This window comes from Rhinoderma darwinii, chromosome 2, assembly GCF_050947455.1.
Source record: "Rhinoderma darwinii isolate aRhiDar2 chromosome 2, aRhiDar2.hap1, whole genome shotgun sequence".
NCBI lineage: Eukaryota > Metazoa > Chordata > Amphibia > Anura > Rhinodermatidae > Rhinoderma > Rhinoderma darwinii.
The window spans coordinates 162,114,042-162,258,220 of record NC_134688.1 but is presented as its reverse complement, the minus strand read 5'-3'; the positions used below and the strand labels follow the sequence as shown (position 1 = coordinate 162,258,220).

Genomic DNA, 144,179 nt, shown 5'->3' with positions numbered 1-144,179 from the left:
AAAATGAAAAATTTAAAATTAAAAAAATTTGACAAATAAAGTCATGTGGAGTATCTGCAGAGAAGAGACCAGCTAGCAATATTTATATGTAAGCGAGACAGGTATAATAGATATAAAAAAGCAAATATATAAATATCAATAGTAGATGCATATATTAAAAATAAGTGTAAAGAATATACAGCAATAATTGACAATTATTAATAATAAACGTTGATAGAAACATACAAAAATAAAGAAGACATCAAAAATAATGGTGATGAAGGTGATAAAGTGAATAATAAATAAAGAAATAGAAAATAAAAAATAAAAAATAAATAAAAAACGTGCACAGATGACATACACCAAAAAGATGGTAATGAAAGTAATGAAGTGCAATAAACTGGATAAATATAAAAAGTAATAAAAATAATAAAAATGTGAATATAAATATATGAATATGAATCGAAGTGAAAAGAGTGAAATAGTGTTGTAATATATGAACCATACAAAATAAGTTAAAATATATATATTTACATGAAAAGTATAAATGTATACACATATATATATATATAAAAAACACCTCTCATGAAGAGCACAAGTATATACACATAAATATAAAACAAAAGCATCATACAATACATACATAAATTCATATAAAATCACATACAGTCTTACAAATAGAAAACAAAAACTGGATGATACAATATACAATATACAGAGTCAAATACATACATTTAAAATATAATAATAAACGTATAAGACTCCACGGTACAGATAATAGTGAAAAATATACAGACAAATATAGAGCCAAATATATAGAATTCTCAATTAACATAATTACACATTATTATCTTCTCCAGTCCTGAATTCAAATACAACCAGTCTTCTCCAATATACAGGGGAAATATGTCCACTCACTACAAAGAACTCACTGAAATACAAAAAATGAATATTAAAAACAAGAAGAAAACCCTAGAGGAGATAAAATTCACGCAAAGTTACAAAAAGGGCCTAAAACTAGTGGCCTCATTGAGGCCAAATGGCGACACAGTATTGAGAAGGGTAATCCATTTCATTTCTTTCCTCAATAACGCCAAACGAACATCACCGCCTCTATAACCCAAAGAAACTCTGTCTATTCCACGTACCATAAAACCCTTTGGATTACAAGAATGGAACTCACGAAAATGGCGAGCAACTGGCTGAAGTTTTTCCAAATCTATAGCACTAGAAGCAGACTTAATTTTACTGACATGTTCCAACACCCGTACCTTTAAGTGCCTGCTGGTCATGCCAATATAAATAAGGTCACAGGGGCAAGTGGCAAAATAGAGCACAAATGCTGTGTTACATGTGATATTGTAAACAATTTTATAGTCTTTGCCTCTGTCAGAGCTGTAGAAGTTGAAAACACGTGGGATATATTTGCATGCAGCACAATTGCCACAATTATATGAACCCCAAGGCGGTCCCCTACTGCCAAACGGATTAAGGGGAGCACTAGGAATGTAGTGACTAGCTGTAAGAAGATCCCTCAAGTTTTTGGATCGCCTCCAGGTGATAGAGGGGTAACTGGGTAAGATCCCTGCCAAGTCACGATCGGTGAGAAGAACACTCCAATGTGTCTGTAAAATATCACGAATTCTTGTCCAGTAGGGATTAAACGTGGTAATAAATCTAACCTTCTGATCAATACTGTTCTTTTTGTTCGGTCTACTTACCAAAAGTCCATCGCGAGTTGAATTCTTAGCTCTAAGATAACCTCTTTTGATAACCCTTTGGCTGTAGCCGCGATTTTTGAACCTTGTTGTCAGATCCAGTGCTTGGCGCTCAAAGTTGCTGTCATTGGAGCAGATACGCCGAGCCCTTAAAAATTTACCCACCGGTATAGACGTTGTAACCTTCGGATAATGAGCGGATGTAGCATGGAGGAGGGCATTAGTGGAAGTTTTTTTCCTATAGATGTCGGTTGAAATAAAACCACTATCATCTTTGGTAATGCAGATATCCAAGAAATCAACACGAGTCTGGCTATAATGCCACGTAAGCTTCACATTAATGTCATTTAAATTAAGGGAAGTAAGGAAAGAATCGAGGTCAGACGTGGAGCCCTGCCAAATGAATAGAATATCGTCTATATACCTCTACCATAGGAGAATTGAATCATGGCCCGGAATGTACTGTACAGTGTCCCTCTCCCACAGCCCCAAAAAAAGTTTGCATATGAGGGTGCACAAGTCGCCCCCATTGCTGTACCCTGGAGCTGTAGGAAGAGACGGTCCTTGAATACGAAAAAATTATGCGTCAATGCAAAAGTGAGAAGACACAATATGTATTCAATAAGATCCGGGTCATGATTAGTCATCTGCAAGAAATATCTTGATGCTCGTATCCCATGGTCGTGGCATATAGACGTATACAGGGACTCCACGTCACATGTAACCAGAAACATGTCATCCTCAAGATGTAATCCATCAAGACATTGTAACATGTCTGTGGTATCCCTAATGTATGACGGCAAAGTTTCTACACATTTCTGCAAATAAAAATCCACAAATCTACAGATGTTCTCACATAGACCTCCAATCCCCGATACTATTGGACGACCGGGGGGGTTTGTGGCATTTTTATGCACTTTTGGCAATAGATAGAATGTGGGTTTTATAGGGAAATCTACAGATAGGTTAGGTTGTTTCATTAAAAGAGACTGGACAGTCACAGGACAAAGCCCTGTGGTGGGGCAGGCCTGCTTGTAGCAGACGGCACTGGGGGTGGATTGGTGGTAGAAGTAGTTAAAAAAAGAGTGGACAGGACAGAATCCCATAGTAGCAGGCGGCAGTAGCAGGCGGCAGCAGCAGCAGCAGCAGCAATGTTAGATCTAATCAGTGGCATCAGGCACAGGGGTTTTAAAATCCTCAACGATCCACGCTTGATTCATTTTCAGAAACGTGAGATTTTCCAAGCTGTTGGCAGACAATCTTGTTCGCTTAGGGGTGACAAAGCCCCCTCCCGCGCTGAATACCCTCTCTGACGCTACACTGGAGGGTAGACAAGACAGTACACCCATGGCAAACTGGGCCAGTTCTTGCCAATGATCCAATCTGCTCACCCAGAAGTCCATGGGGTCTGGGATCAGCATTTCTAACGGAGAAAGGGCACAGTCCAGGTACGAGTGAACCTGGTTGTTTAGGTGCTGCACCTGGTGATGGTGAACATCCCTTTGGTGACTACGATGTGTGTCAGGTCGGGGTATTGGATGTAAAAATGTTGTCATCATATTTTCCAAACTGAATTGGCTGCTGCTGCCACTGCTGCCGCCTATTGCAGAGGTAGCTCTGCCAGAGGCGGTGGAACGATGAGACAGTGGGGATCGGAGAGTGGCCCCCCCGGTCAGACATGCTTGCAGCAGGTGTTTGCCGTTTGAAATGCATGACAAGCTGGCTGCATAGCTTCTCTCGATAATAAGCCAATTTTGCCTCCCTATCGGAAGGCGCAAAAACTCCCACATTCTGGCTTTATACCGAGGGTCTAAAAGTGTGGCTATCCAGTACTCATCTCTTTGCTTCATGCTAACAATACGACAGTCAGCGCGCAAGTAATGAAGCATACAGCTCGCCATCCTGGCCAGCGTTTCAGAGGACCCGGTTGGTTCCATACTGCCATGGTTGCCCATCATCAAGGTCGTCGTCAGACTCGTCATCACCATCACTGTCATGTTGTGCGGCTGCCTCGTCCCCTATCCCTTCCTGTGATTCTATCTCCAAATCCAGCTCCTCTTCAGGTCCTGTTTCCTCATCCTCATCCTCATTCTCATCCTCCTCCTCCTCCTCAACATCCATAGCCAGATTTGATCCTTCCTCCATCCTTTGCTTTGAGCGTTTGCTCCATAATGAATATCAGCGGCATAACATCGTTCATTCCACTAGCGTCACGGCTCACAAATCGTGTGGCCTCTTCAAAGGGCCTCAAAACGCGACATGCGTCTCTAACCAGCTGCCAGTGCCTGAGCTCGAAATTACACTGGCTCCAAACGCTGCCCCTCTGCTGCATCAGGAAGTCATTCACGGCTTTCTGCTGTTCGTACAGACGGTCCAACATGTGCAGTGTGGAATTCCAGCGTGTTGGAACGTCGCAAATCAGGCTGTGTTCTGGGAGATTGTTTTGACGCTGCAAGTCCAGGAGGGCGTGCTTAAATGCATACGAACGTCTAAAGCGAACGCAAACCCTCCTGGACATGGCCAGCACACCCTTCAAACCAACATATGACTTTAAGAAGCGTGTTATGACCAGATTGATCACATGTGCAATGCAAGGAGCATGTGTCAGGTGACCTAGACGCAGTGCAGCCACAACGTTCTTCCCGTTATCAGAGACAACATTGCCCAGTGTGAGTTTCAGAGGAGACAGCCAGCGTGCGATTTCCTCCTTGATGCACAGCAGCAGCTCCTGCCCTGTGTGGCTTTTCTTGCCCAGGCTCAGCAGGTGTAAGACAGCGTTGTGGCGCTTCACCTTGCACCTATGAATAGAGGAGGGAGGAGGAGGAGTGGAGGATACGCTGTGTCCTGTCGGGGACGGGAAGACCTCCATTGAGGAGGGCAAGGAGGAGGAGGAGTAGGAGGCGGAGGATGGTAGGCGCCTGGTGTCCGGAGTTGAACCAGAAAGATACAAGCGTGGAGGTGGTAATGCCTGGCATTGCTGCGGTGGTGCATCGGACTGCAAAATATTGACCCAGTGGGCCGTGAAAGACATGTACTGTCCCTGCCCATAGTTGCTGCTGCACGTGTCGACGGTGGCATGTACCCTGCTGCACACGGATAATTGCAAGGACTGGCACACCTTTTACCTTTTCCTCCACGTGCTTGTGCAAGGCAGGGACAGCTGTTTTGGAGAAGTAATGTCGGCTAGGTATTCGCCACCTAGGCTGAGCGCACGCCATTAATTGCTTGAAGCCGGCGGGGTCGACCAGGTGGTACGGCAGCGACTGCACCACCAACAACTTAGCCAGGTGTGAATTAAGCCGCACGACAAGTGGATGACTGGGTATATATTGTTGCTTATTGGACAACGATTCCGTAATGGATAACTGACGGGACGTAGGAGGAGCACTAGATGACAGTGATGATGATGATGATGACAACGACATGGTGGATAAGGCCTGGCTACTACTTAGATGACAGGGTCTCGGAGCAGCAGCGGCAGAGGGGTCTTCATTAGATGTACATGATGATGGTGGGGCATGTCGATTGTCCCACATGGCCTTGTGATGCCACTCCATGTGTTTACATAGAGCGGTAGTTCCTACATTGCTGCCCTGCCCACGCCTTACTTTCTGCTTGCAGATACGCCACTGTGCCATGTTTTCGTCCTCCGGGAAGGTACAGAAAATTTGCCACACGGCAGAGTACCGTAAAGAGGTAGTACCACGTCCACCACCACCATCCGAGCTTGCCCCTTGTCTGGCAGGCTTTTTTCGGGAGCTTACACCAGCATCAGTGTCGCCGTCACCGGCTCCTGAGCTGACCCTACCGCTGCAACGTTTTGCAGATTGACTTCTGCCCCTACCTCAGCTTGGCTGTTTATCACTGCCAGTGCCGCCGCCACTACTACCCTCCTCCTCTGACGCCGTCATCACCTCGTCACCTTGTTCCAACGTCCTGTCTAAAACAACATCATCATCATAGCCCTCCTCATCATCCCCGCCACTTCTGTCACTGTGTTGTGAATGTGATGTGACATCATGGCGGGCTCCATGCCCCCCCCCTCATTACTGCGTCTGCCACCACGGCTACCACCACCAACACCCCCACTACCACAGCTATGCGTCTCGGACACCGCTTCCACCTCCACCACAACACACTCCGTTGGCTGACTCGCGGAAAACAAATCATCATCACTATGTTGTTCAGTATCTTCCTTCGCACCCGAGGAGATGTCTCTTAGGACTCTCAGGAAAGATGGCTTCCCGCTAGGAAGGGGGAGTGAAGACATAGATGATGGAATGGAAACGCTAGAAATACCCATATTACTACTGTCACTGTGCCAAGGAACTGTAGAGGATCTGGAATCCAACGAAACCTGGCTTGAAGCCAGATCGTCAGAGTCTTCCTGCTGAGATGACCGCGAGCCAGCCAACCAGTCCACAATGGCCGTATTGTCTAAAGTAACCCGCCCACCGGAGGAGATGGACAAGTCTGGCTTGCTGATACTGCTACTACTACCAGCAGGCACATGGCTGCTGCTACTAGTGGAACTGGGAACATGTCTTGTGCCACAAATGCTGGTACTGGGTCTGGCACCAACAGATCCAACATTTGGACTGGAAGAGGACACGGCCTGGGTGTTTCTTCCTCTACCCCGTCCTTTCACAACCTTTTTTTTACCAGACATTTCACTGCTGGAGTGCAGCAAGTTGAATCAAAACCCGGGGGATGAGCCCCTTCTAAAAGCGTATTCACACACTGGCTTGGGAAATGGCAATGAATCAGAATTTCTATCAGGCACGCCGCAGTGCACTCAGGGAATGCTGGGCGTTGTAGTACTACTACAAAGGCTGCCTGTATTGCAAGTTGGATTGTTATTTCGTTATGTTAACGGCCGGGGATGAGCCCCTTCTAAAAGCGTATTCACACACTGGCTTGGCAAATGGCAATAAATGAGAATTTCTATCAGGCACGCCGCGGTGCACTCAGGGAATGCTGGGCGTTGTAGTACTACAACAAAGGCTGCCTGTATTGCAAGTTGGATTGTTATTTCGTTATGTTAACGGCCCAGGATGAGCCCCTTCTAAAAGCGTATTCACACACTGGCTTGGCAAATGGCAATGAATGAGAATTTCTATCAGGCACGCCGCAGTGCAATCAGGGAATGCTGGGCGTTGTAGTACTACTACAAAGGCTGCCTGTATTGCAAGTTGGATTGTTATTTCGTTATGTTAACGGCAGGCGATGAGCCCCTTCTAAAAGCGTATTCACACACTGGCTTGGCAAATGGCAATGAATGAGAATTTCTATCAGGCACGCCGCGGTGCACTCAGGGAATGCTTGGCGTTATAGTACTACTACAAAGGCTGCCTGTATTGCAAGTTGTATGCAACAGGGATGAGCCCCTTATAAAAGCGTATTCACACACTGGCTGAGTAGTGAGTAGTGGATGAGCCCCTTCGATTGCTGGATTCCTGCCTTTTAGATTCCTAAAGCTTTCCCTTACTGCACAGAGATGCTATCCCTACAGCTCCTGTCTGTAAAATGGCCGCTGAGCTCCGTGCATAGACTTTTATTGCAGGCTTGAGCCCGCCCCTATGCTGCCTCCCGATTGGCTGGGAGAGCCGTTTGCAAGGCATTATGGGGTAGCCTGATGTCAGGTGATATTGTGAAATCCTCCATTTTACATCTAACATGTGGCAGGCACCAAAATGTAGCCGGGTTCGGCCGAACCCGGTGAAGTTCGGAATTCGCTGCGAACCGAACTTTTCACGATGTTCGGACCGAAACCGGGTTCGGTTGTCCCGGTTCGCTCATCTCTACTCACAACCCATGTATCTGTATGTAATAATGGTAGGAGATTTGATGACTCCATCCATTCACAAGGAGGTTGTCCAGGCCAATTCAATCCTGGAATCCCTCAATGCAGGTAATGATGGTGCATGTAGTAGGCAGCCATATAATAACTGGCTCCTGGTTTTACAAGGCCCAGCCTGTGCTGATACACCTTATCTTATTGTCCCCACCCTCCTGTCTCCCATCCCAGCCCCGCAGTGTACGCCAGTGAGCCATTGATTAGCCCATGCCGATTGGCCTGTTTAACACCCAAGGGAGACATATAAGTCTCATAGTATTGATGACAGATATATAAAATATTTTTTATATATATATATATTTATTTATATGATCTTGTACTGTACCGGATGGGTTGTATGGCTTTCAATCCTACTCTAGGTGCAGCCATTACATGCCAATCACTATTGCACATGCGTCTGACAAAGACCGTACAATATATAAAAGTGTGGACAGTGAGGGAAAGAAGACACAGTAAGGATAGGAAGAAAAGTAGTGCGATTCACCTCTGTATTAGCTCTGCACTACGAGACTATTTCTAGTGCATGGAAATTAAAATTCATGATCGGCAACAATTTTGCCCTACGGTGGCACGAGGATCACAGTTTCTTAATTAGTCAGTGTTAATAGAGATCGTGTCTATATAATTAAAAACAAATTCATTTAGGAACAGGGGTCAGCTTCAATGCACCTTTAGATGTATGTCGTAAAGGACAATGAGTCATTGAGACCAGACGGGCTCAAGGTTTTAAGACCATACATCCACTGCCTTTACTTTTGGAGGATACACTTATCCCAATCACCCCTTCTCTGTGTATACCGAATGACTTCAATCACTTTGAAGGACACTGCGAATGGGGCCTTTGGGTGTCATTCCTCATGCATAGCTAGTGGTTTGTCCCTTGAGCATTCTAGGTCTCATATATGCTCCAGAATACAACATCGTAGTTCCCTTTCGGTCTTACCTACGTACAAAAGGGGGCATAGACAGGAACAAAGATAGACACCTCGTTTTGCAAAATCGCAACGTGTAAGTCTGTCCTGTGGTGACATTCTCAAAGGTTTTTGATGTGGTAAAATAGCGACAGGCTTTGCAATTCCCACAGCAGAAGGTACCATTTGTCCTGCTGTCTAACCACATTCCTGGTGTACTTGGTGGTACAAAGTGACTGTGTGAAAGACAGTCTTTTAAATTTTTACCCCGCCTGTATGTGATATTTGGGTGGTCACTTACAAATTCAGCAATTGAGAGATCCATTTTAAGCAGTGGCCAGAACGTACTTAAAATATTACATACTCCAGAAGAAGCCGAATCACAGGTGCCAACTACCCTGATAGTTTGTTGATTAGATATCTTAGGACTGGGCAACATTATATGCATCACTAAGTATTCTCTTGAGATACTCATGTTCTCTAAACCTCTCCCTCAGTTTATCAGACTCCTGCGCATGCACAACTATTGCCCTTTAGGGATGCCATGTTTAAGTGGGGGAGAGATGGTGACTTGTCCATTGTAGGAGACTATTGCCCGCTGTTGGCTTTCTGAACATTGGTGTATAGTCCCCCTCTTCCATTGCATTTTATTAGTACATCAAAAGAGCATAGTTCTCTCCTATTTGTCTCAAACGTGACCCGCAAGCCAATGTGGTTACTATTCGCTTCCTGTACAAAAGATTGTAACAAATCTCCTGGTCCGGACCAAATGATAAATGTAGTCGATGCACTGATCCCATAATGCAATATGGCTGTAATACCATGCCAGCGGTTCAGAGAAAACTAGTGTCCTACCACCAGCCCAAGAATAAGTTGGCATATGTAGGTGGCACCAGACTACACATGGTGGCACCCTTTGGAACTATATTATTCTTGATATAATGCTCAAGAGATTTGTCTCAGGGGTTAATCTAACTCAGAATCTAGGAATTCACCGAGATCAGATCACATGGCAGGTTGTACAATCTCTACCCTTGTAGGAAGACCAGTGGCTTTGCAGCACAGATGTGGAGGCACTATACAACTCCATACCACATAATTATGGAGTTGAGGCTGTAAATGTAGGAGCATACTCCTTCAATCCCACAATGAGTTTCTATTACAACTCCTTTGTGTTGACAACATTTTTTGTTTGACTCGTGGGTTTTCCACCAGCTCAGGGGTACCACCATGGGTAGTCCGCTGACACCAACGTATGCCTACTTATTCCTGGGCTGGTGGGAGGATGCTAGTTTCCTCAGAACCCATGGCACGGTACCAAAAACATATTGCATTATGGAGTCGGTAGATTGACGACAATCATTATTTGGTCCGGACCAGGAGATTTGTTCCAATCTTTTGTACAGAAATGTAGTAATACCAACCACATTGACTTGCAGTTCACATTTGAGCAGAATAGGAGTGAACTATGCTTTCTTGATGTACTAATAAAAACGCAGTGGAACAGGGGGACTAGACACCAGTGTTAAACAGGCTGATCGGCATGGGCTACTTATTGACTGACTAGCATACGTTGTAGGGCTTGGATGGAGAGACGAGGGAGTGGGGGGGGGAGGGCGGGGATAGTAAGATCAGGGGTATTAGTGGAGGCTGTGCCTTTTAAAACCAGGAGCCAGTTATTTTATGGCTGCATACTACAGGCACAATCATGATTACCTCAATTGAGGGATTTCAGGATTGAACTGGCCTGGCCAACCTCCTTGTGAACAGATGGAGTCATCAAATCTCCTACCATGTATTACATACGGATACATGGGTCACAAGTATAGATACCACCCGAACCCACACGTTACATCGGTTTCATTTGCCATTTTACACTATTGGTAGTCTATAACTAGTAGAACTATCACATGCAGCCTTGTATTATTATGCCTCACAAGCATTGATATAGCGATATGACATTTAGCCTTTCTGACTATTAATTTGGTTCCCTACTGAACCTACCAAGTTGGAGGGGAAAAGCATCGGAACACAGTTTGCTATATCTATCTATTGGAGTCAGAGCCATATCTCCGGCCATATTGATTTTCTTTCAATCATTCACAGCCCCCATCTGGTAGCCGTGGTATACTTTTGTTGAGTATATTGTGAATTTTCTTGCTGCATATTGTCAATATTTTTTGTGCCTACCCATTGTGGTGTACATGTTGAAAGTAATAGACATTTTGTTTCCTTATTATGCATTTGCTCATTTTGGTTTCACCTTTGCACAAGATAACCTCTATAGATTCAGCTAGGCTATTAACAGGGTGTCTAGAGTACAGGTTGGAGTCGTACCTTGAGTAGGGGCGTTACACTGACTAGGTAGGGTGACCGATAGTGTATACCAGGATCGGTTGTTTTGTTTTAACTCTATGACCTAAATACCCCCCATATTTTGATATCCTTCCAAATAATGATGCAAATCAGGTTTTTCTTGCTTATTCCAATGAAATAAGTAAAAGTTACATTTTATTATGTACGTTTTTTTTGATCAGCAGATCTTCAGATTTCGCTTGGTTACAAAACTGCTGACTACAATTTTTGACCAGCCAAAGCTGTTATATTTGTTTGGTTCTGTGAATATACTGTATTTTAAGGTATTTTATATGGTTTTCAAGTGTGGACATTCCCTTCAGCTTCCTTCCTGATGCCATATGCGAGCTGGTTAACCTATCTAGTTCCTTAAATAAAATAGTGAAAACCATTCTATATACTAAGAAAATTCTGACGGACCAAGTCAAAACGGTTTGCGTCTCCTATAAAAATGGAAGCCATGCCACATGTGAGCAGAGCCTTATTCTATTTTGTTTTCTAACATTTAGATCCAAGAAACATCTGTAAAGCTGTTTTAACCCCTTAAAGGACGGGTGTCGCAAAATTATTATTTTTTTAATATAATATTGCTTTTAGTATGTTATTAAAATAAATTTTATTTATTTGTGTGTTTGTGTTTTACTTTTTCCTAACTTTTACTTCACTATGGGGGCTGCCATTTTGTTTTTCATCTCTGTATGTGTCGATTAACGACACATACAGAGATGGAATACGGCAGCTACAGTGCATAGGAGTCAATGAACGGGAGCCGTTCCATTGATTCTGCTCTCTGGCTCTGTACTGCGCAGACGCAGGTCAGATTCACACAGCAGAGCAGCTGTTTGCAGGGAGACAGCAGGCGCCATCATGCAGACCAGCTGCACTGCAGGTAAGATGTGTGTTTCTCTGTCTGTCTGTCCCTCTCTCTCTCTCTCACAGACCGCCGCTCTCGTGACCCCCGACTCCCCCCCCCCCGACGGGCCCCCCTGTAGTCGTGCAGGAGACTCTGTATAAAGGACACATGATGTAACTGTCCTGGGAAAGCTGGGTGATAATATGCCCGCTGTTAGTGTGGTACCCAGCTTTCCCAAAACCCTGAACGATAAATCTCTCTTGTTGTGCTGAGACTGAGAGGTTCATTAGTCACATTCCCAAACAGTCTCAGCACAACTAGAGAGATTTACCGTTCAGGGGTCTGGGAAAGCTGGGTGACCACCATTACCCTTCCTACTGGAGTGTGAGAGGTTCATTAGTCACATCCCCAAACACTCCAGTAGGAGGGGTAATGGTGGCCACCGAGCTTTCCCAGAAGAAGATATAACCAGGAAAGGGCTGGATGGACGGGCTGAGGGTGCACAGGGTTTTTGGTGATCCCCCTCTGTCATGTGATCGTACCTAGGTTACCGGCTCATCAGATGGGGTTCATGTGACTATGAATCTGTCCATAACACGAGACAGTGCACTCAGGACAAGCCCTGCCCTCATGCCGTAGTTGTATGGTTCTGTCTGCAGTGATGGCGGTGGGTGGCTCTGACACCCGCCTCCCCCGTCGGGCCATCTCAGGACAGAAGGGGTGTCCGGATTGGAGACACCAAAACCACAAAAAAGGCCATACTCACTAGGTAGGTGGGTGGGTGAAAACCCGTTCCCATCAGGACGCAGACGGGTCAAAGAATGCTGCAGAAGGAGTGTGCATTAAGTAGTGATAGCCCCTCCCACTAGTCTTGAGGGGAGTGGCGGACTAAGTGCTCAAAGGTGTGCGATAAATGAGTGTCAGTGTAGTGCTAGGGTGTGAATGGATGGTAAAAAATAAATATGTATGTATGAAAGTGTGTAATAATGTAAAAAAAAAAAAAAATAAATAAATAAATAAATGTGATAAATAGGGGTCAGTGCTGTGAATAGTACATGGGGTGTCAGTACTATGTGTAATACGTGGAGGGATAATGTGCTGGTCGTCAGGCATGGCGTATCTTGCCGAATAACAGCCTATTTGTAACGCCGCTAGTGTTAGCTAAAGCGGGCTGCTCTGCATTCCAAACCAAACGCCAGCACATCATGCCCTCCCAGCATATAAGACCCGGCTGCGTCCTGAAAAAAAGTGTAGTATACGTAGTAAGAAATATCCATGAAACATGGGGTATTAGTTGTTATTTTGGCCAAAATACGCAAAGCTCGCAACCCAACGTCAAGGGTCCCCAGTGCCTTGCGAGTCCCTAACCAGAACTTTTCGTTCCTAATTTAAAAACACAAACAGAAAAAATGGGACATAAAGATCATCAAAACCACAAAAAAGGCCATACTCACTAGGTAGGTGGGTGGGTGAAAACCCGTTCCCATCAGGACGCAGACGGGTCAAAGAATGCTGCAGAAGGAGTGTGCATTAAGTAGTGATAGCCCCTCCCACTAGTCTTGAGGGGAGTGGCGGACTAAGTGCTCAAAGGTGTGCGATAAATGAGTGTCAGTGTAGTGCTAGGGTGTGAATGGATGGTAAAAAATAAATATGTATGTATGAAAGTGTGTAATAATGTAAAAAAAAAAAAAAAAAAAATAAATAAATAAATAAATGTGATAAATAGGGGTCAGTGCTGTGAATAGTACATGGGGTGTCAGTACTATGTGTAATACGTGGAGGGATAATGTGCTGGTCGTCAGGCATGGCGTATCTTGCCGAATAACAGCCTATTTGTAACGCCGCTAGTGTTAGCTAAAGCGGGCTGCTCTGCATTCCAAACCAAACGCCAGCACATCATGCCCTCCCAGCATATAAGACCCGGCTGCGTCCTGAAAAAAAGTGTAGTATACGTAGTAAGAAATATCCATGAAACATGGGGTATTAGTTGTTATTTTGGCCAAAATACGCAAAGCTCGCAACCCAACGTCAAGGGTCCCCAGTGCCTTGCGAGTCCCTAACCAGAACTTTTCGTTCCTAATTTAAAAACACAAACAGAAAAAATGGGACATAAAGATCATCAAAACCACAAAAAAGGCCATACTCACTAGGTAGGTGGGTGGGTGAAAACCCGTTCCCATCAGGACGCAGACGGGTCAAAGAATGCTGCAGAAGGAGTGTGCATTAAGTAGTGATAGCCCCTCCCACTAGTCTTGAGGGGAGTGGCGGACTAAGTGCTCAAAGGTGTGCGATAAATGAGTGTCAGTGTAGTGCTAGGGTGTGAATGGATGGTAAAAAATAAATATGTATGTATGAAAGTGTGTAATAATGTAAAAAAAAAAAAAAAAAATAAATAAATAAATAAATGTGATAAATAGGGGTCAGTGCTGTGAATAGTACATGGGGTGTCAGTACTATGTGTAATACGTGGAGGGATAATGTGCTGGTCGTCAGGCATGGCGTATCTTGCCGAATAACAGCCTATTTGTAACGCCGCTAGTGTTAGCTAAAGCGGGCTGCTCTGCATTCCAAACCAAACGCCAGCACATCATGCCCTCCCAGCATATAAGACCCGGCTGCGTCCTGAAAAAAAGTGTAGTATACGTAGTAAGAAATATCCATGAAACATGGGGTATTAGTTGTTATTTTGGCCAAAATACGCAAAGCTCGCAACCCAACGTCAAGGGTCCCCAGTGCCTTGCGAGTCCCTAACCAGAACTTTTCGTTCCTAATTTAAAAACACAAACAGAAAAAATGGGACATAAAGATCATCAAAACCACAAAAAAGGCCATACTCACTAGGTAGGTGGGTGGGTGAAAACCCGTTCCCATCAGGACGCAGACGGGTCAAAGAATGCTGCAGAAGGAGTGTGCATTAAGTAGTGATAGCCCCTCCCACTAGTCTTGAGGGGAGTGGCGGACTAAGTGCTCAAAGGTGTGCGATAAATGAGTGTCAGTGTAGTGCTAGGGTGTGAATGGATGGTAAAAAATAAATATGTATGTATGAAAGTGTGTAATAATGTAAAAAAAAAAAAAAATAAATAAATAAATAAATGTGATAAATAGGGGTCAGTGCTGTGAATAGTACATGGGGTGTCAGTACTATGTGTAATACGTGGAGGGATAATGTGCTGGTCGTCAGGCATGGCGTATCTTGCCGAATAACAGCCTATTTGTAACGCCGCTAGTGTTAGCTAAAGCGGGCTGCTCTGCATTCCAAACCAAACGCCAGCACATCATGCCCTCCCAGCATATAAGACCCGGCTGCGTCCTGAAAAAAAGTGTAGTATACGTAGTAAGAAATATCCATGAAACATGGGGTATTAGTTGTTATTTTGGCCAAAATACGCAAAGCTCGCAACCCAACGTCAAGGGTCCCCAGTGCCTTGCGAGTCCCTAACCAGAACTTTTCGTTCCTAATTTAAAAACACAAACAGAAAAAATGGGACATAAAGATCATCAAAACCACAACAAAGGCCATACTCACTAGGTAGGTGGGTGGGTGACACAGCACTGCACCTGTCCTCAGGTCGTGTCTGGTATTGCAGTTCACCTGCATTGAAGTGAATAGGACAGAGATGTAATACCACACACGACCTGAGGACAGGTGCGGCACCATGTTTTCCTGGACGACACCTTTAAGACTTTGTGTGTGTGTGTGTGCGTGTGCGGCATAGCGGAGTGTGCATGGGCGCCGCTCATACTTCATAGCCGCTTATCAGCTATTTTGAAGAATCAGCGGCGAGCAACCACCCCTCCCCACACCCCACACCCCACACCCCACACACATCCCGCCCCAAACACGCAAAATCAAGTGTAATCAAGCGTTTTTTTAATGTGTTTTTTTGCACGTAAAATGTGAAAAAACAAAAACGTGTCAAATACACAGCGTGTGAACCGGTCAACTGAAAAGTCATTCACTTCACTTTCATCATTGTAAGGGCTCATTTACACGAGCATGTCCTACGTCCGTGCGACGTAAGTGATTTATTTTTTTTCACGCCCGTCGCAGGGACCTATATTAGTCTATGGGGCCGTGCAGACAGATGTGTGATTTTCACGCAGCATATGTCCGCTGCGTAAAAGTCAGGACAGGTCTGTTCTTTGAGCGTTTTTCGCGCATCACGCACCCATTGAAGTCAATGGGTGCGTGAAAACCACGCATGGCACACGGAAGCACTTCCGTGGGACACGCGTGATTCGCGCAACAGCAGTGAAAAGGATGAATGAAAACAGAAAAGCACCACGTGCTTTTCTGTTTACAAACATCCAAACGGAGTGTCATAATGATGGCGGCATAATGATGGCGGATGCGGCTGCCGCGCATCATAGGCTGATGACACATGGAGCTGTTAAGTGCCTTTTGCGCACCCAAGCCGCCACGTTTTTTGCGTGCGCAAAACGCACATGCTCGTGTAAACCCGGCCTAAGGCTGGATTCACACTAGCGTGTGCTTTTTACGCACGCAAAAAACACGGCGTTTTGCCTGCGCAAAAGGCACTTAACAGCTCCGTGTGTCAGCCCTGTATGATGCGCGGCTGCGTGCTTTTCGCGCAGCCGCCTTCATTATGACACTCCGTTTGGATGTTTGTAAACAGAAAAGCACGTGGTGCTTTTCGGTTTTCATTCATCCTTTTCACTGCTGTTGCGCGAATCATGCGCATCCCACGGAAGTGCTTCAATGGGTGCGTGATGCGCGAAAAACACTCAAAGAACGGACATGTCCTGACTTTTACGCAGCGGACTAACGCTGCGTAAAAATCACGCAACTGTCTGCACAGCCCCATAGACTAATATAGGTCTGTGCAACGCGCATGAAAATCACGCGCGCTGCACGGACGTATATCCCAATCGTCTGAATAAGCCCTAAGGGTAAGGCCACACACAATGTTTACAGCTGAAAAATGGGAAGCAGAACGCCTACAAGCATCTGCCCATTGATTTCAATGGGAAATACGGCGTTCTGTTCCGACAGGGCGTTTTTTACGTGGTCGTTTTCCAAAACCGGCACGTAAAAAGACGCCCACCAAAATGAAGTGCGCATCACTTCTTGGGACGTTTTTGGTGCCGTTTTTCATTGACTTTATAGAAAACCAGCTCCAAAAACGACCATTAAAAAACGCGAGTTTGATTAAAAGATGCCTGAAAATCAGGAGCCGTTTTCTCTTTGTTTAGTAAGCGTGTGAACATACAGTTAGCCTTTTGGTGTGTCCTATAACTTCTGCCAGCTGCAGAATCACACCCAAAATGGCTGCCGGACACTGCTTAGCAATTTGAAGACACCTTTTCCTGGCTTGTGGGAGGGAGGGGGGTGAAATTCCCTCCCACATTTACAGCAGCTGTAAGTCAGGTTGCTTTGCCTTAGGGTATGTGCACACGAGAACTGTCTTTTACGTCTGAAAAGACAGACTGTTTTTAGGAGAAAACATCTGCGTCGTTTCAGACGTAAAAGCTCCTCCTCGCATGATACGAGGCATATTTGACGCCCGTAATCTTGAGTTGCTCTTCATTGACTTCAACGAAGAATGGCTCAAATGACGTTGCAAAGAAGTGTCCTGCACTTCTTTGCCGAGGCAGTCAATTTACGCGTCGTCGTTTGACAGCTGTCAAACGACGCCGCGTAAATGACAGGTCGTCGGCACAGTACGTCGGCAAACCCATTCAAATGAATGGGCAGATGTTTGCCGACGTATTGGGCCGTATTTTCAGACGTAAAACGAGGCATAATACGCCTCGTTTACGTCTGAAAATAGGTTGTGTGAACCCAGCCTTATTCACCTTGCTGTAATTCTGGGAAGTGCTCCCCCTGGTGGCCAACATAGGAAAACATGTCAAATTATTATTTGATTTTTAATACTTTCCACCATATGGAAGAAAAAAAAATAAATACAGCAAAAAACTAAAAAAATATAATAGAAATAAGTAACGACACTTAAAAAAAAAAGGTTTAATTCGCGACACATTCCCTTTAAGGACGCAGCCTAGTTTTGGCCTTAAGGCTCAGAGCCCATTTTTCAAATCTGACATATTTCACTTTATCGATTCTGAGATGCTTGTAAAACAGACGGTTATACCACCCAAAATAGTTACTAGTTCACATTTCCCATATGTCTACTTTAGATTGGCATCGTTTTTGAACATTATTTTATTTATTTTTCTTGGACGTTACAAGGCTTAGAACATAAACAGCAATTTCTCATATTTTTAAGAAAATTTCAAAAGCCTTTTTTTTTAAGGTACCTTTTCAGTTCTGAGGTGGTTTTGAGGGGCCTATGTATTAGAAACCCCGATAAAACACCCCATTTTAAAAACTAGACCCCTCAAAGTATTCAAAACAGCATTTAGAAAGTTGTTTTTTTTTAACCCTTCAGGCATTTCACAGGAATTACAGCAAAGTGGAGGTGAAATGTGCAAATTTAATTTTTCTTGATGAATTTCAATTTTATAATTTTTTTTTCCTGTAGCACAGAAAGTTTTACCAGAGAAATACTACTAAATATGTATTGCCCAGATTCTGCAGTTTTTAGAAATGTCCCACATGTGGCTCTAGTGCGCTCGTGGACTAAAACACAAGCCCTAGAAGCAAAGAAGCACCTAGTGCATTTTGAGGCCTCTTTTTTATTATAATATATTTTAGGTAGCATGCCAGGTTTGAAGAGGTGTTGAGGTGCCAAAACAGTAGGAATCCCCCAATAGTGACCCCATTTTGGAAACTACACCCCTCAAGGAATTCATTTATGGTTGTGGTTATCATTTTGACCGCACAGTTTTGTCACAGCATCTATTTGAATTGGACTGTGAAATTTAAAAAAATGAAATTTTTCCAATCAGATGTCATTTGTGATCGAAATTTCTTATTTTCACAGGGAACAAAGTACCCCATTTTGTTGCCCAATTTGTCCTTCGTGCGGCAATACCCCATTTGTAGTGATAAACTGCCTTTTGGGCCCATGGGAGGGCTCAGAAGGAAAGGAGCGCTATGTGTTTGTTGGAGTCCAGATTTTGCTTGATTGGTTTTCGGGTGCCATGTTGCATTTGCAGAGCCCCAGAGGTATCAAAGCAATGGAAAATCACCAGAAGTGACCCCATTTTGTAAACTACACCCCTCAAGGAATTAATTTATGGGTAATGTGACCATTTAGACCCCATAGTTTCTTCACAGAACTTATTTGAATTGGGCTAGGAATTAAAACAAAATACATTTTTTCCAATAATATGTAGTTTTGGGCTGAAAATTTCTTATTTTCACAATAAATAAAAAAAAACATTCTGTTGCCCAATTTGTCCTGAGTGCGGCAATACCCCATTTGTTGTGATAAACTGAAGTTTGGGCCCATGGGAGGGCTCAGAAGGAAAGGACCACCATTTGGCCTACTGGGGATTTTCTGGTGCGAAGTCATGTATGCAGAAGCCCCTGATGTACCAGTACAGTTGAAACCCCCAAGAAGTGACCCCATTTTAAAAACTACAAGGCATTCATCTAGAGGTGTAGTGAGCATTTTGACTGGAGACACACACCGCATAAACTGTAATGTGGGTTCTCACGGGTATGGCAATACCCTCAATGTGGCTGTTAACAGCTGCCTGGGCACGCAGCAGTGCTCAGAAGGGAAAGACGAGGGGGATAAGCTGTGCAGAGTGCATCAGGGTAAGTAAAACTGGGGTAGATTAAAAATCAAGGGATGTATGATACATTTTAAAACACTTTCATACAGAGCCTTAGTTTTTCAGGACACGTGTCACATTGATATAGTGTCCTCCCTTATCCCACTCTTATAGGAGACTTTGCACCTCTTTTGACTTATGCCCTTCTTGCCAGTTTGGGGAACTTTTCCTGGAAAGTGTTGCCCTGGTACGATGCGTGTGGCGTCACTTCCAGAAGTACTGGGTGCCCCCCTTCTTGGTCCCTAAAAATTATTTTCTTGATAACCACCTCTTGAAATTCCAGGAAAGTTCCCGTCTGGCCTGCACATCGATGTAGCATGTACGCATTGTACAATGCCATCTGTATGAGGTGCCCGGCCAGCTTCTTATACCACACCGCATGGAGCTGTAGGGCTTCAGGACTTGATTTGACAAGTCCACCCCTCCCATGTACCTATTGTAGTCCAGGATGCAGTCTGGTTTGGGGGTCTCTGTACTGGTACCTCGTCCTGGTACATGGGTACTGGTGTGACATCTCTCTTGTCCTTGACACACAATATGTTGCTGCTAGATTGTGCCCTGCTCTCACCCTTTCTTGTTTGCCCTGCAGAGTCTTAGGGAGGCCTCTCAGATTTCTTCTAGCAGTGCCGCATGCCGCAGTACTTCTGGAAGCGAGGCACTTGAAGAGTGGGACGCTGGTATAAAAATTATCCAGGTAGAGGTGGTAACACTGGTCCAGCAGTGGGTGCACCACATCCCACACAATTTTTGCATTAACTCCCAGTAAGGGGGGGCATTCTGGGGGCTGAATACTGGTGTCCTTCCCTTCATATATCCTAAATTTGTAGGTATAGCCTGATGCACTCTCGCATAGCTTATACATCTTCACGCCATACCTTGCCCTCTTACCCGGCAGGTACTGGCGGAATTGAAGCCTCCCTTTAAAATGTACCAAGGACTCATCAATAGAAATACGCTTCTCGGGGGTGAATGCTTGGCAAAACCGGGCACTGAAACGGTCTAATAGGGGTCTCCATTTATACAAACTGTCAAAACTGGGGTCATCTCGGGGTGGGCACGGCTCATTATAAGTATAATGTAAGAAGCGAAGTATTGCCTCATTTATTTATTTTTTTAGGTTCCAGTTCAGTTCTGGTGACTTTGAGGGGCCTATATATTAGAAACCCCTATGAAAAGATTGATTACTTACCTGTAATCGGTTTTTCAAGAACATATGACAGCACCCCTGGAGAGACGTCCCATCCGCTGGACAGGAAAGCTGAGGATATAAAAATGGACACACCTCTCCACACACCCAGTCTTTAGGAAGAACTCAGGATGAGAAGTAGTTTAGTTTATATGTTTTTGTTTTTTGTGTGAAATTCCCTCACACCTTTATATATACAATATTTACAGAAATGCTTAAATTTAACCCCTTCCCGCACCTTGGCGTAACTGTACGTCCAGATAAGCAGTAACTTCGCGCACCTGGGCGTACAGTTACGTCCGCGCTTTAAAAGTTAACCGTCGCGCGGCGCTACACCGCAGCGGCGGTTAACTGTGCAGGGTGTCAGCCCTGCTCTCCCCGTTGCCGATCAGCGGCCTGTCGCCGCTGAAATCGGCAATTAACCCCTTCGATGCGGTGGTCGATTGCGATCACCACATCGAAGAGGTTTACAGCGGATCGGCAGCCCCCCACATGTATTTGCGGGGGCTGGCGATCCTTATCATGGCAACCAGAGGCCAGACAATGACCTCCGGGTTGCCATGTACGGAAGCCTCGGAGGATCAGCCTCCGGCCGTTCCTCCTCTGCTTCCTGTCAGTGTGACAGTTACGTCACAATGACAGTTGGAATGCATTACACTACGTGTGAAGTGTAATGTGTTCCAGCAGCGATCAAAGCTGCCAGTCTAAGTGTCCCCTAGTGGGACAAGTAAAAAAAGTAAAAAAAAGATAATAAAAATGTTTTGAAAAAGTGTAAAAATCAAAGTTATAAGTGACATAAACAAAGAATGCTTTTTTTCCTATAATAAGACTTTTATTATAGGAAAAAAATTAACACGTTAAAAAAAGTACACATATTTGGTATCACCGCGTTCGTAACGACCCCAACTATAAAACTGTAACATTATTTTTCCCGCACGGTGAACACCGCGAAAAAAATAAACGAAAAACAGTGCCCGAATCACAATTTTTTGGTTACCAACCCTCCCAAAATATACAATAAAAAGTGATCAAAAAGTCGCATGTACGCCAAAATGGTACCAATACAAACTACATCCCGTCCTGCAAAAAAACAAGCCCTTACACCGCTTTTTTGACTGAAAAATAAAAACGTTATGGCTCTCAGAATATGGTGACACAAAAATTAATTTATTTTATAAATAAGTGATTTTATTGCACAAACGCTGCAAAACATAAAAAAATTATATACATCTGGTATCGCCGTAATCGTATCGACCCGCAGAATAAAGTATAATGGTCACTTATAGCCCAGGGTGAAGGCCATAGAAAAAACAAATAAAAAACATTGTCAGAATTGATGGTTTTTGGTCACCTTGCTTGCCAAAAAATGGAATAAAACGTGATCAAAAAAATTTCTGGTACCCCAAAATGGTACCAATGAAAATTACAGATTGTTCCGCAACAAATAAGCCCTCACACAGCTCCGGTGGTGAAAAAAGAAAAAGGTTCTGGCTGTCAGAATATGGCGATGCAAAATGTGCAGAGTGTTCCAAAAGCGGATAAGATCGGGTGCCATTTATATCTGCGGATTATTATTTATTTACTGCATTATTATACCCTCTTATTATACCCTGATGTACCCCGCACAGATAACATATGCCCCCACATTATAAACTGAAACACCAGTAAAACCCCAAACAGAACAACTACCAAGCAAACTCTGCGCTCCAAAAGCCAAATGGCGTCCCTCCCTTCTGAGCCCTGCAGCGTGCCTAAACACCAATTTACGTCCACATATATGGCATCGCCATACCCGGGAGAACCCGGTTAATATTTTGAGTTATTTGTCTTCAGTGGCACAAACTGGGCATAACATAGTGCACTAAAATGGCATATGAGTGGAAAATTTTAATTTTCACTCCGCACCATGCGCTGCGCATTAACCCCTGCGCGCACCATGACATAGCATATCGTAGTGTGGGGGGTGATGTATGGAGCGTCTCACGTAAAAAATAAAGAATTTAGAACGGCAAAATCGCTGTTTTTTTGGTCACCTTGGCTCTACCTAAAAATGTAATAAAAAGTGCTCAAAAAGTTGTATGTACCAAAAAGTTGCACCAATAAAAACGACCACTCGTCCCTCAATAAATAAGCCCTCACACCGCTCTATTGACTGAAAAATAAAAAAGTTGTGGCTCTTGGAACGCGGGGAGGAAAAAACTAAGAAGGAAAAGAAAAAAATGGATCACTCCAGAAAGGGTTAATTACTTTCTAATGAAAAAACATTTATGACCACACGTGGGGTATTGCCGTACTCGGGAGAAATTGCTTTACAAATGTTGGGGTGCTTTTACCCCCTTTATCCTTTGTGAAATTGAAAAAAATGCAACATTTTAGTGGAAGAAATGTCGATATTAATTTTCACGGCCTAATTCTAATAAATCCTGCAAAAGACTTGTGGGGTCTAAATGCCCACTATATCCCTATATAGATTCTTTAAGTGGTGTAATTTCCACTTTTGGGGGGTTTCCCCTGTTTTGGCCTCTCAGGGGCTTTGCAAATGCGACATGGCACCCAAAAACCATTTCAGCTAAATTTGAGCTCCAAAAGCCAAATAGCGCTCCTTCCCTTCTAAGCCTTGCTGTGGGTCCAAACAGCAGTTTATTACCACATATGGCATATTTCCGTAATTGGGAGAAATTGTTTTACAAATGTTGGGGTGCTTTTTCTCCTTTATTCCTTGTAAAAATGAAAAATGGCTACCTTTTTTCAGAAAAAAAGTCGATTTTTACCTTTACAGAATAATTCCAATGAATTCAGCAAAACAACCGTGGGGTCAAAATGCTAACTTTACCCCTAGAAAAATTCCTTGAGGGTTGTAGTTTCCAAAATGGGGTCACTTTCCGGGGGTTTCCACTATTTTGTTCCCTCCAGTGCATTTCAAACGCGACATGGCACTGAAAACCATTCCAGCAAAATCAGAATTTCAAAATCCAAATGGTGCTCCTTTCCTTCTGAGTCCTGCTGTGGGTCCAAACAGCAGTTTATTACCACATATGGGGTATTGCTATAATCAGGAGAAATTGCTTTACATATGTTGGGGTGTTTTTTCTCTTTTATACCTTGAAAAATGTAAAAATTTCTACGTTTTTTCAGAAAAAAGTAGATTTTCATCTTCACAAACTAATTCAAATAAATTTAGCAAAAAAACTGTGGGTTCAAAATGCTAATTATACCCCTAGATAAAATCCCTGAGGGGTGTAGTTTCCAAAATGAGGTCACTTTTGGGGGTCTTTATTGTTTTTGGCCCCACAAGACCTCTTCAAACCTGACATGGTACCTAAAATATATGCTAAAAAAAGAAGGCCCCAAAATCCACTAGGTGCTCCTTTGCTTCTGAGGCCTGTGTTTCAGTCCATGACCGAACTAGGGCCACATGTGGGGTATTTCTAAAAACTGCAGAATCTGGGCAATAAATAATAATTTACATTTTTTGGGAAAAACCTTCTGTGGTATAGAATTTTTTTTATTACAAATGAATTTTGTATAAAAAAAATGAAATTTGTAACTTTCACCTCTACTTTGCTTTAATTCCTGTGAAACGCCTAAAGGGTTAATACACTTTCTGAATGCTGTTTTGAATACTTTGAGGGGTGCAGTTTTCAAAATGGGGTGATTTATGGGGACTTTCTAATATATAAGACTCTCAAAGCCACTTCAGAACTGAACTTGTCCTTGTAAAAATCGCCTTTTGAAATTTTCTTGAAAATATGAGAAATCGCTGCTAAAGTTCTAAGCCTTGTAACGTCCTAGAAAAATAAAATAATGTTCAAAAAACGATGCCAAACTAAAGTAGACATGTGGGGGATGGTAACTAGTAACTATTTTGTGTGGTATTACTTTCGGTTTTACAAGCAGATACATTTAAATTTAGAAAAATGCTAATTTTTGCAATTTTTCGCTAAATTGGTGTTTTTCACAATTAAATACTGAATCTATCGGGCAAATTTTGCAAGTAACATAAAGTCCAATGTGTCACGAGAAAACAATCTCAGAATCGCTTGGATAGGTAAAAGCATTCCGGAGTTATTACCACATAAAGTGACACGTCAGATTTTAAAAATCGGCTTCGTCCTGAAGGCCAAAACAGGCTCAGTCCTGAAGGGGTTAAGGTTAGCAATCCAGCTTATGAGGATCATTTGCTAGAACCATGGGAGGGTAACAGCAGGGTGCTGTCATAGGTTCTTGAAAAACCGATTACCGGTAAGTAATCAATCTTTTACCCTTTCACATATAACAGCACCCCTGGAGATGTAAAATAGAAACCAATATTTTTAGGGTGGGACCACAGCTTGTAGCACCTGTCTACCAAAGGCCAAGTCAAAAGCTGTATGCAGTTGTAATCGGTAGCGTTTAAAGAAGGTGTGAGGAGAACTCCATGTGGCAGCCTTACATATTTGGTCTAGGGATGAGTCTGCTCTCTCTGCCCATGAAGTGAGCTCCGAAAAACTCTGGGGGCTTGAGCTTCTGATTTATGTAGGTTAATTGTATGGCCTGCTTGATCCACTTTGCTATGGTGGCTTTACTGGCTGCCGAACCTTTGTTGTGACCCTGAAACTGGACAAACAAGTTTTCTAGGGATCTCAGATCCTGGGTAATCTTTAGTTACTGGACTGGGCATCTTCTTACATCTAGGCAGTTAAACTGTTGTTCCCTCTGATTTTTTGGGGAATCACAAAAAGAGGGAAGGACAATATCTTGGTCTAAGTGAAAAGGAGAGACCACTTTAGGAAGGAATTCTGGTAAGGTTTTTAGGATGGCTATCATCTAGCAGTAGGGTATGTGGAGGAAAGGCAGAGAGGGCCTGAATCTCACTCACTCTATGGGCTGATGTATTGGCTAACAAAAATGAAATTTTGAGTGTCAGCATTTTCAAGGAGATAGTCTATTGGTTCAAAAGGTGGTTTTATCATAGCCTGGAGAACAAGCTTTAAGTCCCAGGGAGGAACTGGGGATCTTATCTGGGGTTTAAGTCTGCAGGCGGCAATTAGGAATCTCTTGATCCAGGGGTGTTCTACTAACTGAAATTGAAGAAGGAACTTAAAGCAGAAATCTGAACCTTTAACGTAGTAGGCCTAAGGTTTTTATTTAATCTTGCCTGGAGGAAATCCAATATTAAGGGAATATCTGGTTTGGTTAAAGGATTAATATCCCTGCCTGCAAAATGCAAGAATGCCTTCCATGACCTCAGATATATTTTTGAGGTAATCGGTTTTCTACTGGCTAGTAGGGTGGAGATGACCGATTCTGAGAATCCTCTTTGCCGAAGGATTATCCTTTCAGTTTACAGGCTGTCAGATGGAGTTTCTGAATGTCGGGGTGTATTACTGGGCCCTGATATAGAAGGTCTGACATGTTTGGGAGAACCCATGGTTGGTGTGAAGACATTTTTCTTAACCACGGTCTCTTTGGCCAGAGGGGGGCTATTAGTATCACATTGGCCCCGTCTTCTCTGACCTTTTTTATTACTCTTGGGAGGTGGTTCAGGGGGGTGGGGGGCGTATCCACTTTCTTGACTCCAACACTGGGAGAATGCGTCTATTGCTGTTGGGTGGTCTGAAGGGTTTATGGAGAAGAATCTCTGGGTTTTTCTGTTTTCCTTGGACGCAAATAGGTCTATTGATGGGGTTCCCCATTTGAGGATGATTTCCTGAAATACTGTTGTATTCAGGCACCACTCTGATTGGTGAAGCCTTTCTCGGCTTAGGAAGTCTGCCACCTGGTTGTCCTTTCCCTTCAGATGAACAGCTGATAGCGTAAATAGGTGTTGTTCTGCCAGAGAAAATATTTGTGAGGATAAGTCCATCAGCGAGGCCGATCTCGTACCCCCCTGCCGATTTATATAAGATACTGTGGTCGTGTTGTCTGAATATATTTTCAAGTGCTGACCTGAAATTGCATGTATGGATCTCTTTAAGGCCTGAAGAACTGCTGCCAGTTCCCTGAAGTTGGAGGATCTTTGAGCGGTCTGCTGATCTCACTGACCCTGAAGAAGAGAGGAGTCGTAATGGGCTCCCCAGCCCCAAGGACTCGCATCTGTGGTCATGTTGAGAGTAGGGGTGAACTTCCATGGAATACCCCTCATGAGGTTCTCCCTGTTCAACCACCATCTGAGGGACATCCTTGCTGCGGAAGAGATGTGTAAGGGCTGGTCCAAGGAAAGAGTGCTCCTGTCCCATTGATTTAAAATGTCCCACTGTAGTGGTCTGGATCTGAAGTGAGCCCATAGTACGGCTGGGATGCATGATGTCATGAGGCCCAGGACTGACATAGCTTTCCTGAAAGATGTCGTATGGCTCAGGTAGATCTGATATCCTGCTTATCAGGGGACCGATTTTTTTTCTTCTGGAAGGAAGGACATCTGCTTGGAGGAGTCCAGCAGGGTTGCTAAGAATACACATCTTTTTGATGTGTTTAAATTTGATTTCTTTAAATTTATGTTCCATCCTAATTTTGTTAATATATCTCGGACTATTTGTATCTGTAGGGTCAAGGTTTGAGAGGTTTCTGCAACCAACAGGAAATCGTCCAGATATGGGATCAGGAGAATGTCGTTCATCCTGATGAGAGGTCATTTCCGCTATCAGTTTTGAAAATACCCTTGGGGCTTGTGAGATGCCAAAGGGGAGGGCTCTGTATTGTAGGTGAAATACAGACCCGTTGAGTGTCACTGCTACCCTTAGGTATCTTTGATGATGACATATGGGTATGTGATAGTAAGCATCCTCTAGGTCTATTGAAAAATAGGGAAAGACGACCCCCTACTGTAGGTCCTGTGGCGTCATTGTTGGTCCCTATTTTTAGGGTCCTTCTGGGGCCTGAAGAGAAAGGACTTATTCTTCCTAGTAAATCTTGAAGGTCTAAAGTCCTGTCCCCTAGGGTTAGGTCTTTTGTTATTAGGCCCTTTGGGACGAAAGGAATCTCTTGTTGGCCTTGTTTGTGCAGGGAACCCTTTCTTACTATCTAATGCTTTTTCCAGCAGGTCATCAAGTGGGGGCCCAAAAAGGTAATCTCCTGAGCAGGGAATAGCACAAAGCTTCCCTTTGGATCCAGTGTCCCCTCTCCAGGTTTTTAGCCAGATAGCTCGCCTAGCAGAATTTGACAGGGCCGCTGATCTGGCGGAAAGGTGTACAGCATCTACTGAAATCTGCGGCTTTGCAAAGTGTTGGAAGGGAGGCTAGGCTCTGATCCCGAGGGGTCTTGTCTTTTAAATGTAAATTGTGCGAGCCAGATTTAAAGGGATCTAGCCACACAAGTGGCTGCAATGCCTGGTTTAAAAGCCCCCGTAGAGGCTTCCCAGGTCTTTTTAAGGTAGAAGTCAGCCTTCCTATCCATAGGGTCAGACAAGGAGCCTAGATCTTCAAAGGGAAAGGAGTATTTCCTTGATATCTTGGCTACAGGAGCGTCAAGTCTAGTGTCCCAGTCCTTGCATGCCTCGTCCTCAAAAGGATACTTCCTTTTGAGAAATTTGGGAATACTTGTTTTCCATTCTTTTTTAATGAGGTTAGATAGGTTTCTATGGATAGGAAAGGTTCTATTCTTCTTAGGTCCTAGGCCTTGAAACATTATGTCCTGGACGGACAGAGGTTCTTTAGGATCATCTATATTCATAGTCGCCCTAAGTCTTTAGGAGTATGTCTATGTCCTCAGCTGGGAACAGATTCCTTTCTCCCTCATCCTCACCTGAGGAATGAAAAGGAGCTGTACTCCCCTTCTTCACCTAGTTGAGGATCCTCTTCAACTGAGGAATCAGAATCCATCCGGCTAGAAGAGGCAAACGGAGGATCTCTTTTCCTCTAAGGGTATGTGCACACACACTAATTACGTCCGTAATTGACGGACGTATTTCGGCCGCAAGTACCGGACCGAACACAGTGCAGGGAGCCGGGCTCCTAGCATCATAGTTATGTACGATGCTAGGAGTCCCTGCCTCGCTGCAGGACAACTGTCCCGTACTGTAATCATGTTTTCAGTACGGGACAGTTGTCCTGCAGCGAGGCAGGGACTCCTAGCATCGTACATAAGTATGATGCTAGGAGCCCGGCTCCCTGCACTGTGTTCGGTCCGGTACTTGCGGCCGAAATACGTCCGTCAATTACGGACGTAATTAGTGTGTGTGCACATACCCTTAGGGTATGTTCACACGATGAGAGGCATTTACGTGTGAAAAGACAGACTGTTAACAGCTGCCTCGTTTCACACGTAAATGCTCCTCCTCGCATTTTGCGACCCGTCTGAGACGCTCGTAAATCTTGAGCTGTGCTTCATTGAGTTCAATGAAGAACAGCTCAAATTACGTGGCAAAGAAGTGCCCTTCACGTCTTTGCCGAGGCAGTCCATTTACGCGTCGTCGTTTGACAGCTGTCAAACGACGACTCGTAAATTACAGGTCGTCTGCACAATACGTCGGCAAACCCATTCAAATGAATGGGCAGATGTTTGCCGACGTATTGTAGCCCTATTTTCAGGCGTAAAACGAGGCATAATACGCCTCGTTTACGCCTGAAAATAGGTTGACTCGCACATTCCTTGTTATGAACCTTATCCTGTTTTTTCCTAGGACAATCCCTGGCCTAAACATATGTACAAGAGAAAGGGAACAGTATTAGGTAAGGAAGAGGGTTTTTTCTATCTTACCCCATATTCCTGGCGTCAAGTACCGGACTGGAGGACTTGGCATCCGAGCGGTCAGTGCGTTCTGGCGCGTCTCCATAATGGAGGAAGAAGACTGGAGACCGAAGCTCCTGCTGTTTCTGGCCTAAATAGGCCATGGATTGGCTGGGAGGCCCTCGGCTCCGGATGCTGGAGCCCCTCCTCCCCACGTGGGTCACCGGAACACCGCCCCCTGGAGTGTTGGACACATCTCCACCAGGAAGTAACGCGTCGCGGCCACCGGAAGTCCCAGAGCGCCGCCACGCTGGGCATGGTCCGGCAGAGCCGAACGGGACCCCTGGAATCCACTCCCTGCCAGAGGAAGGCCCACAGTGTGGGCCTTAAACCACCTGCTTTTGCTGCAGCAGGAGGGAGGTGATGGACCGGGAGAGGAGGGAGTACCTGTACCAGACTCAAGGTTGCTCCCTCCAAAGGAGACTTATACCTTCCAGAGCACCCCTAGTGGAATAAGGTGAGACCTTGGCAGGGGGGTCTGCAACCCCGGGAGAAGTGCTTTTCTTCAGGACAATCCTTCCATCCGGAGGACAGGAAACCTGACTGGGTGTGTGGAGAGGTGTGTCCATTTTTATATCCTCAGGTTTCCTGTCCAGCGGATGGGACGTCTCTCCAGGGGTGCTGTCATAGGTGAAGGGGTAAACACCCCATTTTAGAAACTAGACCCCTCAAAGTGTTCACAACAGCATTTAGAAAATTTATGAACCCTTAAGGTGTTTCACAAGAATTTAGAGCAAAGTAGAGGTGAAATTTACATATTTTTTTTTTTGTCAGAAAATCCTTTTTATACTATTTTTTTTTTTATAACACAAAAGGTTTTACCAGAGAAACGCAACTTAATACTTATTGCCCAGATTCTGCAGTTTTGAGAAATATCCTATTGCGGTCATGGACTGAAGCACCAGCCTCCGAAGCAAAGGAGCACCTAGTGGATTTTGAGGCCTCCTTTTTATTAGGCACCATGTCCGGTTTGAAGAGGTCTGGAAACTCCCCAAAACTTTTGGAAACTAGACCACTTGAGGAATTCATTGCAGTTTTCATGGGGTGCATGCGACTTTTTGATCAGTTTTTATTCGATTTTTAAGTGGCGTGGTGACTAAAAAACAGCAATTCTACTATTGTTTTTTTATTCTATTTTTTTTACAGCGTTCACCGTGCGCTATAAATGACATTCACTTTATTCTGCGGGGCGATACGATTACGGCGATACCAGATGTTTATAGTTTTTTTTATGTCTTATGGCGTTTGCACAATAAAATAAATACTTTTTGTAAAAAATCATTCACTTTTTGTACCTTATTCTAAGAGCCAGAACTTTTTTATTTTTTCATCAAGAAAGCCGTGCCAGGACTTATTTTTTGCGTAACGAACTGTAGTTTCGATCAGTACCATTTTTAGGTAAATGCGACTTTTTGATCTCTCTTTATTCCATTTTTTGGGAGGTGAAGTGAACAATTGTGATTTTGGTACGGTTTATTTTCTTTTACGGCGTTCACCGCGCGGGATAAATAATGAAATAATGTTGTAGTTCAGGCCGTTACGGACGCGGTGATACCAATTATGTATAATTTGTTTGTTTATATATTTTTATTAATAATAAAGGACTGATAAGGGAAAAAGGGGGATTTTTACTTTTAAAACTTTTTTCACACATCTTTTTTTTACTTTATTACTTTGTCCCACTAGGGGACTTGAGGGCAGGAGGCCCTGATCGCAATTCTAATACACTGCACTACATGCGTAGGGCAGTGTATTAGAGCTGTCAGCTACTTACTGACAGCAAGCATAGTGGGTCCTGACTTTGTCAGGACACACTGGGCTTCCGTCGATGGCATAGCCATTGTTTGGTGTCCAGTTGCCATAGTTACAATCGCCGGCCGCTATCGTGTAGCAGGCCGGCGATGGTAGCTTAACCCCTAAGAAGCCGCGATCTCTATTGAACGCGGCTTTTAAGGGGTTAATCAGTGGGGACACAGCGATCGTTCTCCGCTGTAGGAGCTGCGGCAACTGCTGTACGAGACAGCAGCGGTCACAGCTCCTGCATGAGTCGGGAAGACGGCCAAAATGGCCGTTACTCCTGCGACGTACTATTCTGTTGCTAAGGCGCGAACGTGTCGGTCAGCGCGACGGAATACTACGTCGCTGAGCGCGAAGGGGTTAAACAGGTTTATTTTTGCAGCATTCTAAAATTTAATGCAGAACGAATGTCTGGCTGTTTTTATTAGTTGCAGTAGAGTGACTAATACAACGGAGTAAGCTGGAAATGTTAATGTCAATGCAAAAAAAATCATATTTAAGTATCAAAAGACGAGAAAACACATGTATAGTGTCAAAATCAAATTAATGCATATTTGATCACTAAAACATGTACAAAAAAATAAAATAAATAAAAATCAAAAAATATAAACTACATGCAATGTATACTGTATTTGTACTTTACGTGCGCCAAACAAGTCACATGACAAAGAAAGTGAGGCAGCAGTGGATCCGTGCTCAGACTGGTGTTTGTATTTCATGGTTTATTGAAGAGTGAAGGAGATATTGCCAGACATGCCAAAAAGACATTTCACATTCAAGGGCCTGAAGCTAAATGTTGTCCTATGTCAAACCACGTTATTTGGGTACTATGGATGACCAGAACTAATAAAAATATACCAATATAAATCTGTGCAAAATTAATTTTCTTGACCATCATACTTGAAAATGAATCCTATAATAGGGCAAAACACATTCTACAAACTTCCGTGTTAATACAATGTGGAGACCTTTGTCTTGACGATTATAACATCGTGCTAATTATGAACTCGACATACCACTATTGCGAATGGCATGGGGAGCACCATTTTAAAAAGCTTTGTAGGCCCTTTGGATACGCTAGATCTAAGTCCATGTGTCTTAAAATCCATCTACAGCAACCACACTCCTAATTAGTTGATAACTGAAGACGATGGTAAGCAGTTCTCCCTCCCAACAAATGTGGAAAACAGGAGAGATAGGAGGATAGAATATAATAATTCATTTAGAATTAGATGTCTGCAGGGAACATCCGTCTTCTTGAATCCATTTAACATTTGTTTTTTTTCAAGTCTGGGGTATGATGCATTTCTCCCAACTTAACGGCCTGCAGAAAAACTGCTATAAACACTACTGCTCCTTTTTCTCAAATCAAACATAAAGAAACCTAAACAGAAGAGGTAAGTTTATTTTGTGTTAGTTTTCCTGATATGTGCCAACAGTAGAGGTCTTCATGCAGCACTCAGGAGCTCTTGTAAAGCCTTCTGCTGAGCTGGATTCAGCTGTGATACACATTCTGTAAACAGTCCTCCAGATGCCTAAAAAAAAAAAGTTTTAATCGACAAGTAAAATCAACCTTGAATAGTATATAAAATGCCAACATATTAGCTTCAAATAACCTTTAGATAAAAATCCATGCAGATTTGTGGGAAAAATCAACAATATGCCTCAACCGCAGTTTTCTCGGGGGTGGAATTTTCTGTGGATTTCACCAATTACCATCCAAAAGTTGAAATTTGTGTGGAAAAAAAAAATAAAAAAAATCGACAGACAGATTTTCCAGTGGATTAAATGTCAATCTCTGCAGAGGAAAATATCCACTGCGTGTGAACGTGGCTTTAGGTCCAGCAAACCTGGTTTTGGATATTGTGGACTCTGCCTTCTACTTCCACTAGATTCTCCAATACTAACCAACGAATCAGGGGCAAACCTCAATTAAAATTGCAGTTACATGTGGCAGATTTTGCTGCAGGAAATATGTAACCATCTGAATAGGGTTGTTTCTGCAGCAACAACATGGATTTCTGCAGATTCCATTCAAATGAGTGGAACCGATTTTTATTTGCAGAAACTTCTACATCAAAACATGCCACATGTAAAACCACCCTTTCACTGCAGTTTAATAGTGTGTCAAAGAGGCTCTGTCACCACATTATAAGTGCCCTATCTCCTACATAATGATTGGCGCTATAATGTAGGGGACAGCAGTGCTTTTTATTTTAAAAAAACGATCTGTTTTCACCACTTTATTAGCGATTTTAGATTTATGCTAATGAGTTGCTTAATGCCCAAGTGGGCGTGTTTTTACTTTAGACCAAGTGGGCGTTGTACAGGGGAGTGTATGACGCTGACCAATCAGCATCATACACTTCTCTCCATTCATTTAGTCAGCGCATAGGGATCCTTTTAGATCACTATGTGCTGTCTTATACTAACACATTAACAATACTGAAGTGTTTAGACCGTGAATAGACATTCCACGGGATGTCTATTCACAATCGCTGCACTTCGTTACTGTTTCTATGGTAGTTACAGCAGAGGAAGCGTAATCTCGCGAGATTACGCTGTAGATGACAGGTTACAACGAGATCACGCTTCCTCGGCTGTAACTACCACAGAAACAGTAACGAAGTGCAGAGATTGTGAATAGACATCCCGTGGAATGTCTATTCACTGTCTAAACACTTCAGTATTGTTAATGTGTTTTCAGCTAAAAAAAAATAATCAGTATTCATTAAAGAGAACCTGTCAGCAGTTTTGAGGTCTTAAAACTGCTGACAGAGATATTAGGGGAGGTGATTGCCATTTCAAACACACTTTTTCCCCAGTCATTCAAGTTACATGACCGAGAAACAGACATTTGTTTTCCCCCGCGCGGCTGTTGCAAGTGCCACTGTTTTGAATGCCAATCAGGTGACCGCTGGAGCCATTACTCAGAGCAGAAGGGCTGGACTTGCAGCATGCAGTGAAAGAGCACTTAAACATCAAGTCCCGCCTTAGTGGCACTTGCGATCAGAATGCCACAGTAACTAAACATCAGCTTCTCGGTCATGCAAGTCGCATGAACGAGACAAAAGATATATGTTTAAAATGCCATTACAATACTATAGTTTAACTTTGGGTGGGGTTGATAGAGCTGTCCAAAATTAGATTTTACAGTTTTGGCCCTGAGAGTTGCTTTACACAGCCTTTTGTTAGAAAGTTTATTTAGGATCCAGCTTCAGCCTCTTATTTTTACAATATTAGTTTTAAAGTACATTCACCTCTTCCTAAAATAAATATGGCAGAGGCTGGGAGGAAAAGTATGGAGTGGGCTCAAAGGCTGAGCCCACTCCATAACTTCCGCATGCCGGCTGTATGGAACAGCAGAAACTTCACTGCAACAAACAAAGGATCCCGCTCGTTTAACTCCTTATATGCTGTCAATAGTGATCACGGCACCTAAGCCATTAGAAAGAGGGGGACGGCCCCCTTCAACATCCAATTGCTTTTGGAAGGTAGGGAGGAAAAACCAAAAATGAAAAACCGAAAAATGGTTAGGGATGGAAGGAGTGAAGCACTTAAACGAACTGTAAAGTCTTCCCATTATCCCAATTGACTGATATTTCCAGGTTACTTGTGATTTTATTTCTCTTATATATGTTGTGGAAGGTGGTATAGTACGGTACATAAAAGAAACACGTGTTTACTCAAGAGTTTTTAGCTCTTTTCCTGTGATCTATTCATTACAAAAAGTAAATTTTATGTATATTCAGAAGATGGAACTTACCTGAACTTGTCGTACTACATTAGCAAGTCTTTTGCCACATAATTCTTCATTTTTAATGGATTCATGGACTCCTCCATCTGCTATTATACTAAATATTTGGGGTAAATTTGAGTTGTTGGGTCCTAGCACAATAGGATTGTTACTGTGAATATAGATATAAAAAACACATTACCATCGATGCATTTTCTTTTGACCAATTCGAGAAACGAATCTAGTCACTTCCTACACACTAAGCAATAGAATAGATTACAACACTGTTTATAGAAATAGGCATCTATATTGCTCTAATAAAAGATTTGATCAAAGCTAAATGCAGCTGAATATAGGACACAACAATGCAGAATTTACATTTTATAAACTATAGAGAAAAAGAAAGGCACACGGACTGCTCTTGTATTCTGCTTCACTTTCAATTGAAGAGTGGATGGTCAGTAAAGTATGTGTAGACTGCTTATGCAGAAAGATGCTTCGGTTAATTAATGCTACGCTGATGGCACATACCAATGCACATGGTGGGCACCAATCTGCATCAACTCTGAAGCACATAACTTACATCACACTATCTCAAGTAGACTGATAAGGGACTGCTATAGTTCCCTGCAAGATAAGTTGGCACATTACGTGTCTGCACTCCTTCCCATACTAGAAACAAAAATAAAATAAGAGCACAACAGAAAAGTCTGAAAGTGCATATTTAGGGATATTTTTTCTATTATAATATATATATATATATATATATATATATATATATATATATATATATATATATATATATATAAATAAACCTTTCTCAAGCTATCATGAACCGAAACGTCGCTGTGTTGAGGTGAATAAATCCACCCTGTTTTCATCTACCTTGAAGTCCTGGTGCCGTTACTGCGTCCTATGTTTTTCTCTATCTAAAATGGGGAATTGATTCGGATTTGTTTGAGTGTGTGTTCTCATAATATATAAAAATAAATAGAGAGAGAGAGATATATATATATATATATATATATATATATATACCTACCTACACACACACACATACTAATCTAAGGATAGACTACAAGCCATTTTTATGAATAGGATCTGTGCAGCACCCCCACAAAGGAAGTGAAACATTACATTACATATACAGGCTTCATTGAAGTTAAAGGAATGTAATGTCCATGTAATGTATGAATGTGCTGGATCTTCCAGAGGGGGGGGGGGGACACGACATTCTTTGTACCCACTTTTACGAAGAAAATGGTAAGTGAAAAAAAAACCACGAAAGCAAAAACCACAGCAACATGGGGTACTGCAATTTTCTAGAACTGTTGCTTCTGTTCAGTGAGTTACTGAAGACAAATTGTTTATTTACTGAATAGAATCTATAGGCAAGAGGAACTAGTTTGCTGGAAGGTGAAAGTCGGATGGCACCATAATGAGATATATTATGAAGTTTTGTATATTAATATTTACTACTGATATATACAAACAAAAAAAAGTTACACTAACATTTTACCTTTCAAGAAGGTCACAGAGAAAGTTAAAAGTATGAACAGCTTCCTCTTTGTCCTCGTGCAGTGGCAACCATGACAGCCAGTGAGGCAGAACTTCATCCACATTAACGCAATCTGGCCTGTACTTCATTATTTTTCCTACAGCTGAGATGCAATTCTCTGTTGCATTAATATTCTCTTTGGTTTTAGAGTCAGGGGCCTGTATAACCCCGACAAGAAGTGGAAGAGCTTCTACAGTAGAGAGAGAAAAAAATAAAAAAGGTTTGTACATAAACTAAACACAAAAATAGCCCGTTGTACATCTACAATTAATCCTCATACCTGTACAGAAAGGACGATAATTATCACCACCAAACTGTGACATCACACCAACGCCATAAGCAGCTGCTTGACGAACCTCTGGACTGCTATCACAGATTGACTGTAGCAGAGGACTAAGGAAGTATTCAGCATACTTGAAAGAAGTGGGGCTACAGTGTTCAATAACGTCATCAAAGATACAAAGTCCCCACTGTCTGTCTGGCCATGGCCTATGAGGACACTTTAAAAAGAGAAAAATATTAAACTTTTGCATTTAAGAAAAAGCGTTTTTTTTTTTGTTGTTTTTTTTAACATGAACTCCTTAATGACTGCCCACCGTCTTTTGACGGCAGGCGGTGCAGGTCCCCAGCCTACGACGACGTCTTTTGGCGTCGCATTAGTTGAGGCTGATGAGCGCTCATCCTATAAGCAGGAGCTGTAACGAACAGCTCCTGATCTCAGAGCAGCCTCCTGAATAAAGTTGGGGGTGGGAAAACATTCGGACCCCAGCTGTTTAACCCTTTCATTGCTGCGGTCCGTAACCGCGGCATGATCAAAGGGAATTCCCCTCTTTGATCGCATCATCGGGATTCCAGTGATGCGATCAAACACCGGGGAATCCCTCTGCAGTCAGCCCTGGGGTCCTTTGTAGGTCCCCAGGGCTGTCTGTTCCGTTTGCCTGCTTTTCGGACACACTATGTCATAGTGACACAGTGTAATGTATTAGCATACAGGAGTATGCTAATACATTACAAGTAAAAAATACCATTATAAATAAAGTTATCCCTTAATGGGATTAAAAAAAAAGTAAAAATAAAATAAAAAAAGGCCCAAAAAAAGGCATTATTTTGCATAAAATATATTTTATTGCCCCTACACTAAATAAAAACATAAAACCTACACATTAGGTATCTATACGACAGTAATAACCTGAAGAATTAATCTAAAGGGTTATTTAGCGTGAAAACTGAACGGGATAAAAAAGGAAGAAAAACAATGCCAATAATCGCTTCTTCCTATATTCACGCCGTAATTTTTTTTTTAATTACCCCCAAACGGCGGGGGGGGGAAATTACTATTGCTCTCGCATAAAACTAGGCCTCATACAACCACATCAATGAAAAAAGAAAAAAAAAGTTATGGCCTCTGAAAGGCAGAGAGGCAAAAACAAACATTTAGCTGGTCAGTAAGGGGTTAAATGAACACCTTGCATTAAAAACATGCAATAATAAAAAGAAAACACACAACTACTTTTGACAGGTTTCCCATTATCCTGTATGAATCCTACTGTCACTTCACTATAGCAAATACGATAGGAGCAAGTTCAAATGATAATGAATGCATGTCACATAACTCGCAATGCTACATTAAAAAAAACAAAAACAATTTGACATCTTCACCATCACAAAGGACTCTGAAGGCTCCTAAATCAACTTACAATCAAATTAACAATTAATGGCAGCAACTGTTCAAACCACGGTAACACCTTCTCTTTGTAGCTACTGAATAGAGAGTGCAAAACGTCTGCTACTTTAGTTAGAATGTAAACATCATTGTCATCCTGAGGAAATAAAATCAAGAGATTGTTGTGCATTAGCAACAAGATATCATGAATTTTTAATTTATTAGCGATCTGGTGAAAAGCTTAGTACCACAGATCATTATACACCAAACCATATATTATGAAGCAAGATGTATTTCTATATATTTTTAGTTAACCCTTTCCCGACCTATGACGAAAATGAACGTCATGGTCGGCTGCTAGATCGCGCACCATGACGTTCATTTTCGTCAGTATTTCAAACTGTCACTGTAAACACAGAGTGACAAGCCTGCGATGACATATCAGTCTTGCCCGTCAGCGGACCATCGCCACTGCTTTCGGCAATTAACCCCTTAAATGCGGCGACCGATTGCCGTCACTGCATTTAAGTGGTTTGAAGCACATCGGCAGCCCCCACGAAGTGATTGTGGGGGCTGCCGATGCTTGTTCTGTCAATCGGAGGCCAGACAATGGCCTCCGGGTTGCCATGTACGGAAGCCTCGGAGGTACAGCCGTGTCCAGGCTGGTAATGATGTATATTCATTATCAGGACACTACAGTAATGTTAGTGTTTGTAGCTGCACATAACGATATAACTAGATCGCTAGTGCAGTGTAAATGAATGGAGAGAAGTGTATGACGCTGATTGGTCAGCGTCATACACCCCTCTGTACAACGCCCACTTGGTCTAAAGTAAAAACACACCCACTTGGGCATTAAGAAACTCATTAGCATAAAGCTAAAAATAGCTCAGTGGTTTAAAATAGATCGTTTTTCTAAATAAAAAGCATCACTGTCACCTACATTATAGCGCCGATCTTCTTATATAGGAGATAGGGCACTTATAATGTGGTGACAGAGCCTCTTTAAGTTGGGTTTATATAGGCCGATTTCTGCCCATAATCAGTGCTGTTTGGCGCTCGTTAACAGGCCGATGCTATACTGTATGGGGACGAACTATTGTTAAAGGAACAGTGTCATCACAAATTATTTTTTTATATGTTAAAGATGTTAGTGCTTTATTAAAAACGTTTATATTCATTTGTGTGTTTGTGTTTTACTTTTTCTTATTTTTACACTTTTTCTTCCCTATGGGGGCTGCCATTTTTTGTTCCATTTCTGTGTGTGTCGATTAACGACACATACAGACATGGAATACGGCAGCCACAGTCCCATAGGGACTGCGAACGGCTCCCGTCCCATTGACTTCAGTGTACGGCGTCTGTGTGGGAACTGCGCATGCGCCGCTCCCACACAGTCCAATTCGAAATTGGCGCCGTCCGGCGCCATTTTCCTTTGGACCGGAAGTCGCGGCCGGACAGTAATATTACTACTTCCGGTCGCGGCTTACGGATTTGTGCACTTGGACCAGCGGCAGCAAACGGAGCGGACGGGCCGGAGGGAGCCGCGGCGGCAGGAGCAGGTAAGAGATTTCAATGTATGTTCGTGTGTGTTTACTACTGTATGTAAACCTACTACACTGTGTGTTAGCTCAAAAAATGGCGACACAGTGTAGGAGGTTACACCGTTCAAACCCCTCGTTTATCCCGGCACTAGCCAGGATAAAGGAGGGGGGGATGCTGAGAGCTCACTAGAGCGAGGGCTTTTTACCCAATTTTGCAAAGCTGCAATTTTGGGGATAGCTCCATCTAGTGACCAAAAATGGGTAGTATTATAAATTAGAATTAATTTATAATATTTCCTGACTCGTGAAAAAAATAAAAAAAATTTGAACAATGTTTAATCACCCACACACTAAATGTTTAATTTTTAAAAAAAAAACATGTTTTTCTGGCAACACATTCCCTTTAATATCATCGGCAGCACACCCCCTATTTACATAGGGAGATGTGCTGCAGACAATGATGATTTTATAGCCTGCATAAACTATGTGATCAGCCAACAAACAAATGCTTGTTTGGCTGATAGCTGCCCTGTTTACACGGGCCAATAAAATCGGCAGAACGAGCATTGTTAGGATCGCTAAGTGCCGATTATTGGCCGTGTAAATGGGCCTTTAGATAGGAGCTTGTTAAATTTTACTAGGTTCAACTACTCTAACTGAACCTAGATCAAATTATACACCAACAAGTTCAGCCAAACTATAGCAGATTTAAAAAACAAGAGACCCAGTTGAATTTTGTGCCCGACACTGCTGCATTCTGCTCGCAGGGGGCAGCATAAAGTAGGTGACAGATTAACTTAAAATTTTACAATTGCAAGATACAAAACAGTGGTGTTTATCAACAAATCTAAGAGGTACCTCATCTTGCAATGATTCCTCAACTTGTTCATCATAGTCTTCATCTTGTCTTTTCACTAAAAATAAAACATCACATTTTCCCATCATTCTTTTTTTCCAAAGCATACTTGAGAAACCAGTCACCCTTGAGTTTGTGGAGTAACACAGAAAATATATACAGATTGTTTTTTTAAAAAAAAAATCTAACATTTCAAAGTTGTGTGTTAGATCAGGGAGATTTAAAAACCTAGAAAACAAACATGGTTACATAAAAAACTTTTTTTTGAGGTATTAAACAGGTTTACCATTTTGTGTGTATATATACACACACATCAAATATTAGAGTAATGCTATACTTTTCGAAAATAAATTAGAATGAGGCAAATTAGGTTTCTGGCAAAAAACAACAACTTGTAGTGATCGAGAAGCAGAATTATACATTGATCCACTAGCGCAAATATCAATGCGAGGGTATTTTCTTACATATCGGTATCACCGCTATTCCCAGTTAACCCCTTCCCGACATTTGCAGTATGGATAAGTCATGGAAAGCTAGTGCTTGCCGTATCCATACGGCAAATGCATGGCACTGTCTCAGGAGCTGAGCCGGTGCCATCATCGCCAGATGTCAGCGGTGTTTTACAGCTGACATCCGACTAATGGCGGGGACCGAAATTTGCTTCGATCCCCGCCATTAACCCCTTAAATGCAGCGGTCAAACGCACTCACTGCATTTAAGTTGTTTGCAGCTCAGCGGCAACCCCAGCAATGAAATTGCAGGGGTTCCGGTGGCTGCAATGGCAACCGGAGGCCTAATACTGGTCTCCCAATCTGCCTAGCACAGAAAACTTCCGGGCCACGCCCATAGGCGGGGCCTGAAAGGTTTCTGTAACCAACGGCAAGGTGGCGCCAGCTCAGGAGCTCAGCCGGTGTCATCAGCAGTGCATGTCAGCTGTATGTTACAGCTGACAACCACCTGTATCTGCAGGAACCAGAGCTAGCTCAGATTCATGCCATTAACCCTTTAGATGCAGCGAAAGCGATCGCTGCATCTTAGAGGTTGCTAGCAGATCGGCGGCCCTGACATGCAATCAGGGCTGCTGACTGCTGCTAGGGCAACAGGAGGCCTAACAATGGCCTCCTGCTCTACCATTACGGAAGCCGATTAGGCCCCATCGGGAGGTGAAGCCTAATCGGCTTGCTGTCAGTGACTGATTTAGTTTTTTTTTCTAATACATTGCACCACCTATGTAGTGTAATATATTCGATCTGTCAGTCAGACAGTTGGACCTTCAAGTCCCCTAGTGGGGAAAAAAGCGTGTTTGATTTTTTTTTACTTGAAACTTTTATGTTTTAAAAATTATTATTTTTTTTTAATACAAATCACACTTTTTCCCTCATCAAGTCCTTTATTATTGAAAAAAAAATAAATATATATACATATACATATATATATATATATACACACACCATACATATTTGGTATTGCCGCAACGGTAACGGCCTGAGCTATAAAAATATTATGTTATTTATGCCATACGGTGAACAGCATATAAAAAAAACACGCAAAAAAACTACACCAGAATCAGATCAAAAAGTCGCATGGATCCAAAAATGGTACCTTTATAAACTATAGCTCATCTCGCAAAAAAACAAGCCTTCATACAGCTCTGTTGACAAAAAAATTCAAACGTTCTGGTTCTTACAACTTAGCGACAGAAAAAACACATTTTTACAAAAGTAAATTTTATTGTGCAAAAAGTTGTAAAACACAAAAAATTTGGTATCGCCGGAATTGGACTGACCCACCAAACATCTCCTGGAAGCAGCGACGGTGCCCGTATTATACCAGGACACTTCCCAGGAAAATTCCCCAAACTGCTAATGTGCGGAGTGTGGCCAAAAAAACAAAACACATTTATCAGTGCGACACGGGCCTGTGCAGAAAGGTATTGTGTCACAGGGTGACACACATCTATGGATTATTTTACGGTCTTAATAACCCATTATATCACGCGACTATGCCCCTGATGTACTCTGCCCAGCTTACATCTGCCCCCACATTATAAACGGAAACACCAGCAATACTCAAACAAAACTACTACCTATCAAATCCACGCTCCAAAAGCCAAATGGTGCTCCCTCCCCTCTGAACCCTACAGCGTACCCAAACAGCAGTTTACTTCTACATATATGGCATCAGCATACCCGGGAGAACTCTTTTAACAAATTTTGGGATGTGTGTCTCCAGTGGCACAACATATTTGCCACTGAAATAGCATATCTAGGGAAAAATTTAAATCTTTACTTTGCACCATCCGCAGCGCAATCATTTAGGGAAAAGTCCTGCAGGGTGAAAATGCTCACTACACCCCTCAATAAATGCCTTGAGGGGTGTACTTTTCAAAATCGGGTCACTTCTAAGGGATTTATTTTATTATTTCACATCAGGGCCTCTGCAATTGTGAACCAATCCTTTGTAAATAGCCAAATTAGGCCTCAACTTCGCATGGTAATCATTCACTCCTGAGCCCTGTCAAATCTCCAGGCAAAAGATTAGGGCAACATGTAGGGTGATTCTAAAACCGGGAAACACAGCATAATAATTAGAGCGCTGTCTTGTTATGGTGGCACAAGCTGGGCACCACATATTGGCATAGCTATGGAAAAAATTCCATTTTCACTCTGCAACATCGAGTGTACACTTATTTCTGCAAAACACCTGTGGGGTTAACATGCTCACTACACCCCTAGGTGAATACCTTGAGGGGTGCAGTTTCCAAAATGTGGTCACTTCTCGGGAGGGTTTCCACTGTTTTGGTCCCACAGGGGCGTTGCAATGGCGACCAGAAACCAATCCAGCAAAATCTGCACTCCAAATGGCGCTCCTTCCCTTCTGAGCCCTGCCCTGTGCCAAAACAGCAGTATATGACCCCATATGGGGTATTGCCGTACTTAGCAGAAATTGCTCTACAAATGTCGGGGTTCTTTTTTTACTTTATTTGTTGAGAAAACGAAAAATTTTGAGTTAAAGCTACATCTTGTTGAAGAAAAGGGATTGTTTTTATTTTCACTGCCTAATGCTAATAAATTCTATGAAACACATGTGGGGTCAAAATGCTCACTACACCCCTAGATGAATTCGTCAAGGGGTGTAGTTTCCTAAATGGAGTCACTTTTTGGGCTCTCTCATCTTTTTGTCCCCTCAGGGGCTTTGCAAATGCCAAACATTCCTGCTAAATGTCATCTCCAAAAGCCAAATGGCGCTCTTTCCCTTCTAAGCCCTGCCGTGTGTCCAAACAGCCGTTTATGACCACATGTGGGGTACTGTTTCACTCGGGAGAAATTGCTTTACAAATTTTGCGATGCTTTTTCCCCTTTAGTCCTTGTGGAAATGAATTTTTTTTTTAGCAAAACCTACATTTTATTTGAAAAAAAAAATGTTGATATTACTTTTCACAGCCTACCGTATTTTTCGGACCATAAGACGCACCCAGGTTTTAAACAAACAATAGGAAATTTTTTTATATTTTACAAAAAAAACTATTGGTTAAAAAAAATAATTTACATTTTTTTCATCGTTTGAGCGGTGTGTTTATTTTTTGCGGGACGAGCTGTAGTTTTTATTAGCACCATTTTCTTGGTACATACGATTTTTATTTTATACTTTTTAGCGCTATGGTGACCAAAAAACAACGATTCTGGTGTATTAAATGTATTGTTTTTACGCCGTTCACTGTGTGAGTCAAATAATGCTATATTGTAATAGCTTCGGACCAATACGGACGCAGTGATACCAATTTTTTTTAAATTGTGCTTGGGGAAAAATGGGAAAAGGTTTTTTTTTTTTAAACTTTTACACCCCTGAAAATGTAACTAACTTTTTTATTTGGACACATTTTATTAGTTCCCCTAGGGGACTTGAACCAGCGATCATTAGATCGCTGGTACAATACACTGCAATACCTGGATGAGTTATGGAAACCGCGTAACTCGCTGAGCTACGCTGTTTCCGTAACTCCCATAGCAGTGAATGGCAGTTACAGAAGCAGCATAGCATGATACGCTGTTTCCGTAACTACTATTCAGTTCTATGGGAGTTACGGAAACAGCGTAGCTCAGCGAATTACGCTGTTTCCGTAACTCGACCGTGTAACCAGGAAGTGGTCGGGAGACAGCGGAGTCAGTAAGATGGAACAGGGTTTAGGGAGCCCCGTTCTAGAGATAGGTGTGGGGGGGGGGGGGTCCCAGAGATGGGACCAGCATCCATCTGACATTTATGACCTATCCTGTAGATAGGTCATAAATGTCCTTCATGGGAAGACCCCCTATAGATGCCACGGTCGGTAATGACTGCAGCATTGAACTAGTTAAACGGCCAGGAACAGCGCCATCGCTGTGCCTGGCCATTAGATCAGCGTGTCCGCTGTAAAACACAGCTGATATCTGCAGTGTATGGAGCGGGCTCAGCGCATAAGCCCGTTCCGCTCCAAACATCATCTCCTCCTTGCTCCATCATGTGCCGGCACATCACGGGTCGGGAAGGGGTTAAGTAAGAAGTGGTCAGTGGGCCCGGCGCTGCTGGGTCCCTTGACTAAAGACTATAAGACGCTGGGACTTTTTAGCAAGATTTATTCTTGCTAAAAACTGCGCCTTATAGTCTGAAAAATATGGTAATTCCAATAATTTCTGCAAAAAACCTGTGCGGTCAAAATACTCACTATAGCCCTAGATAATTTCCTCAATGGGTGTAGTTTCCAAAATGGGGCCACTTGTGGGGGGGGGGGTTTCCAGTTTTGTCCCCTCAGGGGCTTTGCAAATGCGACATGGCCTCCGCAAACCATTCCTGCTAAATGTGATCTCCAAAAGCCAAATAGCGCTCTTTCCCTTATAAGCCCTGCCGTGTGTCCAAACAGCCGTTTATGACTACATGTGGGGTATTGTTTTACTCAGGAGAAATAGCTTTACAAATTTTGCGGTGCTTTTTTGCCTTTAGTCCTTGTGTAAATGAAAACAAAATAAAATTAGCCATACCTACATTTTCTTTGAAAAAATGTAGATTTAAATGTTTTTGGCCTACTTCCAATAATTTCTGCAATAAACCTGTAGGGTCAAAATGCTCACTAGATCCCTAGATAATTTCCTTGAGGTGTGTAATTTCCCAAATGGGGTCACTTTTGGGGGATTTCCACTATTTTGGCACCACAAGAGCCCTTCAAACCTGACATGGTGCCTAAAATATATTCTAATAAAAAGGCGGCCCCAAAATTCTCTAGGTGCTCCTTTGCTTCAGTACATTACCACACTAGGGCCGCATGTGGGATATTTACTAAATCTGCAGAACCTGGGCAATAAATATTGAGTTGCATTTCTCTGGTAAAACTGCGTTACAAAAAAAATGGATTAAAATTGAATATCTGCAAAAATTTCACCTCTACTTTGCTTTAATTCCTGTGAAACGTCTAAAGGGTTAAGAAACTTTCTAAATGCGGTTTTGAATACTTTGAGGGGTGAAGTTTTTAAAATGGTGACTTATTGGGGGGTTTCTAATATATAGGGCCCTCAAAGCCACTTCACAACTGAACTGGCCCCTGTAAAAATAGCCTTTTGAAATTTTCTTGAAAACGGGAGAAATTACTGCTAAAGTTCTAAGCCGTTTAACATCCTAGGAAAAAAAAAAAAGAATGTTCAAAAAAGATGCCAATGCAAAGTAGACAAATGGGGGATGTTAATTCGCAACAATTTTGTGGTATAACTGCCTTACAAGATGATACATTTAAATTTGGAAAAATGTGAATTTATCCCTAAATTTTGGTGTTTTTCCACAATTAAATACTGAATGCATCAAGCAAATTTTGGCAGTAACAAAGTACAATGTGTCACGAGAAAATCTCAGAAATCGCTTGGATAGGTAGAAACATTCCGAAGTTATTACCACAAAGTGAAACATGTCAGATTTGAAAAATGAGAATGTCAGGAAGGTCAAAAGTGGCCAAAGAGGGAAGGGGTTAAATAGAATACCTTGTCTTAGCTCTTGATTTTTAAAGTGCTCTTCTAGTTTGCTTTTCAATATGCCTCCAAGTTCTTCGAAGTGTTCATTGTTTAAACATCCATCTCCCATCACCTCAATGCACTGCCATAAACAGAATTTATATTCGATTAAAAAACAAGGCGGGTAAATCCCAGGACAGACAGTGCGCAACTCAACCTTTCTAGAACACGTTTGATATAAGAAAAAATAAATAAACGATCAATAAAGCGTGAAAAATCTTGCAATGGTTAAACCAAATTTACTATGGAATAGAATAAAAAGCTTATATTTCTTCCCCATTCTGGTGTTTCGTCTTCAGTGAAACACTACCATCTTAACCTTATCAAAGTGGTAACAAGTCCCAATGAATGGAACCCCCAACCTCTCGTACACTGAAAACATACGCTATATGTAAATAGCAGTGCCCTAAGACTGGATTAACAGCATGGCTCTACACGACCGCATCCAAGGCACCAAAATTTATTAATGCATGTTTTACTTAAGAGTATCTGTAAGATGCTCTAAAGTAAAGAGGCCTGTGCAATAACAGATCACATTTACACAAAAGTTACATGATTCAAGTTCTAAAACTCACCTTTGCAAATGAATGCATTATTTCTGACAGAACATCAGAATCTGGCTCTGTTCCAATTCCTTTTATAAGAGCATCACACATGAAGTGCCACATTTGGGTTAGGTACTCAGGACCACGCACTCTTGCACATTCCAACAACAGTGGCATAGACTCTGCAGCAGCAACTCTTACACGTATGATTAAAGTTAAGAAAAATCAGACGGCAATATTATGAAATAAATTTTGAACACATTTTTCTCTTTATTGGGGGGGGGGGGGGGGGGGGGGGTGTGGCACCACGGTATAAGCTCCTGCCACTTGGAGACACTAGCTAGAAAAGTCTTGGCTCCATCCAGGCAGACCACACCCTTCCCACAGACACTGGCAAATTCAGTTTAGCCTAGTGATACTCATCTGTGTGCTGTGCGCTGAAATCACTGTCAGCACATGGAACCCATGCAATTCAATAGGGCCATTCACACATGCATTGTTTTTCACGCAGCGTGTCTGTTGCAGTGAGTTTCACGCATGTCCTATATTAGTGAGTTTTCACAAATACATTGAAAAGCAGAGAAAATAAATAAAAAAGTGCTTGCACGGACGTAAAAAAAAACGCACACGGACAAGAAATGTAGGAAAAACTGCAAAGTTTTTTTTACACGCGCAAATCGGACATGCTAGTCTGAATGTAGCCTTAGGATGAAGAAATGACCGGATACTCCGGTCAGCTTTCTCAGCTGCTGGTGGGTATGTTCCAAACCCCTTTCCCTCTTCTACCCACAGAAAAAGCATTTTTCAGCCACGACGCTCAATGGCCACGGGCAGAAAACGCAGCGAAAGCCTGCAAAATCCAGTGCGTGAACAGAGCCTTAGTTCACACGACCATGTTACGTCCGTAATGTACGGAACGTATTTCGGCCGGAAGACCCGGACCGAAAACAGTGCAGGGAGCCGGGCTCCTAGCATCATAGTGATGTACGATGCTAGGAGTCCCTGCCTCGCTGCCGGACAACTGTCCCGTACTGTAATCATGATTATAGTACAGGACAGTAGTTCCACGCAGAGGCAGGGACTCCTAGCGTCGTACATCACTATGATGCCAGGAGCCCAGCTCCCTGCACTGTGTTCGGTCCAGGTCTTCCGGCCGAAATACGTTCCGTACATTACGGACGTAACATGGTTGTGTGAACCCAGTCTAAGACTTCAGCTCTGCTGCAACTCCTTTTCTGGTGCCATCCTGCTCTTGTCTTCATCCACAGGGCACACAGCTAAAAGGCTCTGGTAGGCCAGCCTTTAGACTATTTGATTTTTGTTCTTCCCCCAGGGGTTCCACTTTCTTCTTCAGACATTGCTACTTGTTTATTACTTGTCATCCTTCTCGGGAGGATATTACCAAGAAGCCTATACAGGTGAGCAAGGCTACTTTTAAGGCCTGTTGCAATTGTGATATCAATTTTACTCGCAGCCAGCCAACTCCATTCTGCCCACAGTGCTTGCTATCCAGGGCTTTTCTTAAATGGCAATATCTTTTACTCAGGCCCTAGGAAACATTTGTAGACTATCCCAGTCCACGGTGCAGTCTTTGGAGTTTGCTTTCCCAGATTGCAGTGTTTAGGAGCCCTCCTTGCTTTCATTTGGATAATACTCTGTCTACATTTCACAGTAGATCCCATAAGAGGCGTAGGGGTGCCTTGAACAGGTCTCGTTCCTCAACAAGCTCTTTCCAAGGGGATCCCATGGCAGTCTTCAGTGATCATCTGGCCTCCAATGTGGATCAGTTTCTTTCCTCACGTGTCTTCTGACTCTGAACAGTTATTGCAGTTGTGAGCTGGTATGCAGGCGTTAATATATGTGCTGTAAGAAACACCTTGCATGTCAGATTTTCCCATGCCCCCTTTCTGGAGTTAGCACCCTTTAGGCCTTGTTCCTTCAGGAATTTTGAAGCTGTTTCCGTGACATTTTTTACCCGCGGACATAGAAAACCTCTGAAAACACTTTTTGTGCCTCCAAGTGATTTCAATGGGAGGTCAGAGACAGAACCACAGCATGAAAGGAAATGCCGCCTTTTTTCCCCCCTGCTGATGCCAGTCTGGGTCGCAGAGTGTTGCAGGTAGTGGTGTGTTAGGTGGATCACATAGCTGTACTTTTTGTTTTTTCCCACCCTCCGAGACTGCTTTAGGACGTCCCTTGGTACCACCCCCCCCCCGATGATTAGCAAGAAAACATTTTTGTACTCACCGTAAAATTTAATTCTTGTTGCATCCATTGGAGAGGTGTGTGTGTGTGTGTGTGTGTGTGGTGGGGGAGGGTGACACATATTCCACCCCTATTTTTTTGTTGTGTATTCTAGGCCCGGGACCTGTAATTCTGTTACTTTTCTCCCAGGACTGTGGGCATTCTTGTGTTTTTTTTCCTACTGCCTTTGCACAAACTAAATTAGCCATTGTATGTGAGAAGGGTATGAGCTGCCTGGCCGTAGCAAAAACTCTTTCCGTGCCCCTTAGTGGCAGGAGCTTTGTCCACCAATGGATTCAACGAGAAAAAGATTTTATGATGAATACAAAAATCTTCTTTAACTTGCATTGTACAGCCGCACTAATATATATATATATATGCAAAACTTCAAACTGCTCGTGTGGCAATCCTAATAATGACAGATTCCAAAGGCCAATAGACAATTATTAACTGCCGCTATTATGAGAACTTAATAATGCAATAATCTGTTTTCATAAACTAGGCCTTACCATAAAAATGGACACAACAAATCACCCACAGCTGCCTTTAAAGTCCATAAGCTGCATGGTACCCAATTTAAACACCCACAATTGTGTATTATGACGACCTTTTAGTCCTTGGTTAGACTAGATGCACACACTACAGCCAGATGTTACTTTAAAGTCTATACCAAAATGAGAAAGTCTACACAGTGTTTTGGTTTGTAGCATTTTGGGGTCAGTGCAGTTTTTTATCAAAATGCAGCATGCTCTTGGATTGCCATTTTTTTTCCATAGGCTTCTCTATAGGACTTCAAAAACGCCAGGAAAACCGCATGTACAAAGTAACAGTAAAAACGCTACGAAAAAGGCATATAAAAAAAATGCCATGAAATGGTCATTAAGGTTTCTACAAAATTTGCATAAATCAGTAGTGCAAGCGAATATACTTTTTAATATATCTTAAGAGGAAAAACACCTCTCCACTTACCAGACCCCCTCCCCCCAGTTGTTCACTCACTCTAAATTTACTGATTCTAAGCTCACTGAAGGCTTAGATTAAATGCTGCTCATAGAAGACTATGGGAAGGATGGAGCAGAGCGAGACACAGACGTGCTGCATCTTCTAGTAAGTGTTCTATCTTACCTCAGTGTTTGATTCACAGCTACACTGCTTTATGATGTCTTCCATGCTTCTGCTGTTGTTGTTACTGAGGGTGTGGTACAAAGAGATAGAGAAGGATATGTGCAATGTATGGGAGACATGATAGCAGTAGGGCTCCACCCACAAGCTCAGGGATAACTGAGAATTAGAGATATAGCCTCCAGAAGAGAAAACTGCAATATCAAAGTCATAAATGGCCAGAAAATGTTATTCCTTATGTACACACACATACATGACTGCTTATCCAAGAAAACACCCAAAAGGCATAGGGGTGTGGTTTAACAATCTGTTTCCTACTGCAGACAAGGTGGAAGGCTTCTGCTGCAGCCAGCTGTCTTACAGGCACAGGATTATGAAGAGGGGAAAAATAGCTGATCTCCTGGGACACAGACAAACTTTATATATTTCTCAGTATTAATTGCAATAGGAAACTAAATAAGAAAAAGATTAGAACAAGGAAGGAATTTGGGGATTTTTTTGAGTACTTTGTTAAGTGTTTCGTTAAAGCGTGGTGTTTTTTTTATGTGCATTATTAAAATTCTGAAGAAAAAAAAAAGTGTATAAGTGTGTGTGTGTGTGTGTGTGTGTGTAGGAGGCTTTGAAGTGTATATAACCTTTCATTGGACTTTTTAGAATAAGCTTTTATGTATGTACATGAGATAACACTATTTCTGGCCATTATATGCGGTGTATATGCTATTTTTTTTCTTAGCAGTTTCCCCCTCTGCAGGCTCTCTAATTCAGAGTTTTCCCTGAGCTAGTAGGTGGGGCCGAACTGCTATCATGTCTTCTATACACTGCACACAAAGGAGAATCCTGCTCTCATTTATCACATATATAGAAGCAGCAGTATGGAGGACATTATACAGCAAAACTTGGATATTCAGCAGCACAACCAGCAATGGAGACGTAACATCAGTATTCCAACTTAATGGAGAGCGCACGCAGGTAAGTATCCGCGATCCAAAAGAGATCACGAATCCATAGAGAGAGTAGACACTGCAGCACTGAAAAGTAGAAAAAAGGTTTTCTTTTATTCATCAAAACATGGACATGCTGTTTCAACCCTGTCAGGGTCTCTCAAGCATCCTTGAGAAAAACCCTGGACAGGGTTGAAATGTTGCATGTCCACGTTTTGATGAATTAAAGAAAAAAAATCATTTTTTCTACTTTAAGTGCTGCAGTCTCTTCTCTCTATATGGACATTATACAGCAGTAATGAGCAGCGTGAATCAAGCACTGGGGTGAGATAGTACACTTTCTAGAAGCGCCTGTGTGTCTCTATGCTCCTGCTCCCTCAGCCCCTCTCCATAGACTTTTAAGAGTAGGTGTAACCTGATCCTTCATTGAGCTGATGGTCCATCTGGACTTGGAGACAGAAAACGCTGTACATTCAAATTTAATGTTGTTAGGAGTAGAGTTGCACAATGAATTGAAATATCGAAATATCGCTATTTTGATGCCGTGCAACCTCAAACGGTTCAATATCATTAATACACTTATTCTGATACTAAACTGTCTGGCCGCACAGCTCAGTATTTGTAACACATGAATCTAGATAGAGCGGGGCTGCAGCTGTGTAATACAGCCATTGCCCTGCTCCTGAAAAGCATGCGTGTAGTCAGCATGATGTGATGCCGCCGACGCTGCACTAATGAGCACCGGCACGGATAGAACATTACGGGCGCTCTGCAAAACACCCCTATGTTCTGTTTTCAGTGCAGTTGCCGCCGCTCATTAGTGCAGCAACGGACATATAACCTCATGCTGACTGTGCACCACTTGTTGTTAGGAGCGTGGCAATGGATGTATTACACAGCCGCAGCCCTGCTCTAACTGCGGAGACCAGAGAAACCTCTGATCTCCACCGCTATACTCTTGAATGCTGCGATCAAAGCGGACAGCAGCATTCAAGGGGAAAATGGGAAGGGGAATGGTATGTCCCTTGGATCGAGAAACATACCATATATGGGCAGACAGCCCAGGGTCCATTGACCATATTTCCTATCAGTACACAGGCTAATGTACTGGAATATAGATATACGCCAGTAAATTACAGTTTAAAAATAAAATAAAGCAACGTTAAATTAAAAAAAACAAAACAAAAAACACTTTTTTACAACAAACATTCAAATACAGGTCTCAATACAAAATACATACACATTCAGTAGCACTACCGGAATAACCTGCACAACAAATTTATGGCGTCATTTAGGTGGACGCTGTAAAAAAAAAAAAAAAAGCTGCTTTCTTTCACTTATTAATGAGGCACGAGGTGTTCTGAATTTAGTACCTCCACGTACCTCGCATTAATAGTAATTAACCACATCATGTACCACAACCCAATGATGTCCATTATGAGTGTGAGAAACATTATGGGGCTTAATTACTATTAATGTGCGGCACATGAAGGTTCAAATTTCATCACACCACGTGCCTCATCAGAAAATGTAAAACTTTTTTATTATTATTGTTGGCAAAGTATCGTTTAGGTATAGAGAATCGCAATATACTACGTATCGATAGCGAAGTCCAAATTCAGGTATGGTGACAACCCTAGTTAGGAGGGGGGAAGAGTCTGATAAGTGGAGAAAAGGGTATTTTTCTCTAATAGGATAGAATACAGTTTCTTAAATTCGCTTGTAATATTGATCTATGTTGAGTTTTTTTTAAAAGTTACATTTCAACAAGATTCAAGTTTTAAAAAGTTTCACTTTCAAGGATATCATCATGGAAATAAAATTTAAGGAGTGGAACCATTAGTTTTACAACTTGTTCAGTATACTCCACAAATCCTTCCTTCAGCTCTTTAGCATAGCAAACCTGTAGGTATAAATAAAAGCGTTAAGAAAAACGATTCCGTGGGATATTTAATCACATTCCATACAAAGTAAACTTTTACACACTTTGCAAAATATTCTACCCAGCATGAAAGTTATTTTTGCAGCTCGGTCTACAGAAATTGCTTCTGTAGTCTGAACTAAAAAGGCTTAAAGTGTATTTGTAGGATCACATTACATTCTACAGCGCTAGCGGCCGTTCTGGAGACGGGAGCTTAGGAGAGCGAGCAGGACGCTCTCTTTTACTGCATAGTTATGAGGCATCAGCAGCATAGACTATACACAGTTCGTGCTGTAGTTAGAAGCAGAAATCGCTAATACAAGTTTAGAAAATGATTGTGCACACTCCTGGACTATAATAGTATTTCTTTATCAAGTCAGTGAAGGTACGCTTTAACTGTCTAAGTCAATTGTATCAATTATATTTGCAGTAACGTGTTCCCTGCCAATCCTTACTCAATGTAGCTTTCTTAAAGAGGTTTTTCGGAGAGAAAATTGAATGTCTATACTTAAGATTTCGAGAAGTCAGCAGATCCAAAAGAGGCAGCTTAGGCTTCGTTCACATCTGCACCAGGGTCCCGTTCCGTCTGTACTTTCCATGGGAACGGGACCCTGACTGATACAACCGTTGTAGACTACGCTATTGATTCAGTCAAAACGACAGAACCCTTGCACAACGGAGACAAACGGAAACCATTGGGACCGGATCAGTCACCTTTGAAATCAATGGTTATGGAAACCTTTGGTTTCCGGTTGTAACAGTCAGGGTCACGTTCCGACGGAAAGCTCAAACGGAACAGGATCGTGGTGCAGATGTGAACGAAGCCTTACAAGAGAAAGGTACTGCCGCAATCAAAGTTTCCAAAAACTGTTGGTTTATTCACCGAGCGGGGGAGGCGGAAAACAAAGAGGGCGGAAGAGACAGGATAACACGATCTAAATTACCACCAACCGGGAGGATCAACAGAATATAAAGAAGTAGACAGATTGGTGGTGAATATCTCCTCTGTTGAATTATCAGATAATGAATTTGACTTACTAAATAGGGGCCTTTCATATAGTGCACAAGGCCAATTCGATTGATTTAAATGTAAACTTGACCTTACTGTTTTTTTAGGAGTATTCGTCTAAAGGCATTCTTCTCAAACATAGAAGAAAAAAGGATTACGTTGTGTGATACAAGCAAGTTGAGATTGTGAATTTGAATTAAGGACACCAAGTACCTTTCAGCCACCAACCACCAATAAGGCTGTGGAGACATATATCCATTGGTGAAAAATAAAAAATTGAAGGATATGACTGGTGATGCTTTACTTAAACCTAATCTTACTAGACAAGAAATTGAGGCCCTTGATGTGCTCGCTGGTGCCCGTGACCTGACGATCAAGCCCGCTGATAAAGGGGGTGCGCTCATGGTTATGGACACCAGCGAATTCATCGAAGAGGCACTCAGATAAGTGAATGATATGCAGATTTATACTAAACTTAATAATGACCCTAAATTTGATATTGTGAACTTGAGGCTTATTGTTGATAATGAATAAGCAATGGATTTTATGGATGTTAAATTATATGAATATATACGGGTAAATGCCCTCGAACACCTGTTATATATCTGCTCTCCAAGATACATAAAAGTCTACATAAACCACCTGTAGGACCGATAGTCTCAGGGATAGGATCTGTGTTCACACCTATTGCTACCTTTTTGGATCAATTACTAAGGGGAGGAGAAACTAGTGCAAATGCTTATATTCAAGATACAACACAATTTATTAACAAACTGCAGGATATTGAGGTCTCTAAGGGGTGTTTTCTGGTATCATTGGACGTGGTATATTTATATACCAGTATTGAACATGAAAAGGATATATTGGCAGTTGCGGAATTGGACCCTAGACAATGAACAAAATGAATTTATTATAGCTTTACTGGAAGTTGTACTGCAGTGCAATTACTTTCTTTTTCAAGACACTTTTTACATACAATGCAGAGGGGTCTATAATGCTATGGGGTCCAATGCCGCACCAGCATATGCCATTATATTCATGCCACATTTAGAGGAGAGAGGTGTACCCATCCAGCCTCTTCGTTTGTGGAGGGGGGGGGGGTGAGGTACATTGAGGATATCTTTTTCGTGTGGTATGATACTGAACAGATATTATTGGAATTTAAAGATGATTGTCATTTCTCAGAACTCCAGTTTACGATTACATATTCTAGGGAGAGATTACAATTTTTGGACACTGTTGTCCTCAAAGGGGATAGTGGTTTGACCATGGACCTGTTTGTAAAGCCAACAGATCGAAACAACTTATTGCATTATAGGAGTTGTCATCCACGAAGTACTGTGGAACCATTACCATATAGTCAACTCCTAAGAGTGAAAAGAATAGTGTGTGATACGGTGGCAGTAGATGAAAGGCTAAACATGTCTGAGAAGTTCATAGGGAGGGGCTACACAAAACCAATCCTAGATAGGGCCTTGACAAAAAGGTAAGGGAACATGATAGAGAGGACCTTCTGGTTAAAGAGGCTCTGTCACCAGATTATAAGTGCCCTATCTAAAGCGAATTTAAGAAACTGTATTCTATCCTGATTGGTCAGCCTCATACACTTCTCTGTGCAACACCCACTTGGTCAAAAGTAAAAACACGCACAGTTGGTCTTTAAGAAACTAATCTAAAATTGCTCATAACTTGCTAAAAAATGATCATTTTTCAAAATAAAAACCACTGCTGTTATCCACATTACAGATCAGATTATGTAGGAGATAGGGCACTTATAATCTGGTGACAGAGACTCTTTGAGAAAACCAATAAGACGACTCAAAAGGATTTCTTTTGTATCTACCTTTTCACCGATCAGTGGAAAAATCTCTAACATCTTGAGGGAATACTGGCCTATATTAGGTTACATTTTTCCAGGAAGGACAGAATTTCAGGATCCCCCAATGACGTCCTTCAGGAGACCACCTAACTTGAAGGACCGTTTAGTGCATGCTGACATTGGTACTGAACAGAAGACAACTAGTAATAAGAAAGGATGCTTTCCCTGCTGAGAGTGTAGTAATTGCAACAATATGTTATGGGGTAGTAAGTTTGTACATTCAAGGACAGGCAAGATATAGAACAACATTAAGCAATTCTTCACGTCAGTCGAGTTTTGTTGTGTATGTGATACAATGCCCCTCCGGATATCTATATGTAGGGGAGACCACCCAAGAACGTAGGTCACCAACAAAAATACACAATTAGAAGTAAAAAGACAACTGAATGACCTGTTCCAGCACATTTTATCAGACAGACAATATCTCGCAGCTGAGATTTAAAATAATAGATGGAGTATGCCCCATAAGAAGAGGGGGAGATAGAGGGAAGGCTCTGAAAATACTTTAACTAAAATGGATTTATGAATTGGATACTCTCGAAACTAAAGGGTTGAATAGGGAGTTAACTAATGCCTATAGTTCTAGTCATGTTTCCCCGGCTTAATTCTGTAGACGTCATCGTAGAGATTGTACTTAAAGACTTGGTGCACAACCTTTGGTTGCGTTCTTTATGATGGGATTATTATGATATGATCACTCATTCTGATTTTGTTTTTTTAGGTGTCTATTACACTTTGTATTCCTGGTTCCATTCACCAATGTACAAAAAGCCCTAAAAATGGAGACCACTGCAGTATTCTAACTCCCTTGTCTCTTGGACCTCTTTCTGCACCACTTGAGAAACAATTCTAATATATTTTGAATGTTCGTATTTCTCTTGTGTGTTTGTGTCTGGGCATATAGAATGAATACTAAGCTTATAAAGTTTCTTTGTGAATACTATGCTTAAAAAGCCCAGGATAGACAATCCCACGTATGCTTATTTATATCCAAATGGTTACTTTTGGGGCAGATGAAATTCCTGGGAACTGGGTAATAGTGGAATTCAATAGCAAGAATCAGTTGAGAATCTATTTGATAGGAGAATAACCTGAATGGACCCTTGCTAGGGCAATATAAAAGCTTAAATGTAACTAAATACGAGGTTAGATGGTGTTAAACTGTACGTAATAATTCTCTATGTGCGCAATCCATTTTAAGCGTCATCAGTCACATAGGAAATTTTAAAAACGTTACATATTTGTCCCGTCACTTACTGAATAGGCGGACGCATGCGCAGTACATGTTGTACCCGCGCATGCGCAGATCCTTAGAAATTACATGTGGCTCTTCATGGAAAAAGGAGACGCTAGACATGTGAAGGATGGAGGGGAAAGTGTTGGGCAGGTGCAATGGGGATCTACGGACGCTATGTATATTATGGGCTTGACAGTGTTCGTACAGATGTATTCTGTGGCGATCCACACATAATTTAGAAGTTGGTATTATATGGATATAATTCATAGGTTATACTATGTACTCTTTTATAGTATTAAAAGCTTTGTTTACACTAAATTGGATGCAGGAAATGAGGTCACATGTTATGTTCTTTGAAACCATGCTTGATAAAGACCCATGCTGGGTTGAAACCTAGCAAGTGTTACATGCTCGGTGAATAAACCTACAGTTTTTGGAAAATTTGAGTGCTGCAGTTCCTTTCTCTTGTGTATACATAGGAAAGGCCATAAAGTTCTTGTCAATGTGGGTACGGCTAACGGCACCCCCGCCGATCAGCTATTTTTAAGTGTCCACGGTGCTTCACCTTCATTCCCTTTACTACTTAATACTGTGAAACTCCGATACACTTGTAGCAGTGGTTCACAGTATTACAGCCTTCTCCGGCCACATCAAAAAAGCTGATCGGCTGGGATGCCGAGAGAGTCAGATCCCCACTAATCAGATAGGCCATCAACTTCAAGAAATCCTCTTTAAAGACTCTGAAGGCAAAACAGATATTCCTCTTTTCCAGACGGCTTCATTTAGTAACAGGGAAGGGAATGCCTGAAACTTTCTGCATAGCAGGTAAAAGGGATTTTCTGGCGAAATAAAATTGATGGCCTATACCCCGGATAGGCCATCAATATCTGACTAGTAGGGTCCAACTTTCGGCACCACCGCCGATCAGTTGTTTGAAGAATCCCCACAGCTCTGCTTTCCCTTCATTTCTAACATCGCTCCATACTGTACAACGCAGACACATTCGTAGCAGCTTACAGCTTTCGAACCTTCACGAGTGTGTTGGCTATTTTTAGCAACACCAAAATTGCCAAATTATGTTGTAAAGCTAAAAAAAATATATATATAGTTTAAGATGGTATATATACAGATTTTGAGATTTTTATACAATCGAGAAGAGATTTTTGTACAGCAAATTACAAAGCGCATCTTTATACATATATACTCACCAACATCTGGCATGCAGTCGCTTTTTCTTCAAGTCCAGCAGTTTTGATTCCAAAACTTTGCTGGTCCCCTAGATTAACAAACTCCCATCCATCATCATCCCCCATGCTCTCCATGTCTTGAGCTGCAAAAATTAAAAAGTATAATAAAAAAATAATAATTACAACCTAGGGTTTGTTTACACTACGTTAAATATTTCCGCTTGCCACATAAGTCAGAAAAATCTCCCCTCGTATGCAACTGTATGATATACTCTTACACAAAAAAAAAAAAAGACACGTACATCGCTGGGAAATTAATCGGAAACCGCGCTTTTCTCTACAGTAGAAAAAAGGTGTACTACCGTATACCTACCAGGCGGGAGCCAAAAGGACACACCTGGTATCAATGTGGTCTACAGGCACGTTCAGCACATGCCCTGGGAGTACTTCCCAGCACATACTAAACGTACACACCAAATGTGGTGTGAATAGAACACAACACCTAAGTAAATGCATGGGGTTTGGGTTTACATGGGTTTCCCCTGCGTACTACTCTGGTAGGTTACTTGGCTTCCTATGAAAAAGCGGGAGTGTCCCAGAGGTGGGACCGGCATCTAACATTTATGACCTAACCTGTGGATAGGTCATAAATGTCCCTGATGGGAAAAACCCTTTAAGCAAAGTGAGGCTAACACTCTGAAAAGCGAGCCTTAAGAATGACAGCTTCAACAGCCACGCCGTTACACAGATACCTTAAAATCTGGTGGAGAGGTCCCGGAGAGAAGGTTGGGACGAAGAGGTAAGGGCCAAAGGATGCCTACCAACAGGGACACTAGGTCCACATACCAAGCAGGAGGGAAGACTTACAGGAGACTGAAGTCTGACCATGACGCCACGAGTGTCCACACGTAGACCTATAGATCCCGAGTTCGGGAGATGAAGCAGCGGACCTGTCTATGGAACCTGGAGGCCATCAAGTCCATGCCCGGACGACTCAACCTGAGACAAATTTGGTTTAAGACACCTTGATGAAGAAACCACTCCCCTGGTTACACCGTTTCGCGTCTGAGGAAGTCTGCGATCTAATTGCTGACCCCAGGAATGTAAACTGCTGTGAGAGCCGGAACATGAGCTTCTGCCCAGACCGGGATCCTGGAAGACACGGCCAACACTGCGGTGCTGCGAGTGCCGCCCTGGTGATTTAGATAAGCTATGGAATTGTCTGTCTGAACTCTCACCGTTTATCCAGACAGAGACTGAGTCAAGTGCAGGAGAGACAGAAAAATTGCTCTATTCCAGATGATTGATGGGAATCTAAGGCTCCTGTGGAACCACAGTCCCTGAGCTATGTTCCAAAAGATAACACCCTTCCCCTGGCCCTTGAGGCTGGCATCCGCGGGGAGGATCAGCTAGTTTAGCATGAGAAAGAAGCACCCCCGGGTGACAGCTGGAGAATTTAAGTATGAACTTCAGATCCAGCGAACACAAGTATCTGTCCCCCTGGGAAAGGATTGCCCGCTGTAGAAGCCACGTGTGGCACGGTCTCAAATGAGGCCACCATGGTCCCGAGAACCCACATGCAGAGGCAGGGCGAGGTCGGTACAGCAGTCTGTAAGGAACAAAACCCTTCCTGAAGAATGGCGACCCCCAAAAAGCCGATCTGCTAGAAAGAGATAGGCAAGAGCTTGTTGGTTCAGTTGGATCAGCAACCGGTCCGAGTGTCCAAAGTGATCTGTAGAGCCATTTCATTGTCCTACCTGGTGCAAAGGATTGTCATCATGACAGAGAACCTTTGTAAAAACTCTGGGGGCTGTGGCTAGACCGAAAGGGTTATGAATTGGTAATGACGAGAAAGTACCGCAAAGCGCAGAAAGTGCTGGTGAGTAGCACAGATAGGGACATGTAGTTATTCATCCTTGACATCCACAAAAGTTCCCCCTGTTCCATGGAAGCAATGACAGATCGGAGACTCCATCCGAAAATGACGGACACGAACATGCGCGTTGATAAGCTGGAGATCCCGGATGGGCGGAACTGAACCGTCATTTTTGATGACGACAAAAAGGTTGGAATAAAAGCCTGGTACCGTTGGTTCAAGGGTACCGGAATGACTACCCCCGAAGCAGCAGAGGTGATTGCCCAAAAGAGGGTCCCGCGCTGAATGGGGGATGTGGAACTGCGGACAAAGAACTACTCTGGAAGGAGGCTCGCAAATTCCATTTTGTATCCTAAACGATACTACCTCTTGAACCCAGGCACTCGAAGTGAGACACCTTCAGGCAGAAGTGGCCATGCGATTCCAACCTTTGCCGGTTGAGGTTGGGAAAGCCAGGTGGGCTAGGTCTTGGGAAGGTTCGGCCTCTGATCCTGGTGAAAAAAAGACACGAACGCCTTTTTGGCTGGGGTAGTGCACTGAGGTCTATTCTGAGAAAGACTGATGCTTTTGCCACCTGTGGTTACTAAAATAATCTCGTCCAACCTAGGCCCAAAGAGACAAGACTCTAAAAAAGGTAGAGCAAACAAGGAGAGCTTGGGGGCTGAATCAGCAGACCAAGTCTTGAGCCAGTTGGTGCTGTGAAAAGTGACAGGAGGGCCTGAAAGCAGGCCATGACAGCGTTTGAGAGCCCATTCAGTGACGCCTCTAACCCAGGCAGATGCAAAAATCAGGCGAAGGGCATAGCCCGGGCCCCAAAAGTGATTTTTAACAAAGGAGACCATGCGGAGATCCAGGGGATCATTGAAGTGTAATTAGTCATCGGCAAGGTAGTGGCCTTGACTAGATGAGAAGCCGGGGAATCTACCGCCAGAGTCCTCATCCAAGCGGAATAATTGCCCTCTTAAAAGGGGTTGAAAACGTCTTGCCCGGGTGCTTCCAGACTTTACCCTCTAGTACCAAGCGGGCTGGAAAAAACAGCCTGAGAACATTGGGGCTGAAAGATAGAAATGGAGTCAGTGGAAGGTGCAGAATCAGTGACCTGAAGTGAGTCACGGACAGCTCTAATTAGCACCTTCACTGAGGTGGGAATAGAGGTAGAACCACCACAACGTACAAGCGGTGGCCCGTTTTGGAGGTGGTGTGTGTTAAGTAACACTCACCCAACTCTCCATCTCCCATATGTACTGACCAGCAGAAGCACCCCCTCAGTGTTACCACCTTAACCAAGGTGATGTTTTGTGTCTTTTTTTCAGCCGTACTAACTAACTATGTAACTATATTACCACTTTACAAAGCATTAGTGAGGCCTCATCTAGAATATGCAGTCCAGTTCTGGGCTCCAGTTCATAGAAAGGATGCCCTGGAGTTGGAAAAAATACAAAGAAGAGCAACGAAGCTAATTAGGGGCATGGAGAATTTAAGTTACGAGGAAAGATTAAAAGAATTAAACCTATTTAGTCTTGAAAAAAGACGACTAAGGGGGGACATGATTAACTTATATAAATATATTAATGGCACATACAAAAAATATGGTGAAATCCTGTTCCATGTAAAACCCCCTCAAAAAACAAGGGGGCACTCCCTCCGTCTGGAGAAAAAAAAAGGTTCAACCTGCAGAAGCGACAAGCCTTCTTTACTGTGAGAACTGTGAATCTATGGAATAGCCTACCGCAGGAGCTGGTCACAGCAGGGACAGTAGATGGCTTTAAAAAAGGGTTAGATAATTTCCTAGAACAAAAAAGTATTAGCTCCTATGTATAGAAATTTTTCCTTCCCTTTTCCCGTCCCTTGGTTGAACTTGATGGACATGTGTCTTTTTTCAGCCGTACTAACTATGATGCTGGTGGGAGAAGTGTTAGAGAGGTGCTCATTAGGCTGGCGGGTGACTGAGGAGCTGCCGCTCTTGTCCCACTTGTTTTCATAGGCAGGTTGCACAATAATTCCTTTGAATAGGCAGGTTGGACAACAGTGCCTTTGCATATGACACTGCACCTGCTAAATGGAAACACAGGGAGACCCCTGTGACCATATTTCATCATTAAATGAACTAAATAAAACAAAAATAAAATTCTTGGTATAGACTATGCTGCCATCAGCAGAAGGGTCTGCCTCATACGGACACTACAAGACTGAATAGCTCAGTGTCTGTAGGCAGGGCAAATCCGGTAGGAGTCACTTTTATTTCAGTGTCAACAGCATATACCCACGGTCTATGCTTCCAAATGTAAATGAAGAAAACAATTTTAAACCCCTTTAAGGACTGGAGTATTTTAAGTATTAATGACCAGACATTATTTGTTTTAGAACTGGTTTAAGATAGTTCTGTATAGAAATTGTTTTTTCTTTACTTATTCTGTGGGACAAAATGTGAGCGTTAAATATATGTAATCATGTTTTCAGTACGGGACAGTAGTTCCACGGAGAGGCAGGGACTCCTAGGGTCATACATAACTATGATGCTAGGAGCCCGGCTCCCTGCACTGTGTTCGGTCCGGGACTTGCGGCCGAAATACGTTCCGTCCTTTATGAACGCAACATGCTCGTGTGAATCCAGCCTTACAGTCTGGACTGGGGACAACAATTTCATTTGCCATTAAGTGCATTATTAAAGCGCACAAAGGAACCAAACTAGCCTTGAGAAATATGGTTATATAATCTGCATAATTCATTACAATTTAAGATTGTTTACGCACAAACCGATTTAATCTGCAATATGATTTCTATTGATCAAAGGCTATGTACACCTTTGGAATATTTTGTGTCTATCAATATGATTGATGCAACTTTCAAAATACTTATTAAAAATATTTTTACTTTTTGAGATACAGCTGCTCTGTATCCTGCGCTAAGACCTGAATCTGTTGAACTGACTGGTTCAGTGAAAGCGGGTCCTGCGTGTTGATCCACCTCTAATCTATCACATCTGTTATGAACTTAGATGTGATCGATAGCAGATCGATCCTGCGTTTCAGAGACACGTAGGACCTGCTGTCACTGAACCCATCAGTGCCGCGAACCTGACAGATACAGGAAATGCAGAGCAGTTGTATCTCAAAAAGTATGTAATTAATTTTATTAAAAATTATTTCTAACTTGCACCACTCACACTTTAAAAAACAAACAAAACAAACCACATTTTAATAATGTAGGTGTACATTTTTCATTTTTGTTTCGCTCTACGCCTGCCAAGAGTCACAACTTTTATTTTTAGGTCAATGGAGCAGTATGAAGGATTATTTTTTGCAGGAGGAGTTGGTTTTTATTGGCGTCACTTAAAGTACCATAAGTACTAGGAATCTGGAAAAAAAAAAATCTTTGTGGAGTGGAATTGGAAAAAACTGCGATTCCTCCATCATTTTTGGGGATTTGTTTTATCGGGTTTCCACTTATAAAATACGATTACAGTAATACCAAATTTACATAGCTTTTACTATGGAAAAAACGATTTGTTAAAAAAAAAAATTATAATAACAAAAAAAATGTTGTGTCGCCACATTCTGAGAGCCATAACTTGAATTTTTTGTCCATTGAGTGGTGTGAGTGCTTATTTTTTGCGGGACAAGATGTATTTTTTTTGTAACGTACGACTTTGATAAATTACATTATTTTTTTTAGCGCTAAGGTCAGCATAAAACTGGTGGTTCTGGCGGTTAACATTTTTTGGTCATTTTACGGCATTGACCGTGCGGGTTAAATGTTATATTGTAATAGTTCGGACTTTCACCGACGTGGCAAAACCAAGTTTATTTTTTATATTACATTAGAGGAAAATTTGAGGTTTTTAGAACATAATTTTTTCTTTTTGTTTTACTACTGAAAACGTAATAAAATGTTATTTTTTTTTTTTTACACTTAGTCCCCCTAGGGGGATTTGAACCAGCGATTGTCAGATCGCTGGTACAATACACTGCAATACTGATCTAGAGGCAGGGCTTAACAGGACAAAAAGAAAGGCAGACCTCGGGCCCTTATTAGGCCCCAGGCTGTCATGACTACCATTGGCAACCCGCAATGGCGATGAGCTGTTGGAGGGGGCCGCCTCCCTCTTTCTAACAGCTTATATGTCGCTATTGACCCCGGCATCTCAGTGGTTAAACAGTCATTAGTGCGAGGCATCAGCTGTAATATGCAGCTGACACCCACAGCGTATGTAGTGCACGTGAGCCCACTCCATACTTCACTCCCCACACTATGACGTGCAGTTACATCATGGTGCGTTAAGGGGTTAAACATTTTGTTGATAATAAATTCATTACTTTTCTGGAAAAAAACACAACTGATACCACAGAAAAGATCTTAAACTCACTGTCAAGAAGAGCCACCTCTGGTTTAATGGAAGCAGTTTTCATGAGAGGTCCCATGACCACAGGAAGGTACTGCTGAAATTCTTTTCCAAGGATTTTGCACATACGTGCCCAGGCAGAGATCATATATGAAATCTTGTAAAACAAAGCGTAAATTAAATTGATCATTAATCAGTACCCAGAGGGTCTAAAAGACTTATTGTTGACCTTTGTCTTTTATCCTACATAAATGTTACCCACACAGCATTTTTAGTATGTTAACCCTGACTATTAGATGCAATATTGAAGTCCAGCATCTATATTCAATCTAGGATCATCTGCATGCGTGTGTGATTAACTCCTTAACGACCACCCACTGTCTTGACAGCAGGCGGTGCAGGTGCATCGTCTACAGCGACTTCTTTTGGCGTCGTTGTAGAAGAGTCTGATAAGTGCTCCTGTGAGCGCTCATCCTCTAAGCAGGATCTGCAACTAACAACTCCTGATCTTAGAGCAGCCTGCTGAATACAGCTGGGGTCGGAAAACATTCCAACCCCAGCTGTTTAACTCCTTGATCGCCGCGGTCCGTGACATGATCAAAGAGAGCTCCCCTCTTTGATCTAGTCATCGGAAACCCGGTCACGTGATCAAAGTCCAGGGAATCCCTCTGCAGTCTTCCCTGGGGACCTAGAAAGGACCCGGGGGCTGTCTGCTCCGTTTGCCTGCTGTTAGGGCTCACTATGTGCTGCCCTAACAGCAGCCTGTGTCATAGTGACACAGTATAATGTATTCGCATACAGGAGTATGCTAATACATTACAAGTAAAAAATAGAGTTGGAAGTAAAGTTATCCCTTAATGGGATTACAAAAAAAATAAAAAAATAAAAAAAAAAAAGTGTCCCAAAAAAAAGTGTCATTTTGCATAAAATATATTTTATTGCCCCTACATTACATAAATACAAAAATCCTACACATTAGGTATCTACACGACCGTAATAACCTGAAGAATTAAACCGGTTATTTAGTGTAAAACGTGAATGGGATACAAAATAAAGAAAAACGATGCCAAGAATTGCTTTTAATTCACTGTATTTTAACGATATATATTGTGCTCCCACAAATATGAACATTTGAAAATTCACTGAAGTGATAAATGAGTAAAATGTATAATTTTTATTTCATAGCTATCTAAAAACAGGGGTACAATCACCACTGTGAAAAGCCCAACCGTGTATTTAAAATAGTATTAAACAGAATACTCCCAGTCCTAGTTCGTTTGCGAACCCTTTGTGACTGGGTATGTAAACAGAGATATCAAAATATGGAATCAGCGTATAACATTGGTAAAGCAGTGGTTTGGACACTCGTTCACACAGGAGCCTGCGTTAACCGAACCAGATTCTCCCAATGTACAGATGCACAACAATGCCACTGCCCCCTACGCAAAATTCCCTCACTTCACCCGACCCTACGCGTTTCTATACTTATCATCAGGGGTCTGTCAGTCTGGCCAGGATGCCAGCGATATATCTTCAGCAGCAGATATTCTACTGCACAACACGGAAGCATGCACGCATAGATTTCAGCGGCATGCTTCACTCTGGGACTCTGAGTCACTATGAACTGAATACTCCGCCCCCTGGCTCCGGCAGCATACATCAAACAGCCAATCACACTGGCCCAGCACATCCATGATGCTAAACCATGTGACTCCCGGCTGTCAGCTGACATACCCGGAACTAACAATGTAAACAACACAGAGCATGCGGACTCAATGGGAGGCTGTAGAAGTATCTATTTACTACACAAAGCCTCATGCTATTCAAGGATGGAGTATAACACTATAAGGTTGGATATATGTTGCGGATCAGCTCAGGGCCGCAATTGGACTACCACGATAGGAGCACCTACCCTGAAAATACATAATATATGGATAGAACGACGACGTAATTGTAAGCCTCACTTAAAACATTTGACACACTCCTGGACTCAATTGCCATACCTGCTACTTATTGATTGATATATTACAAGTGACTACACTGGGACTAGGAATGCATTACCATACCCCCACCCAGAGGACCAAAAAAGCCCTATGACTTGATATGGATAGTATATTAAATAAAACAGGCATAATTTGTTTGCTCGTTTAAACCTTCAGGATGTACACAAGCCAATCTGTAGATCCATTGGGCCTCTTTACGCAGAATGAGGTTATCCCAATCCCCTCCCCGTTTAGGAGGACGTACCAATTCAATTGCCTGAAATTTTAAACATTCTGCCCTGCCTTGATGTTTTGCATGCACATGTTTTGATATGGAAGTATCTCTTTCATTTGTAACATCTCCAACATGTTCCCTAATCCGGCGCCGAAACTGCCGTATCGTCTTGCCCACGTAATTCAGTGTGCACGGACATCTGATTAAATAGACAACTCCAGCCGTTTTGCAGTTCACAAAATCTCGGATATCATACTCAACCTTGGTGGTAACACTTTTGAATTTTTTTCCACTTTGAATGAAATCACAGGCTCTACAACTACCACATCTGTGTGTACCCGGTATCTGCCTGTCTAACCAAGTACCCTTTTGGATTATTGGATCAAAACAGCTCTGCATCACCCTATCCCTGATGTTTTTACCTCTACGGAACGTGACTGAAGGCCATTGTGTTATCTGATCCGCCAAGTCCGCATCGGCTCCTAGGATACGCCAATACCTCTTGAGGATTTCCATGATCTCAGATTGTTTGGAGTCAAAAGTACCTATAAGCCTAGTGACCCTTTCCTCTTGACGTTGTCTAGGGACTAAAAGGCTCTGCCTATCTGCATCCCTCATAGGCCTTTCTAATTAACCCCTTAGGGAAGCCCCTCTCCTTCAATCTGTTTGTGAGGTCATGTGCCTGTGACTCAAAATCGTCCATTGAACTACAATTTCGGCGTACTCTCATGAATTGGCCTCTGGGAATCCCAGTACGCCGAAATTGTAGTTCAATGGACGATTTTGAGTCACAGGCACATGACCTCACAAACAGATTGAAGGAGAGGGGCTTCCCTAAGGGGGTAATTAGAAAGGCCTATGAGGGAGCGAGGGATGCAGATAGGCAGAGCCTTTTAGTCCCTAGACAACGTCAAGAGGAAAGGGTCACTAGGCTCATAGGTACTTTTGACTCCAAACAATCTGAGATCATGGAAATCCTCAAGAGGTATTGGCGTATCCTAGGAGCCGATGCGGACTTGGCGGATCAGATAACACAATGGCCTTCAGTCACGTTCCGTAGAGGTAAAAACATCAGTGATAGGGTGATGCAGAGCTGTTTTGATCCAATAATCCAAAAGGGTACTTGGTTAGACAGGCAGATACCGGGTACACACAGATGTGGTAGTTGTAGAGCCTGTGATTTCATTCAAAGTGGAAAAAAAATAAAAAATTCAAAAGTGTTACCACCAAGGTTGAGTATGATATCCGAGATTTTGTGAACTGCAAAACGGCTGGAGTTGTCTATTTAATCACATGTCCGTGCCCACTGAATTACGTGGGCAAGACGATACGGCAGTTTCGGCGCCGGATTAGGGAACATGTTGGAGATGTTACAAATGAAAGAGATACTTCCATATCAAAACATGTGCATGCAAAACATCAAGGCAGGGCAGAATGTTTAAAATTTCAGGCTATTGAATTGGTACGTCCTCCTAAACGGGGAGGGGATTGGGATAACCTCATTCTGCGTAAAGAGGCCCAATGGATCTACAGATTGGCTTCTGTACATCCTGAAGGTTTAAACGAGCAAACAAATTATACCTGTTTTATTTAATATACTATCCATATCAAGTCATAGGGCTTTTTTGGTCCTCTGGGTGGGGGTATGGTAATGCATTCCTAGTCCCAGTGTAGTCACTTGTAATATATCAATCAATAAGTAGCAGGTATGGCAATTGAGTCCAGGAGTGTGTCAAATGTTTTAAGTGAGGTTTACAATTACGTCGTTCTTCTATCCATATATTATGTATTTTCAGGATAGGTGCTCCTATCGTGGTAGTCCAATTGCGGCCCTGAGCTGATCCGCAACATATATCCAACCTTATAGTGTTATACTCCATCCTTGAATAGCATGAGGCTTTGTGTAGTAAATAGATACTTCTACAGCCCCCCATTGAGTCCGCATGCTCTGTGTTGTTTACATTGTTACTTCCGGGTATGTCAGCTGACAGCCGGGAGTCACATGGTTTAGCATCATGGATGTGCTGGGCCAGTGTGATTGGCTGTTTGATGTATGCTGCCGGAGCCAGGGGGCGGAGTATTCAGTTCATAGTGACTCAGAGTCCCAGAGTGAAGCATGCCGCTGACATCTATGCGTGCATGCTTCCGTGTTGTGCAGTAGAATATCTGCTGCTGAAGATATATCGCTGGCATCCTGGCCAGACCCCTGATGATAAGTATAGAAACGCATAGGGTCGGGTGAAGTGAGGGAATTTTGCGTAGGGGGCAGTGGCATTGTTGTGCATCTGTACATTGGGAGAATCTGGTGCGGTTAACGCAGGCTCCTGTGTGAACGAGGGTCCAAACCACTGCTTTACCAATGTTATACGCTGATTCCATATTTTGATATCTCTGTTTACATACCCAGTCATTAAGGGTTCGCAAACGAACTAGGACTGGGAGTATTCTGTTTAATACGTTTTTAAATACACGGTTGGGCTTTTCACAGTGGTGATTGTACCCCGGTTTTTAGATAGCTATGAAATAAAAATTATACATTTTACTCATTTATCACTTCAGTGAATTTTCAAGAATTGCTTTTCCCTATATTCAAGCCGTAAAAAGAATTTTTTTTCAACCCCCAAACTGCGGAAAAAAACCAAAACTTTCTCCCTCATAAAACAAGGCCTCATACAGCAGAGTCAATGAAAAAATAAAAAAAAAGTTATTTCTGCTGAAATGCAGAGAGGCAAAACCAGAAAATTTAGCTGGTCATGAATGACTTTTCAGGCCCGGCCATTAACTGGTTGCAGACACAGGATGAGAATGCTTGTCCTGAGCGGCGGGTACTTCGCGCATTAGGACGAGCATTCTCGTCCTGTGTGACAATACACAGCCACGGTCCCGCTCCGACAGTGGAGAGGAGAGAAACATCTCCTCTCCGCCGTTAACCCTTTGAATGATGCGATGAAAGCTGATCGCGGCATTCAAGGAGGGGGGACTGCACTTTGATCGCGTCACAGAAGATAACGTATGCGATCAAAGCCCACAACTCGTATGGCCAGACAGCCCAGGGTCCATTGAAGGACACCAGGGCTGTTTGAACTTATTTCCTGTTAGGGCATACTGACGTATGCCCTAACAACTACCTGTGTACAATCAGTACACAGGATAATGTACTAGCATATAAATCTATGCCAGTACATTACAGTTACATATTCAAAATGATAAATCCCTTTATGGTAAAAAAAAAAAAAAAGTTAAATGAATGTAAAAAAAAATAATGATAAATAAATAAAAAGTAAAAAAAAAACAAAACAGAGAAAACACATTTTTTTTATAATAAACTTTTTCAAATATAAGTCCCAAAACATGAAATAGACATATTTGGTATCGCCCCGACCAACAACCTAAACAACAAATGTATAACATTATTTATGATCGTGTATGGTGAAAAAAATAAAATATTAAAACTGCGGCGGAACTGCTTTTTTTCTGCATTTTCGCCAAAATAAAAATTTATTGAAATGAAACGATAATGTATTTGTACCAAAAAATGGTACCTACAAAAAGTACAACTCGTCCCGCAAAAAACAGCCTCATACAACTATGTCGTACAAAAAATAAGAGTTATGAGCGTCGGGATGCAAAGACGGAAATTTAAAAAAATTGTTCTGTCCTCAAGGCCAAAATTGGCCGTGTCCTTAAGGGGGTTAAATACAAAATACACTTTTCACATACCTGAGGATCATCATCTTCCAACTCGCTGAAGTCTGTCTGAGTCTTTAGCAACAGCTGCATTACATCGGATGCATCTTGCATAAACTGAAAAAACAAATGAAACTGTCAATTGCTGAAGAAAGGAAGATGATCACAGCACCTGAGAGAATATTTGATGTAATATGATGGGTGCAAGCCTTTACAGGAACCTCATCCATGGTTCCACAAATGGAAACAATTTTCAAGGCAGCACATCCAAAAATAGGAATTTTATTTACCCACAAAAGCATGTAAAGCAAATAAAATTCCTATTTTTGGATGTGCTGCCTTGTTCCTTGAAAACTGTGTATTTTGCGTCAGCACCAAAATAATAAAGAAAAAACATGCAGCTGATGAAAATACAGGAGACACGCTCAAGATTTTTACAGAGGAGATCAAGAGTGGCAAACTTACTTTCTCTTTACCAACAGCTAGACCAATAAGACTTATGCACTCAATAGTTTTTCCTCTGAGAAGGCGCAACTCTTTTTGCACAGCATTTTCCACTATGTGTTTCAGGGAGGGCATGAACAAATCATAATAAGGAACAAACTTCTCTTCAGCAGTGTCCGCAACAGAAGCTATTGAAGTCACCACTTGTTCCAAAACTAGCTTTGTGCCTTTCTGGATTAACTATTTAAAAGAACAAAAAGAAAACAAAGAATCTTTTTATAGATTGAATCTTTAAAAGTTAAACATGTGAGGAGTAGAAAATTATTATGCATTTCCCACTTGGCTTCTACAATTGACTGCACCTTAAGACAAGTCCATCTATAAAGGTCACAACATACAGTAGAGCTTAACTTTAAACACCTTGTAAAATTCACTTAACCACTTGAAATACCGGACTTTCTCAAAATTAATGATCAGCAGTTAAAGGACCAGTGTCACGAAAAAAAAAAATTCACATCAGTTTCATTTTAGTGCTTTATTAAAAACTTTTATATTTATTTGTGTTTTACTTTTTTTTATTTTTTAACTTCTTCCCTATGGGGGCTGCCATTTTTTTTTCCCATTTCTGTATGTGTCGATTAACGACACATACAGACATGGAATACGGCAGCTCCAGTCCCATAGTGATGGAACGGGCCCCGTTCGCATTCCACTATGGTGTACGCCGTCTGTGTGGGAACGGCGCATGCGCCGCTCCCACACAGTCCAAGTTGAACTGTGCGCCGTCCGGCGCCATTTTCCTGTAGACCGGAAGTCGCGGCCGGACAGTAAGATTACTACTTCCGGACTTGTGCACTTGAAGCAGCGGCAGCAGAGGGAGCGGACGGACCGGAGGGAGCGGCGGCGACTGGAGCAGGTAAGTGATTTCTGTGTATGTAAGTGTTTTACTGTGTGTTTACTAGTGTATGTAAACCTACTACACTGTGTGTTAGCTCAAAAAATGGCGACACACAGTGTAGGAGGTTTGACCGTTCAATCCCCTAATTTCTCCCGGCACTTGCCAGGATAAAGGAGGGGGGATTCTGAGAGCTCACTAGAGCGAGTGAGTTTTCTCAAATTTTGCAGCATAAAGCAATGTGATTGCTTTACCACATGCAATGCTGCAATTTTGGAAATTGCTCCATCTAGTGACCAGCACTGGGAATTATTATAAATTAGAATCTAATTTATAATATTTCCTGACTGGTGAAAAAATTAGAACAATGTTTAACCACCTATGCACTGTTTAACTAAAAAAAAAAAAATACATTTTTTTCTAGCAACACATTACCTTTAAGCTTTGTTTTTTTAGTACATGTAAGTAGTTCAGAATTACGGGCTAGGGATTAGTAGTTATACGTGCAATATTTGGGGAGCAGCATTTATTTGAATTCAGGTAGCAGGATGGAGTGTGAGTGCGCGCAAGCAAGCTACGGCAGGAAGATAGTTCACAGCCTGTCAGGCTGTGTTCACATCTGTGTCGGAGGCTCAGTCACAGATTACGTCAAAATGATCATAAATTATTTTTCCCATCAAAACGATGAACACCTCAGCAGAACCTGACAGACCCTATAATAAGTCAATTTGGTCCGTCGGGTGCGGTTAGTATGGGCTACAGATTGAAACGATGCAAGTCTGATCAGAGCCTAAGGCTAGGGTCACACAAACCTTGGCCGCAACAGGTCGCGGTTTAGCCCTGCCTATTAACCCCTTCAGGACGCAGCCGGTTTTGGCCTTGGGGCACAGCCAATTTTTTCAAATCGGACATGTGTCACTTTATGTGGTAATAACTTGGGAATGCTTTTACCTATCCAAGCGATTCTGAGAATATTTTCTCGTGGCATATTGTACTTTATGATAGTGGAAAAATTTGGTCGATAAATTCAATATTTATTTGTGAAAAATACCAAAATTTAGAGAAAATGTGCAAAAATGTGCATTTTTCTAAATTTAAATGTATCTGCTTGTAAAACAGATAGTAATACCACACAAAATAGTCACTAGTTACCATTTCCCATATGTGTACTTTATATTTGCATCGTTTTTTTTGAAGATCCTTTTATTTTTCTAGGAAGTTACAAAACTTAGAACTTTAGAAGCAATTTCTCACATTTTCAAGAAAATTTGAAAAGGCTATTTTTACAGGTACCAGCTTAGTTCTGAAGTGGTTTTGAGGGCCTTCTATATGAGAATCCCCCAATAAATCACCCCATTTTAAAAACTGCACCCCTCAAAGTATTCAAAACAGCATTCAGAAAGTTTCTTAACCCTTTAGGCGTTTCAAAGGAAATAAAGCAAAGTAGGTGTGAAATTTTCAAATTTCCTTTTTTTTTACCAAAATTCATTTGTAATAAAAATAATAATAATCTGTAACAGAAGGTTTTACAAGAGAAATGCAACTCAATATTTATTGCCCAGGTCCTGCAGTTCTTAGGAATATCCCACATGTGGCCCTATAGTCCACTAAAAAGTTGAATTTTTTCATTTTCACAAGGGATAAAGGAGAAAAGGTCACACTAAATTTGTAACGCAATCTCTCCCGAGTATGACAATACCCCACATGTGGTAATAATTTTTTTTAATAGAAAGGACTGATCCATTTTTGCTTTTCCATTTTAGTTTTTCACTCCCCGCAATCCAAACGCCATAACTTTTTTATTTTTCCATAAATTGAGCAGTGTGAGGGCTTATTTTTGGCAGGATGAGCTGTAGTTTTTATTGGTACCATTTTTTGGTGCATACAACTTTTTGATCATTTATTACATTTTATTTAGAGAATTGGTGACCAAAAAACTATGATTTTGGCGTTTTAAATTCATTATTTCTTACGGCGTTAATAATGCGCTATAAATGACAATTGTACTTTATTCTGCGGGTTGGTATGATTACGGCGATACCATATGTATATAGCTTTTTTTTTAAGTTTTGCAGCGTTTGCACAATAGAATCACTTCTTTATAAAAATAATTTATTTTCCGTGTCACTGCTGTAAATTTTTATTTTTCAGTCAAAAAAGCTGTGTACGGGCTTGTTTTTTGTGGGACGGGTTGTAGTTTTTATTGGTACTATTTTGGGGTACATGCAACTTTTTGATCACTTTTTATTCTATATTTTGGGAGGGGTGGTGACCAAAAAATAGTGGTTCTGGCATTGTTTTTAGTTTTGTTTTTTTTGCGGCATTCACCATGCGGTAAAAATAATAATATAGTTTTATAAATTGGGTAGTTACGAACGCGGTGATACCAAATAGGTGTACTGTTTAATGTTTTCATTTTTATCCTATAATAAGAGACTTATAGGAATTTAATTTTTTTTTTACACTTTTGTAAAACCTTAACTTTTTTTTACTTTTTTCTTTACTTTTTACACTTTCTTTTTTTTACCTGCAGCTCTGATCGCTGCTAGAATACATTACACTACCTAGGTAGTGTAATTTATTCCAACTGTCAGTGACACGTCAGTGTCTCTCTGGCAGAAAGGCCTCATTCACACGGCAGGGTTTCCCGGCCGGGTGCCGGCCGTTCATAAATCGGCCGGCACCCGGCTGCATTAGGAATAATAGACCCCTAATGGGGCTATTCACACGACCGATTTTTTGACGGCCGGGAAAACCGCCCGTCAAAAAATAGGACATGCTCTATTTTCGCCCGGGTACCCGGCCGCCCGGCTCCCATAGAAGTCTATGGGGCCGGGTAATACCCGGCCATCACCGGGATGTGTCCCGAGTGACGGCCGGGTTTTCCGGCTCTTGCGCTCTATCTCCTCCTCCTCACAGCGCAGAGTGCAAGTGAGGAGGAGGAGTTGATGCCATTCTGACGAATGGCATCGCTGTACACGGTGTGGCAGGGCCGGGGTGTACAGCAGGTGGAAGGGAGCGCTGCGCTGGCTCCCTTCTCCTGCTTGTTTTAAAAGCGCCCTGGCCCGGCGACACCTTTGATGGCGCCGCTAGCAGCTGCTGCTACTACTGTAGCGACGCCACTATAGCAGAGCGGGGAGGTATCTCCCCGCTCTGCTATGTGCTAGCCACACTTTAGCTCCTTGAAGGAGCGGAATCCCCGTGTGTTCGGGGATTCCGCTCCTGGACAGAGCGCTTGATGTCTCTGTCCATATCTGGGCAGTGACATCAGGGGAAACTCCTGAAGCGGAATCCCTGAACACATGGGGATTCCCCTTCAGGAGTTGCCGCTGATGTCACTGTCCGGATCTGCCCGGCCCGGATGCATAACTTTATGCAAACCGGCCGGGCAGAATGGCCGATTTTACCGGCCGGCACTCGGGCGCGACCCGGTCGTGTGAATCCCGCCTTAGTCTACAAGGACCAGCCAGAGGCGTGCATACATGGCAGACCCGGAGGCTATTGTCTGGCCCCCGGGTGCCTTCACAAGCATCAGCAGCCCCCACAAATGCTGGGGGGCTGCTGATGTGCCCCAAACCCCCTACATGCGGAGATCGCAATCGAGCTCTGCATTTAACGGGTTAATTGCCTAAATCAGCGGCAATGAGCCGCTGATCGGCAACAGTGGAGTGTCAGCTGTCAGGGACAGCTGCCGTCCCAGTTCCCGATGCATACGGTCACAGACACTGTCACCGACAGTGTGCATCGCGAACGACAGTGACGTCCTGTCACTCGGACAGGAAGTCTATCAGGAGGCTGGTCATGACAGGCTTCCGTACATGGCAGACACAGAGGCCATTACTTGGCCTCCGGTCGGCATGCTAGCCATCTGCAAACCTCACAATTTCATTGTGAGGTCTACCAATGTGCTAGAAACCCCTAGAATGCGGCGATTGCAATCGATCACCGCAATTAAGGGGTTAACTGACTAAATCAGTGGAAATAAGCCGCTGATCGGCATACAGTGGAGTGTCAGCTGTCAGAGACAGCTGGCCTCCCGATGCACACTATCGCCGACAGTATGCACTGGGAACTGCGCAGTAACTGTACGTCCCCTTGCGCTAATACACTGGCCACCTGGACGTACAGTTGCGTCGTGGAGCGCCTAGGGGTTAAGAGACCGTTGCAAGAAAAAGTGAACTATTTGGAACCATCTTGATTTCTGCGTCGATTACTTATAAAACGTTGTCTGATTGTTATCTAAATCACAACGATAGACAAACACAATCTAACTAAACCAACAACATACAAACATTTGTACTGTTTAGGTCTTGAGTAAACATTCACACTGCGGGGAAAAAAATTAGAATTTCTGTGTTAATGAGCTAATTAGCAAAAGGAGTTTCAATTAGCGAGACAAAATTAGAAGTCTGGGATTTACAGGTGCTTTGCTTATTAAATAAAGGCACACAAAGCCTGGTTACTGACAAATCTGTTCTTCTCAAGAAAGATTGGTCAGTGTGAACCACGCCTGGATGCAAAGAACTTTCAGAAGACCTCAGAAGATGTGTTAAAGAGACACGTGAAACTGGAAGATGCTACAAAAGCATTTCTTAAAGGGAACCGGTCACCAGCATTTCACCTATTAAACCAGCAATACCTGGTGGTAGTGGGTGAAAAATCATTTCTATATAACCTATAATTGTCTTCTTCGTCGGCTCTGTACCTTTAGTATTCTTTAGTGTTTTTTTAGTGTTCCCACACTGTATGCGAATGAGCATAAAAGTGTAATATCTTCATTTGAAAAGTCATATCTTTATTCCTCTAGTCTTTCAGAGTTTACCCCGCCACCTTACTTTTGATTGACAGCTCCTCGCCTTCCCCCAGCACACAAAATCCCATGCTTGTGCATTGATGTCCTCTTCAGGTGTGTGCGCACAAAGGGACACTGGATTATTATGATAAAAAGCAAAACAATATTTTCAGTCGGAGGAGGAGTTTAGGAGAGGGGATAACGGCAATGAACTTTTAAAACCAGCAGCCAGTGAGGGATAACTAAAGCTCAATAGGTGAAATACTGGTGACAGGTTCCCTTTAAGACTGAGGTGTACAGCAATCCATAGTTAGACAGATTTTCTATCTTCGTAGAAAATGTTATACGGATTGTTGCCACTCTTCCCAGAAGTCTTGTGATCATGGAGGTGACAATGAATTTAAAGGGGTACCAAAACATTTTACAGGAAGGGTCCATGACCTCAAGCTGAACAGACGTTGAGTGATGTAACTAGACAATGACTCAAAGCACACAAGTAAACAAATCAACTAAAGAATGGTGTGAAAAGAGAGGATTTTTGGGAAAGTCAGAGTCTTGACCTTATCCCTATAAAGAATGCTGTGGCAGTACCTGAAGAGAACTATGCAGGCAAGGATTTCCACAAATATTGATGAACTGAAACACATATGCAGAGAGCAAGTCTAAAATTCCTCCTGAAAATTGTGCAAATCTTATTTGCAGCTACAGGGAGTGTTTGGTTGTGGTGATTGCTGCTAATGGAGGATCTATAAGTTATTAAATTCAAGGGTTCACTTACATTTTTGTACCTGCACTGTAGATATTTACTTCATGTGCTCATTAAAAGACATGAACAGTACAACTGTGTGTTATTGGTTTACTTAGATTGTGTTGGTCTATAATTGTGATTTCGATAACAATCAGACATTTTATTAGTAATCAATGCAGAAGTCCAGTTGATTGAAAAGGGTTCACTTTTTCTTGCAACTGTATGTGCATGTAGATATAGGCATAATTATCATGTATGTACCCTTTAAGTGTCAAAAGAGTGAACATTTTCTCCTCAGCGAAAGGGTTAATGGCTAACTTTTTTTTGGGGAAAGTTAAATAATTTGTTTCCTTTTTTGTGATACCTAGAGCTTTATTTTAGCACCATTTTAAAAAGGAGTGCGATTTTATTAGGTTAACATACATGGTGCTTCTGCTGACGTTTCTGTTAATCATATAAAAAAACAGCTCCTCATAAATCCAGATTTCATCACAAGTAGAATGCAGTAAAATTTGAATGTCATGTTACCTTATATACCCTGCTGAGCAACAGGGAAAGTGATTGGTCAAGGCTCAGTGAACAAGTCCACAATTTCCTGAAACAACCCAAAAAAAACAAAAACGAAAAAGCTTGATCTTGTTTCTCTTTTCAGGGACATACCTCTTGTAGTTTGACCACCATAGTTGAATGCAAATGTTTAACCAAATTATCCAGATAAGGAACTAGGAGAGACTTGGGGCAATCTTCAGTGAAATTAATAAGAGCAGCAGCAGCATGGGCCTGGACTCGAGGGTTAGCCTGGTCTTCCATGGTTTGCAATAGGCTTGCAATTACCTAAAATATATATATAAGATGACCGGTTGGAAGAAAATATTTATGCCTAGGAGCAAAAAGCAAGGAAAAAAATAAAAAAACCCTACCAGTTTTTTAATGTAAAACACTTTAAATAAAAATATATCTTCTGCAAGTGCCATGTAGGAGCCCAGATGACAGAGCCAAGCTGGTCCTCCACATGACTCATCAAATTGTGGATAAACCACACAATCCTAGCAGTGGCCATCAAGATGCTGAGAGCCAGTTTGGGTCCAAATTGAGAACGACTGGTAACAAAATCAGCATAAAAGAATTTAACACTAAATAGCCTAATAAAGGGAGTATCGCAACAGTTTTGAGCCTTAAAAACTACCGACCGTGCTATATGTAGTGTAGCGTAACTATACCAGTTGTGGATTACCGACACCACCGGTATAGTTACGCTACTCTCACCATTCTGTATATAGCATGGTCAGAAGTATAGAAATTGCAAAACTGCTGACCGATTCCCTTTAAACATGAAACATTGCAAGTAGAGATACATTTTTGTACTGGTACTAATGCTTAAATATGAGGTTCTTACCTTTTCATGAAACTTTTTCTGGAAGGCAGGGGCAAAGTCAGTTGCCATCTGTCCAATAGCATTGCATGCAGCATAACGCACTCTGGGGTGCTAAAAGAAAGAAGAAATACTCGTTGCACACACATTGTTATGTTTCAGTTTATCAAAAATCTCCTCAAATGCAGTTTTCAAAGGGTTATTCCCATCTCAGAATATATAATGTTATATCATTAGAATGTGACATCACTTTGATTGGAACGGGTCTGACTGTTGATATCCTCCACTGATCCGAAAGCAATGTCATACCCTAACCTCTATGTCAGAACTTTTTTTTAATGGGATTAACAGGATTATTTTGAGCACTCACTGTAAAAAAAAAAAAGTCTCATTCAGTTCATTGGGAGACTGGACCGTGGGTATATGCTGTTGTAACTAGGAAGCTTTACAGTAAGAAATCCAAAATTAGTAGAAGCCTAATTGCGCACAGCCCAGGAAGCCCCAATCCCGAAAAAGGGGTTTCTTACCCCAGATCTCGTGAATAGCCATCTGAATCGAGCAATAGTTGCCTTAGTGGCCGTCAACCACTCCTGAGACCCTCTGGAAGGATAAACAAGGAATCCAACCTTCGGAAGGAAGCAGTGAGAGAAATGTACGTCCGCAGGGCGCAGACAACATCCAGGTTGTGGAGAGAACACTCCTTCGGACAACTGGAAGACTGTCAGGACAGCAGAACTATGTCCTCATGCAGGTAAAAGGCCAAGACTACCTTGGGCAAAGAAGGAGGGCACCTTATCCTGATGAAGAGTCAGAAATGGAGAACAGCACGACAATGCCGCTAGTTCGGAAACCTTACGGATGGAGGTCACCGCTACCAGGAAAATTACCTTCCCAAGAGAGAAATAGTGTGATTTCTCGCAAAGGCTTAAAATCAGGTAGAGCCAGCGGGCGACTTAACAGGACAAAGTGCCGACACCTGGCCACTTAAAGAGGATCTGTCATTAGTTTAGTAATGCCCTAATAGGCACTGTCAAACTGATAATGCTAGTGAAAAATGTGTCAAAGCAATTTTAAAAGTTGAGCTTTATTTATAAATATGCAAACGAGCCTACACTAGACAAGTGGGTGTCAACACCAGCGATTCTCCTGAGACGTAGCTGCCTCACAGCCTCTGACGCTGCCCTATCAGCATGAAGCCGCTTCACACCGTGTAAGAGACTAAAGCTGGAGGGAAGGGGATAACTTAAAATAGCCATATCTTGGGCTGTGGAACAGCAGTTCTGGTGTCATATGAAAGATGAGATTCCTCCACCCTGGAGGAAGGAAAACTCTGGAGAAAGAAAATCGTTAAAGGAGGTAGATACTTACACCAACAAAAGTAGGTCTTCCAGGAACGATGATAAATGCATGCTGAGAAATATGCTTACGAGCCTTGAGAATTAGGAGAATAAGCCGCAGTCACGCCGTTAAATGAAGCAACCTCAAATTCTGGTGGAAGAGGGGTCCTGAGAGAGGTTGTGAAGACGGAGAGGAAAGGGCCTTGGGGCAGCAGCCAGTAGAGACACCACGTCCGAGAACCAACATTGACACAGCCAATCTAGTTCCACCAGGATGGCTGGAATTTATATGACGGAGGAGCCGAGGCTGAAGAGACAGAGGGGGAAATACGTACAGGAGACAAAACAAACCTACAGAGTCATGAGAACGTCCACTGCATAGGCTACTGGATCCTGGGCTCGGGAGATTAAGCAGGGAACCTTGTGATTGAACCTGGATGCCAACAGGTCCACGTCCGGCCTGCACCACCTGGCGCCAATACGATCTAAAATCTCATGGTGAAGAGGCCACTCCCTGGGATCCACCCGTTCTCGACTTGAGAAGTCAGCGACCCAGTTGTCGATCCCTGGGATGTGAACTGCTGATATTCTGCCCAGGATAGAATCTTTGCAGGCTCTGCCATTACTGCTAGGCTTCGAGTCCCACCCTGGTGATTGAGATAAGTCGGACATTGTCTGATTGGATTCACACCGGGTGGCCAGATGGAAATAACGTAATAATGTCCAGTGCAGCAGACAAAGGAAGATGGCTCTTAACTCCAGCAGGCTGATGGGGACAGATTATGCCTGTGGGGAAGCCCCTGAGCTGTGAGGTTCCGGAACGTTTCTTCCCACACCTTAAAACTTGCATTCGTAGAAATCCACCACTGGAGGGTCTGACGGACAACCAGAGGGAGGAGAATCCTTTGATACGAGTCTGGAAAACGATTCCACTGGAAGAGTATCAATCGCTGAAAGGGGCGAATATGGAACTGCGCAAAGGAAATTGCTTAGATCGAAGCTACCATGGCGCCGTGGATTCTCATGCAAAGGCGGAGAGAGGTCGGTGAAGCCAATCCGTAAGGATCGAACCCCATCCTGAGGAACAGCTAACCTTTCCCGGGGATAGAACAGGCTCGTGGACAGTGTCGAAGAGGAAGACTGTCTGGGAGGGGAACAAGCAAGATTTGGATCGGTTGGCAATCCAACCAAATCGGCACAAGGCTCCATCGGCTCCAGCGTGATCCGTGATGTCCTTCCTGGTAGGCGACTATCAAGAAGTCGTCCGCATACAGGCTGACCTACACTCTCCTGGTCCGAAGGAGCATCATTCACCACAGACCGGATTTGTGAAAACTCTCGGGGCCTTAGCCAGACCGAAAGCCACAAACTGGTAATGGTGAAGAGGCACTGGTGGGACTGTCAAATAGGAACATACACAGGCGTCCTTGATGTCCACTGAAAGAAACGCCACTTGTTCTATGGAAGCGATAGGGCTTCCATGAGGAAATGATGGACCTTGATGTACTCGTTGAGACACTGGAGGTATAGAATGAGGCAAATCAAGCGGTTATTCTTTGGCACTACAAAAAGGTTGGAGTAGAACCCAAAAAATCTTTGAGCTGGAGGCACCTGAATAATGACTCCCTGAAGCAGAGGCGATTGCTCGAAAAAAGGCAGCCACCCCGGAGGGATACTGAGAAACAGCGGACTGGAAGAATCCATGGAGGATGCTGGTAAACTATTTTGTATCCCAAGGATACCAATTCCTGAAACCAGACGTCCGAAATGTAGGAAAGCCAGACATCCTTGAAGTACAGAAGCCTACCCCCTCACCCAAATCGAGCGGGGGTGCACCTTCAGCCAGATGGGCTTACCAGCTCCAGCCTTGGTGGTCTGAGTCTGGGGCCACCAGGAAAGACGTGGATTTAAAGGAAGGTTTGGTCTTTAGGTCCTGGTGGGTTGGTTGTCTGGAAGATGGAGTGCTGGAGCACCCACGGAAGGACCGAAAACAAGGATCTGTCTTCTTAAAAACTTGCCACCCGTGGCTTCAGAGATGATTCCATCCAGCGGGTTTTAAAGAGACAGGAATCTGAAAAGGGAAGTGCAGAAACCGCTTGGAAGCTGTATCTGTGGACCAACATTTCAGCCAGGCCGTTCTGCGTATAGCAATGGTAGGGGCCGACTTGTGAGCCACCAGACTAGCAGCGTCAAGAGATGCCTCGCACATGTACTTGGATAAATTAGACAGGTGATAAGAAAGATAAACTAGTTACTCCTAAATAGAGAAGAGACCATGCCGAATTTCAGGGGCCCATTCAGTGGTAGCTCTGGTGACCCAGGTCGAGGCAAAAATAGGATGTAAGGCATCCAGTAGACTCAGAGGTAACCTTCGCAAATAACTCCACTCGACGGTCCACAGGATCTCTGAACAAATTGTATCTGGAATAGGTTAAGTAGTAGTCTTGGCCAGGCAGACGACTGTAGAGCCACCCACTTGGAAGAGAACCCTTCCTGAAAGGGATACATAATATCTAACCGGCTAGAGTTAATTTCTTGTCCAGGTGTTGCCATTCTTTAGAAACTACTCCAAGTTCAGAATGCACAGGAAAACTTTCTGGGACCATAGTGGTTGAAGGAAGGAACCCGAATCAGGTGAAGGGGAAAGTACCGCATCAGTGACATGTAAGGAAACCGGTCATCAGCATTTCACCTATTAAACCGGCAATACCTGAAGTGGGTGAAAAAACTAATTTCTATGTAACCTATAATTATCTTCTATGTAGGCTCTGTGCCTTTAGTATCCCTTTTTTAAGTGTTCCTGCACCGTATGCTAATGAGCATAAGAGTCATACCTTCGTTTGAAAAGAGTCCTATCTTCATTCATCAAGCTTTTCAGAGTTAGACAGCTCCTTGCCTCTCTCCTAGCACACACAAAATCCTGCGCATCGATTTCCTGTTCTAGTGTGTGTGAACAACGAGACATCATAGTGGCGCATTCACAGTAACTAGATTCGAGGCCCAGAGGAAGCAGGGAAGGGTGTTGGACCATACATGATGAGCACATGCACCCTATCTCAGATTAGATTTTGGCATTCAGGGCGGGCCAGTTTTCAGCAATAGGCGGGCATAAGAGGAACGAACAAGACCGCCTGATTATTACCATAAAAAGGAGCAAAATGTTTGCAGACCGTTATTTACAGTCAGAGGATTTCAGGAGCGGCGATAACGGCAATGAACTTTTGACAGCAGCGGCCATCGACGGGTGAGTAGCATTCAATGGGTGAAATGCTTGTGACAGGTTCCCTTTAAATCAGAGCTTCAACAGAAGTGAACAGTTTTGACGAATTCTTGTCATCTATATCAGAGCCAAAGAGCTCCCCTTCTGACAAGGCCGCCCTAGGAGGGGACAGGAGGCAAGCACCTGCCGTACATCCAGGTGAGACGGAAGAGTCCAGAAAAACTGAAGTTAGTCATGTAGACCTGGCCCTCTTTTTGGATCCGCACTAAATTAAGACAAGGATGGAGAGTCCAGAGGAAAAACCAAGATGCACATGTTAGCGAGGTCATTAACAGTCCTAGAAAGGCAATGGGATCAATCCGATTCAGTCCCCACAATACCAGGCGTGGGTAAAATCAGGGTTGTCAGGGGTGCAGGGGCCACGGATGCTTGACCAGGAAGCTGGCATGTATCAGAGTAGTAGGTTGACCAATGAAAATCTAGTGCTGCATTTAAAGCAGGCTTAATGGACAAAGCTCTCCCGTGGAGTCAGACATTGCAGTAGAGGGGGTCACCGCAAACTGTCTGAAAAAAATGGAGGGAAAAAATTCCTTGAGGGTTGTAGTTTCCAAAATGAGGTCACTTTTGAGGGTTTCCACTGTTTTGGTCCCTCAAGGACATTGCAAATGCGACAGGGCACTGAAAACCAATCCAGCAAAATCTGCGCTCCAAAATCCAAATGGCGCTCCTTCCCTTCTGAGCTCTGCCGTGGGTCCAAACAGCAGTTTATTACCACATATGGCTTATTGCCGTAATCGGGAAAAATAGCGCTACAAGTTTTGGGGTACTTTTTATTCTTTAATCCGTGTAAAAATTACTTTTTTTAAATATTTTTTCAGGAAAAAAAAAAAAAGATTTTCATTTTCGCAGACAAACTTCAATAAATATAGCAAAAGACCTGTGGGGTCAGGATGCTAACTATACCACTAGATAAATTCCTCCGTGTGTAGTTTCCAAAACAGTGTCACTTTTGGAGAGTTTCCACTGTTTTGGCACCACAAGACCACTTCAAACTTGACATGATGCCTAAAATCTATTCTAAAAAAACCAAAAAAAAAAAAAAAAAGAAAACAGAAGAAGGCCCCAAAATCGTCTGGGTGTGCCTTTGCTTCTAAGGCTTGTGTTTCAGTCCATTACCACATGTCTGATATTTCTAAACACTGCAGAATTTGTGCAATAAGCATTGAGTTGCGTTTCTCTGGTAAAACCTTCTGTGTTACAGAAAAGAATGAATTACAAATGAATTTCGGCAAAAAAATAAATAAATTGTAAATTTCCTTTCTACTTTGATTTAATTCCTGTGAAACGCCTAAAGGGTTAACAAACTTTCTGAATGCTGTTTTGAAAGCTTTGAGGGTGCAGTTTTTAAAATGGGGTGATTTATGGGGTCTATCTAGTACATAAGGCCCTCAAAGACACTTCAGAACTGAACTGGTCCTTTACAAATAGCCTTGAAATTTTCTTGCAAAAAATGTGAGAAATTGCTGCTAAAGTTCTAAGCATTGTAACATCCTAGAAAAATAAAATAATGTTCAAAAAATGATGCAAATATAAAGTAGACATAGAATATGTGAAATAGTATCTAATCTGTTTTACAAGTAGATCCAATTAAAACTAGAAAAATTATAATTTTTGCAAATTTTCTTTCCATTTTGGTGTTTTTCACAAATAAGCAATACATTTATTGACCAAATTTTTCCACTAACAAAGTACAATGTGTTATGAGACAACACTCAATCGCTTGGATAGGCAAAAGCATTCCAGCATTATTCCCACATAAAATGACACTTCAGATTTGAAAAAAATGGGGCTGGTCCTGAAGGCCAAAATGAGCTCGGTCCTGAAAGGGTTAAAAAACAAAACTGTCTGATTGTTGCAACTTTCAAAATACTTAATATTTTTACTTTTTGAGACACAGGGGCTTTGTATCCTGCAAATGTTGTGAACTTCGATATGATCGATAGCAGCTAGACCTTTGGGTGTCAGAGACATGCAGGACTTGCTGACACTGAACCAGTCAGTCCCACATACCTAACAGATATAGGTTTCAGAGCTAGATATAGTACACAAAGCAGCTGTATCTCAAAAAGTAAAAATAATTTTTAATAAAAAGTATTTTGAAAGTGGAAGACATTTTTATAAAAAAAAAACAAAAAAAAAAACAAAAAACAATTTTAAAGGTGTACATAGCCTTTAACCCCCCTCCCCTTGCAGCCACTTTTGACCTTCCTGACAGGGCCTTATTTTTCAAATCGGACATGTGTCACTTTATGTGGTAATAACTTTGGAATGCTTTTACCTATCCAAGTGATTGTGATTGTTTTCTAGCGACACATTGTACTTTAAGTTAGTGGTAAAATTTGGTCGATACATTCCGTATTTAATTGTGAAAACCACCAAAATGTACCGAAAAAAATTAAAAATTAAATTGCCATTATTCTAAATTTAAATGTATCTGCTTGGGAAAAAATTTGTAATACCACACAAACTAGTTGCTAATTAACATTTCCCATATGTCTACTTTGCTTGCATCACTTTTTTGAACGTCCTTTTATTTTCCTAGGACGCCACAAGGGTTAGAACTTTAGCAGAGATTTCTCACATTTTTACAGGGACCAGTTCAGTTGTGAAGTGGCTTTGAGGGGCCTATACAATACATACTCCCATAAGTAACCCCATTTTAAAAAACGCACCACTCAAAGTATTAAAAACAGCTTTTAGAACGTTTCTTAAAACGAAGGCAAAGTGGAGGTGAAATTTACAAATGTAATTTTTTTTTTGTTGCAGAAATTCATATTTAATCCATTATTTTCAATAACACTGAAGGCTTTACCAGAGAAACACAACCCCAATATTTATTGCCCAGATTCTGCAGTTTTTAGAAATATCTCACATGTGGCCCTAGTGTGCTAGGGGATTTTGGGGCCATCTTTTTATTAGAATATATTTTAGGCACCATGTCAGGTTTGAAGAGGTCTTGTGATGCCAAAACGAAGGAAACACCCCAAAAACAACCCCATTTTGGAAACGACACCCCAAGGAATTAATCTAGGGATGTAGTGAGCATTTTAACCCCACTGGCGTTTTAGATTTTGTTAGAATGGAGGTTAAAATTTGAATTTTTCCATAAATATGCCAATATGTGATGCCCAGCTTGGGCCACCATAACAAGACAGCTTTCTAAGGCTGGGTTCACACGAGCACATTAGCGTCCGTAATGGACAGACGTATTTCGTCCGGAAGTCCCGGACCGAACTCAGTGCAGGGAGCCGGGCTCCTAGCATCATAGTTATGTACGATGCTAGGAGTCCCTGCCTCTCCGTGCAACTACTGTCCCGTACTGAAAACATGATTACAGTACGGGACAGTTGTCCTGCAGAGAGGCAGGGACTCCTAGCATCGTACATAACTATGATGCTAGGAGCCCGGCTCCCTGCACTGAGTTCGGTCCGGGACTTCCGGACGAAATACGTTAATGTGCTCGTGTGAACCCAGCCTAATTATTATGCTGTGTTTCCCAGTTTTAGAAACACCCTACATGTGGCCCTAATCTTTTGCCTGGACTTTCGACGAGGCTCAGGAGTGAAAGGTACCATGAGTAATGAGGCCTAATTTGACGATTTACAGAGTATTGATACACAATTGCAGAGGCTCTAATGTGAAATAAAATAAACTCCTGAGAAGTGACCCCATTTTGGAAACTACACCCATCAAGGCATTTATTAACCGGTTCAGGACCGGGCTATTTTGAGCCTTCAGGACCCGACACAGTTTAGCCATTTTTAGCACGCGTTAGTTAAATGGCTATAACTTTTTTATTTGTTTGGCTAACGACGTGATTTTTGCGACGTTTTTTCCGTAGACAAAGCAGGTTTCTTTTTTTTATCATTTTTATACACACCTTTTTTGCCATTTTAGAATTTTTATTCATAAAGTTTGAAAATAATAGTAAAAAAAATAAGCTTTTTAAAAAGACATTGGCGAAGACAGAAGAAGTGAAAGCTGCTTCAATCCTCTCCTCAGGGACCCTGGCAGTCACTGACAGCCGGAGACCCAATATTCAGCTGCCCGATTGCGCGGGCAGCAAGTTAAAACCCGAGCCGTAAAAAGTCTATGAATCGGGTTTTAAGGACCCTGACCGCTGGCCGTAAAAATACAGCCAGCGGTCGGGAACCAGTTAAGGGGTGTAGTGAGCATTTTCACCCCACAGGTCTTTTCCATAAATGAATGCGCTGCGGATGGTGCAAAGTAAAAATTGCAATTTTTCCCTAGATATGCCATTTCAGTGGCAAATATGTTGTACCCAGCTTGTGCCACTGGAGAGACACCACAAAAATAGTTAAGGGTATGGGGATGCCATATATGTAGAAGTAAACAGCGGTTTGGGCAAAATGTAGGGCTCAGTAGGGAGGCAGCGCCATTTGCCTTTTGGAGAGTGGATTTTGCTTAGTAGTTTTGTTTTGGGTATTAATGGTATTTTAGTTTATAATGTGGGGGTACACGTATGCCGGGCAGAGTACATCAGGAGCATGGTCAGGTGGTATAATAATGGGGTAAAAAAAAAAAAAAATAATAGATATTTGTTACGCTGTGAAGAAATCCTTTCTGCACAGGCCGGTGTCTCACTGATAAATGGTCCTTTCTTATCCCCTCTTGGTACACACTCCGCACCTTTGCAGTTTGGGGAATTTTGCTGGGAAGCGTCCTGATATAATACGCGTACCCTTGCTTCCAGCAGATATTTGAATCCTCCCCCTTCCTGGTTCCCTAATTTTAGGGCCTTGATAAATTGCCGCTTAAAACAGGAGTAATGTTCCCCTCGAGCCTGCACAACTGCATATTTTTCTTTCCTGACTTATTGGAGCCTTAACTAATTTTATTTTGTCAGACGTAGTATGAGGGCAGTTTTTTTTGCAGGACGAGCTGCAGTTTTTATTGGTACCATTTTGGGGTACATGTGACCTTTTCCTCACTTTTTATCCTATTTTTTTGGGAGGCAAAGTGACCAAAAACCGCAATTCTGGCATAGTTTTTTTTTTTTTTATACAGTGTTCACCCTGCGTTATAAATGACATCTTAAAGAGAACCTTTCACCTGCCCATACACGTGCAGCATGTAATAGGCAGGGTTTCACAAACTGTTTTGCGTTACATTTTTTTCCTATCTTCCTCCGTTATTTACGTATTGGTGCCCAATATGTAAATAAGTCCCTGAACTGTCAATGGGGCGTTTCTATCTAACCAAATAGAAAAGGGGCATGATGTCTTCGCTCTGACACTGTCCAAACAGCTACGGACAGTGTCAGGGCGGCCTGCGCTGTGTTCCCTCCCACGAGAACACACACAGACTGGTGGTTCTGCAGAGAGCACTCTCTCAGTCTGTGTGTTCTCGCGGGAGGGAACACAGCGCAGGCTGCCCTGACACTGTCCGTAGCGAATTGGACAGTGTCAGAGCGAGTAGATCACGCCCCCTTGCCATTTAGTTAGATAGAAACGCTCCATTGACAGTTCAGGGGCTTAATTACATATCGGGCGCCAAATATAACGGCACCGATATGTAAATAACGGAGTAGGATAGGAATTTTTTTTTAAAAATGAGACTGTTTGTGAAACCCTGCCTATTACATGCTGCACATATATGGGCAGGTGAAAGGTTCTCTAAGTTTATTCTGCGGGTCAGTACGATTCCGGCGATACCAAATTTATAGCACTTAAGTTTTACAACTTCTTGCACAATAACATTACTTGTGTAAAAATAATGTATTTTTTTCTGTCGCCATGTTGTGAGAACCAGAACTTAAATTTTTTTAGTCTACGAAGCTGTAGGAGGGCTTGTTTTTTGGTGAGACGAGCTATAGTTTTTATAAGTACCACTTTTGGATACATGCGATTTTTTGATCACTTTTTGTAGGGTAAAGGGACCAAAAAACGAATTCTGGCATTGTTTTTTATGTTTTGTTTTAACTCCGTTCACCGCGTGGAATAAATAATATTTTTATAGTTCAGGCAGTTACAGTGATACCAAAAATGTATGGTTTATTTTATTTTTTTTAATAATGAAGGACTTGATAAGGGAAAAAGGGCAATGTTTTATTTTATTACTTGAAACTTTTTATATATTTTTTCAACATTTTTTTTAAGTCCCACTAGGGGTCTTGAAGGTCCAACAGTCAGTTTTTTTTCTAATACATTGCACTACCTATGTAGTGCAATGTATAGCAAGCCGATAATGCTTCCACTTCAGGGCGGGGCCTAATTGGCTTCCGTAACGGCAGAACAGGAGGCCATTATTAGGCCTGTTGCCATAGCGGCAGTTGGCAAGCCCTGCGATCTGCTGCCAACCACTAATATGCAGCGATCGCTTTAGATCACTGCATCTAAGGGGTTAATGGCAGGAATCTGAGCTGGCTCCGGTTCCTGCCGCTACAGGTGGATGTCAGCTGCAACACACAGCTGACATCTACCGCCGGCTCATTTCCTGAGCCGGCGCCATCTTGCCGACTTCTACGGAAGCCTTTTAGGCCCCACCTCCGTACTAGGCATCCGTACCCGGCAAACCGGGAGGCCACTATTAGGCTTCCGGTTGACATTGCAGTCACCGGGACCCCGGCAATTTCCTTGCTGCGGTGCCAATGAGCTTCAGACACCTTAAATGCAGGGATCGCTTTTGACCGCTGCATTTAAGGGATTAATGGCGGGGATCGAAGCTAACTTCGGTCTCTGACATTACTGCAGGATGTCAGCTGTAAGATACAGCGGACATGTAGGGATGATGGCAGACAGCTTCTGAGCCGGTGCCATCCATTTGTTCCTAAGTATACGACAATTTGCGAGAAGCACTGGCTTTCCATGACATATACTTACGACAAATGTCGGGAAGGGGTTAAGCTAAGCAAAGTGGACAAATTTCAAACGAAAAAGGGAATCTCTAATAAAATGGTGTTAACATTAATAAAAGAATATTTTCTAAAGGGGCAAATTTCTTTTTGTGAAAGCATTGATAGCATTTTTACCGGGTCTTGAAGAAAGAGCAACACAAAGTTGACCATCTCATTAAGGATACCCTCCATCTGCTGGTGACAACCTTCCCCAATGGCCGATAATGCCATAAGACCAGCATGTCTGTACTTCCAGTCAGCTGCAGTACAAGAAAAAAAGAAAAGCAGTACTTTAAAAGGAAGCCAAAACATGAATAAAAAAAAAAAACACAATCTCCTCCTGTTTCGTTTTAGATCACAATTTCAAAACGTAAATAAAAAAAAGAAACCGTAAAGGCCACTAGTGTTCTCCGCAGCTGTGCCCCCCCCCCCTTTGCTTTCTCCTCCCCGATACTAGTGCAAGATAGCCAGGAAGTTTAGGTGGAGGGGGCTGGGTTTGGGCTAAATACTTTGTCTGCACAGTGAGCGAGGCCATTCGGTTGTAAAGAAATCTCTTAGGGCACTTATAATGTGGTGACAGAGCCTCTATCGTGTACATGATGTGATCGGCGCTGTAATGTAGATTACAGCAGTGTTTTTTATTTTGAAAAACGATAATTTTTGACGGAGTTATGACCTATATTAGCTTTATGCTAATGAGTTTCTTAATGAACAACTGGGCGTTTTACTTTTTGGCCAAGTAGGCGTTGTACAGAGGAGTGTATGACGCTGACCAATCAGCGTCATACACTTCTTTACATTAATTTACACTGCAGATAGCGATATAGCTATATCGCTATTTGCAGTCAGATAAACTCACTATAACGCTACTCATATGTCATGACAATGAATATACATTACCTCCAGTCAGGACATGACGTGTATTCATTCTCCTGACCATTTCTGTAGCGTCTGCGTGATTTACAGCACAGCGATATCTCGCTGTGAATGACCGTTTACAGCTTAATCTCGCGAGACTACGTCTGCTGTGCTGTAAATCACACAGACGCTACATAAGTGGTCAGGAGAATGAATACACGTCACGTCCTGGCTGGAGGGAATGTATATTCATTGTCATGACACTTGAGTAGCGTTATAGTGTGTTTATGTGACTGCAAATAGCGATATAGCTATATCGCTATCTGCAGTGTAAATTAATGGAGAGAAGTGTATGACGCTGATTGGTCAGCGTCATACACTCTGTACAACGCCCACTTGATCATATAGTAAAACACACCCAGTTGTCCATTGAGAAACTCATTAGCATAAAGCTAATATAGGTCATAACTCCGTCAAAAATGATAGTTTTTCTAAATAAAAATACTGCTGTAATCTACATTACAGCGCCGATCACATCACGTACAATATAGGCCGCTTATAATGTGGTGACAGAGTCTCTTTAAGTTAGAGAGGTACAGATTTTCTTGAATTGCGTTAAAGGCCTGTGCACATGCCAATTTTGCCTTTCAGTGGAGGTGAACGTGAGGAGGACAACGTTAGGACTCCCGGCGTAAACCTGACAGGAGGCTGCAAGGTAAATGATTACTCACTGTACAGGCACACAGAGAAATACGTTGTCCAAACTTCCCAGACAGAGCGCTATCTGAAGTGCTGTGCCCGGGTAAGCTCCTACCGTCCCGTCCATACAGATTTTACATTGCTGGAGCATCGGAAGGGTTCTGGCCAGGGAATCCAGCTCTGAAGAAGTCCCTGACGTCACGGTCCATATATAGACAGCGATGTCCAGAGGTACAATACCAGGGTTCAAGGCCCTAGGGAAATGTCCTAACACACCTATCCATATATGGAGCTTCCCCAGGGCCAATGTCCGTGGGCAGAGCTACTCCGATGCTCTACCCAAGGACTCTGGAACAGGGACGTTACAGACCTTGCAGTTCATATATGGACAATGATGTGAAGATTCCAGATGTATACATTTAACGTATACATGTGACGGATGCCATACATTTTTACACGTGGGAGAAGGGCGAAATATTTAATCCGCCAGAAGTATGTTTTTTTTTACGTTTGTTTAACATTTTGCACTATACATCTCGGTTTATATTGGATTTCGAACCAACTTCACATCATGTTTGTGCCCTAGGCTTATCGTGTACGTTCGGAAAGCTCCTTATATACCAAGCTTTGTCAGACTTCTAACAAATTATAGTGGCCATCCGAGATACATGTTCAGCTGCTATAGGACTACAACTAAACAGAGTTGCGTTCAGAACATTAGGAAAGCTGGGTTGCAACCGCTGTGGAAGCTGAATGGCAACCATACTGGTTGTGTCAGTTTTCAGATAAGAAATAGCCAAACAAAATGTATAATCCCTTGACAGAAAAGAACATCTTAATGCTGCAGTTAATCTCAGGGATATCGCTGGTGGTTTTGTCTTTTCACAGTAACACTATACACAGCCATTGTAGCTTAACCCCTTAATACCGAAGGGGTTTTAAACCTGTGACCAGAGCAATTTTCGCAGTTTTGCTATTCACAGATGTAACAAAATAGAACTTTTTTTTTTTTTAATGCATCGATGTGAATTTTGCACTGTTTTCTTGGGACATGTAGTGCTTCATTTTTGTGGTATATATGTATAGGTAACATTTGTTAGTTTTTTTTATAGCCGTGGAAAGAGAAAAAAAAAAAGAAAAATTTTGATTTTTCATCATTTAAAATTAAAAGTTTGAAAATAAAAGTAATTGTATCATACAAATGTACTGAAATATATATTTTCATTTATCCTGATCATAAGGACACCTGTCTTGGAGGTGTAGTTTATTTTTTTGGACCAGAAATATAGTATAAAACACAAGTGCCACTTTTTTCAATTGCGCACTAAAATGTCTTAATTTCGTTTTTTACACCATGGTATTAATGTATGGGTCATGGACTTGAAGTCCAATAAATAATGGTAAAAAAACAGTGTTCTACAAACTAGACACCCCAAATTCTATTTCTAGCGGTTCAATTTCTGTTTTAACCCTTTACATTTTTTTGCCCCAAGTTTGGACAAATTCTGTAAAAAGTGTGAATTGCATTTTTTTTATTTTTTTTACAAAAGTGGCACTTTGGTTAAGCCATTTCGAAACACCATATGACATACTGGTAAAAGTGACATCTTTTCACATTCTGCTATTTCTCCCGTGTCTAACCTATTATATGGACCCGTTATAGGGCATAACATAGGAGTCCATTTTGGCTTTTGGAGGCCTTTTTACGCCAGAGCTGATTTTAAGGAACCACGCTATATTTGCCGTGGTACTGCAGGTCATTTTGTATAAATGTCCTGCTAATATTCATCTAGGGGTATAGTGAGTATTTTTAATAGGCGAAACGAAATAAATAGTTTTTTCCAGAAAATACAGTATTGCTGCGTTTTTACAGTGAAACTTTATCCAATAAGCAACCCTCCCTTTTGGTTCTCCCTACAAAAACAGTGTGAAAGTAAAGGAGTTAATAATGTGGGTAATATCGCGGTCTTTGCCTTCATAGATTCTAAAGGCAGATGTGTAGCCTGTACCGCTCTCACAGAGCTTGTAGATTTTAACCCCATATTTTGCTCTCTTTGAGGGGATGTACTGGCGGAATGAGAGCCTGCCTCTGTAACTCATCAGCGATTCATCCACCGTTAGGTTTTTTTTCGGGGTTGTACACCGGCATAAATGACACCTCCAAAATTTTTCTCAGGGGTTTTATTTTATACAGGCGGTCATGGCCTGGATCACTACGGGGGGGGGGGGGGGGGGGGGGGGGGGGTGGGGGCCTGGTGACTGTCCTTAAGATGAAGGTAGCGCATTAGCACTTCATATCGGCTTCTGGTCATAACGGCTGGAAAAACAGGTGCGGCATGTGTAGGGCTTGTTGCCCAATATGACCGGATTGAGGGCTTTTCCACTAAGCCACAAATTTTTTTTTTACGTTCGCCAGTATTTGTGGGGTGCCACTGCTTTGCATAGGAGGACGTTGGCTTTTCAGCAAAGAATTGGCGAGCATACAGATTGGTTTGGTTAACAACCAGCTCCAATAGTTCATCTGTAATGAATATTTAAAGAGGCTCTGTCACCAGATTTTGCAACCCCTCCTATTGCAGCAGATCGGCGCTGCAATGGAGATGAGTAACGTTTTTTTTTTTATTTTTAAAAACGAGCATTTTTATATTTATGTAAATGAGGCTTTCTAAAGTACAACTGGGCGTGTATTATGTGCGTACATCGGGGCGTTTTTACTTCTTTTACTAGCTGGGCGTTGTGTATAGAAGTATCATCCACTTCTCTTCACAACGCCCAGCTTCTGGCAGTGCAGACACAGCCGTGTTCTCCAGAGATCACGCTGTGTCGCCATTCACAGGTCCTGCATCGTGTCAGACGAGCCGGCACCAGAGGCTACAGTTGATTCTGCAGCATCGGCGTTTGCAGGTAAGTAGCTACATCGACTTACCTGCAAACGCTGATGCTGCTGCAGAATCAAATGTAGCCTCTGGTGCCGATGTGTCCTCGCTGGTCCGACATGATGCAGGACCTGGGGCAGGAAGTGAGTGACGTCACAGCGCGATCTCTCGAGAACACGCTGTGTCTGTGCACTGCCAGAAGCTGGGCGTTGTGTAGAGAAGTGGATGATACTTCTATACACAACGCCCAGCTAGTAAAAGAAGTAAAAACGCCCCGATGTAACGAACACAATACACGCCCAGTTGTACTTTAACGTTAAACACGCCCAGTTGTACTTTAGAAAGCCTCATTTACATAAATATAAAAATGGTCATAACTTGGCCAAAAATGCTCGTTTTTTTTCAAAAAAAAAACACGTTACTCTTATCACCATTGCAGCGCCGATCTGCTGCAATAGGAGATAGGGGTTGCAAACTCTGGTGACAGAGCCTCTTTAAAAAAAATCAAAAAAATCGAGGGCTGTAAAATTTTCCACATTAATATTTGTCCCTGGTGTGGCAATAAATTCTGGGATATTAGGGGAAAATGACTCTGTGGGTACCCACTCAATATATTCTGGGGGAATAGAATGGGCCGTATTTTGAGGTACTTCTGCGACATGCCCTGTGCGTGTGGACTCTGCAGCGACACTTGCATTTGCAAAAAGCGTATCATTGTCGTCGCTATCACTGGCACACAACATTTCTACCTTGGACGTGGTTTCTCTATCGCTTACATCAGTCAGAAATTAACATGGCGTATGCCTCTTCCACCGTGAACCTTTAATTGGCCATTGTAATTACACACACGTACAACAAAGACTGTAACCAGACGCACACGCAGACAAATTTTATTATTTTTTCTTTACTTTTTTTTTTTCACAAACAAAAATACACGGACGTCACAAAAAACTGATGTCGAACAAACATGTAGACTATAAAACTTTTTTTCCCCCATATATTTTTTTTAACTTTTTTCTTTGCACAAAAAAAAAAAAAAAAAATAGAGACATCACACACGTACGCTACACAAAAACCCTAGGCTAACCCTAGACTAAACCTAGGCTAACCCTAGACTAGCTCTAGAATAGCTCTAGAATAGAACCTAGAATAACCCTAGACTAACCCTAAGGCCCCATGCACACGACCGTGTTCGGTCCGTGATATACGGTCCGCATGTCGGCTGCATGTCCCGGACCGAACACAGTGCAGGGAGTCGGGCTCCTAGCATCACACTTATCTATGACGATAGGGGTCACTGCCTGTCCGCGGAACTACTGTCCCGTACTGTAATCATGTTTTAGTGTGTGACAGTAGTTACGTGGATAGGCAGTGACACCTAGCGTCATAGATAAGTATGATGCTAGGAGCCCGGCTCCCTGTACTTTGTACGGTCCGGGACAAGCGGCCGACATGCGGACCGTATATCACGGACCGAACACGGTCGTGTGCATGAGGCCTTAGGGCATGTTCAGACGTGGCGGAATTGATGTGGAATTCAGCTGCGGACTGTCCGCAGTGGAATTCTCCAGTGACCGTTTTTACATTTGTTTCTATCCATTTTTAAGAAAGTTAGTTCAGACGTTGCGGAAAACTCAGCTGCGGTGCGAAACTTTCAGTCCGCAGCATGCACTGTCTGTTGCGGAGAAGAAGCAAAATTTCACTGCGTATTTCAGCCTTTGCGATGCAAAAACTGAAGACTGCTGTCTTTTCTGCAACGTCTGAATTACCTGTCAAATATGCAAATGTTGGTGCAGATTCGTTGCGTAATTGCCCCAAATGTGCACCAACATTTGCAGCGGAAAAACTCTGCCACGTGTGAACGTGCCCTAAGGATAAGCCTAGCCTAGTTATACAATTGAAGTTTGTATAAAGTTTATATATTCGATTTTTTGTGTCTTTGGTGACACAGTAAAATTCTCTCTGTCTCTTCTCATACAAGGTAACAAGTGTGGGGAGAGGGAGAGAGAGAGAAACACTTCGTTTTTCATTTTGTGATCACTGTGAATAGTTCTCACAGTGATCACATGAACGGAGACCACTGTTATTGGTCTCCGATCATCACTCTGAAGCCAAGGCTGTTGCTAACAGCCTTGGCTTCAGAAGCAGATTACCCGATGACAGGGAAAACCACTCCGATGCGGCCCCATCCCTCCCAAACCACTCAGATGTGGCGCTTGCTATTGAGCGCCGCATCTGAGGGGTTAAACACGATTGTAGACCACTGCTAGTGGTCTCCGATAGTTGCCCTGAAGCCAGAGGCTGTTACCAACAGCCCGTCTGCAGGTGATCCCCGCACGATGACAGAAAAGTTCTTCTGAAGTGCCGACGTGAAAAGCCAACACTTCCGAAGAACTACTCTGAACTGCTGACGTAAAAACACTATACGTCGGTCGTTAAGGAGTTAATATGCTAAATATGTACAATTAAATGTTATGTAGTTAATCACTTACGGTTTTGTAGCATCTGCATGATGTGCTCCTTAATCATAGGAAGAACAATCTTTCCACCTAAGCCACAGGCCATTCTGTCCAAGGCACTTTCACCTGCCACAGCATTGCTAAATCAACGAAAAAAAGATTTTATTTTTTTCCAGGAAAATATGTTTTTGCAGCTTTTTACTTGTGTGTCACCAGGCTTATGCTGCCCTATCTGAGAGCAGCTTAAAGCAGTGTGCCAGAGATCTTGAATCTTAGGACCTGTTCACATCAGCGTTCGCTTTCCGTTGATGGGATCCGTCTGAGCTTTCCATCGAGGAACCCATCAATAGAAAGGTAAACTGAAACAATAGCTTGTGTTTGCATTACCATTGATTTCAATGGTAATGCTTCCATTGCTAATGATTTCCGTTTGTCTCCGTTCCGTAAGGTTTGTTTTTTTGATGGAATCAATAGCGCAGTCGACTGCGCTATTGATTCCATCAAAAAAATGAATGTTGAATGTTTGCCATATATTATAGCCACTTTCTATCAGATTGCTCCTTTTAGTGACAGTAATGGAAATAAGTTTGCATTTCTAGCTCCAATGGAATGTTTACAAATAAGAAAAGGTGTGTGAAACCTATACCCGATAGACTTTCAAAGAAGAGAGTCAAGAGTAGGAATTGTTTTGATATACCCTGTATGCTTGGTGACCAAAGAACTGTGCTCCAAAATGGTCTGAATATGGTATCATCATGCAACAAGTTACAATAGGAATAGAAGCTCGAGTGTAAACGAATGCCATGACAAGTAAAATGATGAGCAGACTAACTGGATGGAAGTTTTTTTTTACAATTTAGGAATCAATCTTTGTATTGTTGGACGATTAATCATTTATTAGAAAAAATACCTGTTCAAAGCGGAGGGTGGTCTCAATTAATTTTTTAGAGGAAAACCAACTCCATGTAGATATTTCCCCTGGTAACATTCAAACCCAATACTCTACTTCTGCAAGACAATAGCAGTAACCAACCAAATTTTAGTGTTCTTTACCCATCAGCATCATGTGTATTGTGTTTCTTTGCTATTAAACAAGAAAGGTAGTAAGACTCAGATAAATGTGTCAGAGGTTCCATTTGGAGCCTTTATTGTAAAGTCCGTCAGATTTGACGAAAGAATAAACTATATGGAGCACTACTCTGTCAAAATTATGGACACCACAATGGATCCCGTACCTTCCCCACTATATGTCAATAGCGTCCAACAGGCTCCATTAGTATCCATTGTACGATGGATTCGACAGAGCGGTGTGGCTTCCATTATAAACGGAAAACCAGGACACAGATCTGAACAGCGCCAAATTCTATTAGTTTTCTCTCCAAGTGATTTTGGAGTACTCACAGATAATTTCAGAATACACAAAAGTAATTGGTAACCATTCTAAAGTTGTCTAATGCTAAATGCATATAAGTATACCTGTCAAAATCATCATCTTCCAATTCATCAGCATTTGACCAGTCTTCATCATCTTCCAAATCTACCATCATTGCCAACATCTGTGGTACTGGTTTAAACAAAAAAGGATATGGTTTTGTAATCACAATCCAGCAGATACGACTCAATAACAGATGGCAAATGATTACTTACTAGCTTGGGCAACAATACTTGTATGTTTCCTCAACATAGCGGCTGCTGTCTCAGAAAGGGTGACAATAACCTCAAGTGCCAATTGTCTCTGCATGTTGCTCAAGCTGGTATCTGCACATAACTACATGGAAAATATATTTAATGTTTAAGGATTGTTCAAGGTTTTCATAAATGAATGTGTTCCTGGGGTCCAGTTCTACCTTCAAGCTTAACTGCAATGTTGCTTCCAGATGAGGCCTCAAATATTTCGGAACCGTATCTGCTATTTCCACCAGAGACTTCAGGACGGAGTCATCATTCTGATAACAGGATTCATTTACCGACTAAAATAAATGTGATACATAAAAAGAATACATATTTCAATAAAAAATATTTGAGAACTGTAAAATATATTTAAAAAAATGTTTACAGGTCAAAATAAAATATACATAAGTAAGTGTCTTTTTTAAGCAGTTCAAAGCTTAGTGATGTCTTACCTGCAGGACACCAGGCAATAAATCAGCAAAGTGCTTCAGTAATGGGACATGGTGCTCATTGGCCAGAACAAATGCACCAGCAGCTCTAGCAGACAGTGTTCTGATCTGCAAATGAGAAATACTAGTTTAACAAATGCAAAAAATGCACGTCGTCATCAGGACTCCATTAGCAGAATTACAAGGATCTAATGAAAAGTTCACGCGACCGACTAACATTCATCTGAATAGGGTTTGCAAAAATACATGCACATGCTATATTAACAACCCCATTAAAATGTATAAAGGATTCTCAAACAAAGAAATTTCTGCAAGAAATCTGCCACATGTGAATACATCCTTAAAAAAAAAAAAAAAACGCAAAACATGGGTGAAATGTTATAGATTGCACTGTTAACCCGCTAGTGACCGCCAATACGCCTTGTCACGGCAGCCACTAACAGGCTTTATTCTGATGAATACGCCTTTTCACGGAGCTGCTTCAGAATAAATCTGCGTTGCCAAGAGCAGTTAAAACTCCCTGTTTTCACATTTGAGAACTTGGGGCATCGCTGCTCGAGCGGGCAGATCGAAATCCGCTCGCTTAACCACTTAGAAATGTCTCACAATAGCGAGCGCTGCATCTAAGTGGTTTTGGAGAGAGGGCGGGAGCGCTCTCTCTTACCCCACTGGCACCCTGCTATGAGATCGTAGGGTGCCAGATTCTCCTATGGGGGTCTGCCTGTAGTGGATGCCTGCTAGGCCATGCAGTAATACACTGCAATACAGAAGTAGTTTCAGTGTATTATAAAAGCGATCGGACGATCGCATAGTGAAGTCTCCTAGTGGAACTAGTAAAAAAAAAAAAAGTAATAATGTTGATAAATAAATGAAATATAAAAAAAAAAAACTTTTTCCCCTTACAAAATGCTTGATTATGAAAAAATAAATACAATTTAAAAAAAAGAAAAGATACACATTTGGCATCGCCACGTCCCTAACTACCCCGACTATAAAGCTATTACATTTAACCCGCACAGTGAACGCTGTAAAAAATAATAAAATGCCAGAATTGCTGTTTTCTGTGAATCCTGCCTTAAAAAAAAAAAAAAAGTGAGAAAAAGTGATCAGAAAGTCGCATGTACTCCAAAATGGTACCGATAAACCCTACAGGTCGTCCTGCAAAAAAAAAAAAAAAAAGCCCTCAAACAGCTGTATTTGCGGGAAAATAAAAAAGTGATGGCTCTTCATATATGGAGAGACAAAAACAATTGAAAAAAAAAGTGTTTTTACTGTGTAAAAGTAGTAGAAAACTATACACATTTGGTATCGTCGCAATTGTAACGACCCGCTGAATAAAGTTATGTTATTTATACCACACTGTAAACGGCTTAAATTAAAGACAAGAAATTAAGAAAAAAAAAAAGTGGCGAAGATGCTGGGCTTTTTTATATTATATTATATATTATATATTATATTTTTTATATATATATATTCCGCCCAAAAAAAAGTTAATAAAAGTTAAATACATTTTATGTACCCCAAAATGGTGCTATTAAAAAAAATACAACTCCGCAAAAAAAAAGTCCTTATGCAGCTATGTCGATGCAAAAATAAAAAAAATTATAGCTCTTGGAACGCGACAATAGAAAAATAGCTTGGTCACTAAGGCCTAAAATAGGCTGGTCACTGAGGGGTTAAAAGTATTTTTGCAATTCACTGTGTACAGAAATGTATTACACCAAAGATCACCAAAATCACACATACCTAGTTATGGTCGATTCGTCAAATTAATTACATTAATTCGCAATGTGTGCACCTCACGATTCGGTTTGTTTAAACGGAATAGTTTAATCTAATCTATGAGAAAGAAAAAAATCACTTGTAAAGCCCCGTTCAATGCTTTACCAGTAACGCAGGTGGCTCGATTATGTCATAGCGACGCCTGCGTCGTTTCGTTTCACTGGAGCAGCCACGGTCAGAAGAAACCTGGCCTACATTGCTGGAGGATGGCGCTGGAACGGGACAGGCGAGTGTGGCACTATCGACAGGGAGGCAACTCTGGCACTATACGCAGGGGCCAATGTGGGGAACTATCTAAAGGGGGCACTGAGTGTGGCACTATCTATGCTGGTTTTTACGTTACAAGTAGTGGTCAGCACATATCCACTAGCCTAGCTCTTTATATTAGAGCTCGTAATATAAAGGGCTTGGCTGGTGGATACAAGCAGACCAATAATCATAGCGTAAAATCCAGGGGGTAGCGGGAGCGTGGTGAAAATAACTTACAAAGACTGCATTTGGAAACCATCCTTTAAAAATCCTGCGTTTGCCCATGAAAACTGCACTATTCTTGAAAGCTCCAACTATGCCACCTTCCTAACACTTTTCGCGTTGCTGCACCGCAAAGAGCAGACGTTGGGAGGAGATCTCTCTCCTCAGTCTACTGTAGAGGGTCGGCGCCACCACAAAAGACCCTCAACGAGCACGGTTGTCATGAAAAACAGGACGTTCCTCTGACTTTTTTGGAGTATATCAATATATACCGTCCCAATGAACACCAAAAAGACTATTGTAGGGCTACGCTGTTTCCTTAAGTCCCATAGAACTGAATGGTAGCTGAAGAAACCGCGTAGCTCGCATGCTACGCTGTTTCCGTAACGGCCATTCACTACTATGAGACTTACAGAAACAGCGTAGCTCAGCGAGCTATGCTGTTTTCTTCTTCATGGTTGGGAATCACACAAGTCACCCAGAGCACAGGGAGGTAGAACGGGGGATTAGGGGGCCCTGTTCTACAGATAGGTGGGACCCACATCTGACATTTATGGCATATCTTGTGGATATGCCATAAATGTCCCGGATGGGAAAACTCCTTTAATATGCGTTGCTCTTAGTACAACTATTCTGGCGACATGTATGACAGATTTGGACTAGATGCAATTGGCTGTGCAAAACAACTTGCAAAGGTTGAAGCAAATATGTTGTAGACTAGCACCATTTTTTGGGATCAAAATATAGGTGCACCTAAAGTAGCATAAAGAAAATAGTCTAGTATGCGGTCAGAAGTTGTCACAATGTATCAAGTCATTTGCATAACGGTATGCTCTTCCTTCGTAAAAGGTCATTCCAGCTTGTTTTAAGATTTACAATTTACAAAGGGAGACTGACTCATATCGGTAAACATACCCCCTCGCTTCTATTTTGAATAATTCTCCAAAAGCATTTGCCAATGTAAATACAAGAATTTATCCTTTTTGCTGTTGTTGCTATTAGATGCATGTATACATGTAAATACACTTTCCCATCTAGTCTATACTAAAAATACTAATAAAAACAAGAATGAAGAAACCCATCATTTACTTCGCTGGCTGCATTCAGAGCAATGGATAATGGTATAAAATAGCAATGCAATTGATACTTATTTCTCAACTAAACAGATAGAAAGAAATAGACCTTGTATAAAAGGATCCACTATAGTTCTGCTAGCGCTATACTTGTATGAACTTTTAACAACTGCGTAAAGTAGTAGATGTGAGAATATTTACCCCGGGATTATTCTGATCTTGCATGCACTGCACAAGCATTCGTTTGATTACTTCTAGGTAGTGCTGCTGCTGATTTCCAAAAATACCAGGGAAGTTCCTAGAGAAAACATAGCCAAGGTTACATAACTATTTGAGTAGGAATAAAAATATCTGCTTTATATTAAATACCAGTAAACATGTATAAGCATAACCTTGTTACTGGTGTTTGCATGTTAACAGTTTAAATGAATGGACTATTATATTCGATACTTAATGAATCAGTTTAGGTCCACCTTTCATGAATATTGGCTAAGCAGAAAATTCTCTGATAGGATTTTTGTACTCACATGAAATCTATTTCTCACTGTATCCATTGGGTGACAACTCCATGTGTATATACCCTTGCCACTAGGTGGCTGACACTAGGTAGAAGTCTTGGCTCCGCCCAGGAAGGCTATACCATTCTCACTGACACTGGTTAAATAAGGTTGTACAGAAGCAGTAGGAGAAGACTAGATACAAAATGTCCATCGTCCGTTTCGAAAAAAGAGCCAGCCAGAAAAACCGGTACCTGGCCTAGGACAAACCCAAACGAAGGCGAGTTCCGTGTCCACCGATGAATACAAATAGAGAAAGATTTTACGGTGAGTACAAAAATTATATTTTCTCATTTATATCATTAGGGGACACAGCAGCATGGGACATCCTAAAGCAGACTCAGAGGGTGGGAAAAAAATTAAAGGAAAAAAGCACAGCCATGCGAACCGCATAAGGTGCCTGCAGTACCTTGCGACCAAGACTGGCATCAAAGACCAAAAAAAATAAAAAAAAGAATCAGGTGAAGGTGTGCACTGAATATTAGGCACTTGCAGACCTGTGCAACTGAAGCCTGACCGCTTAGGAGGCCTTTGTAGAACGGCAGTAACCTGAAGGGGAGGAACTTTACCCTTGGAACCATAGGCTTTCAAAAAGCCCAAGCCAGATCCAACGTGCAATTGTGACCTTAGGTACTGCCAATCAATCACTTGCATGGCCCATCAGGAACAATAAAAAGAGAATTGGAGCATCGAAAAGACTCTTGAGCACTCTGGGCAAGAGCGGGAGGGGAGACATACAGGAGGGAGAACTTATCCCTCAGAGTGACCAGGTCGTCAACTGCCTGAGACCCCTTGCCCAGGCCACGTAGATTAGAAACTTGTGCTGGAGACGAGTTGCTAAGAGATCCACGTCTGGGATGCCCCACTTCTCGCAAAGGTGATGGAATACGTCTGGGTGAAGAAACCACTGAGTTGTTCACTCCTGGCATGTGGATCGCTGCCAGTCCTGGCACAATACACTATCCCACATAGCCGATCGACCACTGGTGACTCCGTGGTGGTTCAGATAGGCAACTGCTGTGGAGTTGTCAGTCTGGATCCTGACAGGGTGATCCTGTAGAAGTCCAATGGGAGAGGGCCAGGAAGTCTGCCCTCATTTCCAGAAGATTGGTCTGCAATAACTCGTCGACCTAGTGCCCTGAAACGCAATGCCATCCGGACAAACTGGCATCCATTGAGGTTACAAGCCACGGTGGGGGAAAGAAAAGACTGCCCCAGTGTGATGGAGGTCGAGGTTTACCGCCAACCCAACTTCTGACGAATCTGAGTGGGCAGGAGCATACACTTTATCCGTCGCGAAGGGTTAGTACCCTGTATGGGCCGGTAGTGGAATTGCACATATGGAACTGCTTCGAAGGTTGACACCATGCTGCCCGAAGGATCTTGATTGTCCTCCTGGAGATAGCACCTTGCAGACTGGATTCTGAACTAGAGTCCCGGCAACTATGTTCTAAAAAGGGACCAGGGAAGATTTCTCCTCCGTGATCCATTCAGACCTTTCCAACATGTCCAAAGTGATATGGAGACTGAAAATTGTCCTATCTGGACGGAGCCTTCACTAAATGCCCTTTTACACCGGCCGATAAGCGGCCATGGCAGCGAGCGCCGATTGAGATCGGAATTCGCTTGCTCCTGTCACACGGAGCTATTGGGACGAGCGGTCTTTACTCCAATCGCTCGTCCCCATCCATTTTCATCATGTCAGCAACGAGTCTCCCTGTTTACGCGGGGAGATATGCTGCCGCAACGACAATATTTAACTTTTTTTAAAACTATACGACCAGCAGATGATTGAGTGTTTGCTCTTTCGTCTGCTGGTCGTTCCCGTTTAGACAGGGCAATTACCGTCAACGAGCGTTATATTAAACGCTCGTCTACCCGATAATCATCCTGTGTAAAACCCCCTTAAGAGGCCATTCCGGTTAGATATGCACAATGAGAATAACCAGGCAGATATGCTCCATGGGTCACCAGGACCTTGGCAAATACCTGTGGAGCCGTGGTGAGCCCAAAGGGGAGGGCGATAAATTGGAAATGTAGAGAACCGATTGCGAAATATAGGAAGCGTTGAGATAAGTCCTAGCAATAGGGATGTGGAGATAAGAATTTTGAATGTCGATGGACAAGAGGAACTCTCCTGGTTCCAGGGATGTAACCACTGACCGCAGGGATTCCATGCGAAACCTCAGAACCCAAATGAAGCGGCTTAACTTTAGCTCCAAAATTGGATGGACTGATCCATGCTTTTTTTTGGTACAGTGAAGAGATTTGAGTAGAACCCCTGAAAACTTTCCTCTTGAGATACTCGGACGATTACTCTTTGTAGGAGTAGAAACAAACAGCCATAGAAAAAGCAGAAGCGCGATCATGAGTGCAGCCCACATTATAGTATAAAAAAAAATATATAAATAAAATAAAACACCTTCCTGGGGTTAGGGAACTCTACTTTGTAACCTGTCAAACCCAGGTGTCACCTACATGAGCAAGCCATGTCTCCTGAAAGGAAAGCAGTAGTCTAGCCACTCGAAAAGCCAACACGAGTTGGGAGACACTTTCAGGCTGAAGATTTCTGGGCAGAGTAGAACTGGATCTTAGGGCACTGTTGCCCAGGTGGTCTGGGTTTGAAAGAAGGGCGTCTGGGCTCGGTGAAGCAACGAGTCCCCTTGTCTTGTGAGAAAAGAAGAACCTCCAAGAGGAGTAGGAGAGGATCGAAACCTCTGGGAATGGAAAGGAGGATGCAGAGAATGGGGCCAGTTTTGACGCAGAAGACAGCTCTTACTGCCGGTACCCTAAGAAATAATCTCGTGCAGAAGCTTCTCAAAAAGTCTACCATCACCAAAGGGATGGTCAACGATTACTTTTTTGGAAGTCTGAATAGCCGCCCAAGAATTCAGCCACATAGAACGCTATATGGAAATCAAATTAGCTGGTGCATGGGCATTGAAGAAATGGCAACAGTGTCCCCTCAGGCATACCCCTGTACAGGGAACAAATGCCCCAAGGAGATGTGCAGCAGCTGCCCTCTTGGGGGGGGGGGGATTTTTTTATAGGGGCAGTGCACCATATCTGGGGATACACTTCGATAGGGAATGTCAACAGAATCACACAAGAGAATAGTTCCATAAAGTATTGGTGGCATCTAAACATAGATACAATAGAGTGAACCCCTTGGTTCAGATTGACATACTCATCCTCCAGGGCTGCGCAGGGTCACATCTTCAGTAACCTCGAACATATAATATAATGGCGTTACTAGCACTCAGTCCACGGATGCAAAGTAAGGTTAGGTGACCGGCGGTGAGGGAAACCAGTGCAGAAAACTGCCAGATTTCCAAGCACCCGCAGGGGGGGTTAACTAGGCTGGTGACCAGGCTGACAACACACCCCTGCAGTTATAGAAGAAAAATAGCCGACCTGGTTATCAGGTCATTTCTGCCTCCTACGGACACTAGGCTAAAAGCATTCCCAGTGTTTGTACGAAGGATATGGCGTATCTGGACAGAGCGAAGACTTTCCTACCTAGTGTCAGTCTCCAAGTGGCAAGGGCCTATACCCATGGTGTGGTGATCCCCAATGATATAAACAAGAAATCTACATTGGTTTTTTTCTTATTTGTAGGTTTTTACCCTTTGCTACATACAGGTTAGCTTAGCTGCTGCTGATTGATCTTACGATGATGAATGGTTAATATGGCAAGTAACCAAGAGCGCATTAGAGAGGACCTTTTACCACTCCCGACATGTCTGTTTTAGTAATTAAATTCCACATGAAACAATTCTAGAACCAATTTTTGTAGAACAATTCTGTATCAGATTTTCTTTCAACTCTGCATTTTTATTCCTCTGTAATTCCTCCTAGAAACGTATGAATAAATTGACAACCGAGTGTTACCAGCTAGTGGTGTCCTTGTCAGCACTGATTGAACATTGAGTCAGTTTTGTGAGACTGCATAAGGACATACCCCTTAAGAGGGGAATGGTAACACCCAGTTAATTTATTTATGCATTTCTAGGAGGAATTACAGAGAAACAACAATGCAGTTGAAAGAAAATCTGATACAGAATTGTTATTTTATGGGGAATACATTTACTAAAACAGATATGTCAGTAGAGGTGACCGTACCTCTTTAAATGGTTCTGTTTTCAGCAAATAAATGTTTTTGTATAATGAAAAGCTATACACTTTATGTATCCGTTTGTTTATTTTTCAAGATCTCTGCTTGCAGTCATTCAAGAGGATTTACTTCCAGTGGGTAAAAATCTGTTCTTGTCATGTGATCGACTCACAGGTGTAGGACTGCTTACAGTATGTATATCAGAACTAAGTCTTGCAACGAGCCATGCACCTGTGTGTTTATCATATTACCATGAAAAGAGTTTTAGCCCCTGGGAGTAAACAATGAAAGTTGCTATTAACCAGTTAGTGACCGCCCCATAGTGTTTTTACGGCGGCCACTAACTGGCTTTATTCCGACTCAATAGCCTTTTTACGGCGCTGCATCGGAATAAAGAAACAGAGCAGAGAGCCGTTAAATCTCCCTGCTCTCAGCTACCAGAGGTAGCGGAGGGCTGGGGGCATCCCTGCTCAAAAGGGTGAGATTGAGATCAGTATCGATCTCACCCGTTCAACCCCTCAGATGTGGCGCTCAATAGTGAGCACCACATCTGAGTTGTTTTGGAGAGAGGGAGCTCCCTCATCCCACTGACACACGGCGATTAGATCGCCGAGTGTCTGTATCTCCGATGGCAGCCGGGGGCCTAATAAAGGCCCCCAGGTCTGCCTGTAGTAAATGCCTCTGGCATGACCTAGCAGATGCCTGTCCATTGTACACGGACAGGCATAATACACTGCAATACAGAAGCAGTGAAGTCCCCTAGTGGGACTAGTAAAAGTTTAAAAAAAAATAAAAAAATTTAATAAGTGGAAAAAAAAAGTGGAAAAATAAATAAATGCAAAAATTGTTGTCTATGGGCCCGTAATTACAGGCGTTTTTAAGTTCGTGTGCATGAGGCCTAAAAAAGTATTTTCCATGACAAACAAGCACATACCTTTTACCTGCCATACAGTAATTAAATCACCAGGCAAAGTACCAGTTTAAAGGACTATTTTCTTCACGCAGAAGTTCAATGTAGATAAAATGTTACCAAAACAGAACTATTTCATGCAACAAATAAGGAGAGGTAATTTAGATCAGGCCCTCCTGAGAAGGGAGAGAGTCAATGAATCTTCCAGATAAAATCCGACAACTCTTATGGATTAAATGAGAACTTTAATTTTGGATGTTTCCTTTAGGCTTTATTCAGACGAACGGGAAAAAGGTCCGTGCAACGCGCGTGATTTGCACGCGCGTTGCACGGACCTATATTAGTCTATGGGGCCGTGCAGTCATGTCCGTTCTTTGGGCGTTTTGCGTGAATCACGCACCCATTGAAGTCAATGGGTGCGTGAAAACCACGCATGTCGCACGGAAGCACTTCCGTGCGAACAGCGTGATTCGCGAATTAGCTGTCAAAAGGATGAATGAAAACAGAAAAGCACCACGTGCTTTTCTGTTTACAAACATCCAAATGGAGTGTCATAATGATGGCGGCTGCGCGAAAAGCACGCAGCCGCGCATCATATGCTGCTGCCACACAGAGATGGTAAGTGTTTTTTGTGTGCGCAAAAACGCCACGCTCATGTGAATCCAGCCTTAGGGTCGGATTCTGAAGTATCAGTGAGCCTCTTGGAGGCGTGCATACTCCAAAATATTCTTCACTTGCATATGTGATAATCTCACCAATGCTCTACATAAGAAATTTACAAATGAAATGCAGATCCAATTGGGCTATGTCGTACGCCTCTATAATAATACGCCTTTATTAGTATCACCTAAATAAAATATTGCGTCATATACTAACAGCAATGCAAACCACTATTTTGGACATTTTGAAGTTCAAGTACTTCGTAAACATAGCCTACGCCCACAGTTTTCATGTAAATCAATAAAGATTTAATTTTCCTTTCCCTATTCCTATAATATTAACATCAGTAAAGTACCAAACCTGTATGATCTAAATAGAATACTGTATCATATACTAACGGCAATAAAATCATTATTTTGACAATTTTGACGTTAAAGTAGCTCGTAAATATAGCCTCTGCTCACTGTATTGATATAAACAGATAGAGATTAAATGTTTTATTTCTAGAACATCAATATTTGTCATCTTTGTTGGCATTTACAAATAAAGTAATAAAAGTATTTAATGTAATGTTCATACACTGGATTTCTTGTGATTTGAGGAATATTTATTTTTTTGACTGGCTCCTAATACAGTCTGTCAATTACCCCCTGACCAATTTATTGGCCGATAGAACGGCAGTCCCCACCACAAGAATCCGGAAATGCCGGCTCACATCTGGTTTCTAGTTCTTTATATCTCCCACTACAAAAGTTATAATAAAGTGCAGCACAAACATTATTTTACAACCAGCCTTTAGTAAGTGCCCGACTGCCTCTCTACTCTGCCTCACGTAACTACAGCAGAGAGGGGTAGAGCGAGGCGGCACTTTATGTTTTCTCACTTCATAGCTGGGAGTGATTAACTTCTCACCTCAAGATTACAGAGCCACGTCTATTATCAGCACCGCCACCCCGCTGCTGATATTCAAACTTGGTTAAGGGGAGCGCTCCTTACGCTACACTTACCTGCACTAGACCAATCAGAAGACAAGCTGAAAACTTACTTTGGCCACTGATCCTTTTGCACATGATGGATTAGGTATTTACACATTTGTAAGTGCGCAGATTAACCAATCTATATTACTGGTCTATTTAGTCCAGTTAGAAGGGACTGAATCAAGGGTCATTCACACCTACTCTGTGGTACGCTGGTACTAAAAGAGACCATTTTAACGTAGGTTATATTTTAATAAAAGTAAAATTTATTGTTTTGGTACATGACCACACACTCTGGTCCTTCTTTCCTTTTCCCCACTTTCTTCAGTTATGCAACAATACGCCAATATTTAAAAAAAAAAAAAAAAAGAGTTTAAAATTCGGCAAAAGATACCATACCAGAAAATATGCAGGGCAGATTCACGCAGTCCAACGTCCTGAGAGTTCACGGAGTCAAATAAGAACTTTAACGCTTCAGGCCACTGATTATTGCCATCATCATCTGTTAAAACAGAAACATCTTAATAAGTTCCAAGCAAATTAAATGAATAACCCCCATACAAAATGCTTTATTATAAAAAAAAAAAGGCGAAATCATGTAAAAAGTTACACATATTTGGTATCGCCGCGTCCGTAACGACCCAAACTATACAGCCATTACAAATAAAAACTACAAGTAGTCCCGCAAAAAAAAAAGCCCTCATACAGCTGCATCGGCAGAAAAATAAAAAAGCTATAGCTCTTCAAATATGGAGACAAAATCAAATAATTTTGCACAAAAAAAAAATGTGTTTTTGCTGTGTAAATGTAGTGGAAAAAAAAAACTATACAAATTTGGTGTCGTTGCAATCGTAAAAAAACGCTGAATAAAGTTAGTGTCATTTATGCCACACGGTAAACGGCGTAGATTTGGGAAGCAAAAAGTCAGTTTTTTTTCTTTTCCCCCTCAAAAAAAAAAGTTATTAAAAAAGTTAATCAATAAATTATATGTACCCTAAAATGGTGCTATTAAAAAATACAACTTGTCCCGCAAAAAACAAGACCTTATACAGCTATGTCAACGCAAAAATAAAAAAAGTTATAGCTCTTGGAATGCGACGATGGAAAAATTAAAAAAATAGCGTTGACATTAAGGTTTAAAATAGGCCAGTCAGGGGTTAACATGTTTATACTGCACGATGAGCACTGTAAGGGGAAGTTCACACAGGTTTTTTTGCAGGCAGAAAATTCTGCCTGGAAAAATCAGGGTTTTGCACCAAACGCATTTGAGGCTTTTTTTTTTTTTTTCCCCAGCTATTTCTTCAGCAGAAAGATAACCGCGAGCGTTTTTACCAAAAAACGCGTTAAAAAAAAAGTGCCAAAAAACATGTTTATTTCCGTCTCCCATGGATTTCAATGGGGTTTGTGCTGCGGAAAACGCCTCAAGATAGGGCATGTCGCTTTTTCCCGCAAGCAGTTATTTGCTCGCGGTAAAAAACACCTCCACCTCCGATTAAAATCAATGGGAGTAAATTTCGCCTGTTTTTTTGCAGGAAATACTGCGGCAAAAAACTGTGTGCACTGGGCCTAAAGAACGAAAAACAGTGCTAGAATTGCTGTTTTTTGGTTTCCTCATCTCCCAAAAAACTGAATAAATAAGAAAAGAAAAAAAAGTCGCATGTACACCAAAATGGGACCAATAAAAATTACAGCTCGTTCCACAATAAAGCCCTCACACAGCTCCATCAAGAACACGTTATGACTCTCAAAACGCAATGATGCAAAATGACGGCCCAGACTAATTTTTTAGGTCCAGTAGTTTTTCACTAAGTACCCCACAGGTGGATCCCATAGATGCAGCGGAGATGAGGAAGCTTTAGGGCCTTATGCTCGTTATAGGGCTAGTGAAAAAAAATCAAAGATTAGGCAATACTGGAGCGCAGATATTTTGTATAATACCCTAAACACCCAGCCTGTGCATAAAAATATTTCAAAGCGTACCACACCAATCCATGGATTTTATTATTCATTCACCCCATTACTACATCATATTATGCCCTGATGCACTTGGCCCAGCTTACATATAACCTGGTGTACGCCTCACAGTTTACATATACCCTGATGTACTCCGCCCAGCTTACATATGCCCCCACATTATAAGCTGAAATTTTTTCATTTTCACATCCGAATTCTAATAAATTCAGTAAAAACCTGTGGGGTCAAAATGTTCACTACACCCCTAGATTAATTCCCCAAGGGATGTAGTTTACCAAATGGAGTCACGCTTCAGAGTTTTTACTGTAGTGGTACCTCATGGGCTCTGTAAATGCAACATGGTGCCAGGTGTCCCTTCCCATCTGAGTCCTGCTGTGTATCCAAACAGCAGTTTACGATGACATATGGGGTATTTCCCTACTCTTAAGAAGTTGCTTTACAAATGTTGGGGTGCTTTTTCTCCTTTATTTGATGAGAAAATGAAACATATTGAACTAAAGCTACGTCTTCGTGGAAAAGAAAAAAAAATATATTTTTCATTTTCACTGCTCAATTCTAATAAAATCTATGGAACACCTGTGGGGTCAAAATGCTCACTACACCCCTAGATGAATTCCTTGTGGGGTGCAGTTTCCAAAATTGGGTCTTTTTTGAGAAGTTTCCTTTGTTTTGGCATCACAAGACCTCTTCTAACCGGACATAGTGCCTAAAATATAATAAAAAGAAGGCCCCAAAATCCACTAAGTGCTCATTTGCTTCTGAAGCCTGTGTTTCAGTCCATTAGCATACTATGGCAGCGTCTGGGATATTTCTAAAAACTGCAGAATCTGGCCAGTAAATATTGAGTTGCGTTTCTCTGGTAAAACCTTATATGTTACAGAAAAACTGGATTCAAATAGAATTTCTGCAACAAAAAATGAAATTTGGAAATTTCATCTCCACTTCGCTTCAATTCCTGTGAAACGCCTAAAGGGTTAAGAAACTTTCTAAATGCCGTTTTGAATACTATGAGGGGTGCAGTTTTTAAAATGGGGTGATTCATGGGAGTTTCCCAAAATATAAGCCCATCAAAGCCACTTCAGAACTGAACCATATAAAAACACGTTTACATTTTCTTGAAAATTTGAGAAATTGCTGCTAAACTTATAAGCCTTGTAACCTCCCAGAAAAATAAGATGTTCAAAAAACTATGCCAACGTAAAATAGACATTTGGGAAAAGTTAAATAGATTAGGAATACCACGCACAATAGTTACTATCTTATAAGCAGATACATTCAAATTTAGAAAAATGCTAGTTTTTCACAAATAACCAACTCATTTATTGACTACATTTTGTTCTGGAGTAGGCGAGAGCTCTTTCCAGTTGTGGCTTATGAGAATCTTGTCAAACAGGACCCCAAAAGACGGGAGCCTAAAAAGGGTAAAGCTGTTGTGAATCTTTTGGATGCGGTGTCTGTGCACCAGCATTTCAGCCAAGCTGTTTGGCAGCGATGGAAGCCGAAGCACGTGACAGCAGGCGATATCAGAAGGTGCTTCGTACAGATACTTTATTGCTTTAAACAGTTGGTGTGAGTTCCTGAGGATCTCCTGAGAGGATACTGTGACAAAGTTGCCAGTCCTATTCAGTAGAAGCCCTGTTTAACCAAGCATTAGCAAAAATAAGGCAAAAGAGAGCCAGTAGCCTCAAAGGAAGACCTGGAAAATGACTCAATACACTGATCCAGCGTGTCACGGAACGATTCTGCATCCACCAGTAGTAGTCTTGGCCAGATGGGAGATAGAGGGGTCCACTGCTGGAAATTTGGACTATTTTGAAGAGACATCTTCAGGAAAGTGATACATAACATCCAACGAGCTGGTATGAGAAACTTGTCAGGGTGTTTCCACTCCTTAGAGACCACCTCCTCGAAAGCGAGTGAGAAGGAAAAACCTTCTGCAGCTGCTTAAGTCGACAGAAGGAAACGGTTTCAGATGAAGGCAGTGTCCATCACCTGTAAGGTGTCACAAACCACCTTAATGACACTGTCCACTGTAGATGACAACTTTGAGGATTGTTCCTCATCTAGCTCAGATTCAGAAAGCTCCCCTTCTGACAAGGCCTCTCTGGGAGGCGGTGAATATGCAGATTGTACCTACCTGGGGGTGAAACAGAGGAGAGGTAAATGTCTGCCATGCAGAGGCTTTTAGGTCCTACCACATAAGCAAGTAGTGGATGGAGAGACCAGAGGTGGTAGGTCAGCAAGGTGAACCAAGATGTCCATCATGGACTGAGTGACATTAGTGCGGTTCGGTACCTAAAGTGCCCGGCACGGGCAACGCTGGGGGTGACCGATGAGATTCTTGTAATGAAGGTAGGTCGACTACATGGAAATTGTCCACTGAATTTAGAGCAGTCATAATAAACGGGGTTGGTTGCCTGGCAGTAAGGGTCTCCAGAGGGGGGGTCTGACCTTGCAGTAAGAGGGAGTGTCAACGATATACCTTATGAAAAGAGGGCTGATAATGACAAGTTTATACACTTAGCTACTGCTCAGTTACCTATGTCTGCTAGTCTAATGGCACCTACTGCAGAGAATTCTGGATAAGAGGCTAAAGTGTGGGGACCTTTAGGAGAAAAGACAGGCAAGGGCTGGTACTATCCAATTCCAGGGAGAGTGGTCCTTTTCCAGAAGCACAGCAGCAAGACTCAGCAGGAATTCCTGTGTCCTATGGTTCGTCTGCCCGACAAGAGGACAGTGAGATGTATAAAACACGCCATGACTGGATGTCGGCTGCCATGTGCCCGCTAATGACAAGTCGAGAAAAGGACTCCTTGACTAGCAGGGATTTGGGCAGTAGCGCGCGATTGGGCACTCCCTGGTGTCCCTGCCCACGAAGAACGAAAGGCAAGCTAGCCTATGTAAAAATAATGCCGTGGCTGCCGGAGGAAAATATTGCCATGCTAACATTAGCCTCATGTCAAGGTGGGTGGGTGGCAGAGTCTACGCGGCAGCAGTGGCCTCCGTTGGCGCATATATCACCTTTACTCCCAGTAGTCCAGTAACCAGCAGGGGTACTCCTCAGTGAGCTGCCCCCAGGTGAGGGGGAACACTGGTGGGGAGCAGTAAAGAAGGCACCATGTGCTGGTGGGCAACAGAGGAGCTTGCACTCTTGTTCCTATGGTCTTCTTAGGCAGGGGGACAATAGTGCACTGGAGTCAACACCGTGTGGCGTCTTGGGAGGGGAAAGCAGTCGAACAGGGTCACCCCTATTTTCCACAAAGAGGTAGAAAATGAATATAAAAGAACCCTGCTAAACCAGCAGGAGCGTTTGCATTCAACAGACACTAAACTAAGACTTACGTTTCTCGATGTCTGTAAGTGGTTTACATCCTGTAGGCTAGCACTCAATTCTTAGGGAGAAGCCTCCTAGTGGCAACAGCATATACCCATGGTCTGTGCCCCCCAATGTAAAACAACAAGAATCACTCCTTTAGCATACTTAAGGTGTATTCTTAGCCAAGGAAAAGTATAATAATTTGCTGTAATTCAAATGAATAGTAAATAGGTATACGTGATGTTCAAAACACCCCATTGCCATCCTACAGCTTGGTCGATGGAAAAATTCAAAAAAGTTAAAGCACTTGGAATGTGTCGATCCTCTGGGTATGCCATAAATGTCTGAGATGGAAATAACCTATTGAGGGGTTAATAAAGTGAATTTAAAAAAAAATGTGCATTTCATTTTAGACCATGTTTGCGCCTAACTACGGTAGACACTTAAAAGGTGTCCCAAAAAGGAGCATGGCTTAAAATCTGGCACAAAATTCTGTCGCGAAGCTAAATCAAAGGTGGTATATAATGAGATGTGTCTAACCAGTCAAGCAAGATGCACCAAATTTATCAAACCGCATATACCACTGTGTCTAAATCCTAAACATCTTAGTAAATCTGCATCCGTGTTTAATTTATGCTGCAGAGAGCGGCTACAAAACATCCAAAGGAGCAGGGAACTGTCAGAATGGATGCAGGTCTGTCCTTGTGAGCTGCTACATGGACAAGCCTGCTTCCATTAAGGCATCATTTACACGAGCGTAATATACGCACGTGCGGCGCGTGTCGTACGCACCATTATTAGGCTATGGGGCAGTGCAGACAGTGCGTGAGTTTTGCACAGCGCGAGAGCGCTGCGTAAAACTCACGACATGTCCTTTCTTTGTGCGCTGTTCGCGCATCACGCACCCATTGAAGGCAATGGGTGCGTGAAAACCACGCATGCCGCACGGAAGCACTTCCGTGCGAACTGCGTGGTTCGCGCAACAGCTGTCAAACTCTGAATGTAAACACCACGTGCTTTTCGGTTTACAAACATCCAAACGGAGTGTCATAATGATGGCGGCTGCGCGAAAATCACGCAGCCGCGCATCATACACTGATGACACACGCAGATGTTAAGTGGCTTTTGCGCACGCAAAACGCCGCGTTTTTTGCGTGCGCAAAACGCTCACGCTCGTGTAAATCAGGCCTAAGTTCTACTGACTAACATGAGCCTGCAGCTGCTCCGACAGACGGCTACTCACCTGGACATTTTGAAGCTACTCTCAGCAGGTGAATTTTAGCTCAATGCATATGAGTGTTAGCACTTCACCTTGAAACAGATTTATATTAGTACGGAACCCCTTTCAATATTTGAAATATTCAACACCCACTAATACGGCCCTTTAAACTCAAAAACCTGTAATTTTTGCTACAAAGCAAACGGGGGAGGAAATATCATTATGAACTCTTAAACCTTACCAATCAAATTTCTAGCCAGCTCAGCAACAATATCACAGATCTTTCGCCTCATACTAGACAGAGATTCCAACTGAATGACAAGTAGTAGTTCACTTTTGATAGCATTCTGCACATCAGTTGGAAGAGATGGATAGACTTCTTCAAAGGATGACGACAAGAGCCGACGCAGTAGGACAGCTGCCATCTGCCTGGCCTGAAATACATAGCCCAAAATAATTTTAGGAAGACCCTTAAAAAAACAACTGCTATACATTTAAAATACTAACAGTAACTGAGAAATGGCACTGTCAAAAATATCAAACATGCAATTTTGTAAAATTTCCAATTTTGATTGCCTGCATACATTTTTCTTTAAAGTCATACTAATTTACAATTTTCAGCAAGGTCACAAGACTACAGACCATTATTTCGAAAACCATTTGGGCACTATGCAGCAATACGTGTATGTACACCGATCAGCCATAACTTTAAAATCACCTGACTAATATTGTGTAGGTCCCCCTCATGCCATCAAAATAGCTCTCAACCAACGAGGCATGGACGCCACAAGACCTCTGAAGGTGTCCTGTGGTATCTGGCACCAAGATGCTAGCAGCAGATCGTTTATTTGGAGGTGAAGTCAACACTTTTTACTTCGTCACGTTCCTCAAGCCATTCCTGAAAAGTCTTTGCCGTATGGTAGGGAACATTATCCTGCTGAAATAAGCCACTGCCATTTGGGATTGCCGTTGCCATGAAGGGGTGTACTTGATCTGTAACAATGTTTCCCAGCAGAATATTGCCCAGAGTATCACACTGCCTCGGCCAGCTTTCCTTCTTCCTATAGTGCAACTTGATGCCATCTTTTCTCCAGGAAAGTGTAACACATGCATCCACCTGTCCACATGACGTAAAAGAAAACATTTATCCGACCAGGCAACATTCCTCCATGGTCCATTCCTGATGCTCACGTGCCCATCATAGAGGCATTTGTCGGCGGACAGGGTCAGAATGGGCATGCTGACCTGTCTGCAACAAGCTGCGATACACTGTGTTCTGACACCTTTCTATTATAGCCTGCATTAACTTTTCAGCAATTTGTGTTATAGTAACTCTTCTGTGGGATCGGAACAGACGAGCGAGCTTTCACCCCCCACATGTATCAATGAACCTTGAGCACCCATAAACATATGTTCACGATTTTTCTTCCTTGGACCATTTTGGCAAGTAAACACTGCATACTGAGAATAACCCCACAAGATCGTCCGTTTTGGAGATGGCTAGACCACTGGGTCAGAGCGTCATAATTTGGCCCTAGTCAAAGTCGCTCTGATCCTTACAATTACCCATTTTTTGTGCTTACAACATATCAACTTCAAGAACTGACTGTTCACTTGCTACCTAATATATCCTACCCCTCAACAGTGGCCACTGTAACCAGATAATGTTATTCACTTCACCAGTTAGTGGTTATAACAGTATGGCTGATCAGTGTATATGTTTGTGTGTATAATATATATATATATCTACCTCAATTACTCTCACTGGAATTGCTCCATCTATAAGCAGGAGTGCTAAATTATTACAGTAAGGCCTCATGCACACAAACGTGTTTTTGAGTCCGCAATTCACCCACAAATCTATGGGCTCATGCACACGACGGTGGTTTACACGGTCTGTGCATTGGCCGGAAACCCGGACCGCAAAAACATAGGACAAGTCGGTCCGGGCTCATCAATGTGTGCACACGGCTACGGCAAGGAAATCCTATATTTTGTAGCAAAAAAAGAAAAGTATTATACCCACAGCTTTACTGCTCTATTATAAAAACATTCCTACTACAGTATTCAGAAAATGATGAATAAGCAATTTCCAAATTACCCAAGTTTTAAAGCTTACCTCTTCAGCAGCAGCAGCATTTCGAACAGCTTGCAAAAGAAAACTGATCTTGGATGGCCCAGGGATGGTGTCATAGGTTTCCTACAAAATAAAATCATGGTATGTGATTATACATGTTTTATAAGAAAAAGTTAAAGCTGCAGTAGATATCTTCCATGAGTGTACAGCCTATGTTAACCAGGCCATGAACTAAGAATTAACAATGAGATCACCTAGAACAAAAATGGGGTATCAAAACAGAAAATAGATAATGCAGAATAAGACAGCTGTTCACCTATGGTAAAGGGAGTCTGTCAGTAGATTTTATGCTACCGAATAGCTGACGCTAGGTAGATATCGGGTGAAAGTTTAGGGACATACCAGTGTTCCTGCTTGCACTAGTTGAAAAAAAATAAGTTTTAGGCTGGTTTTCCACGCAGCGTAAACGTTGCAGTATTTCCACAATGGAATTCTGCAGCATTTACAGTAGCAGCAAAGTGAATGAGATTTGAACAAATCTCATGCACATTCTGTAGAGAAAAATCCACTGTCAAAACGTTCATAAATTGACCGGCAGTACGGATTTTAAATCTGCAGAACGTCAATTTATGCTGCGTATTCATTGCTCTTCCCCTTAGAATTCAATGGGGATGTAAAACCCGCAAATAGCCAAGTGTTGAGACTTTCGTGGTGGAAACGCCGCAAATCCACAACAAAAATTGCAAATATAAAAACTTTTTTTGGTTTAAAATTAATAAAAAAATTAATACTTAGTGCCTGGCTGTTATAGTAATACTTTCTTCTGTTCTGCATCTAGGCCAGCCTCCTCCAATCACAGGCTGAAGCGGTTACATGGGCTGCAGCGTCATCACAGGAGGCCAGACTGCACGCAGAACAGAGGGACGCGTGGTTGTAACCTGGGTTAAAGGAACAGTGTCATCACAAATTTGGTGACACACAGTGTAGGAGGTTAGACCGTTCAAACCCCTCGTTTATCCCGGCACTAGCCAGGATAAAGGAGGGGGAGATGCTGAGAGCTCACTAGAGCGAGGGCTTTTTACCCAATTTTGCAATGCTGCAATTTTGGGAATAGCTCCATCTAGTGACCAGCAATGGGAAATATTATAAATTAGAATTAATTTATAATATTTCCTGACTCGTGAAAAAAATAAAAAAATGTGAACAATGTTTAATCACCTACACACTAAATGTTTAATTTAAAAAAAAAAACCATGTTTTTCTGGCAACACATTCCCTTTAAGTATAGACTTTTTTTTTTTTTTTAAGCACCGATTTCCGCAGCGGAGACTCTTTTTTTTGGGGAAGGAATACCTGCAGGTTCTAGGTCAAATATGCTGCATACTCCGAGCCATAACTATGTTTTTGTCAACGTACCCATATGAGGGCACCCTTTTGGGGTAAATATAATGTATTTAAAGAGATATTTTTTGAGTGGGAATGGGGGAAAGAAAAAAAGATCAGCTATCCTACAATATTTGGTGTTTTCTTTGTACAACATTCTGCATATGGTATATTCTGCAGGTAAGTACGATTACCACTATACAAAGTTTATATCGTTTCACTACTTCTGCACAATAAAACCACTTTTTTTAATTTGTTTTTGTGTTGCCATATTTTGAGAGCCATAACTTATTTTTCCATTAGCAGAGCTATATGAGGTCTTGTCTTTTTGCAGGAGTTTTTTTTTGTTGCCATTTTGGGGTACTTTTGACTTTGATTACTTTCTATTCCTTTTTTTGTGTGAGGTGGGATGAACAGGACGGTGACTTTCTTGGATAGTGGAAAACAGGGACCGGAAAGCCGGAATGGAGGCCTGGATTATTCAGGAGCGGGGCAGCAGGTAAATTGACTATACATTTCCAATGCATAGTCTACTTTTTGGGGGGTGGACTGGAATGTTAATTTAATAAATGGTACCCGTCATTCAGAGCCCTCATCTATTTGACAGATTAGAGAACAGCTACAAAAGGTAGTCTCTCGCTCTAGAGGATCGAAGCGTGTCCGTTCATTACACAGGCTATTGATTGACTTAAAAACACTAATGCTTCATTAACCACTTCCCGACATTTGCCGTACATGTACGTCATGGAAAGTACTGACTTCCCGCATCTTGCCGTACATGTACGCCAAATGTTTGGGACCGGCTCGGAAGCTGAGCCGGTGCCATCATCACCGGATCTCAGCTGTATCTTACAGCTGACATCCGGCTGTAACGGCGGGGACCGAAATTAGCTTCGATCCCCGCCATTAACCCCTTAAGTGCAGCGCTCAAACGCGATCGCTGCACTTAAGGTGTTTGCAGCTCATCGGAACCCCAGTAATGAAATTGCCGGGGTTCCAGTGGCTGCAATGGCAACCGGAGGCCTAATACTGGCCTCCCGGTCTGCCTAGCACCGAAGCCGGTCAAGATCCGCCCGGCGGCGGAGCCTGATAGGCTTCCGTAGCTGCCGGCAAGATGGCGCCGGGTCAGGAGCTGATCCGGCGTCATCAGCGGTGGAAGTCAGCTGTACTGTACAGCTGACATCCACCTGTAACGGCAGGAACCGGAGCTAGCTCCGATCCCTGCCATTAACCCCTTCGATGCAGCAATCGAAAGCGATTGCTGCATCGAAGCGGTTACTAGCAGATCGCCAGCCCTGACAGGCAATCGGGACTGGCGACTGCTGTTATGGCAACAGGAGACACAATGGTCTCCTGCTCTGCCATTACGGAAGCCGATTTAGGCCCCGCCGGGAGGCGAAGCCTAATCGGCTTGCTGTCAGTGAATGACTGACAGATCTAATACATTGCACTACATAGGTAGTGCAATGTATTAGAAAAAAAAAAATCTGACCGTTGGAACTTCAAGTCCCCTAGTGGGACTTGAGAAAAAGTGTAAAAAAAGTATAAAAAAGTGCAAAAAATAAAAGTTTGAAAACAATAAAAGTTTCAAGTAATCAAATAAAACACAATCCCCCTTTTACTCTTATCAAGTCCTTTATTATTGAAAAATAATAATAAACCATATGTATTTGGTATCGCCACGACCGTAACGACCGGAGGTATCAAAATATTATATTATTTATTGCACGCGGTGAACAGCGTAAAAAAAACCGTAAAAACGTTACCAGAGTTTCTGTTTTTTGGTCACTTTGCCCTACAAATATTAGAATAAAAAGTGATCAAAAAGTCGCACGTATCCAAAAATGGTACCTATAAAAACTATAGCTCGTCCCGCAAAAAACAAGCCCTCATACACCTCCGTCGACAAAAAAATTAAAAAGTTATGGTTCTCACAACTTGGCGACAGAAAAAATACATTCTTTTTACAAAAGTAATTTTATTGTGCAAAAAGTTGTAAAACATAAAAAAGTTCTATAAATTAGGTATCGCCGGAATCGTACTGACCCACAGAATAAAGTTAACATGTAATTTATAACGCATGGTGAACGCTGTATAAAAAAAAAACGAAAAAAGCTGTGCCAGAATTGCGTTTTTGTTTACCTGGCATCCCAAAAAATAGGATAAAAGGTGATCAAAAAGTCGCATGTACCCCAAAATGGTACCAATAATAACTACAGCTCGTCCCGCAACAAACCAGCCCTCATACCGCTACGTCTATGAAAAATAAAATTAGTTATGGCTCCAATAAGTCAGGAAATAAAAAAATATGCAGTTGTGCCCGAGGGGAACATTTCTTCTGTTTGAAGAGGCGATTTTTCAAGGACCTAAAATTAGGGAACCAGGAAAGGGAGGGCCCAAACATATCTGCTGGAAGTGACGGTGCCCGTATTATACCAGGACAACACTTTCCCAGCAAAATTCCCCAAACTACAAAGGCGCGGAGTGTGGACCAAAAGGGGGATAAGAAATGACACCATTTATCAGTGCGACACTGGCCTGTGCGGAAAGGATTGCTTCACAGCGTAACACACATCTATGGATCATTTTATTGGTTTTTTTTACCCCGTTATTATACCACCTGACTATGCCCGTTATATACTCCGCCCGGCTTACATATGCCCTACATTATAAACGGAAACACCAGTAAGACTCCAAACAAAACTACTACCAAGCAAAATCCACGCTCCAAAAGCCAAATGGCATTTCCTCCCATCTGAACCCTACAGCGTGCCCAAACAGCAGTTTCCTTCCACATATATGGCATTGTCATACCCGGGAGAACCCTTTTAGCAATTTTTGGGGTGTGTGTCTCCAGTGGCATAAGCTGGGCACGACATATTTGCCACTGAATGGCATATCTAGGGAAAAATATAAATTTTTAATTTGCACCATCCACAGCGCATTTATTAATGGAAAAGACCTGTGGGGTGAAAATGCTCTCTACACCCCTTAATAAATGCCTTGAGGGGTGCAGTTTCCATAGTGGGGTCACTTCCCAGGGGTTTATTTTTATTATTTCACATCTGAGCCTCTGCAGTTGTGAACCAATACTTTGTAAATCGCCAAATTAGGCCTCAATTTTACATGGTACCCTTTCACTCCTGAGCCTGGTCGACTGTCCAGGCAAGAGATTAGGGCCACATGTAGGGTGTTTCTAAAACCAGGAAACCCAGCATAATAATTAGAGAGCTGTCTCGTTATGCTGGCACAAGCTGGGCACCACATATTGTCCACATATCTGTGGAAAAAATCCCATTTTCACTCTGCAACATCGAGTTCACACTAATTTCTACAAAACACCTGCAGGGTTAACATGCTCACTACACCCGTAGGTAAATGCATTGAGGGGTGTAGTTTCCAAAATGGGGTCACTTCTGGGGGGTTTCCACTGTTTTGGGCCCACAGGCGCCCAGAAACCAATCCAGAAACATCTGCACTCCAAATGGCGGTCCTTCCCTTCTGAGCCCTGCCGTGTGCCCAAACAGCAGTTTATGACCACATATGGGGTATTGCCGTACTCGGTAGAAATTGCTTTACAAATGTTGGGTTCTTTTTTTCCTTTATTTGTTGCGAAAATGAAAAAATTTGAGCTAAAGCTACATCTTATTGAAGAAAAAGGATTGTTTTTATTTTCACTGCCCAATTCTAATAAATTCTATGAAACATCTGTGGGGTCAAAATGCTCACTACGCCCCTAGATGAATTCCTCAAGAGGTGTAGTTTCCTAAATGGTGTCACTTTTTGGGCGTTTTCATTGTTTTTTCCCCTCAGGGGCTTTGCAAATGTGACATGGCCGCCGCAAACCATTCCTGCTCAATGTGATCTCCAAAAGCCAAATAGCGCTCTTTCCCTTCTAAGCCAAGCCGTGTCTCCAAACAACCGTTTATTACCACATGTGGGGCATTGTTTTACTCGGGAGAGATTGGTTTACAAATTTTACGGTGCTTTTTCTCCTTCAGTCCTTGTGGAAATGAGTAAAAATAAGCTAAACCTACATTTTCTTTGAAAAAATGTTGATTTTTATTTTCATGGCCTACTTCCAATAATTTCTGCAAAAATCCTGTGGGGTCAAAGAGCTCACTATACCCCTAGATAATTTCCTCAATGGGCGTAGTTTCCAAAATGGGGTCACCTGTGGGGGGTTTCCACTGTTTTGTCCCCTCAGGGGCTTTGTAAATGTGACATGGCCTCCACAAACCATTCCTGCTAAACTTGAGCTCCAAAAGCCAAATAGCGCTCTTTCCCTTCTCAGCCTCGCCGTGTCTCCAAACAACCGGTTATTACCACATGTGGGGTATTGTTTTACTCGGGAGAAATTGCTTTACAAATTTTACGGTGCTTTTTCTCCTTTAGTCTTTGTGAAAATGAGAAAAAAAATCGCTAAACCTAATTTTCTTTGAAGAAATGTTGATTTTAATTTTCACGGCCTACTTCTAATAATTTCTGTAAAAAAGCTGTGCGGTCAAAATGCTCACTGTACCCCTAGATGATTTCCTTGAGGTGTGTAGTTTCCCAGATGGGGTCACTTTTGGGGGATTTTGACTGTTTTGGCACCGCAAGAGCCCTTCAAACCTGACATGGTGCCTAAAATTTATTCTAACAAAAATAAGGCCCGAAAATCCACCAGGTGCTCCTTTGCTTCTGAGGCCGGTGCTTCAGTCCAGTAGCACGCTACGGCCACATGTGGGATATTTCCTAAAACTGCAGAAACTGGGCAACAAATATTGAGTTGCATTTCTCTGGTAAAACCTTCTGTGTTATAAAAAAAAATTGTACTAAAAATTTATTTCTGCAAAAAAATATGAAATTTGTAAAATTCACCTCTACATTGCTTTAATTCCTGTGACATGTGTAAAGGGTTAAGACATTTTCTAAATGCTGTTTTGAATACTTTGAGGGGTGAAGTTTTTAAAATGGGGTGACTTTTTGGGGGTTTCTAATATATAAGGCCCTCAAAGCCACTTCACAACTGAACTGGCCCCTGTAAAAATGGCCTTTTGAAATTTTCTTGAAAATGTGAGAAATTGCTGCTAAAGTTCTAAGCCTTGTGAGGTCATAGAAAAATAAAAGGATGTTCAAAAAACGATGCCAATCTAAAGTAGACATATGGGTGATGTTAATTAGCAACAATTTTGGGTGGTATAACTGCCTGTCTTACAAGCAGATACATTTAAATTGAGAAAAATACAAATTTTTGCAATTTTTCGCTAAATTTTGGTGTTTTTCACAATTAAATACTGAACATATTGAGCAAATTTTGCCAGTAACATAAAGTCCAATGTGTCACGAGAAAACAATCTCAGAATCGCTTGGATAGGTGAAAGCATTCCGGAGTTATTACCACATAAAGTGACACATGTCAGATGTGAAAAATGAGGCTCGGTCAGGAAGGTCAAAAGTGGCTATAGAGGGAAGGGGTTAAAGGGAATGTGTTGCCAGAAAAACATGTTTGTTTTTTTTTAATTAAACATTTAGTGTGTGGGTGATTAAACATTGTTCAAATTTTTTTTATTTTTTTCACGAGTCAGGAAATATTATAAATTAATTCTAATTTATAATATTACCCATTTCTGGTCACTAGATGGAGCTATTCCCAAAATTGCAGCATTGCAAAATTGGGTAAAAAGCCCTCGCTCTAGTGAGCTCTCAGCATCCCCCCCCCTCCTTTATCCTGGCTAGTGTCGGGATAAACGAGGGGTTTGAACGGTGTAACCTCCTACACTGTGTGTCGCCATTTTTTGAGCTAACACACAGTGTAGTAGGTTTACATACAGTAGTAAACGTACACAAACATACATATAAATCTCTTACCTGCTCCTGCCGCCGCAGCTCCCTCCGGCCCGTCCACTCCGTCTGCTGCCGCTGGTCCAAGTGCACAAGTCCGGAAGCCGCGACCGGAAGTAGTAATATTACTGTCCGGCCGCGACTTCCGGTCCACAGGAAAATGGCGCCGGACGGCGCCAATTTCAAATTGGACTGTGTGGGAGCGGCGCATGCGCAGTTCCCACACAGACGCCGTACACACAAGTGAATGGGACGGGAGCCGTTCGCAGTCCCTATGGCTGCCGTATTCCATGTCTGTATGTGTCGTTAATCGACACACACAGAAATGGAACAAAAAATGGCAGCCCCCATAGGGAAGAAAAAGTGTAAAAATAAGAAAAAGTAAAACACAAAAACACAAATAAATATAAACGTTTTTAATAAAGCACTAACATCTTTAACATATAAAAAAATAATTTGTGATGACACTGTTCCTTTAACAGCAGTATTTTGCCTCAGCATCTGTACGCCAAAACCAGGAGTGGGTCCAAAACACGAAGGAGGTAGAATTCTTTCCATTAAACTTTTCTCTGCAGGTTACACTCCTGGTTTTGGTTTCTAAATACTTGTATGGAAGAAACCTATCGCTTGGGCCAGATATCAAACCTATCTAGGGCTGGATTCAGACTTTGGTGCAGCTCAAAGCTACGCCAGACAGACTCCTGGAGTGGTCTACTGGCTCCTAAAGCTTACAGTGAACACACAATATACGAGAGTATTGATAAGATCAGTTTATGCACAGCTAAGGCCTCATGCACACGACCGTAAAAACACCCGTTATTGCGGGTCGTAATTACGACCCGAAATAACGGGCCCATAGACTTCTGTTAGCCACGGGTACCTTCTTGTTTTCTCACGGGAAGGTGCCCGTGCCGTTAAAAAAATAGAACATGTTCTATTTTACGGGCCGTGCTGCTATACTTTATAATGGGAGCACGGCTCGGAAAAGCGGCCGGCTGCCCGTGCTCGTAATTACGAGTCGTAATTACGAGCACGGTCGTGTGCATGAGGCCTAAGGCTGTGTTCACATCAGCTTTGCTAAGGTATCAGTTTGCCTTTCCGTTGAAGGGTTAACCCGACGGAGACCTCCGACAGAACCCCTCAACGAAAGGGCACCGCTGATGTGAACAGGCCCTAAATGTGCTGCAACATTGAAATGACAATTGCAGACAGCATATAACCATGTTTGCCTACATATCACCTAGTGTTTAGCATGGATAACAATGGATAGTCTTTGAATAGAGCGAAACGGACTGAAACCGCTGGCCTTTCTTTCACAATTGTCACAAGAAAGTGCTGAACTGTGCTATTCAGTAATGTCACTGATAAAACCATCCAACGAGACAGTCCCGTGAGATTCAGCTCCATTCAACAATGATTCCCCTCCAAGCCTCACAATGTGCCCTGCTGAGGAAGGATTAAGTCACATTCAGAGAAACAAAGACCTGAGCGGCCTGTGGAATATTTTAGCTGAGAACAGTAAAAGCGATGAGCCGTCATTCAACATATGTAGGACTATATTTCTATAAACTCATACAACAGCCAATTATACTTGTACTAGATTTTTTTTATACATGAGAACTGCCAAGGTAAATCCATAACATGCAAAAGATACTGCTTCTAGGTGCCATTAGTCATATCAAGTGAATTACGGGTACTTCGGTTACCAACAAAGTAACAATCTTTGGATCCACTTTATTATACAGCAAAATTTATTTAATTTGGCATTAACCATGACCTGGTAGGTGGCAGATTACCAGACAGACACTGAAAAAACTAACTCCCGTTGATAACCTCCTAACTAAACAGCATAATTCTCTGAAAGTGAAAAGCCAAAAGGTCATCATATGCCTGTTCAAATGAATTCTACTGTATTAGGGTGCTACAACAGAGATTGCCCTATAACAGATCACCTTGAGGGTATGTGCACACGTAGTGACCAAAAAAGTCTGAAAATACGGCGCTGTTTTCAAGGGAAAACAGCCCCTGATTTTCAGACGTTTTTTGAGCAACTCGCGTTTTTCGCGCCGTTTTTTACGTCCGTTTTTTGAGCTGTTTTCATTGGAGTCTATGAGAAAACAGCTCCAAAAACGTCCAAAGAAGTGTCCTGCACTTCTTTTGACGAGGCTGTATTTTTACGCGTCGTCGTTTGACAGCTGTCAAACGACGACACGTAAATTACAGGTTGTCTGCACAGTACGTCGGCAAACCCATTCTAATGAATGGGCAGATGTTTGCCGACGTATTGTAGCCGTATTTTCAGACGTAAAACGAGGCATAATACGCCTCGTTTACGTCTGAAAATAGGTCATGTGAACCCAGCCTTAATTCAATAGCCGAGGCGGCGATCAACTTATCACAGAAAGTCCAGCTCCCTAGTCCCTCAGCAAACCGCTGTTTTTGTCGGAGAACGATGCAATTGCCTGCTCATTTCCCCTGCATCGGTTATCAGCAATAGAATGGCTGTCCATGTAACAGACATCTCGACCCTTTATGCCCATATTGCTTTAATACGGAATATGGACAGGGGTTGTCCCAGCTGGACACCTTCTCTAAAGCAAGTTGCCCCATGGGCTCTGTTTAAGAGGGGGTTCCCCAACAGAGAACCCGGCCACTATAACGGCCGTATGTCATAATAGGTCTCTACAGGCAAGAGATATTTCTACAATGTAGCAGTCAACTTTCCCTCTGCTACATTCTGATCATTAGCAGAATAATCCACCATTTATGGCTGAATATGAAATGAACGGAGGTAGCAGAGAAGCTATCAACTTTATTCTCAACATAGGAAGCAAACCAGGAAAGGTCATCTTCAGGGGGCACATACTTGCTGAGGATTTTTGGAATCCACAATGTACAATATAATGCGAGTGAGGCTTAAAGGGGCTCTGTCACCAGATTACAAGTGCCCTATCTCCTACATAATCTGATCGGCGCTGTAATGTAGATAACAGTGGTTTTTATTTTGAAAAACGATCATTTTTGAGCAAGTTATTAACAATTTTAGATTTATGCTAATTAGTATCTTAATAGACAACTGGGCGTGGTTTTACTTTTTACCAACTGGGCGTTGTGGAGAGAAGTGTATGACGCTGACCAATCCGTGACCTATCAGCGTCATACACTTCTCATTGTTCCAGCCCAGCTTCTTTCACTGCACAATCACACTGTAACAAAGGGCTGTAACAATGAGAAGTGTATGGCGCGGATTGGTCACTGATTGGTCAGCGTCATAAACTCTTCTGTACAATGCCCACTTGATCAAAAGTTAAAAACCGCTGAGTTGGGCATTAAGAAACAAATTAGCATAAATCTAAAATTGTTCATAACTTGCTAAAAAATGAGTTTTTCAAAATAAAAACCACCGTTATCTACATTACAGCGTGAATCAGATTATGTAGGAGATAGGGCACTTATAATCTGGTGACAGAGCCTCTTTAAAGAGGCTCTGTCAGCAGATTTTGCAACCCCTATCTCGTATTGCAGCAGATCGGCGCTGCAATGTAGATAAGAGTAACGTTTTTGTTTTTTTTAAAACGAGCATTTTTGGCCAAGTTATGACCATTTTTTATATTTATGCAAATGTGGCTTTCTAAAGTACAACTGGGCGTGTTTAAAGTTAAAGTACAAGTGGGCGTGTATTGTGTGTGTGTAACATCTGGGCGTTTTTACTTCTTTTACTAGCTGGGCGTTGTGAATGGAAGTGTATGATGCTGACGAATCAGCATCATCCACTTCTCTTCAGAACGCCCAGCTTCTGGCAGTGCAGACACACAGCGTGTTCTCGAGAGATCACGCTGTGACGTCACTCACTTCCTGCCCCAGGTCCTGCATCATGTCGGACCAGCAAGGACACATCGGCACCAGAGGCTACATTTGATTCTGCAGCAGCATCGGCGTTTGCAGGTAAGTCGATGTAGCTACTTACCTGCAAACGCTGATGCTGCTGCAGAATCAACTGTAGCCTCTGGTGCCGATGTGTCCTCGCTCGTCCGACACGATGCAGGAAGTTAGTAACGTCACAGCGTGATCTCTCGAGAACACGCTGTGTCTGTGCACTGCCAGAAGATGGGTGTTAACGAAGAGAAGTGGATGATGCTGATTCATCAGCATCATACACTTCCATTCACAACGCCCAGCTAGTAAAAGAAGTAAAAACGCCAAGATGTACGCACACAATACACGCCCAGTTGTACTTTAGAAAGAATCATTTGCATAAATATAAAAATGGTCATAACTTGGACAAAAAAACTAGTTTAAAAAAGAAACGTTACTCTTATCTACATTGCAGCGCCGATCTGCTGCAATAGGAGATAGGGGGTTGCAAAATCTGGTGACAGAGCCTCTTTAACAACCTAAATCTACAGAACTATAGGCACGTTAAGGATTTCTAATGCACAGAATACCATGTTGTGAAATCGTGCAGACTATTTCAACGCAAAAGCTAAAATCAATGTGTAACATTAGTGAATTTCGAAGCAAATTCGTCAATTCTTTTTGTTTAATGTGACGAGACATACTTTAGGAAATTGTTCATGTGATTCCCACATATATTAACTTGCGCCTATCATTTTGCAAAGCAAATTATAAAAACAATCCGGTTTTAAATAAATGCTGTGTGGGTTATTTACCGCTTTTACACTGTTTTCAGCTGATTTCAACTTGCCCACATGACATTTCCTCATTTCAAAATTGTGAAAGCAGGATATCTGCAGGGGTGGGATCCTCCTTCGGAGTCTGCCAGTATGTACAGCACGGATGCCATTGCTCTCACATTCCATAATCCCTAGCGTTCAAATCAGGAGCATGCACAGAAACGGGGCTGTTTGTGACGGATCCGTGTGCCCGTTTTAGCGGCCGTGTGCACTCCCGTGTTTCCGTTTCCGTGCGCCGAGCATGGTACTGTCCAGGGTGCTGAAAGAGTTAATGGGCTGAACTGATCGGAGGTAACTCTCTCAGCAACCTTGACAGTACCATGCTCGGCGCGCGGAAAATACAATTTTAATGTAATAAAAAAAAAAGTTCATACTTGGATTCCTCCTGTCCGGCCTCCAGCGATGACGTTTCATCCATGTCACCGCTGCAGCCAATCACAGGCTGTAGTGGCGGTCACGCACGTCAGGATGACGTCACAAGGCCGGCCTCCAGGGATGACTTCATCCCACGTGACGGCCGCTGCAGCCAATCACAGGCTGCAGCGGCCTCTGCAGCCAATCACAGGCTGCAGCGGCCTCTGCAGCCAATCACAGGCTGCAGCGGCCTCTGCAGCCAATCACAGGCTGCAGCGGCCTCTGCAGCCAATCACAGGCTGCAGCGGCCTCTGCAGCCAATCACAGGCTGCAGCGGCCTCTGCAGCCAATCACAGGCTGCAGCGGCCTCTGCAGCCAATCACAGGCTGCAGCGGCCTCTGCAGCCAATCACAGGCTGCAGCGGCCTCTGCAGCCAATCACAGGCTGCAGCGGCCTCTGCAGCCAATCACAGGCTGCAGCGGCCTCTGCAGCCAATCACAGGCTGCAGCGGCCTCTGCAGCCAATCACAGGCTGCAGCGGCCTCTGCAGCCAATCACAGGCTGCAGCGGCCTCTGCAGCCAATCACAGGCTGCAGCGGCCTCTGCAGCCAATCACAGGCTGCAGCGGCCTCTGCAGCCAATCACAGGCTGCAGCGGCCTCTGCAGCCAATCACAGGCTGCAGCGGCCTCTGCAGCCAATCACAGGCTGCAGCGGCCTCTGCAGCCAATCACAGGCTGCAGCGGCCTCTGCAGCCAATCACAGGCTGCAGCGGCCTCTGCAGCCAATCACAGGCTGCAGCGGCCTCTGCAGCCATTCACAGGCTGCAGCGGCCCCTGCAGCCAATCACAGGCTGCAGCGGCCCCTGCAGCCAATCACAGGCTGCAGCGGCCCCTGCAGCCAATCACAGGCTGCAGCGGCCTCTGCAGCCAATCACAGGCTGCAGCGGCCCCTGCAGCCAATCACAGGCTGCAGCGGCCTCTGCAGCCAATCACAGGCTGCAGCGTCAGAAAGGAAGGTCGGACTGGAGGAAGAAGAGGGACTCGTCACCAAGACAACGACCGGGTACGTATTTTATTTTTTTAACGGCTCCGTCACACACGGATGCCTTCCGTGTGCCTTCAGTTTTTTTTGACGGCCCCATTGACTTGCATGGGCCTCACGGTCACGGAATCTAGGATCAAAGTAGGAGCAACGGGACCATCAAAAAACTTAAGTGTCCATGGCACCATTGAAATGAATGGGTCAGTGTGATAGCCGTCAGAAAAACAGCTAGCACCCTGAAGTAAAAAACTGAACTGGGCATGGGGCCTTAGGTGGACTGATTTCTCTCGGCAATGCACAGCAGAATATTTGTTTAACAGGGAAAAGCCACATAGCAACAGGGAGGAGACGGAATAAATTTACAAAATTATGAAATGATCTATCCACCCACGTAGAGTTGAAATTTGGAAAATAAATGTAAACGAAAGTGACGATTTAGGGTCAGTTCACACGTTGCGTAAATACTGCATTTTTTCCGCAATGGAATTAGTTGCGGAAAATCCACAGCAAATACAGTAGAAGCAAAGTGGATGAGATAAAACAAATCTTATCCACATGCTGCGTAAATACTGAGCAGAAAAAGCACTCAGAAATTGACCTGCGTGTGGCGAAATTTTAATCCACAGCATGTCAATTGTATTTGCGTAAACGCGGCTTATTTGTTGTGGGTTTTCTTCATTGAACTTAATAGGAAGGTTAAACCTGAAACAAATAGCAGTTGTTGCGGGTTTTTGCAGCAGGTTTGCAGCGATTCCACCGCAAAAAACACAACTCAGGTAAAAAAAAAAAAAATATCTCATACTTACCCAGAAGTCTGTGCTCCTCCCTCCAGCACATCCTCCTGGGATAACGTTCCATCCTATGTGAACGCTGCAGCCAATCACAGGCTGTAGCGGCGGTCACATGGGATGAAACATCATCCCAAGAAGCCGGCCTCCTGGGATAACGATTTATCCCATGTGACCGCCGCTACAGTGGTCTCCTGGGAAAAAACATCATCCCAGGAGGCCGGCCTGTTAAGTGCTGCAGTTTTCCACAGCAGACATTCCATGCGAAAAACTGCACCACAGTTTGGTGCAGTTTTTTGCCTGGAATTCCCTGCAGCGCACATGTCGGCTCCAAAAGACGGAACATTTTCATACTGGGGAAAAATATTAACAGTTTTTGACCAAATCTGTCCTACAGGGGTATTCTCATCTCAGGCCACTCAATTTATTTTCTACGGGGCAGCCGGAGATAGCCACACACACCATCTCTAGCAGCCCCATGGAAAGTGAACGGAGCAGTGGCCAAGCATACACAGTACCAATCCATTCGTTTGGTACGAACAGGGACTGACAGGCAAGCCTGTTCTCTGGATCGGTCGAGTCCCAGTGATCAGATATTTATCATTTAACTGTGGATAGGTGATAAATATGGATCATGGGAAAAACCCTTTTAGGCGGGATTCACACGACAGGGATTCCCGGCCGGGTGCCGGCCGTTCATAAATCGGCCGGCACCCGGCTGCATTAGGAATAATAGACCCCTAATGGGGCTATTCACACAACCGATTTTTTGACGGCCGGGAAAACCGCCCGTCAAAAAATAGGACATGCTCTATTTTCAGCCGGGTGCCCGGCCCCCATAGAAGTCTATGGGGCCGGGTAATACACGGCCATCACCGGAATGTGTCCCGAGTGATGGCCGGGTCTACCGTCGCTCGCGCACTCTCTCTCCTCCTCCTCCTCACAGTGCAGAGTGCATGTGAGGAGGAGGATCTTTTATTGCTCGCTGTAGGAGTCGGAATCCCCAATCCCCGGCTGGGGATTGGGGATTCCGCTACAGGTGAAGTGCGTGACTACACTGTCCATATATGGACACAGCGAAGTCACGCACTTCTGCAGCGGAATCCCCGACTATGGCCGGGGATGCCGCTACAGGAGAAGTGAGTGACTACACTGTCCATATATGGACACAGCGAAGTCACGCACTTCTGCAGCGGAATCCCCGACTCTATGGCCGGGGATGCCGCTACAGGAGAAGTGAGTGACTACACTGTCCATATATGGACACAGCGAAGTCACGCACTTCTGCAGCGGAATCCCCGACTATGGCCGGGGATGCCGCTACAGGAGAAGTGAGTGACTACACTGTCCATATATGGACACAGCGAAGTCACGCACTTCTGCAGCGGAATCCCCGACTATGGCCGGGGATGCCGCTACAGGAGAAGTGAGTGACTACACTGTCCATATATGGACACAGCGAAGTCACGCACTTCTGCAGCGAAATCCCCGACTCTATGGCCGGGGATTCCGCTACAGGAGAAGTGAGTGACTACACTGTCCATATATGGACATTGAAGTCAGTGACTTCTCCTGGAAAGGGGGGGGGGTGGGTGCAACCTACAGGGGACTGGGTGGCATCACCTACAGTGGGCAGGGTGGGTGGCATCACCTACAGGGGGCTGGGTGGGTGGCATCACCTACAGGGGGCTGGGTGGGTGGCATCACCTACAGGGGGCTGGGTGGGTGGCATCACCTACAGGGGGCTGGGTGGGTGGCATCACCTACAGGGGGCTGGGTGGCATCACCTACAGGGGGCTGGGTGGCATCACCTACAGGGGGCTGGGTGGCATCACCTACAGGGGGCTGGGTGGCATCACCTACAGGGGGCTGGGTGGCATCACCTACAGGGGGCTGGGTGGCATCACCTACAGGGGGCTGGGTGGCATCACCTACAGGGGGCTGGGTGGCATCACCTACAGGGGGCTGGGTGGCATCACCTACAGGGGGCTGGGTGGCATCACCTACAGGGGGCTGGGTGGCATCACCTACAGGGGGCTGGGTGGCATCACCTACAGGGGGCTGGGTGGCATCACCTACAGGGGGCTGGGTGGCATCACCTACAGGGGGCTGGGTGGCATCACCTACAGGGGGCTGGGTGGCATCACCTACAGGGGGCTGGGTGGCATCACCTACAGGGGGCTGGGTGGCATCACCTACAGGGGGCTGGGTGGCATTATCTACCAGGGGGGCTGTGGCATTATCTACAAAGGGCTGTGTGTGGCAACAAATTTTAAATGAAATTCATCCGATTTTAAAACGGACAGGGAAAAAAACGGATTCAAATCGGGTCCAAATCGGCCGGTAAAAACGGCAACTCGGCCCGGAATCGGAACGGATGCAAAACGGCCGGGAAAACCGGCCAAAAACGGACGATTTTCCCGGCCGACACTCGGACCCTGTCGTGTGAATGAGGCCTTAGTAAGGCCTCTTGCATACGGCTGTGCCCGTAATCACAGCCGCATTTTCGTGCTGCGCTCCCATGCTAAGTATGGGAGCACAACACGTAAAATCCAAAAAGTAGAACATACTCCATATTTCCCAGCACGGTTCTACGGCACGGACACCTGTCATAATGCTAGAGAAAGTGGCCGTGGTCAATAGAACCAGGCGGGTCCGCAATTACTGAGTTTTTACACGGTCGTGTGCATCGGGGCCTTAGGCTATGTTCACACGGAGTATTTTGGGGGAGGAATATCTGCCTCAAAGTTGCAAACGGAATTTTGAGGCAGATATTCCTCCCCCAAAATACTCCGTGTGAACAGCAATTATCGCGCCGTTTTTCGCCCGCGGCCATTGAGCGCCGCGGGCATAAAACAGCGAGATATACGCTTTCTCCTGCCTCCCATTGAAGTCAATGGGAGGTCGGAGGCGGAAGCACCCGAAGATAGGGCATGTCGCTTCTTTTTCCCGCGAGGCAGTTTTACTGCTCGCGGGAAAAAGACGCTGACGCCTCCCATTGAAATCAATGGGAGGCGTTCTCGGGCCGTTTCTGCCGAGTTTTGCGACGCGGTTTCCGCGTCAAAAAACTCGGCAAAAGACCCCGTGTGAACATAGCCTTACTGCAACGTGGAAATTTTGGCAGTACTCTGCTTGCTTACTCCATGACCCATGGAACCTGCGTGATGTTATCTGTATAAATACTCCCTGTGCTGGACCCAGAGTTCTCACAGAGAATGAAAAGGGGGGGGGGGGGGGGCAACATTACCAAGGCAAAAATCAGAATTTTCACTTTCCACAGATCCACTGACCAGTAAATATAGTGCTAATTATTCAGTGCAACCAGAAAGACAGAACAGCTTCCAACCAGAAAGTCTGCTCCATCATTAGACCGGCTTCAAAGTGGGTCTTGGTCAGAGACCATCACTAACGTCGGAGTGTTTCATTTCCACAAGATATGTGAACTCCCCCATCAGACATGACAGGCAGTCTATGGCTTCTGCTATTAAAAAGCAGCTAACCGTTCGGCATCAAGAGATAGTTTATTAACTGAACTTTTCATAGAACTTTCGGGACTACCAGTGACGGATAACGAGTTAGTATCCCACATGACAGACAAGACGGGTCATAGGACACCCCCAGAACTCGGTACAAGGAAGAACTAGGTGCAGGAGAAAGTTTATAAACGGTACGGTCTTGTGAAACAGACACAGCACTATAGAGATAGGGGAGGCGACAAGAGGCAGCAATGTGTATGATTACACCGTGTATAAGGGAGAGTCACATAGTCCCAGCCCTCCAGACTGATGAGTGGGCTGGAAAGGAGCCGGAGTAGCTGTGTAGCGCCGCTTTCTGCTAACACGTGGGCCGCGTCTGGGACATGAGGAGACGGGGACAAGCACAGGAACCGCATCGCTGCACACACCCTCCCCCCGGCCCTGCTCACCTCGGCCTGCTTCCTGGTGCCGTTGTCGGGGCTCAGCAGGTTCTGGAGGAGCAGGTAGAATTGCTGCTGCTCGGCCGCCATGTCCGCAGCTCTACGCACGGGGAGAGAGAGAGGGCGCGACAGTGAGCGCGGGCCGGAGAGCTGCCTGCCGGGGGGCGGGGCCACGGAGGAGGGACACTGGCCAGGCCGCGCTCTGACCTCACACGCCCCGCACGCCGGCCATTCTCTGGCACGCTATTGGGCCAGATTGGGAGGGGGCGGAACTAATGGCGTGTAAAGCCGGCAGGAGGCTTTTGGCGCAGCCTGGGAGACAGTTCGGAGAAGGTAGCGGATTGGTTCTTGATGGAGCAGCTGGTAGACTAAGGGGTGTCTCCCTGAGAGGTTCTTAGACGATGACGTATGCCTTCCCCGAGGATGCTGGAACTGAATGTGTCATAGGAAGCGCGGCAATGTGGAAAGCGCGGGAGATGCGGCAGCTGCAGTATCCCAGACATTGCCACAGCGACTATTTTCACTGGACCGGGCTGTGGCGCCTCTCATAGTCAATTTAGAGAAGACCGATCACCTCCCGGAAATCCTTATTAAAGGGGTTTTCCAATATATATATATTTTTTTTTATCACTGCATCGCTTCTCGATTTATCTATTAATGCCCCCTGAATATTGTTAGCTATTTTTTCATTTATCTTTATTCTCTTTTGTGTACATTGAGGGGTTTAACTCTGTGTTTTCATTGCTTTTCCGGTCCTACAGTTCCCAGCATGCACCGCTTGTGTCTCAGCATGCAATACGCTGGCAGCAGGGACTCATCACACCTACTAAACCCAGTTATAAACATTTTCTTGCCTCCGTTCCATTTTACTGCTCTCATCATATCAGTCAGAGCCAACGATAAATGTGCAACATATCCGTGCTATACCAACAAAGACTCAGCCAGAGTCCCGGGCCGAGCGTTAGTATAGGCTCTGCTCCGGGACTCTGTTGAAATCCTGTTACATCACTGTCCATATATGGACAGTGATGTCAGGGGCTTCCCCAGAGTCTTGGGCAAAACGCTAGTATAGGCTCTGCATTGGGACTCTGTAGAATCCCCTAACCCCAGTGCGGCATATTTGTCAGAGCGCTACTAGCACTCTGGCTGGGACTCCAGCTCTGCTCCTGACATAATTTCTTCTGATAGTTTCTGGTCCGCTACTAGGGGAGAGAAAATGACGCACAGGAGTGGGCATGCGTGGTAAACCATGCTAGTGTAGAAACCATGCATGCTCAGACTAGCAGTGTTTACCACGCATGCCCACTCCTGCGCTATCACAACGCCTGCATTTCTCCCCTAGCAGCAGACCGGAAATTATCAGAAGGGAGTATCCGGTCCACCACATCCTTCAGTGTACAGTGACGTCAGGAATGATGTACTCGTGAACATTGAGCCAGGCGGAAAACGAAACTCAAAGATCATGGACAGGGTAGTGCCGATAGTAAGCGTTTTGCTACTGGAATGGGGTGTTAGAAGATTAAATCAAAACGTAAGTATATTACCAATTACATTGTTTCTCTCTTACCCTCCATGACAGCACCACAGGAGGATAGGGCTTTGCCTCTAATTGGGACATGAGACAACACAAGAGGTTAAATAGCCCCTCCCCACCTCCCTCCTGAATGTTTTTTCCTGTCCCTATTGGTCATCAAGAGTTGCCGTCGGCTGGGCTTGTGACAGTCGATTAGCTTGCTTTAAAAATTACCAGAGTGAGTGGTCGTGCCTTACCTCCACTTTAATCACTGCTCCCATCTTTCACGAATTTGGGGCCCTGTTTACCTCTCCTGCGTCTTCGGGTAAAGCTGAGGTGAAAAAATGTGCCGGCTCCGGTCCTCCTTGAGCTCCACAGCCGTGCGCTCCCCCTGTGAGCACGAATCCTTCTGCTGCTCATAGGGTGGGTTCCACAGTAGGAACGCATTCGTACATCACTTCCAGTATGGACGGGTGACGTACTTCCGGTTGCGGATGCAGGAAGTCTCATGGCAGCGCCCTGTTACTGGCATCCGCATGGAATGGGCTGCAATTGCAGAGATTCCAGGAGCAAGCATAGGAGGATAGCACTACCGATTGGTAGACATCACGCTAGTCCCGGTGGTCCATGTTAAAGGTCACCTGGACACGAGGCCTCGTTCTCTCAGTGTGAGACATCTAGGAAGCCTAAGAGAGAACCCGCTTCTCATAAATGTGCTATATGTCACAAAAAGCTATCGTCTGTTAACGAAAAAACCCTATGCCATTCCTGCACAGAGAATATCATCAGAGATGAACAACCATCACTTATGGAGAAGATTTAAAAAAGGAACAAAAAAAAAAAAAGATGGCGCTCCTCTGCGGTGATGTATGTACTGATGGTATTTTTTTATGGTGAAGTTGTAATCGACTCACCTGATGTAGTTGTGCAGGATCATCAGCACAACTTGACTTTATTGCTCGCCTGGTGAACTTTCTGGTACACTGTGCTAGCCTCTGGAGCGGACCCACGGTGGATGCCTCCTGTGCTGGAGTTTCCTCGACGTGGTCTTCAAACTTGCTTTTTGGGATAAAAAATAGCTCCCTAATGTCGGGCGCTTCCATGTAGCTGGTGCGTTGTTCATTACAGACTCATTGGATAAAATATGAATGATTTATTGAACATTACGCATATTTAAAAAACAATAAAAAGAGGTGAGAGAGAATGTGCTGCAACGCGTTTCAACCTCGGGCTGAGGTCTTCGTCAGGCAGTAGTGGAGAGGCAGCTGGCCAAGTCACAGTCTATGCAAATTCTATACAAACGTTCGTAGCACACGGTATCTGAGATAGTCCGGACAGTGGCAGAGGCTTTGTCACGGATGGGACTAGACTTAGAAGGTAGCGCCAAACGTGGCGCATGATTCCAAGAGTGGCAGATGACACCAGATGTGGTGTATAACAACAGGCGTGCAGGTGACACCAGAAGTAGTGTATAATAGCAGATGTGGCAGACGACACGACACAACTCCAACACTAGAAAAGCTCAGGAACAAAACAGCACAGGATACAGGTAGCAGGGCACGGGAACACTGGGAGCAGGAAACCACTAAGGGACCATTTGCAATACAAACATGGGTAGATAACAACAACGCTCAGGCAAGGTGTGGAAAGGTGGAGTCCTTTTTATAGTCCAGGATGATAAGGGATAGATTAGGATTTTTAACAGGTGCGCGCTGGCCATTTAAGGCCATTTGTAGGATACAGGGTTAATTCGTCGCAGAACTTCGAAAGGACCGAGGAACCTGGGAGCGAATTTGTGAGAGGGCATCTTGACACAAATGTTTCTCGAGAATAGCCAGACCGACTCCAGGAGAGAACTGAGGAGGAACATTATCGGCATGCTTTTTCATGCGGTCCACTGCCTGGAGGATCGCAGACTTAGTTTTCTGCCAGATGTGAATAAAAGTCCCAAAAGAAGAATTTGCTGCTGGTACCTTCATGGCTGGCACAGGAAGAGGAACTCAAGGATGCTGGCTGTACGCAATGTAGAAAGGAAACGAGGCAGTAGACTCACTTGTGTGATTGTTGTACGAGAATTCCGCTCAGGGCAGGAGTTGCACCCAATTATCATGTTGGGTGGAAACAAAATGATGGTGATAATTCTCCAAAATTTGATTGGTCTTCTCCACTTGACAATTGGATTGTGGGTGAGTAGGCCACCAATAGTAACGAGCTATCAAGTCCTGTATCTTACGGACACCAGAGTGCCCAGCTAGTTTAGAGTTGTGTCCCCAGCGTAGAATTTTCCTCCTGTCAGCAAGACGGACAAAAGTTTTTCCAGGAGGAATGTCTCTAATTTGCAGAGGGTTAGCAGCAATAATCCTAGAAGGATCTATGATGTATTGAGTTTCCTCAGAGTCATTGGTTTCAAAGGAGCGAGACAGGGCGTCATCCTTCACATTCTTGTCTGAAATCAGGCGAAGAACAACGACCATCTGGCTTGGCGTGGATTTAATCGTTGAGCCGACTGTAGGTACGTGAGGTTCTTGTGATCAATATATATGATAATAGGATGGATAGCACCCTCCAGTAAATGTCTTTATTCCTCTTAGGCTAACTTGACGGCTGGCAATTCCCAATCCCCGATGGAATAGTTGCGTTCTGTTGGAGAGAATAATTTTGAGAAAAAGCCGCAAGCCATCATCTTGCCTTTTAGAGTTCTTTTGGCATAGTAGTGCTCCTGCACCTATGGAAGAAGCGTCCACCTCCAGAAAGAACTGCCAAGAAGCATCAGGGTGATGGAGAACAGATGCTGAGGTGAAAGCGCTCTTGAGACTAGTAAATGCTGATTCTGCCTCCAGAGGCCCATTCTTGGTGGGGGCCGAGATTGGAGCAGTCAGAGATGAGAAGTTCAGGATGAATTGCCGATACAAGTCTGCAAAACCCATAAATCGTTGCATTGACCAAAGGCCCTGTGGTCGTGGCCGTTCTAAGACGAATTTCACCTTCTCTAGCTCCATCTTGAGACCACGGTCAGATACGATATAGCCTATAAGCGATAGCCTATAAGCGATTCCCCCTTAACCGCGAGAGAACTTGGAAAACATGCTTCCGATGTGTCATCAAATCAGGTGAATAAATCAGGATGTCATCCAGATAGACCACCACACAGACATACAGCAGGTCTTGGAAAATGTAATTTACAAACTTCTGGAACAAAGCTGGAGCGTTACATAGTTCAAGGGGCATCACAAGGTATTCATAGTGGCCATCTCGGGTGTTAACTGCTGTTTTCAATTCGTTACCTTTGTGGATATGGATCAAGTTATAAACTCTGCGTAGATACAGCTTAGTTAACACCTTGGCCCCACAAATTCTGTCAAAGTGTTCTGAGATAAGCGGCAGGGGATACTTATTCTTAACCGTAATTTGGTTCAGACCCCTGTAGTCAATACATGGACGAAGAGATCCATCCGTCACAAAGAAGAGTTTGGCTCGGCCGGAGAGGATGACTTCCGGATAAACCCCCTCTCAAGGTTCTTAACGTAGGCGGAAATGGCTAGGGTCTCAGGCAGGGAGAGAGGATAAACTCGACCTCGAAGTGGTGAGGCGTCAAGAAGTAATTCAACAGGGCAGTCGTAGATGCAATGGGGAGGAAGAGTCTCTGCTTCCTTCTTATTGAAGACGTCCGCAAAACTAGCATAATGTGATGGTAGATCGGAGAGTCACTGAGGCAGTGGAGGCATAACAGGATAAACCTGTGGCAGGCAGCGGGCAAGGCATTTGGGCCCCCATTGGAGGACCTCTCCAGAACTCCAGTCGAGAACCGGAGCATGTAGACAAAGCCAAGGCAGGCCCATCAAGACAGGGTTGATGGCTTTATGTAGATCAAGGAAGGTGATCTGTTCCGAGTGAAGAACTCCGATTTGTAGTGTCAGTGGTTTCATGACGGACACAATGGGGTCGGGTAATGGTCGTCCATTCACAGAAGCAACAGTCAGAGATCTCACCAGAAGAACTGTGAGTAGATGTAAACGATCCACCAGATCGTGCTGGATAAAATTTACAGCTGCTCCAGAATCCAGATAGGCAGAGGATAAGTGTGATGTCTCTCCAGAGATGATGGTCACAGGAATAGATAACTTCGGAGAGGCTTTGACGTTTGGCGTTGCCCCACCTAGGGTTGTCTCTCCAACCAACCCCAGGTGCTGGAGTTTCCCGCTTTTTGTGGACATTGACTCACAAAATGGCCTTTAAGGCAATACAGACACAGACCTGAAGAGCGTCTGTGCTGTTTCTCCTGCTCGGACAATTTGATTCTGTCTACCTGGATAGGTTCTTCAGGTAGAGCAACAGGAGGAGGCAATAGGGGTCTCTGAAACGAGGATGCCAGTCTGTGGAAGTGTCTCTCTCGCCGAACTTCCTGAGCACGTTCCTGGATCCTCATGTCGACCCGGGTAGCCAGCAGGATAAGAGCATCCAGAGTAGAGGGAAAATCACGGGCTGCTAGATCGTCTTTGATGTGCGAAGACAGTCCCTGCCAAAAGGTCGCCACCAACGCCTCATTGTTCCATGCCAACTCTGCTGCCAGGGTATGGAAGGAGATAGCATACTCTCCTAGTGTGGACCCTCCTTGCTTGAGGGTGAGCAGAGTGGCCGCTGCAGAGGATGTTCAACCTGGCTCCTCAAACACGGTACGAAAAGTCTGTAAGAATAAAGCTAGGTTCGAGAATTTAGGTACCTCTCGTTCCAAGATGGGGTACACTCATGCCAGGGCCTTGCCAGCAAGAAGGGAAATGATTAACGCGACCTTGACTTCATTAGAGGTGAAGAGTTGAGCTTGCAGTCTAAAATGAATGATACATTGGTTTTATGAATCCTCTACAGGCTCTAAGGTCACAGTCATAGTGGGGAGGAAGAGGCAGCGAAACTGTGGATACGGAACAGACCGGGCAGTGGAACGGCAACAGCATTTGGAAGAGGAGCAGGAGGTTGATCCAGTCGGGCGATGATGGAGTTTACAGCCACGAGGAGTTGATCCTGACATGCACGTAGGTCACGTATATCCGTTTGTATCACCTGAACTGCTGTCTTAGATTGGCCAGCGGGTTCCATGGTCTGAGCGTACTGTGACAATCTAGGTATATGTGGACCCACTAGGTTGCTCCGCCATAGCGGAGAGGCAGCTGGCCAAGTCACAGTTGATGCAAAGTCTATACAAAAGTTTGCAGCACAAGGTACAACCAAATCTACAAATGAGAAAAACTCCTCTAATCTTTTCTCTAAATCCAAGGGAAAAGAATTTAGGAGTGGATGCATTGGTTCACAATTGGAAACTCCAACTTGCTTATGCTTTTTCTCCGATTCCCCATATACCAAAGACCTTACAAAAGATCAGGCAAAGGAAAACAAAGGTGATCTGAATTGCCCCCCTCTGGCCAAAAAGGGCTTGGTTTGGACTGTTAAACAGTCTAAAACTCACAGGACCATGAATACTACCAATAGGTCAGGATCTCCTACATCAGGGACCAATACTATATACAGACTGTCATGATCTAGGAATATGTGGAACCAGTAGGGCGTTCCACCATAGCGGAGAGGCAGCTGGCCAAGTCACAGTCCATGCAAAGTCTATAGAAAAGATCGTAGCACAAGGTACCTGAGATAGTCCGGATGTAGCGTCCATGGCCGCGGACCGTCTGTATTGCTCACCCTCTGACGGCCGTAGCCATGGATCTGTGAGCGCTGGCCCGCATCTCCTCCCTAGGAGACGCCAGTGCTCACTTCTGCTCCGTTCTGCTTTGTCCCGTAGGGTGAGCGCGCACGCTCGTGCCCAGCCTTAAAGGGCCAGCACATGAAAATAATCATCAATTAGCCCATGATTCCCTGGACTATATAAAGGGCCCTGCCTCTTTATTCCATGTCTGAGCGTTGTTGTGTTTACCTGTGTTAGTCTTGCAAATGGTCCCTTAGTGTTATCCTGTTCCCAGTGTTCCCGTACCTGCTACCTGTATCCCGTGCCACCTTCGTTCCTATGCCTTAGAAAGTTGGAGTCATGTTGTGCCACCAGTCACACCTGCTGTGTTACACCACGCCTGGTGTATGCTGCCAAGGTCCCATCTGGGCTTATTTGTTGCTACTGTCTGAATTACTACAG

General features: G+C 43.1%; 1 protein-coding gene across 1 annotated transcript; it reads right to left on the bottom strand.

Moving 5' to 3' along the window:
* Positions 1 to 31,755: 31,755 nt before the first annotated feature.
* On the bottom strand, positions 31,756 to 136,755 carry IPO5 (importin 5). Its single transcript, XM_075852407.1, has 26 exons — positions 136,540 to 136,755; positions 118,571 to 118,651; positions 116,693 to 116,885; positions 110,342 to 110,444; positions 102,926 to 103,022; positions 99,402 to 99,506; positions 99,126 to 99,248; positions 98,926 to 99,046; positions 98,755 to 98,842; positions 97,312 to 97,418; positions 90,522 to 90,646; positions 78,938 to 79,027; positions 78,202 to 78,375; positions 71,128 to 71,346; positions 70,696 to 70,779; positions 64,783 to 64,915; positions 58,562 to 58,683; positions 53,114 to 53,210; positions 47,031 to 47,203; positions 46,426 to 46,537; positions 40,426 to 40,481; positions 38,058 to 38,180; positions 36,641 to 36,860; positions 36,322 to 36,550; positions 34,833 to 34,974; positions 31,756 to 32,601 (listed from the first exon to the last, which is right to left on the bottom strand). Exons 1-26 carry the CDS (start codon positions 136,618 to 136,620, stop codon positions 32,515 to 32,517), a joined length of 3,285 nt encoding a protein of 1,094 aa, XP_075708522.1. The 5' UTR covers positions 136,621 to 136,755; the 3' UTR covers positions 31,756 to 32,514.
* Between the last annotated feature and the right edge of the window lie 7,424 nt (positions 136,756 to 144,179).

What these genes read in the sequence shown, in the direction of transcription:
- IPO5 (XM_075852407.1), bottom strand. Translation starts at nt 136,620, where the DNA reads ATGGCGGCCGAGCAGCAGCAATTCTACCTGCTCCTCCAGAACCTGCTG. An exon ending in AAGTATTGTTGCCCAAGCTA is followed by an intron (nt 98,843 to 98,925) that starts GTAAGTAATCAT and finishes TGTTTAAACCAG; the next exon opens with TACCACAGATGTTGGCAATG. An exon ending in TAATGCATTCATTTGCAAAG is followed by an intron (nt 46,538 to 47,030) that starts GTGAGTTTTAGA and finishes TGTTTATGGCAG; the next exon opens with TGCATTGAGGTGATGGGAGA.